The sequence below is a fragment of the Oncorhynchus mykiss genome, chromosome 4 (assembly GCF_057628025.1).
Source record: "Oncorhynchus mykiss isolate SJ-2025 chromosome 4, ASM5762802v1, whole genome shotgun sequence".
NCBI classification, from domain to species: Eukaryota; Metazoa; Chordata; class Actinopteri; order Salmoniformes; family Salmonidae; genus Oncorhynchus; species Oncorhynchus mykiss.
Window position 1 is genome coordinate 39,398,521 of NC_143025.1, and position 141,711 is coordinate 39,540,231.

At 43.6% G+C, this 141,711-nt stretch overlaps 2 protein-coding genes across 26 annotated transcripts; one reads left to right on the forward strand and one right to left on the reverse strand.

Moving 5' to 3' along the window:
* The first annotated feature begins 6,153 nt into the window (after positions 1-6,153).
* Positions 6,154-8,105, forward strand: insl5a (insulin like 5a). The gene is made up of 2 exons (XM_021599659.3): positions 6,154-6,453; positions 7,331-8,105. The coding sequence occupies exons 1-2, from the start codon at positions 6,276-6,278 to the stop codon at positions 7,480-7,482; spliced, it is 330 nt and encodes a 109-aa protein (XP_021455334.1). The 5' UTR covers positions 6,154-6,275; the 3' UTR covers positions 7,483-8,105.
* Positions 8,106-9,141: 1,036 nt separating this feature from the next.
* LOC110520999 (SH3-containing GRB2-like protein 3-interacting protein 1) lies at positions 9,142-120,167 on the reverse strand. Of its 25 annotated transcripts, none has more exons than XR_016495248.1 (27): positions 119,941-120,167; positions 97,521-97,665; positions 92,980-93,024; positions 47,512-47,584; positions 42,622-42,646; positions 42,257-42,277; positions 41,967-42,032; positions 41,583-41,649; positions 40,653-40,837; positions 35,978-35,989; positions 33,955-33,976; positions 33,724-33,808; positions 33,207-33,325; positions 29,212-29,316; positions 28,664-28,738; positions 27,670-28,494; positions 25,789-25,925; positions 25,264-25,393; positions 23,392-23,451; positions 21,602-21,661; positions 20,345-20,456; positions 20,075-20,094; positions 19,354-19,489; positions 19,065-19,267; positions 18,766-18,830; positions 12,335-12,499; positions 9,142-12,157 (listed from the first exon to the last, which is right to left on the reverse strand). XR_016495248.1 is itself a non-coding variant. In XM_090231963.1 (27 exons), exons 2-27 carry the CDS (start codon positions 97,561-97,563, stop codon positions 12,135-12,137), a joined length of 3,015 nt encoding a protein of 1,004 aa, XP_090088089.1. In that variant the 5' UTR covers positions 97,564-97,665; positions 119,941-120,167; the 3' UTR covers positions 9,142-12,134. The 25 variants fall into 25 exon arrangements, 22 of the variants coding, with proteins under 22 accessions (XP_090088089.1, XP_090088090.1, XP_090088095.1 ...); XM_090231963.1 differs by having other exon boundaries at positions 19,939-20,094; XR_016495250.1 differs by lacking the exon at positions 23,392-23,451.
* Positions 120,168-141,711: the final 21,544 nt, after the last annotated feature.

Sequence of the window (141,711 nt, forward strand, 5' to 3'; positions counted from 1 at the left end):
ATTAACTGATAACTGCAGAAAGATCAATATGCGGTGGACCAAGGTTGGTTCAATTCCCAAGTGAGGAATGTTGAATAATAATTTCTGTATAAATGAACATGCACACTGCAATCATGAATCAAATATGTAAGTTGAAAACACTTTGTCCCTTGCCAACAAACAAAGAGCTTTCAGTGATTCACCAATCATGTGCTTGGGAACAGCAACATGGTGAAATTAAACCATTTTGGGGTTGTTTTTTTTAGGGGGGGGGGGGGGGGGGGCGATTCATTGGGACCATCAGGTAACTGATACACAGAAATGGTCCTGCAACGTTACCATGAAACGTGTCTATAACTTTAATATCATATATTCTGAAGAACATTGGCGACCATGTTCTTTGTTGTCAGAATCTCCCTGGGAGAGGTGGGTGTGGAGGCAGGTGCAGGAGAGCAAGAATTCCAAGAAGGGCGTTTTATTACTGGTCCACCAACGCAACAGGTACAGGACCACAAAAGCAGCCATAAGAAAACAGAAACGCAGTCTAGTAAAAAACGGAGGAAACACACTCATCTACTAAACTAAAGTGCGGGGAAAAACAGTCCCGAAAATAAACCTGCTTGACAGTAAAAAACGCAACCCAAACCAACGACAGTAACACAAACAATCCCGCACAAAACCTAGCGGGTAGGGCGAGATTAAATACCCCACTGATTAGCTAAACTAGACACGGGTGAACACAAGACAGACAAAACCAAACGAAAAAGAAAATGGATCAGTGGCAGGTAGTAGGCCGGCGACGACGACCGCCGAGCGCCGCCCGAACAGGGAGAGGAGCCACCTTGGGTGAAAGTCATGACATTTGTATGTTTGGTGGGACTTTGATTGAATATTCTCCTAACCCTCAGTAAACTGGACATAGGAATGTTCTTGCAATCTTGCAATATTAATATATTATAATTCAGAGAACATGGCAACAACGTTCTGGGTAAATTCTGTTTGACATTTAGGGAATGTTCTCCTAACTCTAAACCCAAAAATGGCTAAATAGGTTCCCAGGAGATTTATGCTAACATACATAGAATGGTTCGATAACTAACAGAAAACTGGACACAAACATCTGGGGAACATTAACGGTAACATAACAAAAATGTTCTCTCTCCCTAGAATTGTTAGCTGGGAATGCAGCTAACAACCCATATAACACGTTGTCAGTAATCCACATGCAAACCATGCGTTTGAACACCAAAAATATATACTAAGAATGATATGTACAGTAGTAGATATATTAGAATGAGGTATGTGATGAATACAGTATATGAACAGTATAAAATAAACAGTCCGGTGTTTAATGTCTCTATATACATGGAAGAGCAGCGCTTTTTTTTGTGTGTGTGTGTGTGTGTGTGTGTGTGTGTGTGTGTGTGTGTGTGTGTGTGTGTGTGTGTGTGTGTGTGTGTGTGTGTGTGTGTGTGTGTGTGTGTGTGTGTGTGAGTTTGTGAGTATGGGCGTATGTGTGTGAATGTATACAGTACAGGAGTCTGCTTGTGTTTGAGGTGTGTGTGTGAGCTTATGTGTGTGTGTTTGTGAGTGTGTGTTTTGTGTGAGCGTGTCTATCTTTGTCACTTACTACAGGAGATAGCGCAACGGCTGTTCAACAGTTTGATAGCCTGGAGATAGAAGCTGTTTTTCAGTCTTTCAGTCCTGGCTTTGATGCACCTGTACTGTCTCTGTCTGCTAGATGGTAGCAGGGTGAACAGATTGTGATCCGGGTGGCCACCCTTGTCTTTGATGATCTTCTTGGCCTTCCGTTAACACCAAGTGCTGTAAATGTCCTGGAGGGCAGGCAGTGCACCCCTAGGTGATGTATTGGGCTGACCACACCACCCTCTGTAGAGCCACGGTTGAGGGCCGTGTAGTGCTGTACCAGGTGGTGATGCAGCCCGACAGAATGCTCTCAATCGTGCACCTGTAGAAGTTTGTGAGTGTCTTAGGACCATGACGAATTTCTTCAGCCGCCTGAGGTTGTAGAGGCGCTGTTGCGCTTCCTTCACCACGGTGTCGGCGTGGTAGGACCATTTCAGGTCCTCAGTGATGTGCATGCCAAGGCTCTTAAAGCTTTTGACTCTTTCCACTGTGGTCCCGTCAATGTGGATGGGGATGTGCTCCCTTCGCTGTCTCCTGTAGTCCACGATCAGCTCCTTTGTTTTTGAGGGAGAGGTTATTTTCCTGGCACCACTCTGCCAGGGCTCTAACCTCCACCCTGTAGGCTGTCTCGTTGTTGTTGGTAGTCAGGCCTACTACTGTCGTGTTGTCAGCAAACTTGATGATTGAGGAGGGGCCTTGTGTTGAAGATCAGATGGGGAGGTGTTGTTGCTTACCTTCACCACCCGGGGTCGGTCCGTCAGGAAGTCTAGGACCCAGTTGCACAGGGAGGGGTTCATACCCAGGGCCCTGTGCTTAGTCACAAGCTTGGAGGGCACTATGGTGTTGAAATAAGAGCTGTAGTCGATGAAAAGCATTCTCACATACAGTACCGGTCAAAAGTTTGGACACACCTACTCATTCAAGGGTTTTTCTTTATTTTTACTATTTTCTACGTTATAGAATTATAGTGAAGACATCAAAACTATGAAATAACACATATGGAATCATGTAGTAAGTGTTAAACAAATCAATATATTTTAGATTTTAGATTCTTCGAAGTAGTCACCCTTTGCCTTGATGACAGCTTTGTACACTCTTGCTATTTTCTCAAACAGCTTCATGAGGTAGTCACCTGGAATGCATTTCAATTAACAGGTGTGCATTGTTAAAAATTAATTAGTGGAATTTCTTTCCTTCTTAATGCGTTTGAACCAATGTTGTGACAATGTAGGGGTGGTATACAGAAGATAGCCCCATTTGGTAAAATACCAAGTCCATATTATGGCAAGAACAGCTCAAATAAGCAAAGAGAAATGAATGTCCATCAATAATTTAAGACATGAAGGTCAGTCAATGTGGAACATTTGTGCAGTTGCAAAAACCATCAAACGCTATGATGAAACTGGCTCTCATGAGGACCGTCACAAGAAAGGAAGACCCAAAGTTTATTAGAGTTAACTGCACCTCAGAATGCAGCCCAAATAAATGCTTCACAGAGATCAAGTAACAGACACATCTCAACATCAACTGTTCAGAGGAGACTGCATGAATCAGGCCTTCATGGTCGAATTGCTGCATATAAACTATTACTAAAGGACACCAATAAGAAGAAGAGACTTGTTCGGGCCAAGAAACATGAGCAATGGAAATTAGACCGGTGGAAATCTGTCCTTTGGTCTGAGATTTTTGGTTCCAACCGCCATTTCTTTGTGAGATGCAGAGTAGCTGAACGGATGATCTCTGCATGTGTGGTTCTCACCATGAAGCATGAAGGAGGAGGTATGATGGTGTGGGGGGGCTTGCTGGTGACACTGTCTGTGATTTATTTAGAATTCAAGGCACACTTAACCAGCATGGCTAACACAGCATTCTGCAGCGATACGCCATCCCATCTGGTTTGCGGTTAGTGGGAATATCCTTTGTTTTTCAACAGGACAATGACCCAACACACCTCCAGGCTGTGTAAGGGCTATTTGACCAAGAAGGAGAGGGATGGAATGCTGCATCAGATGACCTGACCTCCACAATCACCCGACCACAACTCAATTGAGATGATTTGGGATGAGTTGGACCGAAGAGTGAAAGAAAAGCAGCCAACAAGTGCTCAGCATATGTGGGAACTCCTTCAAGAGTTTTGGAAAAGCATTCCAGGTGAAGCTGGTTGAGAGAATGCCAAGAGAGTGCAAAGCTGTCATCAAAGCAAAGGGTGGATACTTTGAAGAATCTAAAATAAAATAAAAAATATTGATTTGTTTAACACTTTTTTGGTTACTACATGATTCCATATGTGTTATTTCATAGTTTTGGTGTCTTCACTATTCTTCTACAATGTCGAAAATTGTCAAAATAAAGAAAAACCCTTGAATGAGTTGGTGTGCCCAAACTTTTGACTGGTACTGTAGATATGCCTCTTGTCCATGTAATCAATTAACAAAGCACCTCACTGATTAGCTTGATTGAGTAATCGGTGCATCCTATGTGTTACATAATTGTTGATTTATGTGTTACATAGTTGATTTATTGGGAGCCTGTCAATTACTTATCAAACAAGAGCTTATTGTGTTGTTGAGTACTGGGGGTTTTATGAGCTGTGATGGAAAACCAGAGACCATTGCGAATAGTAAAATTAATATTAATATTGATCAAGACCAGCTCTTACTTTTACATAAGAGGAAAAAAAAGATTTACAATGTTACAGCAAAGTGTAAATTATAACATTTTGTAATACCTTGATGGTCTTATTCAGATTAGATACAATTTACATAATCAGATCTTGTGGAAGTGTGTCAAGTGTACACACCCCTTGCACAGTCTTCACATTTTGCTGCCTTAAAATTAAATCAAAACATTTATTACATTTGTTTCTACCAATGTACACAACCTACTCCACATTTCAAAAGTGATGGAACATTTTTTGATCAATTCCAAATTAATAATAATTTAAAAAATGAAGATATCCTCACACCCCAGAGTTAATACTTGGTGAAAGCACCTTTGGCAGCCATTACAGCTGTGAATCATTTTGAATAAGATTCTACGAACTTTGCACAACTCTTAGGGAAACAAAGTTGTCTGTATTTTCAAGTGTTGTGGTTGCAGCATCATGTTATGGGTATGCTTGTCACCGGCAGGGACTGGGGAGTTTGTCATGATCATGGTCTATTGTTTTTGTCAAAATTGCTCAAGCTCAGTAAATTTGGTTGGGAGTCATTATAGGACAGCATTATTCAAACCTTGTCTCTGGACCATTCAGGAACACTTAACGCCTATTGGCATAAAAACGTTTCTAATTGTCCCGCTGAAAAATAAAACCCTATCCCAGGGTTAGGTATTCTGAGGTAGGGTTTCCTCTAACTTTTTGTCTGCTCCTTTCATATTTATTTTGATCATGACAAACTCCCCAGTCCCTGCCGGGGACAAGCATACCCATAACATGATGCTGCAAATAGGCATTGAGTGTTTTCTGAATTGTCCAGTATCCTTTCTGAAAATCAGAGACAAGGTTTGAATATTTCTGTCTATCAATGACTCCCAACCAAATTTTCTGAGCTTGAGAAATAACATTTTTTTTTATATAGAAATGTTGCCCTAAGAGTTATTTTTCAAAATGATTCACAGCTGTTATCACAGCCAAAGTTGCTTCTAACAAGTATTAACTCTGGGGTGGGAAGACATGCAATCAAGACATCTTTGTTTTGTTATTTGTAGTTAATTAGGAACATTTTCTATAATATTTATTTCACTTTGAAAATGTGGAGTAGGTTGTGTAGATCAGTATTTAAAAATGTTTTTATTCCCTTTTGAGATAAACATTTTAAGGCATAGAAATGTGTATACCGTGCAAGGGGTGTGAAGACTCACTAGCGACTGCATATCTATTCATCAAAACAATATAAGGGATGTATTTTCTGTCAACTAATGAGGAAACTACCCTTGAGGGAACCACTAATGTCATGCCATGATGTCATTTCACATCATTTTCACAATATAATAGAACACTAAAGCTAGAACAGCATTTACACTTTCCCTTCAGTTTGGGACATTTAACTTCTGTTATGGCAAGGTTAAATGTCTGACATAAACACTATAAACACATGAGCCATCTGTTTGGCTGGGGGTTATCCCAACATGTGACTGAATTAGCTGTGCTTTAAAGGGAAGGTCACTGCAATCAACTCGTTAAAGTGGAGAGGTAGAGAGAGCACACTCCGCCCCTCTGGACAGGTAATCTGATTGTAGATTGGGGCAGTAAAGAACTGATTACCTGATGGGACTCACTCTCAGTCAGATCACAATTGGTGATGGTGGACATGACCGGAAACATAAAATAATTTGACTGGAAGAGACCATGCAGGGTGGGGGCGAGGAAAGAGAGATAGTGTGGATGAGGTGGGGAAGGGATTGGGGAGGGAGGGAGGGGGGTCCACTGATGAGCTGAAAGGAGGATGGTATATATAGGAGGAAGTGCACGCCTTGATCCAGAAATCAATCCACTGTGTTATCGCCTCAGCAAGAGAGATAGAGAGAAACACAGACAACAAGAAGAAAGAAGAGAAAGAAGTAGACCAGAGAGACAATCCGTGTGCGGGCGAACACAGATACACACACCCTCACACAGTGACCCACAGATATCAATCCAGCCAGCCGTGATGCGTGTGTTGCCAGTAATACTGCCCCTGCTGCTGTGTGTGGCAGTGGGGTTGAGCCAGGTGAGGGCGGAGGTGAGCTTAGTGAAGCTGTGTGGCAGAGAGTTTCTCAGGGCCGTCGTCTACACCTGTGGAGGCTCCCGCTGGAGACGGCTTCTCGACGAACCGGAGCAACTGGAGGGTGAGTTAACCATCTCTACCTTCTACAATAAACCTCTGTTAAAATCTCTGTTACCCCCACTTTTCACTTTCTCCTCCTGACTACTTTTCCATGTTACCCCTTTTCTTTACATGCTTAGGTTTACAGACCTGATTATCCATTTCTGATCCATATCCTCCTACGTACACTTCTTTAAACGCATTTCATTTAGTATCGTCACTTAAACTCAGATTTCCACTCACACTTTACGTCAGGGGTTTTACACTTGATGAACAGAGTTACATGAATTGAGCAGACAATGTGTCTGTGAGTCAGTGATGGAGTCTGTCTGCAGTGATGTACAGTGACGCTGCTCCAGTGGGGTGTGCAGTCAGTCAGTCAGTCAGTCAGGAAGTTGATCCTCCGGCTGGGTCATGGAGGTCTGTTACGTTGTACAGTCCTCTGGAACATTCAAACCCAGTGGGACTGAGGTCTCCTCATCTGATTGTGACGCTGACGCTATCAGGGTCTGCCAGCATGTACAGACAGCACCAGGCTAACCCAGTTAGCATATTAGCCATGCTCATTAGAACCAGTTAGAGGAACAGATTCTGGACAAGACAGATAGCACCGGCAAAACCTGTACAATCATTTAGGGGCTTCCTCATTTGGCAGGACCACGTATAGCAATTACACTGTTAAACATAGACTGCATATGAAATACCACTCATAGACAATCAGCAAGCAGTGAGAGAGAAAATATATTTCTGGCTTGGATAACATATTTTTGTTGACTGCTTTCATTCTTAAATAGGTGTTTTTGTAAAGCAAGATGGTATGAAATACCTGAACTCAAATTAGACTAATAGCATGCTATTTTTATGTGATAATTAATGATATTGATCAATGTCATGTGCAGATTTGGCAAATGGGGAGCTGCAGCAGAGCAGCCTGGAGGACCTGAAGGCCAACCTGGGGTCAGAGTTCAGCAGACGGGACCTGAACCACATGCTGACCACAGTGTGCTGCAAAATGGGCTGCAGGAAGAGTGACCTCGCATATCTCTGTTGAGACCTGAGTGTCTTTGTGGTTAACCTTTCAACTCCTCCTAAACAGACTTGCTCTCCTCCTATCCAAACCGGTCTTACCTTCTTCCCGAAAAACAGAAATAGGGTGCATTTGTTTTATCTCACTTGGTGCCCCGGTGTCACTATTCGACATTGGAACGGTCTAAAATGTCCAAACTCCCCTCACCCGGTGAGGTAAAACCAATGCATCCATAGGAAAAAAAAGTGAGGTTTTATATTATATCCTCAACCATTTCAGCCAATCACAATACTTGCACAGAATAATCAAAAATAGATGCATGAAATAAGAGCTTAATAAAGATAGAGCTTTTTAGCTAGTTGTTATCATAGATTTAGTACATAGTAGTGGTTGAGGGGACTTTTACAGGTCTTGTCTATGTGTGTGGATTACAAAGAGGAACTTTTTCCCTGTCATAGTTTGTATCTCATGAAGTTTATGCACAGGATGGAAACCAGCCTCTGTTAAATGTGTCAATGATGAGAGAGTTAAGAACCAAAGCTGAATTCAGGGACTTTCATGTAACTTTTTGAAAAGACTAGTCCTGATCGTACGATACATTTTTGCTAGCCCTAGTCTAATAAATGTTCTTACATGCTTGACATGCATGGGAGTGTGATCCTTTTATTTCTCTGTTACGTGAGTAACAGTGTGACGGTTTAATTCACTGTGGATTATTGCAACGCTTTGATCATTTTGACTCACGGCATTCTGTTAGTCATAAGCTCATCTCAAACTATCTTAACATGAGCAGTCTGCAGTTGCCACACACATTTTTTTTTAGGCCTCATGAACATAGTTCAACTGTCATACCCCATCAGAATCCAAAAATGTAAGATTGTAAACAAAGTCAATGGAAACGTATAGCTTTGAAACACTATTAGAACTATAATGTTGATATTATGGATGGTCAGTCCTTGAAACTATCTCGGTCTATGAATTTGAGAGGGATGATATTTTTGTAACCTCATATTTCATCCTCTGGGAGAAGATGATCTGAATGTTTGGCAGAGGAAATACACTGAGTGTACAAAACATTTCCATGACATTTCCTGACCAGGTGATGCTATGATCCCTTATTGATGTCACAGGTTAAATCCATTTTAAATCAGTGTAGATGAAGGGGAGGAGACAGGTTAAAGATGAAGGGGAGGAGACGGGTTAAAGAAGGATTTTTAAGCCTTAAGACAACTGAGACATGGATTGTGTACGTGTGCCATTCAGAGGGTGAATGGGCAAGACAAAATATTTAAGTTATTTTGAACTGGGTATGGTAGTAGTTGCCAGGCGCACCGGTTTGAGTGCGTCAAGAACTGCGATGCTGCTGGGTTTTTCACACTCAACCGTTTCCTGTGTGTATCGAGAATGGTCCACCGCCCAAACGACATCCAGCCAACTTAACGGTGGGAAGCATTGAATTCAACATAGGAATCCACAGCATCCCTGTGGAACTCTTTCGGACAACTTGTAGAGTCCATGCCACGAAGAATTGAGGCTGTTCTGGGGGGGGGGGAAGAGGGTGCAACTCAATATTAGGAAGTGCAGAATTCTAATTCTTCCTAGACAAGTCACAACCATTACAGTTATTGAAAGGAAATATTTTGCATCCATACTGAATTGGACCAAAATAACAGAATGCAAACAAATTGATACGCCTACTTTATTTCCAAGAAAACGGACAATGATTGAAAATCTTGATAGCATAGTAGGTCATCCCGCATACGTTTATAACATGTCATTAGTACGGTACGTTACATTAAACAATTGCATATTCAGTATCCTGTGCATTGGATAACACAAATAGATGAAAAAAAAAAAACAAATATATCCATAGAAATATAAACGAAGCAAACAGAAATATATACAGGACATTGAATTAAACCACAAGGCTAATCATGATACAGTAACATCTCCGTTTGACATCCCTCGTAGCGCACAATCATAAACAGCTGCGTATTCGCAGGAAGGCTTAAAAGACGATGCAGTTACAGCCAACCTCGACGGGCTGTGCCGCACATCAGAACTCAAAATGGGTGGAGGACAAATTGAATAGACTGCATTCGAGAGGGGAGAAACACTTCCGTTGTGAGTTGCAAAGAGAAAAGAGAGCTCCACACAACATGTGTCCAGCTCGTAACTTTTATTGTTGTTTTTTTTTTGGTTGGAAAGAAGCAAACTAAGTTTCCCCATCAGTTCCTCTGAACATTGGTCTGTACAAACACAGCTTGCACAGGTGATTGATAGAGAACGAGTACAGAACCCAAAGCAGTCTGGCTTAGCACGCCACACACAGACACACTCTCTGCTCCGGTCTTCAGTTCTCACATTTAACAAAACAACAGGTCATAGAGTTGGTTGGTGGAGCACTTGACTTCAGGACTATACCGTAACTGTATGTACATTATATTATCCATGCCGGAAAACTTCCGCTCGAACCCTTGTTACTCAACTGCTATACGGAGAGCTGCACCACACCATTCATTAATGCCTTACATAGAAACGCCTGCTTTATGTTCAGACAACATGCAATCAACATGTAATCACAGCGCAACACCCTCTAAGACACTTCTATGACCGGCATAGTCAATGGTGCTATGTAGCTTCATGAAGCACAGATATTATTTTTGACATATTTACGATGCCTACATGAGGAGACCTCTTAAGTTAAATGTCATCACACACATTTTTGTTCTCTATGTTGAAGATCAGAGCATTCAGGGAGTTAATAACATTATCAGCACAGTGCTCTTCACATGAAATACGTTTTTTTTTTTTTTGTGTGTCAGTTTTAAAAATATTCAGCTTATTTCTCGCTCTTATAGAGGACTGTCTGGAGTACACATACATAAATACAAAAAAGCGTTTTGGTCATCTAACCTCCCTCCAAAAACCTCGTCACCATGTCATCTCACAGAGACCGTTACCATTATGCAAAATAAAACCATGGATTCAAGCGCTGGTTGGTTTGATCTGAAGGGGAGTGGTCATGCTGTTTGATGCAGAATAATATCCATTCAGGGGGTTTCAGGTGGGTAGGAACGCATCGCGGTGAATGGGAATAGGGCCTAAAATGGTCAAAAGCTGACTGACGATCCATGGTCAGAACTTTCATAAAGCATGACGTACACATCCAGGTCGATATTCATCTTGGGTTTTTTTTCTTGTCGTTTTATACCCCCTCCCACCCAATGCCCATATATACCTCAAATGGTCTGTTGCACTTGAGTTTAAAAAAAGTATATCTCAAATCAATTCAAAAAATAATACCTTATACATTATACTGTACACAGGTTACCCAACTACACAAATAACAAAAAAGATCATTCAAATATGTATACCTTTAAGGATTCTAAATTGTGATACCATCAAATTATATTCATATACAGAGTCACATACTTTATACAATAAATCATTATCATCAATAAATAAAAAATAGAATGCTGTAATGTACTCTGAAGTAAGTCTGCCACTGCTGTCTCAGGAACAACAAAGGCTCTTTGACAATACAAGGAAAACACCAAAACGCCCTTTAAGATATATATTATCAATTTAAAATGACACTTTGTACAGGTTTTTCTAAAGGGAAACGTCTTATATTTGTTTTATATTGCAACCAGGAATTGACTTATTGTTGCAGCTGCCCAACTACTCAGGACTCAGGAGAATTATGAGAGTAAATGCTTCAACCGGGTATTAAATCAGTGCATTCAAAGAAGGGAGAGGAGGAGTGTGGCGGTGAATTACATCATCCAAATAAACAATGTCCTTTGACCCTGTAGTGCCTTTGTAGAGGGCATGCTAACAAATCAACTGTTAAAGCTATAAAAACTCCATCACCCAGAATCCTATGGTAGCTCTAACTGTGTCTAAATACAGGCATGCGAGAGGCAGCATGAGAAAGAACTAGCCCCTCTGTTAAGCCAGAGATCTGTATATTATGACGAGATGCTCAGGTCTCCGGCCCCTAACATTGGGAGGAGTCGTCCCAAAGGCGGGAAGGCAGGCGACAAAGCTTAAGTCCAAAAGGAAGCACACTGGGCTTATTTTGAAAAGATTTTGGCGAGAGCGAAACCTCTCACATCATGGTGCGCCTATACATCTATAGTTCACGCAATGACACAACCAAGCAGTCTTCTTTTACATGCATCCTCATCCTCTCTTAGCATAACATCTTTGTTAATGCGTCTAAAATAAATAGTGTTTTGTTCACCATTGAAACCGTGGGTTTGTGGTTGCGGTGCGGTTGATTAGCTAGGCAGCTGCGTTAAGGGTTAAACAACACCACATCTTGGAGAGGGGAGGGAGACAGAGGCATGTAGCTTTAGAGAGGGTAAACCTGGGATGGGTGTCTATAACTGCAGCAATACAGATGTTCTGAAATGAATACATTTTACAAATACAATAATTACACCTTTAAAACTGTCCACAACGCTAAATGCAAGTTATACAATACTGCTGGGTACAGTAGGCGGTGTGGCCTGGGCCTGTCTATCTCGCAGGTTTAGAAAGGAGTGTTTGTATGTCTGTCTGTAGGGAGGTGGTGGTGTTGTAGGTTTCCATTACTCAGTCGAAGTCCATTGAGATGATGATGTTCAGTGTATTTGTTCAGTAGTGTTGTGCAGTAGTAGGGTGGAGTATCAGTTGTCTGCCAAGTATTTTCCTGAAAATGACAAACATGCTTAGATTACTATACGTTCGATACGCTTTTGTGCCAAATCCAAAACATATTGCATGTTAATATTGTATTACAACAGCGTAGTATGACAAATGAACGAGCTTATTCAAGTTGGTCACTCAGTGATACTACTATTCCATTGTTTAGGACAGGGTCTCTCACCTGCTGCGAACCTCTTCTTGACGAGTGAGAAGCGGTACCCGGGCCCTGCCAGCTCTATATCACAGCCTGACAGAGTGCTGCCCTCACTGGTGAACTGGACCGCCAGGGAAGAGGGCTTACTGGGACCCTCCGACAGCTGGAACCGTGCCAACAATGAGCCAACGCCTGGGGACGCACAGCGAGAGGGACACCGGCTCAACATGACAGCCATAAAAAAAAATGGTCTTCATCAGCATGCTAGGAGTTGTAGCACTGAGTTTGTGAGACAACACGTTACAAATACAATGCTTTATCATTACTATATGCACAGACATCTCAAAACACACAAGTGCAACTCCACAGCACACAGTAGCATATCATGATTGTAGTTTGTCTGTTCCTTCCTGCCTGAAGGGGGGCATCCGTGAGCTCAGCCTCAGTGAGTTCATGTAAATGGGGAAACTGCATGTCATACAGTAATTCTAGAAGGTCGTACATAGATAATTACATTCAAAATAATGGATCCATCTCTGGACCTCTACAAGTCGAAGCCATGGGGGGTTCTACTTCACTAACATATAGAATTGTTTTAAGATGGTCATACCATGGATCATTTGCTATTTGATTTAGAATTTTAGGGCCCCTTTTAGGTATCCCCCCAATATATATAACAAAAATGTTATCAAATAAATCATATGGATTAAGGTTTTGAAGTGTCTGTCCTATATCTAAAAGATAATAATAAAGCTCAGGAAATATTTGTTTTTTTGGACACACCCTTATTTTTGTTGGCACAAAACTATCTCCATCCATTAGTATGAGTTGCCTTCAGATGAGTCCCGTGACACTTGTGGGGGTCGTAAAGCAAAACAGAGAACACCATTGTGTTCGTGAGAGTCATATTCGTTTGTAGCCTAAACGGTTCGGATGTTACAGATTATTTTTCGGGGTGTCTCATGGTCTGGCAAACACCGCTGTATAGTAGCTCAGCCACCTTCCACTGCATATACAGTGCCTTGCGAAAGTATTCGGCCCCCTTGAACTTTGCGACCTTTTGCCACATTTCAGGCTTCAAACATAAAGATATAAAACTGTATTTTTTTGTGAAGAATCAACAACAAGTGGGACACAATCATGAAGTGGAACGACATTTATTGGATATTTCAAACTTTTTTAACAAATCAAAAACTGAAAAATTGGGCGTGCAAAATTATTCAGCCCCCTTAAGTTAATACTTTGTAGCGCCACCTTTTGCTACGATTACAGCTGTAAGTCACTTGGGGTATGTCTCTATCAGTTTTGCACATCGAGAGACTGACATTTTTTCCCATTCCTCCTTGCAAAACAGCTCGAGCTCAGTGAGGTTGGATGGAGAGCATTTGTGAACAGCAGTTTTCAGTTCTTTCCACAGATTCTCGATTGGATTCAGGTCTGGACTTTGACTTGGCCATTCTAACACCTGGATATGTTTATTTTTGAACCATTCCATTGTAGATTTTGCTTTATGTTTCGGATCATTGTCTTGTTGGAAGACAAATCTCCGTCCCAGTCTCAGGTCTTTTGCAGACTCCATCAGGTTTCCTTCCAGAATGGTCCTGTATCTGGCTCCATCCATCTTCCCATCAATTTTAACCATCTTCCCTGTCCCTGCTGAAGAAAAGCAGACCCAAACCATGATGCTGCCACCACCATGTTTGACAGTGGGGATGGTGTGTTCAGCTGTGTTGCTTTTACGCCAAACATAACGTTTTGCATTGTTGCCAAAAAGTTCAATTTTGGTTTCATCTGACCAGAGCACCTTCGTCCACATGTTTGGTGTGTCTCCCAGGTGGCTTGTGGCAAACTTTAAACGACACTTTTTATGGATATCTTTAAGAAATGGCTTTCTTCTTGCCACTCTTCCATAAAGGCCAGATTTGTGCAATATACGACTGATTGTTGTCCTATGGACAGAGTCTCCCACCTCAGCTGTAGATCTCTGCAGTTCATCCAGAGTGATCATGGGCCTCTTGGCTGCATCTCTGATCAGTCTTCTCCTTGTATGAGCTGAAAGTTTAGAGGGACGGCCAGGTCTTGGTAGATTTGCAGTGGTCTGATACTCCTTCCATTTCAATATTATCGCTTGCACAGTGCTCCTTGGGATGTTTAAAGCTTGGGAAATCTTTTTGTATCCAAATCCGGCTTTAAACTTCTTCACAACAGTATCTCAGACCTGCCTGGTGTGTTCCTTGTTCTTCATGATGCTCTCTGCGCTTTTAACGGACCTCTGAGGCTATCACAGTGCAGGTGCATTTATACGGAGACTTGATTACACACAGGTGGATTGTATTTATCATCATTAGTCATTTAGGTCAACATTGGATCATTCAGAGATCCTCACTGAACTTCTGGAGAGAGTTTGCTGCACTGAAAGTAAAGGGGCTGAATAATTTTGCACGCCCAATTTTTCAGTTTTGGATTTGTTAAAAAAGTTTGAAATATCCAATAAATGTCGTTCCACTTCATGATTGTGTCCCACTTGTTGTTGATTCTTCACAAAAAAATACAGTTTTATATCTTTATGTTTGAAGCCTGAAATGTGGCAAAAGGTCGCAAAGTTCAAGGGGGCCGAATACTTTCGCAAGGCACTGTATCTCTAGCTTAAACTGATGGAATTTGATGGGGATTTGTGTATTATGTTACTTTGATTGACACACAGGTGTCTCAATGGACTCTTACGCAAGGTGCAAATTACGAAGGAGCCAGAGGAGGCTCAGCTCCCCTGAATGAGAGGTTAGCTCCCCTAAATGCATTCTGTTTGTTTCAAATTTAGTGGTAAATATGTTTTACAGTGGTAAATATGAAAATAAAAGCTTCCAAATGAAACGAACACCCCCACCTCTCTGTCATGGTTCAAACCGTTTATTTATATGTGGCAGCGTTGTCCACTCAGTAGTGTTGAATTGTAGCCTCAGCTGAGCTCCTTCACATATAGATTTTCCTCTGTACGTCCTCATTTTCGCCATTTGTTTACCATGCCTCCTCATTGTTTGCTTTTGTCAGTCAGCTATTTAGAGAGCTCATTGCTTCGTTTTTTCAGGTTGCGCGGGGGGTACTGTTGTTCTCCGTGTCATCCATGGACCATTTATTTAGCTTCATCATTTTCTTTTCGTTTTTTTTTCCTGGATCAGCTGATGATGGTCAACAACGTCACTAGACAACAAGCCTACAGCTAGACACCAATGCGCATCCATTCCATCCAACAAGTAGGCCAGGGTTTCCTAAACTCTGTTCTCGATTTTTGTTTTTTCCCTTGCACTACACAGCTGTTTCAAATAATCACCTAATCATCAAGCTTTGATCGTTTGAATCAGCTGTGTAGTGTTAGGGTAAAAAACAAAATGTGCAGCCCTTGGGGAAACCCTGAAGTAGGGTATACGTTAATGACAATAGGCATATAAAGGTGACTCCTTCAGTTAGAAGAGGAACAACGTTATTCCTCTCGATTCTTTTCCCCTCTCGATTTTGCTACGGCAGAGGCCTACATTATTTAGGATTTGTGTGCCCATGAGAACTGTTTTCACGGTTTAACATAATTAAATGTTACGAAGGCATAGTAACACTTGCAGGGCATTTTCAGAGATCCAGGAATCTTACAGGGTTTAGGTGAAATGCTCTAATTCAAGTGTTATAAGCTTAATAATTGTAGTATGATCTAAAATAAAGACGTGCGACCACGAGGTTCTAGCTCCAGCCTGTTTATTAACCTAATCCTTGCATGTCCTACATAGGTACGGATGCCCCCAAGGGACATCCTACTACATCTTCCCCTCTCCCATGAACAAGAACTCAACATGCATAACCACTGAAGCATAACTGAAATGCAATTTGGAAACCAGTATTATTCTCTAACATGCTACTTCCCATCCTGAAACAGTATGAAAGTATTAAATCACACAGTATGAACATTAACTTAGGTACAGTCTCTTTTTGCTGGGTATGTTCCCCAGCAGTATGTTTTCTCTTCACGTAGTAACATAGTCTTTCAGCCACTCGGGTGGCTTCACATCCCTTTTTGGGCGCGCTTGTGGCTCTGTGAGCATTCTCTCTCCTTCACCCTCTTTTTGTGCATTTTCTGTGGCCTCGGTCTGTGTGGCTGGTAGATCTGGAAGAGCTCTGAGGTGTGTTTTGTTCCTTCGTACCTCTTCTGAGCCTGTGTCCACCACATAGGAGCGTGGGGCATCCGCTTTCCTCAGCACTATTGCTGGTGTCTGAGTTTGTAATCCACACGCGTTGACCTTCGGTCAGCTCTGGCCTCTCCTTAGCACGGTGTCTCCGATTAAGCCACTGGCCTGTCCGTGTTTGCGCCAGAGCCCGTTGAACTTGGAGTCGCAAACCCTGAAATCCCGCCAGCTTCTTCCTCTTGCAACATGTTGCTTAGCAGTAGCTTAGTCCTTGCTCGTTAGCTAGCAAAATAATGATATGCGCTGTTTTATCTCCAACACTGTGCCCTCCCTGCTTTGAAACAGCCTGAATGTATGATACTTGGTACCTCCTTCACGTTTATGTGAATTTTAAAACCACTTCTGACACCATGTAGTATGATCTAAAATAAAGACGTGTGACTACGAGGTTCTAGCTCCAGCCTGTTTATTAACCTAACCCTTGCATGTCCTACATAGGTACGGATGCCCGCCCCCAAGGGACATCCTACTACAATAATGACAAATAACACCGTCATAAATGTCATGTAAGGAAAGACAGGTAGAGTTTTATGTCAGGCCATCTGAGAAGACTCCAAGCATTAACTCATGAATTATGGACATCTCATGAACGAGGGTGTAAACATGTTTTGATTCAAATGTATTAGGCTGCCTGTTCTGCGTGTGTTCATGTGTGTAAAATTGCCTCGGCTGAGAGGTTAGGCTGCCAGCAGTGGTGTAAGCCTAGCGGAGGGTAAACGAGTAAATGCCGTTTAACCATCTTTTCCAGAAAAACGCATTGAAAGTATAGGAAACGTTAATCACAGTTTACCCACTTTATTTTTTTTACCACTACATCACTGGCTACCAGTAGACCTATTTGAAGTTCATGGTAATACACACTGTAGCCTAGTCTAGTAGATTGACTAGGTGTGTAATGGTGACAATCCTGTTTTTCCCCCGGGGTAGTTTCAAGCCCCATTTCAGGTGTCCCGACTGTTCAGGCTACAAAAAAAGGTAAATTTGTCAGCAACACGCATCAATTAATGTAGACCTAAATCGATGGCAAATCGCCGAATGTCATTAGGAACACTTTTTGGTGTTTTGTAACAGATGTCTATTTCCATTCGTCGCTTGGCGCGAGTATACATGCAGTTTGGATGCTGGAATTCTTTTGGAGTGGCCAAACATGCAGAGGTAGTCGACATTTAAGTGATTTGTTTGACAAATCAGATGAACAGATGAACGGGTTGTGTCATGCCACCTTAAAAGGTCATTCATTCGTACCTTTTAAAAAGGACGTCTTTATCATTAGCCCCCTTTAAAACGAATTGGGCACGACCCCCGAAATGTCATGGTGTAATTCGCACTCTGCTCATAAGGATTTTAATTCATAAACATACACCCCAAATAAAGTTAGTTACGCAAAGCCAAGCTAGTAAGTATTCGAGCCTGTTATTGGCACAAGATTAGTACATTAGTGGAAACAAGGATAACACACGGTGTACAAAGCATTAGGAACACCTTCCTAATATCGAGCTGCACCCCCTTCTGCCCTCAGAACAGCCTCAATTTGTCAGGGCATGGACTCTACAAGGTTTCAAAAGCGTTCCACATGGATACTGGCCTATGTTGACTCCAATGCTTCCTACAGTTGTGTCAAGTTGGCTGGATGTCCTCTGGTTGGAGGACCGTTCTCCATACACGCGGGAAACAGTTCTTGACACACTCAAACCGGTGCACCTGGCACCTACTACCATAGGCACTTCAATCTTTTGTCTTGCACGTTCACTCTCTGAATGGCACACGTACACAATGCATGTCTCAAAGCTTCAAAATACTTCTTTAACCTTTCTCCTCCCCTTCACCTTTAACCTGTCTCCTCCCCTTCATCTTTAACCTGTCTCCTCTCCTTCATCTTTAACCTGTCTCCTCCCCTTCATCTTTAACCTGTCTCCTCCCCTTCATATTTAACCTGTCTCCTCCCCTTCATCTTTAACCTGTCTCCTCCCCTTCATCTTTAACCTGTCTCCTCCCCTTCATCTTTAACCTGTCTCCTCCCCTTCATCTTTAACCTGTCTCCTCCCCTTCATCTACACTGATTTGAAGTGGATTTAACAAGTGACATCAATAAGGGATCATAGCTTTCACCTGGATTCACCTGATCAGTCTATGTCATGGAAAGAGCAGGTGTTCCTAATGTGTTGTACACTCAGTGTATGATATTATCAGTGTTTTCTCCTGGGCTTTGGTGTAAACAAGGTTATTTACCTCCATTTTCAGATTTCTGGGAAATATCAGGAATCTTCCACAGGATTCTCTGCTGCTCTGCGTTCCTGGAAGAACAGAATCAAACATAATCTGTTACTCTTTAAAAGCCAGGAATAGGTTTAATCTGGGTTTGGGAAACTGGCTTTTTCAAACTTGCTGTCTTCAGCACAGGGCTGAACAATAGAGTCATGCGCTGTCTCCGGCTGGTGCAGCCTTCTACTTTTAATTATCAAATCAATTCAATTCAACAGAAACGTAGTGTGTATGATTCTGACACACAGTGTACTCCTTTGTCTTACCAGGCGGCAGGGGGAAGCACAGCCTGTAGCTTGGTGACCCCTCCGTCCACGTGGATCAGGAACTGGACGTTGTTGAGAGCCACGGGTGTTGTCATGGCGCTGCCGTTGTATTTGTAGTCTATTCGGAGGTCCGTGCTGGTGGGCACACACCGCCAACTGGCTGCCAGGTTCAGGGGTGTCGAAACGAGGCCCTGCGCTGATACCTGCCCACACAACAACCATTGAGATGAATAAACGACACAGAAATGTCCAGAGAAACTGTGCATAATCGAGTACAAGAGTTGCTGACCTGGTACTTGAGCATGTCCACATTGTAGTATGTGGCCTGGGGTTTCTGCTCAGCCACCCTCTTTAGATGGGTCATCAGGTTTGGCATGTTCACCCAGAAGTTCTTGCAGTCAGGGTTGGGTGTTGTGACGGTGTCACTACGTGGGCAATAATAGAACACAATACGCATTTCATCCTATGATCTAATGATTGATCCATCTTAACGTTATTCAACACCGGAGACACAACGGAGTACAGCACGAGTTCTATTTGCGTCTACCACCCGGAGGTCAGGACTACAGCAGCGCGGAGACTGCAAACGGAAACTCGTGCTACACAAAAACAACCGTGATGCCTTGTACGTACCAGAGTGCAGAATAACCTTGGAAACAGGTGGTTAGTCAAACCACTGGGACCAATTCACAGTGACTCAGAGCCCAGTCAGAACTGGAGTTGGGTGTATTGTTTTAGCACAGTATGGATTTTAAATGTTCGATTTGACGTGTTATAAATGCTACAGTGTGATGATGTCATATTATAAAACACTCCAGTGTATAATGTCGTGAGGGTTCCAGTATAATGAGGGGGTGTTACAGTGGGCCTTTACCAACAGAGTAGCTGGGGGTTAGGCAGCACATGCTCCAGCCGGCTGTAGTTGGTTATGCTGAAGGTTAGCACGGCAGGGGACGGGTTATTGGCAAAGTGCCGAGTGATCCCCGCTGGAAACGACAGCACCATCTCACCTGTGATCTTCACAACACACCTTTAGACAGGGACAGGGGAGGAGGTGGTTAGAATGTCTAGAAGGGGACAACGAGTAAAGCAGGGAGATATAGAAAGGGTAAAAGACAAAAAAAGAGAGGGGAAAGAGAACGAAAGGGACAGCGATAATATAAAGGGAGCGAGAGATAAGAGGACAAAGAGAGAGACAAAGAGACAGAAAGAGAGAGAGAGAGAGCAAAACATACATTGACAGACATCTCTCTTATCGAGAGGTCTCTGAGTGGACCTACTTGTTGGGGTCGGCTCCTTTGAAGAAGGCATTGACTGTTTCAGTAAAAGCTGCCGCCACCGGAAGGGTGTCCTGGGCCCCCATGGTGAGAGGGCTGGGGCCCCTGGAGCAGCCTGTTTTAAAATCAGTACACACACATTTAATAGCAATAAAGAGAGAAAGGAGGAAGGAGAGAGAGAGAGAGAAGGAAGGAAGGAAGGAGAGACAGATAGACTCAGAGAAACAGACTGAAAGTAGACCAGAAGGAAACAGTATGAGAAGCAGAAAGAGAAAGGCTATCAGCATTAAACACAATGTCTATAGTCCTCACAAAGCTACTCTTCTCTCATCCCTGTCTTAGCAGCTCCGCTACATTTCTATCCATACGACCACTCCCGTTTCCTGTAGTACACCCCAGTTCCAGTTTACCAACTCTCTCTCAGCGGCAGTGTATCGATGAAGATGGAGAACCAAAGCGCGTGTGAGAGAACCACTGTGATTAAAATGATCAAAATGAGAACCAATACCTGTGTATGAGTAGTGGGTTTTTCATCTATACAATCTCATCGTCTTTGCTTGTGAAATAAATATTTGGATGTACTATGTAAAGTCCCTCAACACTGCTGTACAACTGTACACAGAGTACAATTCAAGGTTTTGCTATATTTATGAGGACTAATAAAGGCCAGTTTCATTGTGATTCAGAAACACTGAAAAGCACTGAAAAGACAGAAAGTAAGACATATGAGAGAGAGAGAGAGAGAGAGAGAGAGAGAGAGAGAGCAAGACAGAGAGAGCAAGAGAGAGAGAGAGCGAGAGAGAGAGAGAGAGCGAGAGAGAGAGAGCGAGAGAGAGAGAGAGAGAGAGCTCATGCGTAATCCAGACATGCTGTTGATGCCGAATCATTGGGACAAGATCAAAGATCAAAACCAAAACCCAGAAGACCAAAGAGAAGTGAGCCCACACAAAAAGAAGACGACAAAAACTAAAGATTAGTAGAGCACCTGAAGAATGACGATCTTTCAGGAAAAGGCAGACTTGCGGCCACCGCATGTGAAATGAGAACGAATGACGACGCGAGGAGGAGTGTGAGAAAGACGACAAGGGGGCTGCATGTAGAGAGGCTCGGGAATGAGCTTGGAGGCAGTGAGTGGCGGGCCATGGGATGGAGGGGTGAGAGGAGGGAGTAGGAGGGGGGGGGAGCTTGCACAGATGAGGCCCGGGCCGGGTCGGGGTGAGTGTGCACACTACAATTAGCCGTTGTGCAGACACAACTTACCTTCAAAGGTTAAATAAAACTTTCCTCTGTCAAACCAAACCAGGGAAGGCTGGTCATTCTCTGTGGTAGGGGGAGGGAGGAGGGAGAGGAGGAAGGGAGAGTGGGTGAGGAGGGCGGGTGAGAGGGGGGAGGAAGAGAGAAGGACAGTAGCGTGAGTCACACGGCAGGTCTACCACACATCACAGTGAGGTGAGGTGGGGCATGGGACAGCAAGCCAAAACAGTGCCATGACAGAACAAAATGGTGTGTGTCTGTCTTCGTGTCGGCTGCCTACAAGCTTTCACACTATTGTGCTGACCTGAACCGTATTGTTCTGGCTCGGATAATCCCTTTCTACATTGTCCTTTCCAGCATGGTTCCAGGCAGCAAAGGATCCATAGCCAGGTCAGAAAAGCGTTGACCAGCTCTGCTCAGCTCAGTAGTGTGAAACGGGTACATGTGTGTGTGGGAGGGGGCACGACCAGGTGAAATAAGGTATCTCTTGGTGGATGGCGGATCTCTAGGGCCGTGGCGAAAACAAGCCAAGCCTGGAGAGGACTGACTGGGAACGATACCTGGCAGATCATTCGTACTGCACATACAACGTTCATCTACACACTGCTATAGAAAACCCTTCATTACCATTATCATTACATGAATACTTTTACATCACATGCCAATAGTAGATCGTTTTCTTTTGTGTCACACCGGCCATAGTCTTTCAGAATAAATTGACTCTGGCTGTTGTACCTGATGATGTACACCAGGGGGCAGTGATTAGGGTAGAACCAGGGGTGCTGGAGGGGGTTGTTGGGCTCACTGTTAAGGTGTTACCGCTGAGGGGGTGGTTGGGACCTTGGGAGGTTGTGAATGGATGGATGGAGTGGAGGTGAATGGCGGACAGGTGTTCTGATGGGGGGTTGCATGGTTAGAGTAGTGGAGAAACATGTTCCCATGGGTGGAGTGAGAGAGTGAGAAGGCAGAGGCTAAGGGGAGGTCTAGTACGGAGGGGGGGGGGGGGATCAGGGGGAGAGGTTGGGATATGGGCACCGGAGAGCTCTCTCACTGGCTGCCTGCCTGTCTGTGATGATCGGAGTGGTGAGGAAGAGGGTGGCGCGATGAATACCAACCAGTTGGAGACACTCAGGCTAATTCTCCTGCCAGACTTCAAAAGCAGCTAGGCTCTGTTTCTATCACAGAGTGTGTGAGTGTGTGTGGATCTAGAGTGCCAACAGATGCCACAGAAGCTCTTCAGACAGGCTACACTCTTTACACACAGGAACACACACACACACACACACAGCATGGTTGAAAACACCGTGCACAATGCACTCCATACAGTACACACATATCACACAAAAATGGATGTTGCCGTGGTGATGTGGGCAGCAAAGAATGGACAGTCATAAAAAAAAACGAAAAAAGAACCTTGTAGGAGTGGGATGATAAAAAACAGATGCATGGCATTTCAGCTTTATCATTGGGATGCTTTTCATTCAACACTTATCAAAGTGAAAAATGAAATCTGTGGCGTACTCCAATATCTCAGTTCAAAGTTACTCCCCTCATATGATAGCTGCCATCAACTCTGAGATGGATTGACAAAAACAAACAAACAAAGCAAGAAAATTATAATGGGTGGATGGACCTATGACATCAGACGGTCTTCAAAGCTTGGGTGGAACATTCACCACTCCCAGAGTGCCACCGCCTTCCTCTCAGACAGCCTCCCTCCATCCAAATTATAGAGTACCTCCCAGGTACCACCCCGCCCACTCAGAAAGCCTCCCTCCATCCACACTATACTGTACCTGCCAGGGAATCAAAGGGCCTCCCAAACGTGGGCAGTTTGTCTACAAAAGCATCATCTTCTGACATCACAAAAAGCGACAGCCCAAAAGCAAAAAAAGGACAGAGCAAAAAACAAAACAAATGCAAATCAAAACAAAGAAAAAACCCTGTCAGGAATAATGGTAATACATTTTAAAAAGTGGACAGTGTCACAGTAAGGAGGGCACGTTGTGAATGAAAACATTATGGGATGTGGAGAGAAAAACTCAAATACAAAAATCTATGGGATGAGAAACACACAAGGCATGATCAGCATTTCAATTGTGGGCTCTCTGCTCAAAGCCTACTTAGGTTGCAAATCATATTCTACTGTTCTCCTCACAGATATAAAGAACATGACATACACTACCGTTCAAAAGTTTGGGGTCACTTAGAAATGTCCTTGTTTTTGAAAGAAAGACCCATTTTTTTGTCCATTAAAATAACATCAAATTGATCAGAAATACAGTGTAGACATTCTTAATATTGTAAATGACTATTGTAGCTGGAAACGGCAGATTTTTTATGGAATATCTAGATAGGCGCGTACAGAGGCCCATTATCAGCAACCATTACTCCTGTGTTCCAATGGCTCATTGTGTTAGCTAATACAAGTTTATCATTTTAAAATGCTAATTGATCATTAGAAAACCCTTGTGCAATTATGTTATCACACCTCAAAACTGTTGTTCTAATTAAAGAAGCAATAAAATGGGCCTTCCTTTGGACTAGTTGAGTATCTGGAGCATCAGCATTTGTGGGTTCGATTACAGGCTCAAAATGGCCATAAACAAAGAACCTGCTTCTGAAATTTGTCTGTGTATTCTTGTTCTGAGAAATGAAGGCTATTCCATGATATAACTTACCAAGAAACTGAAGATCTTGTACAACACTGTGTACTACTCCCTTCACAGAACAGCGCAAACTGGCTCTAACCAGAATAGAAAGAGGAGTGGGAGGCCCCGGTGCACAACTGAGCAAGAGGACAAGTACATTAGAGTGTCTAGTCCTCAACTGGAAGATTCATTAAATAGTATCCGCAAACACCAGTCTCAACGTCAACAGTAAAGAGGCGACTCCAGCATGCTGTTGCTGATAATGGGCCTCTGTACTACTATGTAGATATTCCATTACATTTTTTTTTTTTTTAAATAAGCCATTTCCAGCTACAATAGTCATTTACAACATTAACAATGTCTACACTGTATTTCTGAACAATGTGATGTCATTTTAATGGCCCATTTTTTTTGTTGCTTTTCTTTCAAAAACAAGGAAATGTCAAGTGACCCCAAACTTTTGAACGGTAGTGTAAGTACCCAGCAAACATTTACCACATCAGGCTTCGTTTAAGGGATGATTTAAAATGTCGCTCTCTGGGATTAATACCATGTGTGTCTTTATGACTGACTGAATTACCTCGTAATATACTGTAGGCTCTTCTGACAATAACCTTCTCCCCCAGCTGAGTGAATGGTTACAGTATATTTAACCATTCCATTACGACATATTAGGCATGTTGTAGTCGTTACCACATCCACAGAAATGCAGTGTACATTGAGTGAGTACACTGAGTGAGTGTAATACATTACACTGAGGGAACACGGTAACTCAAGAATTCGCTGGAGGAGTGCATGAGGATTTATTGAGAGAGAGTTGAGAGAGTCACAGAAAAGCACCGGCAGCCGATGGACGCCGCCATCTCAGCAGCAGCAGCACAGAGATTGACCGAAGCAAACACTCAACACAGGTAACAGCACAAGTACTGTAACAGTGGCACAGGTACAGTAGCATAGGTAGTGATGAGAGAGATGACGCGGCACACACACCTGACACAGAGACAGTGAGATCTTTACCGACGGTGGGGGTGGTGGCTGCACTCAAGGAGTTGTTGGAGGAGATGGAGGAAGTGCTCTCGGCCCGAGCCAGGGGGGCGACTGGAGGGGGGCTGGACGAGTGACTGACCGGGGGACTAAAAGGCCGGCTCTGCATGGGGACAGAGTGACAGAGAATAAAGATAGGTTTTCATTTTAGATATCATTTTAGTGATATTATTTAATTATCAGTAATTTAATGTTCAATCATCCTCACAGTTCAGCATCTATTTTTTTTGGGGGGGGAGGCTAAACGTCAAGAACACTTGAAACTAACGGTCAAATATCTACTACAGGTCAATTGCGGATGTACCATAAAGTATAAAATAGGTATTGTTTACGAGGAGGAGTGTGCTGCTTGATGAGGTTTGAGATTTGTATTACTGTATCACGTACCATATTCCCTACACTGTTTTTTTATATATATAAGAAGAGTTGTTACTGTGCAAGTAGTGTGTTATTACAGTGTGTAGTAAGTCAAGTGTAAACAAAGATATGATCACGTACCACGTCCCCCATGCTAGGTTTCCCGGGAGGCAGTTTGGGTCGTGAGGAAGGGCGTGGCGGAGGTGGGGGTGGGGTGGGGCTGCTGACAACAGCTGATGGAGCTGACGGTGTAGCAGGTCGAGCCGGAGAGGACGCTCCTGCAAGGGGGACAAGAGGACACCTGGTTTAGAAGAACACTGGGACATCACTGTCCAGAGAAATCGAAAATCAACATGCGGCGAGATCCTAGAACATCAAAACAAAACTGACCAGACAGTTTCTAGAACAGGGGTGACAAACTCATTCCACGGAGGGCCTAGTGCCTGCGGGCTTTTTGTTTTTTCCTTTCAATTGAGACTGAGACAACCAGGGTAGGGGAGTTCATTACTAATGAATGACCTTAATTCATCAATCAAGTACAAGGGAGGAGCGAAAACCCACAGACACTCGGCCCTCCGTGGAATGAGTTTGACACGAGCTCTAGAACATCTAGTTCATTCTAGAACAATGACTGGATAAGCTGGTTTCCTGTTGACGGAACAGTATGTTTGATTGAATTTCCACTGAGCTAAATTGAATTGGATAGAACGCCAGTGAAACACAACACACACCAGTCCACCATGGCTATCTATGAGGAAGGTTTTGGGAGACAGTAGTGCAGGGGTGTCAAACATATGGCCCAGGGGGTACATTCTGGCCACTGGTGGTTTGAGTAATATATATTTTTTTAAATAAATATACTTTAAAATGATTACAACTGTGTAGAAATGATTACGGACCTGTATTCATACAGGTTCTTGACTGTCCAGGCCGCAAATAACCACTTGACAGTAAAGGAGCATTGAAAATTCAAAAATCTATTGATAGAGGACTATTTTATGCCAATTTTGAAGGCAAGGAAATATAACAAATGACCAGTACGGCCCTCTGGACCTCATTTAAGATCAAATGCGGCTCCCGGGGCAACATTTGTTTGACACCCCTGCAGTAGTGGGTGATATGATCATTTATTTTTTTTAAACACTCTGGACTCAGTCAGTCACTTTATTGTTTATCCTGAGGGGCTATTTTCCCACAGGGGGACAAGAAAGTCAGAGCCAGAATACCCACTCATCCCGGCATTCCGAAGTGCTGTGTCAACAGGATCTGTCCCAGCTGTGTTTTCAGTCCTGAATCCGGTTGTTCCATGTGTTAAACTAAACTAACTAATGCCCTTCATCATGGTCACGTGCACTACACACACAGAGTCAGGTCTACACTACACTCTTCTCTTTTTAGTCTGCAACAGAACAATACTGCATAACGACCGTCAAAATTGTAAAGCACCTTACATAGACGACAACAGGGAACAACGGGTTCATTGGCTTAGGGATCTTAACCCACTTCTTTCTGATAACACACACACACACACACACACACACACACACACACACACACACACACACACACTTGATTTTGTAAGACGAGCTGTAGGTCTAAACAAGAGCAGTGTTTCTGTACAGTACCTTCTCTTATTTGTATTAATGTGACGATTGTGATCAACCCTGATATGGGAATCAGTCAGCATTAATCTAACCATTAAGCAGCGTAATGAATATAATTATCCTACTCACAGCTGATTTCAATGGGCCGCTCCAGTCAAACAGCAAGCCACCTAAGCCCAATCACTGCCTTAAATAGATGGTCATTATGTTCCTAGTTTTTAATCATCCAACATGTAGATAAGTCACTTGAGAACAGACTCTTTTACAACCTATCAAAGTATGTGCTTACACTAGCTGACTGCGTTATACATCAGCACATCTCTACGGGCTGAGACTGATGCCGACAGTGGTCAGGTGGGTTGTGAAGTACTGGATGGGGGTGTTGTGTAGGATGAGTTTAGCCTTCAGGGGTACTCACCACTACCCGTACCCCCTGTCGTTGGTCCTGGAGAGGACACCACTGCCCTGTATGTAGGGGGTGGAGGAGGGGGAGGTGCAACACGGGACACCTGGCCAGCATCTTTGGGTGACAGGGTGATGGTGGTTTCACTGAGGTCCTCTTTCGGAGGGGCAGGTGGGACAGGCAGAGCTGCTGCTTCAGGACTCATCTGTTCCTCCGCGGCCAAGACGAGGGGCCGGGGGATGGTGCGTGAGGGTGCCTCCATAGGGGCAGGGGGGCAGGTGGGGGAGACAGGTGTGCTTGCTTTGGGAGAAGACGGAACTGCAGAGGGGACAGGGGCAACGCTGGTGGGTGAGGTGACAAGGGGAGCAGGGGCGATGCTGGATGTTAAGTCGAGAGTGGGGACAACAGTGGGTGTGGGAGTGGGGGGTGGTGTAGGGTCCTTTGGAGGAAGTGGTGAGGGTGTAGGGTCTTTCGGCGTGGGTGGGACAGTGGGTAGGGGAGGCACTGGTTCATCTGTAGGGGGTGGGGAGGTGGGTAATGGAGAGACAGGTTTTTCCTGTGGGGGAGGGGAGGTGGGGAGAGGGGAGAGAGAGGGGGCAGGGACAGGGTCATCCAGAGGGAGAGGGGAGGTGGGTACAGGAGGGGCGGGGGGATCTTCTGGAGGGGGTGGGGACGTTGGTGGGGGTGGTTTTTCAGAGGCTGCGGATTCCTCCTCGCTGAAGCAGATCCACTTGTCGGCAGATTCCTCGCCAAAGGCAGGGGGTTCCGCTGGGCCGAAAATGTTATCCAAGTTTGGGACGGAGGTCTTCCTCCCTGAGCCTTCTGCCTTTATTGACAAACCTGACAGACAGAGCCACGTGCAGGGAGAGAGGAGCAGAGCAGTTAGTATGAGAATGAGTGAGAGAGATTGAGAGAGTGAGAGAGAGTGACAGCAAATGCAAGAAAAAGTTAGAGGGAAGGAGCGAGGGAAGGGGGCTGGAGTGAGGGGTCGAGGGATGAAAGGTCTTACCAGCAGCATCTGCAGAGGGGGAGCCAGTCAGTGGGGGGGAGGTCGGGACATTCTTGGGCGGAAGCGGGGGCGGAGCTGCAATGATATCAGTGCATCCATGAACAGCCTGTCACTCTAAAGGGTGGCGCCATCTAGAGGCACCTGGTGGTAGTGCCTGGCTGTGCCACACCAGCTCAGCACAGTACAGGTAGGGAACTACCATACAGCCCCCATGCCATATATTACATACACCACCATGCATATTGCCCATAATCCATGCAGATGCAGGGGGGGAAGAAGAGGAAGAGGCAATTGAATCATGATGCTCAACATTAGTATGGGATTTAATTATTTCTCTAATGACGGATGAAATGAGTGGGTTAGAACGGGTTGCGGAGGAAGAGTTAATGGCACACTTGTTCACAGACTCTCTCTCCCTCTGTTCATCCGTCCAGATCGCTCATTAGTTTCAGTCATGAGGGTGAGGTGGTTTATGAGGTGAGTTGATGGTTCCGTGCAGTCATTCCAGAGTCATTCCAGGAAGTGCAAACACAAAATGGAAAACTTACTGCCTGTAGGGAAGGGTCTTGTGAAAGAGAAGTCTGGGCTCAGTGACTCAGACTCAGGTAGAGGAGCACCCCATACGCCACACACCACTGGCTCAGATATACCCACTACGTTCAGGACAGACAGGGGACATAACATAGATGGGGCGTCAGTTTAATAAGCTAAAAATAGATACCTCTTGGTAACTGTATGTTAAAATACGCATGCTAGCATCTACAATAAAGACATGCATTGAATCTGAATTCTCGGACCAAGATTACCATTAGCCTAAACCTGTCATGTCTATAACCAACCAATCACTGCTCAAAGAAAGACACCAAGAAGTGACGAGGTAATATCAGTTTTATTAGCTATAGTTGTGGCGAATATCTCCTACTACTGAAGGCAGCATCTTATACAAGCTCATCCGTTATTTACAAATAGAGAATAGCAACCCTATCAGTCTCACAGAATCATGTACTTTATATAACCACTCCATTGAGAAAGAGGGATATCAGCAGGGACTAACAGCCTCATAGAGAAACTTCTATCTCTGAATGGTGTGTTAAAAAAGCAAAGGCTGCTGGATCTGTATGTAGTGACATTAGCTATGCTTCGGCAGGTAGTTATATAACAAGCTAAGAGCTTTCCAGTCAGAGCCTGCAGAGCTAGTATAGAACCCTGACTGAGAGGGGTGAGGGGAGGATTCACACGACAACAAACCAACCAAGGTGGAATCTCATTTACCTCATAGTGCCTCTGACCACGAGCGTGTTTGTGAGAGTTTTAGCTTGCAAGACATAGTGGCAGCGTGTGCAGCTGACAGGGAAGAGGGATAGTGTCTTTAGAGGTGGCCGAAAGGCAGTGGAGAGAATAGGAAGCATCCATCTTGTTGGTGCTATGCATCTGCGGTGTGTCTTCAGTGTCACAGCCAGCGGCAGTGTTCCACGACAAGCCTTTGTCGTTACAGTGCTCGATCACAGAAAAACAAGGTAGGGATGGACACACGCACGCACACACACGCTAGTGCTAAGCGATTAGTGCTTTTTGAGGTCAGTTCGAGTTTTTTTATTTTTATAATAATAATCACAGTTAACGATTTCTGGTTATTTTTTCCCCTTTTCTTTTTACATGAAATTACTACCTTAAAATGATTTTAACACGTTTTAATTGAAATTCCAAAGCCAAATACTGAGAACTTTCAATTGCCAAAACATTGAAAACCAGCCATTGTCTTATTACTTTATTGATTGACTTTCTTTTATTTAATTCTTTAGTCACTATCTCATCTCTGTTCATCTCATCTCTGTTCATCTCATCTCTGTTCAGCTCATCTCTGTTCATCTCATCTCTGTTCAGCTCATCTCTGTTCATCTCATCTCTGCTCTGCTCATCTCTGCTCTGCTCTGCTCATCTCTGCTCTGCTCTTCTCTGCTCATCTCTGCTCTGCTCATCTCTGCTCTGCTCATCTCTGCTCTGCTCATCTCTGCTCTGCTCTGCTCATCTCTGCTCTGCTCTGCTCATCTCTGCTCTGCTCATCTCTGCTCTGCTCATCTCTGCTCTGCTCATCTCTGCTCTGCTCATCTCTGCTCTGCTCATCTCTGCTCTGCTCATCTCTGCTCTGCTCTGCTCATCTCTGCTCTGCTCTGCTCATCTCTGCTCTGCTCTGCTCATCTCTGCTCATCTCTGCTCTGCTCATCTCTGCTCTGCTCATCTCTGCTCTGCTCATCTCTGCTCTGCTCATCTCTGCTCTGCTCATCTCTGCTCTGCTCATCTCTGCTCTGCTCATCTCTGCTCTGCTCATCTCTGCTCTGCTCATCTCTGCTCTGCTCATCTCTGCTCTGCTCATCTCTGCTCTGCTCATCTCTGCTCTGCCCATCTCATCTCAGCTCAGGCAGTAGCAGCCAGCCGGCCAAACCACCATCTAACATTGGGCGCGTTCTTCTGCCCAGGTGTTGCTGACGCATGCCAGATCTTACATATCAACTAACCACATCATACAGTATAGCGGTCGACCGATTAATCAGAATGGCCGATTAATTAGGGCCGATTTCAAGTTCATATAACAATCGGAAATCTGTATTTTTGGGCGCCGATTTTGAAGATTTAAAAAAAAAAAAAAAATTACACCTTTATTTTACTAGGCAAGTCACATTCTTATTTTCAATGACGGCCTAGGAACGTTCTGCCTCGTTCATTGCACGCAGAGTCAGGGTATATGCAACAGTTTGGGTTGCCTGGCTCTTTGCAAACTAATTTGCCAGAATTATGACATAATATTGAAGGTTGTACAATGTAACAGGAATATTTAGACTCATGGATGCCACCCCTTAGATACGGAACAGAATAAACGTTTTGTTTTCGAGGTGATAGTTTCCGGATTTGACCGAAGGCTCGTATTTCTGTGTGTTTAATATAGTTAAGTCTATGATTTGATATTTGATAGAGCAGTCTGACTGAGGGGTGGTAGGCAGCAGCAGGGTCATAATAGTCAAAGGTATATGGTTTAGAGAGAAATAGTCAACGTGTTATAATTCCTGTAATAACTTGCGGCTGAACTTGAAAAGGGGTTCCTTCGTTATTTTACCGTTCATGTCTTCCATACAGAATATCTTGATCTACTTCAAATATGGTCTGTGATTCGTGCAGGCTTAAATCGCCTCGGCGTTTTGATACTCGTGTAAATCTCACTAGGATAAGGTAACGTTTGTCAACATGTTTTCATAAATCCACTCTACAATTATTTTTTTTTATCTTCGCTTATATTTAGCCAATATTGATCAGAGTTACCTTGTCCTATGGATATCTACACAGTTATAAAATTGTCACGGTGGTGTAAGCCTACACTAAACACAGACCTTATTTTAAGTGAATCTAAAAATATCCTATGGAATCAATGAATGAAGGAACCGCTTTTCAGATTTTGCTAGAAGGTGTCATGGGAATTATGACTCGCACTTTGGTCGTCAATTCTTACCATCTCCATTATTAAAATAGGATTTCCTGCATATAGAAATTACAGTTTTTGTTTTCAAAATTCATCACAGGTAACTTAAACTCTATTTTTATTCGAACAGTTGGGAGTATTGGTCTCTTAAGCAGACTCTTCAGTATCATTGTCACTTCAGAGCTGTGTGTGTGTTTTACAGATGGCAGAGAAAAGCAGAGCACCAGTGTGGGACTATTACATGGAATTGGCACCAGGGAAAGCAAGGTGTCTTATTTGTGATAATGATGTAAGCATGGGGTCAGCAACGGCTAAATCAAAAAATACCATCAACCTGTGGAATCACCTATATAAATAAATAAAATAAAAATCGGCCGATTAATCGGTATGGGCTTTTTTTGTCCTCCAATAATCGGTATCGGCGTTGAAAAATCATAAACGGTCTACCTCTAATGCAGTACTCTATATTACAGCAATCTGGTGCCCGACAGAACAGTCGATGACATGGCACGCAACCATTGGTTGATGCATGCCATTCTGAGCAGGGAAACGTGACCGTAATCTCTGTGCTCCCTAATGAGTCATCCTGTTTAGCTAGGCTAGTAGCTAACTAGATGGCTAGCTAGTAGCTCCTTATGCTGCAGAGCTGTCTGACAAAATTACTACAAGTCCTACAACTATCAATTGTGTAGAGCTACTTCACCAACTGTCTCTATCCCTCTCGTCGTTGTGTACATTCCTCTCTCATGAGTCTGTCAGGGGGCCTGGATAAACAGGGCAGGTAGTGGATTATGGGCATTAAGGTTAATTAGCACGTTTTCTGTGCTGAACTAAGTTGAATATTTTCCCGTTGAAAACTACAAATTCCTATAGCATCCCAGAGTTTGTTCTTGATCTGATTTCTCTCGTGCTTGCTTTGATTTCTTTCTAGAGGAACGGCGAGTTGATCTCACAAAAAAAAAAAAAGAAGAACTAAATGCAATTCAAGTAATTGAATCAATGTCGATGCTGGTTAAATCGCTCAGCACACACACAAACAAACAAATCAAACATCAAAGAAAGTTGATGTACCTTCAGTTTTCTGCTCTCCGAAGGCTGTCTCCAGCGGAGGCCCAAATAAGGCTGCAGTGTCCTCTGGTACTGGCGCTGCCTTCTTCTCTGGTACTGGTACTGCTGGGGCTCTCTTACTTCTGGGAGGGAGATAAAGAGGGACAGACAGACAGGGTTAGTAGGCATTCTCTGGTACTGTGGCTTTCTTACTGCTGAGGGATGGAGATAAGACAAGGACAGACAGGGACAGCAGGACGAGTCAGACGATCAGTCTACCACAGAAACTAAGACGAGCATGCTTCCGTCACCTCACTCAGAACACTACAACAAGAGATGCATTCATGTCATAAGGGAAGGAAGGGGATGTATAAGCGTTCGACTTGAAGTTACTAAATCAGTGGCTGCTGATTGTCATCAGAGACTGAAGGTCGACAAGAGGTTCATGTAAAACTATGGATGTACAGACAAGTGCATGACTACACAGCCACAGCACCTGGGGCGAGTCTAGCAGGTCAGTGGGCAACAGATAAAGACGTACCTGGGAACTTGTAGCGCCGGGGCTGCCAATGTGGGGACCTCAATGGGTGCAGGACGTCTTGGCCGAGCCACCTGTATCTCTTCACCTGAGGAGAGATTCGTTCACAGTCGTTCACCTCAACTGACTCATCATACACACTGAAACACATTGAAGCTAATCGGTGACTTGGCTTTTCACCTGAGGCGTTTAGCTTTAAACAACAAGACAAGAGGAAACAACTTAGATACTTACCAGAGTCCTTTGTCATCAACCCCTATAATAAAAACACATACATTTGAAAAAAGACACAAAAAAAACGTATCACACATTACATTTCACACTCAAATGACTCATATGGAAATATTAAAGCGTTTTAAAAATCCATGAGTCACACCGTGTTAATGTGCACCTTAGACACAGTATTCCCAGGAGGGAGCCTATCCACTAGGTCAGAAAATGGTCTCTGTAGCCTCAGAATGAGATAATCGGATGAGAGCATTGGCTGGGCTGACTTAGCAACTGTCTCCACAGGGAAGTGGAGATCCACTAGGTCGGTTCTCTCTACCTCACGCAGAAATACTGTGGAACAATCGAGGAGCTATTGGCCTTAGTACATAACAGATGATGTGTCGAGATGCGCTGTCCGAATCATGAAACAATATATTTCTGGAAAAGATGTACTTATTGCAGAGTGAAATAAACATGCAGTTATGTACATTAATACAAATAATATATACTTTATAATGGCCATAAGGATTTATAGACAAGCTAATTTGGGGCGGCAGGTAGCCTAGTGGTTAGAGCTTTGGGCCGGATCAAATCCCAGAGCTGACAAGGTAAAAATCTGTCGTTCTGCCCCTGAACACTGTTCCCCGGTAGGCTGTCATTGTAAATAAGAATTTGTTCTTATCTGACTTGCCTAGTTAAATAAAAGGTAAACATTTTTTTTTATAATAATATACCCTGATAATACAAAACATTAAGAATACCTGCCTAATATTGAGTTTCATCCCCCTCTCGTCGAGCATGGACTCTACAAGGTGTCGAAAGCAATCAACAGGGATGCTGGCCCATGTGGACTCTAATGATTCCCACAGTTGTATCATGTTGGCTGGTGGACCATTCTTGATACACACGGAAAACCGCTGATCATGAAAAACCCAACAGCGTTGCAGTTCTTGACACAAAACGGTGCGCCTGGCACCTACTGTACTACCATCGCCCGTCCAAAGACACTTCTAATCTTTTGTTTTGCCAATTCACCCCCTGAATGGCACACATACAGTACACCATCCATGTCTTAAGGCTTAAAAATAATTATTTACCCGGTCTCCTACCCTTCATCTACACTGACTGAAGTGGATTTAACAGGTGACATCAATAAGGGATCAAGGCTTTCACCCGGATTCACCTGGTCAGTCTATGTCATGGAAAAAGCAGGTGTTCATAATGTTGTGTGCACTCAGTGCATAGTGGCAGTTCAGTGGGCACAGAAAGCTGTCAGAGGCAGATAGAAAGCGCAGGTCTTTGAAGCCTTGTGTAAAGCCCAAAACATTATACACCCTGCACAAAATTGAGAGGGACAGATATATAACACAGATGAGATTGTGTAATGAGAGAGAGAGATACAGAAATATGGTGCGAGAAACAGAGAGAAACTCAGAGGTAAAGAGAGAGCGACAAGGAGAGAAAGAGGGAGCAGGGAGAGAAAAAGAGAGTGAGAGACCAAGACAGAGAGTGCTGCTTTTTAGTGAGAATACAGTGCATGAAATAACTCTCAAAGAGACACGATAAGAAGGAAAATAGAGGGAGAAGGGAGGAGGGAGAGTGTGAGATGGAAGGAGCGAGAGAGAGAGAGAGGGAGAGAGCAGCAGAGGAATCACTAGAATGCGGGGCTGAAGTGAGAGATCAAAGGGTCCAGCTGTCGACAGATGGGGTGAATCTCAAATGCCCTTTCTCAATTTCTTGAGTCGTGTCATCCCTTCTTCTACCCACCTCCTTAATATAATCAGGAGGAAGCAAGTAGACAGCGAAGACAGAGGATATGAGGAATCAAGGAAAGACTATTCAGATTCACCCAGGGACTTAAAGCCTAGTACAACAGGGACCATACTGTAGCAAATTAGCAATATTTTCCTGATCTGTTTCAACTGTCAACGCCACCTCAACCTTCTCCCCTCCACTCCTCCAGCAGGTTACAGGAAGCAGAGTGAGAAAAAGCGTTGGTAATTTACCCCAGGCCCCAGGGACAGACACGGAATGGAGGGACACTTACCGGGCTACGTCTCTATGACCAGCAAAAAGGAAGAGAGAAGAGATACCTGGTCAGAGAGTGATGAATCAGTAAAGCACACCTCTCCAACATAATACATTTTTACACTCACAACTCAACAGTTACACTCAGTCAGTTAGAACCAGTAGCCTACTTCTCCAAAAGGCCCAACCAGATTCATCACCATTAAATGTCTGTAGTGGAAATTCAGCTTAGTCATCTCCGCACCAGAGAGACAGAGTGGTAAAGAAAGGTACAGTACAGTAGTTTACTGTCATAGTGATGTCACGATGAGAGAACAATGAGCCAGATACTTCACAGGACTGTATCCATCTGAAGCATCTGTTCAGATCTTCTCACCACCAAATATGGTGAGGAGAGGAAATCCTGTGGCAGAAAGTGGAAGAAGTTAGAGCTAGATGAAATATGCAAATACATGCTAGAACACCCAATGGGATCTCGGTAGCTCGTGCTTGGCTCTGCCCACAACGCTTAATTTGCTCCGTTTGGAAACGACATCCTGTGGTCTATCTTGGGTTTTTATAAAAATGTTGGTATAGGGGCTCCTACTCAGCTGTAGGCTACTTCCTGCTGGAAGGGGCAATGAGGCAGCAGTATTGTGTAAATGGAGCAATGACAGGTCAAGCGGAGGGCAGCAACATTTTTTATAGGCCTGTGGTGCCATCATTAGCCGTGCCAGCAAGAACAGTTCAAATGGCAGCATGCTTTTTAAGAGTGCATGAGCCACAGCCTGAATGTGCTTTAAAATAGATCAACCACTGTCTCGCATCTGATAACTTGCAAGCACATGGGATAGCTAAAAATATGTTTGGCTACAATATGCTGTCCTAACATTCGAAAATGTTACCAAGGTGACATTGTCAAGAGTTAAAAAAAATATATATAAACTTGTAGCTAATTTTGGGTAGTCTTCACCAAGCAATTCTACGTCTAGCTAAGATGTTTTGTGGTGGTAGAATCTGTATTTATGACATTTGAAATGTGCACGTAAATTAGCTAGCTAGCACATCAGATAGCTAGCTAGTGTCTGCTGGCTGAACTAGTTTCAAATCAATCCATATGAAACTAAAGGAATGAATGCAAACATCAGTTCACACACACAATGCTGAATACACCCGCTGCTAGCTAGCGTATAGAAGTTTTCGGTAATGCACAAATTAGTTTTCATGACAATCTGTTCTGGCGTGATTAGTGTGCACAGTGCCAGCTGTAAAATACATGCGGATTTCTGAGAACAGTTCCAGAACTTTGGTGCAGTACAACTTCATCAACAAGCTGGCAAAATAGCTACCAATTCAAACAAGCCTTCAATAGGCTGCTAGCGGGAGAAAATTTGCTCAGCTGATTGAACATGGTTTGCGGTAGTAGCCAGTGTGTCATCTACCGAGAGCGGAGTGATTTTCAGAAGTAGGGATGAGTTCCACAGATCAGTTGAGGGACGGGCTTCGCGTAGAAGTGACGGCATCTGACGTGAGACACTGGGCCGCCGACTGACCGATCGACAAATCACCTTGTATCATAAATAACTATTCCTTATTATTTGTTGATCAGTCAGCCAGTCACAATTTACCCATGATACATTATGATTTTGATGCTCTTGAACACCGCTATCGAGATCAACCATGCATAATGGGAGTAAAAAGCAGAGAGCTGAGAAGGGCTTAAGAGGAGCACAGATGACTCATTCACGCGCACGAGTGAGCGTGATGATTCATCCGTGGGTGTGCGATCATGCATGGGTGTGTATGTCAATATGTTGAGAGAGAAATCACAGTCATCCACAACCCATAATGACTGATCCAATTGGCCCTGTCCTCTCCACTGTTCAGGGGACCTGCTGTGGCTTCATTCAGCTGTATCCTTTTCCATCTCCCTTTAATATCTGCATCATTTTCTGCCCTTCCCCACCACCATTTCCCTTGTAATTCTTACCGTCGTTCTGTTTGTGTGGAATGCAACTGACTGCTACAGCCTCAATTTAAACCTTACTCAGAGGAACTGAAATAAAAGCGCACACACACACACACACACACCACACACACATACACCACACACACTGCTGAGCTGTTGTGTCTTAGCCGCTAGCCAAAAGGTCCATGGATATTATGAGAGAAAGCAGCCAGATTTCCATCTTATCGGAGGTCACCATACAGCAGCTGTCTTCGTGCTGGTACTGTGGTAGTCCCAAATCCCACAACCTTTGGTTCTCATTCAGAGCAACCTGTTCTCCACAAATCCTGGTTCACCTGAGTGTGTTGTATTGCTATTGCATATTTCTCATATTTCAATGTGACCCTTAGAGAGAAAAGTCAGTATGCCGAATCACAAACAGAAAGGGAGCAAGCAGCCATGCAAGTGTGCAATTCATGCTAACAGAGAGACAGGAAGCGAGGAGAGAAAAAGAAACCGACAACGAAATGCCAAGAACAGGCTTACCGGACTACTCCTCTACGGAAGTTAGCAGGTAGAGGGGGAAGAAAGGTAGAGACGGACAGAGGGAGGGGGCAGGACAAAGAGAGAGAGAGAGGAGAAAGGGGTAGAGAGGATACTATATGTTATCGTAGATCCACAATTACTGTACACACAAAATTGACTGACCAAACAAACGTGCGTGTCAATAGTGTTCTACTCTGATTTACGTAAGCGCCACAGCGAGAGCATAAGTATCCTCTATCTACCAATCGGTCTATCCATCTCACTTTCCACACCCATTCGTTCATCCATTTACAGTATATCGATAAGCGACTTTGATCTCATGAGTGACTGGATGTTTAATCAATAGTGATAGTTGTTGAGTACAAGGGAAAATCTAAATGATACATCTACTGCGCCGTGGACAGAAATGCCCATGGGGAGGTTAATCTGCTCTCACTCACACACACACACACACACACACACACTTCCTCGGTCTCTCTTCTCTGTATTCTCAATAGCCACCCCCCTCTAAGAGCAACACATTCAGCTTTAATACAGAGAGATCGAGGTCAAGGGAGATAAAGAGGGAGGAAGAGAGAGAGGTGAAAGGGAGAAGGAGAGAGAGAAAATGCAGGAGAGATCAAATGAGGGAGCAAGAGAATGCCAGGGAAGGAAATGTGGAAATAACCTCGCTGTTCGATTTAGCCTGTTAACCTTTGCTCTCTATCCCAGCTCTCTTTAGCCAATGTCCTGGTAACCGTTGCCAGGGCTACCTGGGCAAGCACACAGTTGCAATGGCGAGTGAGGGTCCACCATGTGACTCATGTTTAATTCATGACTGAGGTGAAAAGGTAGAAGTTCCAGCACTCTGGCCAGACTGGAGAGGTTTTACTAAATGGAGGAGATGCTAATTGGCACAGACTTAATCTGTAGTATAGGACAGAGCTGGCACTGCTTTCTATTCAGACGTGGGAGTTAGAACCGTTGCTTGGGGAGACATCTCTATATTAAAGGACTTGAAAGACCTGGGGGTTAAATCCTTCTACATTAAAAGGTCTCTCCTAGACCAATGGCACGTAGTCTCCAACCCAATCTGTTCCCTAACCTAGTACAGTGACAGACCTTTCTGGAACGAGGTTTTGACAATGGGTTTTAGGTGATAACTTGACCGTCAGTAAGGAGGACATAATATAATTCTCTATGACTGACTGGCCACCCTCAGAACCACACAGACACTGTCTGCTATTATCCTGATCTATATTGTAAAATTCCTCTACACACAGAGAGAGCCATGTACACGTTAAAACAACCAAACACCTGCTCACTGTTCCAGGTTAGTGAGCTAACGGCTAGCAAGCGGCTCTACAGCCAGTGGATGGATTAATTATTGAGTCTGTAAGGTTCTCGTATGACCAGAGACTGTCGTTGCGTACGTACAGCATACATCACTGCCTCACTGTGAATACCCACTTTCCAGGCTGAATTATTTACACTAGGTATGACACTAGAGGAGGGTTGATGGGGGGGTGGAGGGGGTTGGAAGGGAGGGGCCCCAGCCCAAAGAGAAACTCCTTAAACACCTCTCCCTCCCACTCCATCAACACCTCTCCCTCCTTTGGATCACTCTGCTCATTTAAGGTTTTAAGTGATGTTTTTCAATTGAGCAGGTTTGAATCTCATGGTTTCTCATGAAGTTGTTGTCATTGTGGTGTAGGAACTCTCCAGTTTAAAGTGTATAATGAGACTCAATAACACAGTGTCCGTTGGTTTCTGTGGGCTGCTTAGAGACATCTGCCTTGGGTTAAACTCCACTCCAGTAATTGGTAGTCCACTGAGGTCACAGCAGAATGCTCAAGACCTGCCAGCCACCATTTCTCTCCCCAACATCCCTAGCATCAGCAATGTATTATGTAGTAGAGGGTAAACAAACCCCAGTGTCTCTCTCCCTAGTTCACTGTTACTACCAGAATATTGATGGAATAAGCCTCTGAGACAATATAATTTGCTCACAGACAGGCATATAAGTGGATTAATGAGGAGAAAACACATGCAGTGTGACAGAGAAACACACAGAGACGGTAAGAAATGTGTTATGAATGTTGGAAATAATTTCTTCATGTGGAACAGAAAAGCAAGCAGATACAACAATTCAAACACATTCTAGAATACAGTATACAGTAACAGAAAATGACACCATGGCCCCAGTGAGGGCAGAGCAGTGATGGCAGAGGGAGGGACTCACCAGAGGAGAAGGAGACAGAGCTATGTTGCCTATGGAGGCTTTGAGTTCATCTACTGACGGGGCCAAACAGTTGGCACTTTCCGCTGGTAATGGTTTAATCTTGATCTTAAACTTTTTCCGGTGGTCCTCCTCTCCCTCCGACTCGCTGGAGGAGAAGAAGTGTTCCTTGGGTGGTTTGGAGCCAGGTGGGTTGCCGTTAAAGACCGTAATCTTTTAATTGCTGAAAATCATAGGTCATTTACATTATATTTCAAGGAGTAGGGTGATGTTGCCCCTAGACGGTGAGCTTAGGCCAGTTCAGCATTTTCCCCACTAAATGGTTAAGGTTAGGACTGTGGGAGGGGAAGCTGATCCTAGATCTGTACTAGGGGAAACTCTGTACTCCGGACCGTTTCTATATCTACAACTCTACCAAATACTAGATACTACAGCATACAGCAGCTTCTAATCAGGAGACCGTAGAATCTCCTCACAGAACAGCAGGTTCCGAAAAGCCTGGCAAATCTCCAAGCAATATCAGTCTAATCAATATATAGTTGTTCTAGGCCATATGCCGTAAGCTGTTATTGAGTTGAGTTATTTCTCGGCTGCCTGTTTGTTATTGAGTTGAGATGAAATTATGCTCAACGGTCTCAATGTTGATTTGTACTCATAGGCTGATCTGTTGTGGGCTGAATACAAAATGTTTCTGATCTAGATAGACAGTCATTCACTAAGTCAATCATTGAGTCAGTCAGTCAAACAGTCAGTCAGACACAGACTCTACATGCAAAAAGCAAAGTGCTCATATTGTGACATGCAAACTATAAGTCACCTGTGATTTGGTGGAACTATAGTGCTATAGGTATAGTATTAGGTGTAGGTGTACTATGTAGCGTGAAATAGTTCATATCTAGCTCCATTAGGGTGTAGCTAGATGATAAAGGATATCTGATCCTGGCCCCTCCTCCTCGTCTGGCCTGAGACTGTAACCTTCATCGTCCACCGTAGGGGTGTTCTGAAACACACGAGCAACAGACACACCAACACGCTGTGTTTACGACATGCGATCAGGGTTGGGCTCAATTCCATTTAAATTCTGTCAATTCAGTTTACTTCCTGAATTGATTGAATTGGATTTGACCTCAACCGATTGATTCTTTCTACATTAACATACACTCAGAATCTTTAGAAACGACAGTAGGACAGTAACAGAAGGGTCAGAAGAGTATCTACTGTCCATGACATATAGATATTTGAGAGTATGCCCGTAACATAATCATAGGTTTGTTTTTTTATATGAGCTTGTTCAAAGGAAGAATTCTGGTTCCATACATATCTGTCCCAGTCGATCTCTCCAGAGAATCCATTGACAGCCGCACCATTGGCTTTCTTCTGTGACTGAAAACAGAATGACGCGATCACAATCAATTCCACCAATCAGGATCCTGATTGCTCAACTCATGCAATACTACGCTAAGTGATTGGCTACTCAATGCTACCGATACAGGAACTATGAACCCAATTAGTAACGATACACCTAAGGATTACCTAAGGTCTGGTAGAGTAGAGTCTATAGTAACTATATATCCTACACTAGAAGGGACTCCAATAGTGTTCAATACCGATTCAATCTCTTGGGGATCCTGGATGATGACAGTCGAGTCCACAATACAGAGAATACAAATACAATTAAATCAAATCATGTAAGGAAATTCATTACCTCACAAAACAGTTAAGTTCAACAATAGACTCATTTGATTTGATTCTGGAGTCAATGAAAAAAAGGGCCACCAATGTTACAGTGCTGATTCACCTAAAGGGCTGAGCAGTACTAAACCGAGCTTGTAAAATAGGCAATCATGTCTTCACCTTCCAGCAATGACATTATTAAGCATCTTTATTGACAACACAATTCAATAATTTCACAGTTGAACAAGTCGACCAATTAATCCATTGGATAAAGCATGAATGATTTTGTGATACTTACACCCCCTTCTCTGTCAGGGGACCCCCTGTGAAAGAGATAGAGAGAAAGAGAAAAAAAAATGGGGGGGGGGAGAGTAGGGAGCAAAGAGAAAGTAAGGATCTTGAAATCCACTTTCCATATTTTCTCCTAACACTTAAGCACACTGCCAATTAGCAAAGCAGCTCACTAGAAAACCCCAGGTCTGTAGGGGCTTTCTAATACCCTTTACAGACAGACTTTATGGCATGTTGCCTGTAAAAAAATATATATATATAATCTGGCCAAAATATGTTGAGCTCAATTCATACAGTCCCATTTTTATCACATTCCTGCCGGGATAAGCATTTTCAAAATAATTGAATGGCATATTCTAATTATGTTACTGGTCTGTGCAGCCCGTATGCTACATGGCTACGCCATGCACATGAAATCAATAGCCATTTTGTTCATTTAAATTAAACAGACAAGACACACCTAAGTTACCCTGATCACAGTCAACACACATAGTAGGCTAAGAATAAAATGAAATATAACAGAATAAAATACAAATTATATTTTTCCCACTCAACTTGCGCCACGGCAACATGTGGAACTGCTGTCATATAGAAAAAGTTACACTATATATACAAAAGTATGTGGACACCCCTTCAAATGAGGGGATTCGGCTATTTCAGCCACACCCGTTGCTGAAAGGTGTATAAAATTGAGCACACCGCCATGCAATCTCCATAGACACACATTGGCAGTAGAATGGGCCGCACTGAAGAGCAACTTTCAACATGGCACCGTCATAGGATGCCACCTTTCCAATAAGTCAGTTCGTCAAATTCCTGCCATGCTATAGCCCCGGTCAACTGGAAGTGCTATTATTGTGAAGTGGAAACGTCTAGGAGTAACAAAAGCTCGGCCGCAAAGTGGTAAGCCACACAAGCTCACAGAACTTTACCGCCGAGTGCTGAAGCGCATAGCTCATATAAATCGTCTGTCCTCAGTTGTAACACTCACTATCGAGTTCCAAACTGCCTCGGGAAGCAACGTCAGCACAAGAACTGTTCACCAGGAGCTTCATGAAATGGGTTCCCATGGCCGAGCAGCCGCACACAAGCCTAAGATCACCATGCTCAATGACAAGCGTTGGCTGGAGTGGTGTAAAGCTTGCCGCCATTGGACTCTGGAGCAGTGGAAAGAGTTCTCTGGAGTGGTGGACGAATCTAGGTTTGGCGGATGCCAGGAGAACACAACCTGCTCCAATGCAGTGCCAACTGTAAAGTTTGGTGGAGGAGGAATAATGGTCTGGGACTGTTTTTCATGGTTCGGGCTAGGCCTCTCTTAGTTCCAGTGAAGGGCAATCTTAACGCCACAGACGATTCTGTGCTTCCAACTTTGTGGCAACAGTTTGGTTTGTCAAAATTGGTGTGGAAGAACTTAACTGGCCTGCACAGAGCCCTGACCTCAACCCCATCAAACTGCCTTAATTCTGCCGGACCCCAGGAAGAGTAGTTGCTGCCTTGGCAGCAGCTAATGGGGATCCATAAAAAATACAAATACACCTCTGGGATGCATTGGAAAGCTGACTGCGAACCAGGCCTAATCGCCCAACATCAGTGCTGCTCTTGTGCTCTCACTAATGCTCTTGTGGCTGAATGGAAGCATGTTCCTGCAGCAATGTTCCAAAGGTGTGGAAAGCTTTCCCAGAATAGTAGAAGCTGTTATAGCATCAGATCAACTCCATATTAATATCCCATGATTTTGGAATGAGATGTTCGACGAGCTGGTGTCCACATACTTTTGGTCATGTAGTGTACAGTACATTCGGAAAGTATTCAGACCACTTCACTTTTTCCACATTCCGTTACAGCCTTATTCTAAAATTGATTAAATACATTTAAAAAACTCAGCAATTTACACACAATACCCAATAACAAGAAAGTGAAAACAGATAATTTTTTTTGCAAATGTATTAAATATTAAAAACAGAAATACGTTATTTACATAAGTATTCAGACCCTTTGCTATGAGACTCGAAATTGAGCTCAGGTGCATCCTGTTTCCTTTGATCATCCGTGAGATGTTTCTACAACATGACTGGCGTCCACCTGTGGTAAATTAAATTGATGGGAGATGATTTGGAAAGGCACAAACCTGTCTATATAAGGTCCCACATTTGACAGTGCATGTCAGAGAAAAAACCAAGCCATGAGGTCAAAGGAATTGTCCGTAGAGCTCCGAAACAGGATTGTGTCGAGGCACAGATCTGGGGAAGGGTACCAAACATTACTGCAGCATTGAAAGTCCCCAAGAACACATTAGCCTCCATCATTCTTAAATGGAAGAAGTTTGGAACCCCATAGAGCTGGCCGCCCGGCCAAACTCAGCAATCTGGGGAGAAGGGCCTTGATCAGGGAGGTGACCAAGAACCTGATGGTCACTCTGACAGAGCTCCAGAGTTCCTCTGTGGAGATGGGAGACCCTTACAGAATGACAACCATCTCTGCAGCACTCCACCAATCAGGCTTTTATGGTAGAGTGGCCAGAGGGAAGCTACTCCTCAGTAAAAGGCATATGACAGCCTGCTTGGAGTTTTCCAAAAGGACTCACAGACCATGAGAAACAAGATTCTCTGGTCTAATGAAAGATTGAACTCTTTGGTCTGAATGATAAGTGTCACGTCTGGAGGAAACCAGGCACCGCACAGCACCTGGCCAAAACCATCCCTATGGTGAAGCATGGTGGTGGCAGCATCATGCTGTGGGAATATTTTTCAGCGGAAGGGACTGGGAGACTAGTATGGATAGAGGGAAAGATGATCTGCGCAAAGTATAGAGAGATCCTTGACGAAAACCTGCTTCAGAGCACTCAAGAGCTCAGACTTGTGCGAAGGTTCAACTTCCAACAGGACAACGCAAGAGTGACTTCGGGACAAGTCTCTGAATGTCCTTGAGTGGCCCAGCCAGAGCCCAGACTTGAACCCGATCGAACATGTCTATAGAGACCTGAAAATAGCTGTGCAGCGAGGTTCCCCATCCAACGAAGAATGGGAGAGATGCTTCAACAAAGTACTGAGTAAAGAGTCTGAATACATTTTTTTGCCAAAAAAAATTAAAACCCGTTTTTGCTTTGTTATTATGGGGTATTGTGTGTAGATTGATGAGTGGGGGAAAAACTATTTATTCCATTTTAGAATAAGGCTGTAACGTAAAAAAATATGGAAAATTGAAAGGGTCTGAATACTTTCCTAATGCACTGTATATTTTGAAACAGAGGCCAAGGCTTTTCTACCCTCACTTTCCTGTGTTAGGGAGCAAGTGTGGGATCATACTTATATTGAGAGTATCTTCATCACGATACCGATAGAAAACAACCTCCGCAGGCTTTCGGAGTTGCTTTTACACAATCAAGCAAACATAATAGGCCTACATTTGATTCCCGATACATTTTTGCATCCATAATGTTTCTGATCAGCGATAGATGAACTATACCACCTCCACCTGTTTGCTCAAATCAGAGAATTACACAGATATACAGACGGAGATTCAGTTAAACAACATCACATTGATTGATTAAGACAAGTCACAGGCTTTTGGTCGGGAGTAGGCCTAGGCTAATAAGCCACTGCGAGTGAAGAGCAAAAACTACTGTACATAACACGCTGGCGAAGTGTTCTGATCTGTGCTAACAAATTATCCAATTAGACAAGATGATCATGAGCAGCACTCACCTCAGCTAACATTTATACAGTCTAATTGTAGTCAAACCAATATCCAAAATGAGTTTCAGTGAAAAGAAAGAGAAAATAAAAATTTTAAAAAATCGGACATGGATTGATTAATCAAGACGAGTCCCCGCGCTCGTCTCAAAGAGGCGCAAAATGGTGCTGAAATCGTTGACCGCACGCGGGCAGGCTATTGCTTAAAATCCTATTGTAACAATTGGATGACTTTGGGTGTTTCAGTAATCAACCATTTTTAGCAATTGCATTAGCCTACTTTATTCCTATTCCCGCAGTAATTCTTTATAGATCCACACAGTTGTGGTTAAGAAAACAGTGCATGTGGTGGGCTAAGCAACGAGACCGGTGAAATGACGCCTCGCCAACTTTAGAACTGCCTGGATGATAGAAGTAATGGCCGCTGCCTAGCAACCACCCAGAGCTTAAGAGCGTAGTGTGTACCAATGCTGCCACAGCAACATTTCATACTAAGCCGTAGGTAGAACTTTACAGCAATCATGACTAGGTCGGTTGGCGGAAATAAAAGAAGAGATTTTGTTGCTGGCAATAATATATAAGTGAAAGTCGACAAAAAGTTGCTGGGATGCTAAAGTCGTATTGGTTTGAAACATGTATAAGGGATGACTTCCCCTGCAAACAGTACACACACACACACAGACACACACACAAGCACGCACACAAGCACACACACAAGCACACACACACACACACACACACACACAAGCACACACAGTGTTGTAGTGGAGGGTAATACCACCACATCACTGGGCACAAACACTTGCATGCACGCACACACAGCAACAGATTCATACCCGCCTACCAGATGTCCTGAATCAAAATGAAAAGCTATCGTTCATGGATGCACATACAACCCAGTGAGGGGAATCGGTACTTCCCAAACAGCATTAGAGAAAACACTAGGTCCAGGTCGTGATTGATCACAGTCCTGAGCCTTGAAGTCAGAGTTACAGGCAGTTTCACAGAGGCATGGGCACAGCCATACAGCTGGCCAAGACAACAGTCCTCGGGTGAGCGGATATTATGGCTCAAACTGTAGAGCTCCTCAGGGGGAACGTAAACGCCCTCGATGGAACGTTCACAGCCAGTGGAATCATCTTTGGGTGACAGTTGTGTATATGAATTTACGAGTGTGTGTGCGCAAGTTAGACTGGTAGACTTACGTTGAGTCATTGTCCTTGTCTCCCTTCTCTTTCTTCCGTATCCCGAAGGCCTTCCTGGTACGCTTTTTCAATCCTGAGGAGAAACCAGAGGAGAGACAGTTTAGTGTGTTAACAGATCAAACGCAGTCTCACACACACAGTCTCACACACACAGTCTCACACACACAGTCTCACACACAGTCACACACACAGTCAACAGGCAGCAGCATCAAAGAGCAAAAGTCAGAAACTCCCAGCTGTGAGCCGTGTGTGTATGAGTATGAGCGTGTGTGTGTGTTTATATCAAAAGGTGTCTAGGTATTGTATGTGCGTGAACTTGAGCATATTCATGTTTGTGTATACACATAGTGCATGTGTGTGTCTGTATGTACAGTGTGTGTGTGTGTCCTTCTGTGTGTATTCATAGAGTTCGAGCCAGGTTAAGCTCTCCAGCATCAGAACAGAGGCCCAGATCTATGGTCCGGTGGATCAAAGGTGAGCTTTTCATCCATTATTTAGTAGCAGAGCACTCTGTGAAGGCTAACACTATCGCGCTGTGAAGGCTAATATTCGTTCACATCTCAAATGGTGCTCATGGCCAATGCAGATGGATGCCTTTCTGTTGATCATCGATCTGTCAAGGCCCCCTCCTCTGATACGGACACTACCATTAGTACGGAGTCTAAATTCAGACTCTACCCAGTCTAAATCAATACACTGGACCATCAACAGAAATAACTCATAGTATAGCCAATGAGGAGGGAGGAATCTGGCACCTGCCTCTGCCTATACTTTATCCTCACTTAATATTTTACAGAATACAACAGAGCATGGCTGATAAGATAATTGCCTTCACAGCAGAGAAGCATTTCTCAGTAAACACAAATCAAGAGTATTCTGCTTCAAGAGATCTGTAACTTGCCGTGATACTAGACTATTAAAACACGAACTCCGAAGGGAAGCTAACTTTGTTGCTCTCCAAATTCAGTCCTCCGCAGACCAAAGAGACGGGAGCCGACTGAAATGACTTGGAACAGAATATTGAAGCAGCACAGCCACCGTAAAGATTACGTTCCAACAGCTCTAGCAGACTGAAATTGGCATGATTTCTTTGGGCCATATTAACATTCAAATGTTCCATTCTTACCCAAAATGAAGGCCCAGTTATCTCCCTGCATTTCTGGTCCCAGTATTCAAGCCTCGTCATTCTCTCATGTCTCTCGGTCTGTCGTCTCACGCCTCTACGGTACCTCTCAAACTACAGTGTGACTGACGCGCACTGCTGGACCCAGAGCCTTGAAGTGGGTGTCTGCACGAAGCAGCCTTGAACACACACACACACACTGTATCTTTATCCCTAGCCTCTATGTCAGCACTTGAATTCAACACCGGTGGCTCAACTCATGAATTAAAAACAAATGGGATGGTTGACGAACGGAGAATCAACACAGCACAGGAAGTAGGAAGCCTATCACCATGCAATCTCCTCAAGCAGTCTAAACACGCCTCGTCTGTAGCATGCAAATTAAACTACCAGTCCAAGAGATACGCGACAAGAGTCAAAATATCTGTTTCTCTCACTCTTCCTCCTCAGATATACAGTCATCTTCGGTAAGTCTCTGCCTATATCAGTACATACCTGTCCCTGTCTGTCTACAAGCGCTGTGGAGACCTGTCACTACCTACCTACCCGTCTCAACTGCCTCTGTCCTTCTGGGTGTCTGTCAGTACCTGCCTCTGTCACAGCCTCTGTCCCCGTAGTGGGTACTTGCCACTGCCTCACCTGCCCTGACTAGAGGGGTTTGCTTCTGTGGGTACCCGTCGAAAACCCAAATGAGAAATCGATCCGGAGAGGCCTGCTATCATTGATCCTGCTAACATATTCCCCTCTGCATCCTCAGGGCTCAGCCACATAACTATAATACCCTGGTGCAATGGAGCTGTACACACACACACACACACACACACAGGACACACGCACAGGAAGCATAGTAAGTGTCACATATATAGTATCAGTGACTCACACACAGCAAGACCCCCACCACTGTAATCATGGCGCCGGAGAAGGCGGCAGACGTTTTACATGTCCCCAACCGATTGTATTTTTTTATTAGCGGTTTTTGTAACTTATTTAAATAAATAAAAAATTACATAATGTTGCTGCTACCATCTCTTATGACCGAAAATAACTTCTGGACAGCAGGACTGCGATTACTCACCACGGACTGGCAGAATCCTTTTTTCCCTTTAACGAGTCTGACGAGCCCAACGCAAACGATATACTGCTTTCTCAGGAACAGGCCCAGATCCCCGTGATTTGCACGAAGAGGAGGCAGAGAATAAAGGGCCAAAGGGCAGGCTGCCTTCTGAGAATTCGTAGGCGATCGAATAAACCCCCACTTCCTTCCATTCTGCAAGCAAACTTGCAATCTGGAGAATAAAATAGATGACCTACGAGCAAGATTAAACTACCAACGGAACATTCAAAACTGTAATATCTTATACTTCACGGAGTCATGGTTGAACAACGACACTATCAACATACAGCTGGCTGGTTATACGCAGTACAGGCAGGATAGAACAGCGGAATCTGGTAAGACAAGGGGCGGAGGGCTATGTACTTCTGTAAATAACAGCTGGTGCACGATATCTAAGGAAGTCTCAAGCTATTGCTCGCCTGAGGTAGAGTATCTCATGATAAGCTGTAGACCACACTATCTACCTAGAGAGTTTTCATCTGTATTCTTCGTAGCTGTTTACATACCACCACAGTCAAAGGCTGGCACTAAGACAGAATTGAACGAGCTGTATTCCACCATAAGCAAACAAAAAAAACGTTCACCCAGAGGCGGCGCTCCTAGAAGTGGGGACTTTAATGCAGGGAAACTTAAATGACCAAACTTCTATCAGCATGTTAAACGTGCAACCAGTGGGGGAAAAAAAGGGAACACCTTTACTCCACACACAGAGACGCATGCAAAGCACTCCCTCGACCAACATTTGGCAAATCTGACCATAATTATATCCTCCTGATTCCTGCTTACAAGCAAACAAATAAAGCAGGAAGCACTAGTGACTTGGTCAATAAAAAAAGTGGTCAGATGAAGCAGATGCTAAACTACAGGATGATTTTGCTAGCACAGACTGGAATATAATCCGAGATTCCTTCGATGGCGTTGAGGAGTACACCACATCAGTCATTGGCTTCATCATGTGACGACCCTCCCACTCTGTCTGCCGTATTCTCTCTTTGTTCTTGTTTACATTTTAGGATGCCGGTGGGCGGAGTTGGGAGGGTCATCAGCTACATGGGAAACACCTGGGCCCGGTGTTTCCCAGGATAAATACACCACTTCCCCATTCATGGAAGAGACATGCTCCATGCAGACACCTTTATAGATTTTGTTGTGTATCTTGGTGGCTTTTGGTTGTTTGCTTTGGCACCTTTCAACACCCTGCATTATCACATTCATGCATGCAAAACACTCACTTACACTACTGATTACACACACACACACCACTGTATATTGTACTTACATATACTTTATTTAATAAATATATGTTTTGTTACTCCTTATGTCCACGTTGTCTCCCTTTTGTTACGGGCTTTGAGTCGGTTCGTGACAAGTGGGAGCTCATCCGGGATCTTTGAACTTATTGGTTTGGGAGAACGTGGAGGTATGTTAAATTCTGTACGTGTTTGGTTTGCATATTTTTGTTTGAGTTTGATAGGCCCAGTATTGGTTGCCTTTGTTGTTTGGTTTGTGCTGCGTTGGAGATGGTATGATGGTTAGTTTCCAGGCCCTGCCCAGCCTGGAAACTCTTGTTCTACTTTCTGTTGGGACATCGGTCTGAGGAGGTGAGTAAATCGGCTGTGTACCTCGGTGGGAGATTTGGGTAGGGTAGTGGAACTTACTATCCGGAGCTATAGCCTTTTTCCCCTGATAGGCTTAGCGACGTGTTTCATTTTTTGGAATATGTTGGGCATGGATAATGTTTGTTATTTTTGTGTGGTGTCTGTGGACTGAGCAGTTGTCTCGGGGGCACATCCGTGGCTTGGTGGAATTTTCCAGCATGCTGGGGAGTTTTATTTCCTTGCCAGTGGGCTACAGTGCGTAAAAATCCGCACGAAGACCAGGGTTGAGTTATTGTAGGTTTTGGGGAAGCTCCGTATCTCATCTCTCTTCTGTGGTGCTCAGGATGATTGTCATTTCTCTGGTTGTGGTCTGATGTGCTCAGCAGAGGGGTTGAGCAAGATAATTTACTTATGACTATGGCGTCTTATGTAGATGAGTTCATTCACTTTCCATCAGAGGAAATGTTAGGATTATGTACTAAAGAACAGCTGTTGAAGATCGCTGAACACTACAAGGTTGACTGATTGAAATGAGTGAAATTCTGTTACGTTGGAAAGTGACTGAATCGTTGGGAGTTGTAGTTAAAATTAAGGACCCTGATGTTCTTTTCTTTGGAGTTTGTAGCTGATGCGGTCTTTTGTGCCCTGTTCCTGAATGCTTACGTGGCTGACCATTGTTTGGTGTTGTCATGTTCTATATCTTTCCTGTCTGTTCCCTCCCGGTCTTGTGTTCTTTCCTCTTAAACGTTGCTTCCTGTGTGCAAAGGTTGCTGAGATCTGGGGAGGAGGAGGTTGGCTGGGGCAAGTGGAAGTGTGAACACGTAACCCCTCATAAATTTTGGGATGCAGAGGCTGTGTCAATTTAGGGATGCAGAGGCTGTGTCAATTTAGGGACACAGAGGCTGTGTCAATTTAAGGACGCAGAGGCTGTGTCAATTTAGGGACGCAGAGTCAGGTCAGATGTGGTAGGGCTTGCCAACATTACAGACTACAAAGAGAAGCACAGCCGAGAGCTGCCAAACGACACGAGGCTACCAGACAAGCTAAACTATTTCTATGCTTGCTTCGATGCAAATGGCACTGAAACATGCATGAGAGCACCAGCTGTTCCGGAAGACCTTTAAACAGGTCAACATTCACAAGGCCGCAGGGCCAGACCGATTACCAGGACATGTACTGCGAGCATGCGCTAACCAACTGGCAAGTGTCTTCACTGACATTTTCAACGTTTCCCTGTTCGAGTCTGTAATACCAACATGTTTTAAGCAGACCACCATAGTGCCTGTGCCGCCCAAGAACACTAAGGTAACCTGCCTCAATGACGACCAACCCCTGTAGCACTCACGTCTGTAGCCATGAAGTGCTTTGAAAGTCTGGTAATGGCTCACATCAACACCATTATCCCAGAAACCCTAGACACACTCCAATTTGCATAACGCCCCAACAGATTCACAGATGATGCACTCCACACTGCCCTATCCCACCTGGACAAAAGAAACACCTATGTGAGAATGTTATTCATCGACTACAGCTCAGCGTTCAACACCATAGTGCCCTCAAAGCTCATCAATAAGCTAAGGACCCTGGGACTAAACACCTCCCTCTGCAACTGGATCCCGGACTTCCTGACGGGCCGCCCCAGGTGGTAAGGGTAGGTAACAACACATCCACCACGCTGATCCTCAACACAGGGGCCCCTCAGGGGTGCGTGCTCAGCCCCCTCCTGTACTCCCTGTTCACTCATGACTGCACTGCCAGGCACGACTCTAACACCATTAAGTTTGCCGATGACACAACAGAGGTAGGCCTGATACCAACAACGACGAGACAGTCTATAGGGAGGAGGTCAGAGACCTAGCTGTGTGGTGCCAGGACAACAACCTCAACCTCTGGTTATGGGCTCGTAAGTTTTTCACTGTAAGGTTACACCTGTTGTATTCGGCGAATGTGACTAAAACAATTTGATTTGAACCATAGAAATAGTGACCACAACTACTTTGTTCTTCTCGCTCTCTATACGCATTTACTCTACACACTCGGTCATAACTCTATTTACTGCAAAACGTGTTTACGCCACGCATCTACGCTCAAAGCAACAGTCTGCCAAAATGCAGTCCTCTGACATTGGGATTGACAACACATGAAGGCCTCCCTCCCCATGCGTAGGGGTTAATTAGTGGATATGAAAATAACAGAGTGCCTGGTTAGTGGATGCTATTTAACGACTTAATGGCTTCCGTACCAGAGCTAGCAGAAGTGCTAACGTCATTAGTGGTCTCTCTTAAAGACACAGTAATGTAATAGAAGGAAAGGCCACAGAAACTCCCAGATGATAAGAGAGCAGGAGCGCCACCTAACTATGGATGACATCTGGGCCAATGAGAGGGAGGAGAAGATACACTGCAAAGCAATCATTTCTCTGAATTCCATCGTCTTTGTTATGTCGCCTTTTGATATATCTTCATCTAAGGTAGCTCTGTTTCTGTCAATCCCCCCACAGGTGTCTCCAAATCTTGACATCTATTCCAAAACAAAACAAGTCTCACAACTAATCAGGCCTTAGTTGAAATAGTTGAATGTAGGTTATCTTGGCTTTGACAGGTTGTTGCTAGTTTGCTGCCCTGGAAATTCTGCAGGCATAAAACAGACTAGAAATACAGGTAGCATAGAGAAGATTGAATCTCTCCAAGACTCCAACTGCACCTCCTGGGGCCACACACTGATAGTGATCTACAGTGCTACTCTACAATAGCTCTGTTATTGCTGTGCTTTACTAGATGTTTGTACCTTGGCTATCTTGTTAGTTCTTTGCTTGTTTCTGGCTTCATGTGTGTCTGGAGTGCATGGGGAGACTAGCGTTGTGTGCCATTCTGTATTCTAAGCAACACAATGGCTTTTATGTATTTATGTCTCGTGTGTCTGGGTTTAACTGTAGTCTGGAGACGTTGACTGTCTATTTCAGACCATCCAAAGCAAGAAAGCTATGATTGAAAGCATACGCACACACACATGCACAATGACACACACATTTGTGCACACACACACACACTGTTCCACTCTCTTTCCCCCAAGCCGGTGACTGGGCCCATTCAGGGTGCTCTACACTCTCTGAAACAGGGACAGTTTTTTCCCCTCTGAAGCAGGGACTGTTTTACAAGCTGGTTTAAAGGGGGACAGCTGGGGAGGCTCTTTATCCACAGTGAACCAGATTCAGGCTGGCCGCCAGGAGGGCTCTCCACACAGACAGGCAGCAGTGAGGGGGAGACGGGTGCTCCTATGCATACTGAGTCGTGAAGAATGGCACACGCTGAGGAAGGAGAGAAACGCAGGTGTCTGATCACTCAGAGTGGCCATTCTAGGAAGGCGTGTGGTCATTCAGAAACACTTATTATTGGAAGGTGTGAGGTTATGGAGGTGTTGGGCGGTCACTGGTTCCGAGAGACTATGCTCAGGATCTTAAAAGCATGGTTCTTCAGGAAGACGTATGGTAGTTAGTAAAAAGGGTGTTTTTGTGGTGATTCATACAGAAGAGAGAATAAGGGATACATAGAAGTGTCCGGTGATTCATACAGGTGTGGTAAGATAAGTAAGGCTGACCCCATTTAGTCGAACGGTCGATTGTTTGTTCGATAGGCTGTTGGTCGACCAACATTTTTGTTGGGGTCGAGTAGTTGCAAATACACATGTATTGCTCATGGCACAGGAGACACCTGTATGATTTATGCCCATCTCAGTGGACTAATCCATTGAGGAGGCCTCGGGGATGCCATGGACCAAGAATAAGGGGAGTGTGGCTAAGACGCACAAGATACGCCTCTCTCCAGAATGCGCTCCCTCCCGTCATTTTGTGTGCATTCATTGTTTCAAAACTTAATTGTGTGCATTTCCAACAGACCCTGTGAGACAAATTCACCCTTCAGCAGGACAATAACTTAAAAACACAAGGCCAAATGTAGACTGGAGTTGCTTACCAACAAGACATTGAATGCTCCTTAGTGGCCTAGTTACCGTTTTGACTTACTGCCAAAGGTGATTCCAACATATACTCAGGGGTGTGAATACTTGTTCTCTGTATTTCCTTTTCAATACATTTGCAAAAATGTAAAAAAAACAACAACATGTTTTCACTCTCATTGTGAGGTATTGTGTGTAGATGCGTGAGATTTTGTAAAATATTTCATCCATTTTGAATTCAGTCTAACAACAAAACGCGGGAGAAGTCAAGGGGTGCGAATACTTTCTGGAATGCACTGTAGAAGTAGGCCTAGGCTACCTGGACTACATGCACATGTAGACCTATAAATGTGCCCATTTGGGGATGTCTGCTAGAAGAGTTAAGACCATTAGAAATAGTATCAATATTTTGTAAAGATTAGTTCTACGATTTTCTAGACAGGTGGCTCCTGTCATGTTAGAATGACACCATCTGACGAAAGACAATGGGGCTACGGTGTGAAACAGGGTTGTGGTATCTGAGTCAGAGTATGGGCTGGGGAAGGCCGGGGAGAGCTGGGTTATAGGTGCTGGCAGGGAGGTTTAAAATGGCTCCAGTGTTGGCATGAGTCATTCCTGTGAGGATGGAGGAGGAGGAGAGAGAGATGCAGCAGGAGACTGGCAGATACGGCTCTATGCACTAACAAATGTGCAGTCTCACAGACACACAGCCAAGTACGCAGGCACAGCTGCACACACACAGCGATTCTCCATTTTGTGACCTGATGCCATGTCTGATGCCCTGCCGTGATATAAAATGAGATCGGGAGACCTGCTGCTTCACCTGAACTCTCTCTTTAAAGATGACTAGAGCAGAGCAGGGGGGCAGAGGAGAAAAGGATGAACATAGAGGAGTGAGAAGATTAGAGGAGGCAGAGTAGAAGAGGAAGATTAGACAGAGAGGCTGCCTTTGCACCTGTCTGTTCTTATTTTCAGAAGACTGAAACCCAGAGAGACAGAAGGACAGAGAGACAGAGAGAGAGGGAAACAGAGAGAAACAGCAAGACAGAGAGAGAGAGAGAGAAACAGTGAGACAGGGAAACCGAGAGACAGAGAAACAGGGAAAAGAGAAACACTGAAAGACAGAACAGAGCCCCGGGCAGCAAGCGCCGACTCACTTAGACAGAGACACGAAAATGGCCGCCAAACTCAGGTCACCAGCCCTACACACAGTGTGAGAGTGCACTAAGGCTGGCCTCTTACTGTATTGTCCAGGTGGCTGCACTGTCAGCTATGGACAGACACTCTTACTGTACACAAACACGTGTATGCGCACACACGCGCGCGCGCACGCACGCACGCACGCACGCACGCACACACACACACACACACACACGCACACACACACACACTGAACTTTCACAGACATTGTGCATACACAATATATGGCACATTACACAGCTCTCGAACACACACAACGGCATGCAGCACCGGATTTGTCAGTTGCTGAACGGATGCACACACAGATTCTTAAGCTAATGACGTGCGGCTGGACACTAAGGAAAGTGCGTCATGATGGGCAGATCCGACTGCACCAGCACACTGACAGTTGACAAAAGGTGTCATGGAATTCCAGGATGGGGGGGGGGAACCGTCCATCTGTACACCCACCTTCTTTCTCAGTCTGTAGTCTCTCTTTTTCTCTCTCCATCTTTCTTCTGGTTTTCCCCTAACAGCTGGGAATCATATCCCGAGGCTCCCTATTACATGCACCAAAGGCTGACATTTTCACCGTTTTCAGTAACATCTGCTTGTTCCATACACCACTCAATGAGCAGCCTGTGTTTATCAGAACATACTTCACTTCAACTCTCATCATAACAACAATCACTGGTGTGTTTGCAGATACTGTATGCCATACTTTAGAAGACAGCTCAACACTCAACACATTATAAACCATCATTTGCATTCCAGAATATGACAACGTTCAGAACTTGTTGGTTGAAGTTGTATATTGCATTGAACTGAACTGACCGCTGGATGGGTTAGCACCAGGGCACTGTATTGGTTCGGCCTGTAAATTCTGTCTGTACCATTTTCTCTCGAGATCAAATCCAACTATTCCAGACAGATGCTTCTCCTATTACAACAAATCAGCCCTGGAGAGTCACGCTCAACAATCGGTTGAACTAGAAGCGGAGAGGGTACCAGTCTTATTTGGGCGGTTGTTCCTTGCTTCCCGCTCACTGAGTAGACACAAAATGCTGTGCGCTCCTCAAATGAGTCCCTGGGGCAACACCTATTCTTCACGGTAACCACCCTTGTCTAATACAGAGGGGAGATTAACCTGTTTTGACAGATGAATAACTCTGGATTCTCATTGTAAAAAGTTGTCAATATAATGAATAGGGTTAAACATGAATTAGAAATACAAAAACAAAGATATCCATAAAAAGTGTATTTTAAAGTTTGCCACAAGCCACCTGGGAGACACACCAAACATGTGGAAGAATGTGCTCTGGTCAGATGAAACCAAAATGTAACTTTTTGGCAACAATGCAAAACGTTATGTTTGGCGTAAAAGCAACACAGCTGAACACACCATCCCCACTGTCAAACATGGTGGTGGCAGCATCATGGTTTGGGCCTGCTTTTCTTCAGCAGGGACAGGGAAGATGGTTAAAATTGATGGGAAGATGGATGGAGCCAAATACAGGACCATTCTGGAAGAAAACCTGATGGAGTCTGCAAAAGACCTGAGACTGGGACGGAGATTTGTCTTCCAACAAGACAATGATCCAAAACATAAAGCAAAAACTACAATGGAATGGTTCAAAAATAAACATATCCAGGTGTTAGAATGGCCAAGTCAAAGTCCAGACCTGAATCCAATCGAGAATCTGTGGAAAGAACTGAAAACTGCTGTTCACAAATGCTCTCCATCCAACCTCACTGAGCTCGAGCTGTTTTGCAAGGAGGAATGGGAAAAATGTCAGTCTCTCGATGTGCAAAACTGATAGAGACATACCCCAAGCGACTTACAGCTGTAATCGCAGCAAAAGGTGGCGCTACAAAGTATTAACTTAAGGGGGCTGAATAATTTTGCACGAACAATTTTTCAGTTTTTGATTTGTTAAAAAAGTTTGAAATATCCAATAAATGTCGTTCCACTTCATGATTGTGTCCCACTTGTTGTTGATTCTTCACAAAAAAATACAGTTTTATATATTTATGTTTGAAGCCTGAAATGTGGCAAAAGGTCGCAAAGTTCAAGGGGGCCGAATACTTTCGCAAGGCACTGTATAGCCCGAAATAGATTGCATCAGTAGTGCTTTCACATAGATTGCCCATCTCGTGCACCGGTAATAAAAATCTATCCACCTGGTTAGTACATGTCTGAACATTAATCCCTACCTGTACTGCTATTCACATGAGAGAGAGAGAGACAATGAAACATGTCTCCATGTCACAGAGGCACTGTAGAGACAAGAGTAAACGATAACATCACCCTCCACAACGTTGCAGTAACATAAAGGGAAGGGCACTGTATGATAGCATTGGCCCGCAAATCATCGTTAGGAGGCATATCAGCAGAAAGCTAAAGCTTAAAACAGTAGGCGAGTGAACCGATTAATCTGTGATGAGGAGAGCAATTAGTGTTTGACTCAGTAAGACAGAGGGGCATTCGGTCGGTCCAGTGCCAGCTCCTAAACCAGGTGGGAGGATAAGAAGAAGACGAGAGGGAGGCCTGTGAAGGTCTGCTGTGGTCTGGGGCTGAGCGGAGCAATTCACACACCCACACTTACACACGCAAAAAAAAAACTCAACAAAACATACTTGACCTGTACTTGACCGTAGTTTTGTAATGTAACGCAAAAAGACGGTTTGTTGCTCCATTTAGCCAATATTGATGTCTGTAAAGGTAAGGTGGTTTGGTGCCTGGGTCATACCGGAGTGCTCTGTGTGAGTGAATAGAATAGGCAGCCGCCCTTCAATCTTCTTGTCAATTTCACTTTCTATTCCAGATCAAAGAGCTCAGACCAATCATGTTGAACAGGCTGAATAACATTAACAGGTTAAATGATATGATATACTTTATTGTCCCTGAAGGAAAATGTTACTTGGACAATAGAGAGTGCTGCTGCTTGTACATAAAAACATAGAATCAATTGACACACCATACACATACGATTTAAACCATCATACACCCCCACAGCAAGGCTGTGACTAGGTGACAGTTCCACATGAAGGCTAATATACAGCTCTGATACTATATTCCTGCTAAAAGCCTCGCATATAAGAATTACGAAAAAACTCAACTCATGTCTAGCTCTAAAGTTAATTGTGAAAACAATTTAAATGCAGAGAAGATGATGAAATATTGTACTTTTCTTGTGGACAACAATGTAGTCACGTCCTCAAGTCAGCATGATGATTATTACAACTCAGAAAACCACTCTAGTTCATTTAGGTAAAAGCTTCATCAGAAGGGTAGCAGGAGGCCTAGAGGTTAAGAGCGATGGGCCAGTAATCAAAAGGTTGATGGCTTGAATCCCTGTGCCAACTAGGTAAAGAAGAAAAGAAAAAAAACATCAGCCGATGTGCTCTTGAACAAGGCACTTAACCCTAATTGCTCCTGTAAGTCGCCTGCTAAATTACAAACATTTAAAAATATAAAAATCGGTGGAACGCTCAGTCGTGGAAATAACGTCAAGCAATACAATGTTTACAAAGCGAAGTATGGATATTTCCATGATGCCAGAGAAGTGGAGGATGCAAGAGCTTAGTGGAGTCAACCATAACCAGAGGAAACAAAGACAAGATGAGTTGGATCAGTCTTATATGATCCTTCTTCTCTGGCACACCTGCATAGCATATTTCTACATATTGGAAGCTACCAGAGGCACAGGACCTGCACAAAATATTGTAGGAAAGCATATGGTTCAATTGAGCGTTGCCCGCTTTTGAATGTGAAAAGGTGAAGGAGTTAACTTCAAACTAAACTGCCTTTTTGAATGCAGTTACTCCACATCCCGTATCCCAATTTAACCCTTGACCCAGTATCTATCCATCTTCCTGTTCCTGCGAGTGGCTGCCTGAGTGACTGTGTCCTTCCAATGGCTTTCTATGTGATGTGTTCGTCCCCGAATGCCAAATCCTCTCAGGGCTTGCCAACGCGCCGACCAACCAATCACTTAAATGGCTTCACCCCCATATCCTTCATATTAGTGACAGCACGTATGAATCATAACTGCAGTGTGATGACTGATGATCCAGATCACTCTGCTATTGTTTTAGGCAGTGTGGAAATATTAATTTACTTAACGGAGGGAAAATTTGTCATAGACTAGTCTGATTAGCATGTGGATGATTTGGTGGGCTTTTCAAAGGAAACAGCAGATGGTATCTCCCTCTATCCCTCCTTCCCTCACTTGGTCTGCGTCCAAGTATTTACTGATGGTGGGGCTGAGCGTTTGTGAAAGTGTGTCATGGGGGTTCATGGTGTGTGTGTGTGTGTGCACTAGGGATGTGACAAATGGAAGAAAGCAAAAAAAGGACATTCTGACATTTTATATCAAAGAACACACACAGGGAGAGGGTATCCCTGATGCCATCAAAGGGATGCTGACAAAAAGGGGGATAGAAAACTCTACCCACATGTACATACTACCTCAACTAAACCGGTGCACGCGCACATGGACTCTGAATCGGTACCCCCCTGTATATAGTCTCGCCATTGTTATTTTACTGCTGCTCTTAAATGACTTGTTACTTTTATCTCTTATTCTTATCCATATTTTTTTCAACCTGCATTGTTGGTTAGGGGCTCATAAGTAAGCATTTCACTGTGAGGTCCACACCTGTTGTATTCGGCGCATGTGACAAATACAATTTGATTTGAAGTCGGTAGTATCCATCACCACAGATGGCACTCCAGCCATGACAGGAAGAGAGAGAGGGCTGGTTGCACGTTTGAAAGAGTACCACCATGATCTGACATCATACCACTGCATCATCCATCAATCTGTCCGGTGTGCCAGTCTAGGGGAAAAAAGTATTCTGAGGTCATGACAACGATGATGAAACTGATCAACTTTTTGAGAGCAACATCATCCCTACAACACCGCCTGCTTACGAGGCATTCTGACAGAGGCCTATGTCCGTTTTCTTTCCACTGCACAACAATGTCAGAAGCTCAGCAAAGGCAGGGTTTTGGAATGTTTGTGGGATAAATCTGGAGCAAAAGAGTGACAAGGCAACTCAGTTTTCAGAGTTTTGGGAAAATGAGAAGATGGAAACAGTTGGATTTTTGACAAACCTTACATCACCCCTTAAATCAACGGAATGTTAAGCTGCAGGGACGGGTCAACACAGTGTGTGAAATGATAACAGCAGTCCGGGCTTTCCAGAATACATTTTTTTTCTTTTCAAGAATGATCCCCAGGGAGAACTTGTCCACTTCCCCAAATTTCTGGTGCAAACGCAGGGACAAAGACATTCCCAACCATGTTGATTTCATCCAGAAGATGATGGATAACTTTGGCTCGCTTTGATGACTTGTTGGAAGAGAACTGCTGCTGCTCATCCAGAAACCCTTAATGGTCACACATGTGACAAAGTTGTCAGAAGAAGCGAAGCAGATCTTCAGATGGGTAGATGTTGCACCACAGCAAATGGAGTTGATTGAGCTGCAAGAAAATGTGGCTTTGAAGGAGCAGGCTGGTGATTTTGACCGTCACTTTCCAGGTAAAGATGGTGCCTGCAGCGGATGTCCCTGTTCTCAGGAAACTAGCACTATACATCCTGGCCATGTTTGGCTCCACATACAGCTGTGAATCAGCCTTCTCCACTATGAACTTCATTCAAAACAAATACCGCACCAGGCTCACCAACGAACACCTGCACCAGTGTCTCAGAGTTGCTCTCAAACCATTTGTGCCAAAGTTCAAAGCATAGGCAGAAGTCAAAAAGTGTAATTACTCTCATTAATGCAAGGGCAAGGCCCAGAGTGACTTACACATGAATATTGCATGGCATAGACAACTATGCAACCACTTTTGTTTTTCAGTAATGTTGACGCAATCATGCACATATTTCCATTCAAAAGAAAGTGTGTCTTATTGTTTCATTTAATGTATTTAAATATACATTTTATATAACAACAAGTTTCCTAAGTCATAGACAACTATGTTTGTTACTACGCTGTACCACAGTGCCAAAAAAGGATGATATCCATCCGGACCTTTGCCACCTACGAAATGTGTCTCTGGACCTTCTCAAATAGTAGCTGAGTACCCCTACAATAGAGCATCTTTTCAGAACACCTTGTAGAATGCCACAAAGATTTCAGGCTGTTCTGGAGGCCAAGGGTGGTCCGACCCGGGACTAAATGGGTGTCCTGAATAAACTGGCCAGTGAGGGTATATCTCCACACTATGAGGTTGGAATAATACTGTGAAAACTATGGTACAGTTTTTGTTGTGTAAGAGCTGTTTGAAAAGACAGCCTGAAATTTCCACCTGTTTTGGTGGGATGGAGTTTTGGCCTTCCAAGATGCGGTAAACTAGCTCAAGTTTGAAATTGTATTAGTCATATGAACAGGATACAAATAGTATACACTGTCCGAAAACATTCTTACTTGCAGGTTCCTTCTTGACAATGCAACAACATTTTTGCTTAAGTGTAATAAAGGAAGGCACAATTTATAGTATAATATTTATTACAGATGTATCAGGGAAGGGAGGATTGGGGGCCAAATGTTTAAATTGTGCAGCATTAGCAATATTTAATAAGAGTCTGGTAGGAAAAGTTGTGATGTGCGTGTAGCATGAATGTGTGTGTGTGTGTGTATGGGTGTGTGCGCATGAGTGAATGCATGTGTGCTAAGGAGCAGCGAGTCAGCGCAGGGGGTCAGTCCAGTTCAAGTGTTCAGCAGTCTGATGGCTTGTAGACAGAAACAGACATCTGAACCTGTTGGTATCAGACCTCATGCTCCGATACAGTCTGCCTGACAGTAAGGGAGTGAACAGCTCGTGGCTGTGGTGGGATTGATGATGCTACAGTACTTCATCAAGGCAAACCTAACCTTTTCAAGCATGAGTTCCAAATATCTCTAACCGTCGCCCGTGTGAGTTTTTCATGCGCCTGATGTCAGAATGCTCTCATTGTTCCAAAATCTGATTGTTACGCAATAGGACAGTTACCCACGCTGCACTCAAACCAAGGCACGTTGCCTGCTAATTATCAATAGGCTGTGTTTGAACTTGTCAATTTGAATTGAGGTATGTTCCACCTCCTCCTTAATTCACGTAATAAGTTGCCCTTTTCACTCTTGTGGACAATTTATGTTTGAGGCTTGACTGAGCAGACAAACTTCTCTCTTCAACTTGAGCCCAAGCACTTCCTGAGTGTTTCCCCAGCTCAAGGATGAAGACATTGCGCATCTCTAGTCAGAACAGACCTTGCACAAACGTTTTCCCCCAGCACATTTTCTGGCTGGCGCCCGCATTGCCTTTGTCTTGCAAATTGGACGTGTGTGTGTTCCATCAAAGTAAGGGGCTTATTTTCTGTATATTGTGTTGTCGTTTCCATCAGACCAAAGCTGATATAGCAAGGGTCAGTTCACTCGACTGACTTATGGTGCTTTCAAGACAACTGTGAACTCTGAAAAATACTAGGTAAAATCATGACGTCAATGATCTTCAGGTAGGAAATTCAAAGCTCTAGAATGAGGCCCAATTCCCGAGTTTGAATTCCGAATTGGATGACTGTCCAAACACTGTTTTTTTTTAAATCAGATTTCCCAGTTGTCTTGAACGCAGCATCAGATTGTAACTTTGGTACCTCAGGGTTGCCAGCTTTTAATTTTGCTTATAACCTTCTCTTGTGTTTGCCCTCATTTATTGATAAATCCCCCATCATAGTAGCATTTCCTGCATCAAATCCCCCACGATACCTTACCACTTTTCTACCCCCCACAGACTTTAAAACACCCCGAAATGAAATGACCCCCCCCCCCCCACAAACCCCAATAAAAGGGTTTCATCCCTTTTCAGCTTTTGCGCTACGGTGGGGTATGTCTGTTTGAAGTGAAAATACATATTATACATATGGTTGACATTTTCAACACACAAATGTTTCTTAAAAAGAGTAGAAGCGAAGTATTTAATTTCTCCTCAACCATGAAAGACTATGATGCATGTTGTTGATGTTAATTCTGTATGTGCAGTTAAGGGAAAGGTGTCCTGCTTAGTTTTTAGCCAGCTACAGTCTTTCTTTGCTGCACCTGAACATATTACCGGACAGTAATCAAGATGGGACAAGATCAGAGCCTGAACAACTAGTACAGTTTATCTTCGTGTCAAAAACGCATTACATATTTTTACAACAGACATACCTCTCCCCATCTTTACAACAACTTTGTCAATGTGACTTGACCATGATAATTGACCATCCAATGTTCCTCTTAGGAGTTCAGCTTCTTCAACTTGTTCAATAGTCACACCCTTTATGCACAAATCTAGTTGAGGTTTAAGTCTAAGAGAATATTTTGAACCAAATACAATGCTTTTGGTTTTAGTTGTATTTAAGACCAGTTTATTGTTAATTACCCATTCTGACACCAACTCCTTGCCAAGAGTCTCAGTGAGCTCACTGGCTGTAGGTGCTGATGTGCAGAGTGTGCAATCAGCATACATAGTCATTTGAACTTCTTGTAAGACAAGTGGCATATCATTTGTAAAAAATAGAGAAGAGTAACGGCCCAAGACAACTGCCCTGAGGGATACCACACTGTACATATCTAATGTTAGGGAAGCTTCCACTGAAGAATACTCAAGAGAGTTCTATTGGATAACTAACTCTCCAACCATGTGACGGCAGGTGACGTAAAGCAATAAGTAATTTTTTTCAATAACAAATTATGATCAATAAAATGTAATGCTGCACAAAAATCTAACAATACAGCTCCAACTATCATCTTATTATCCATCACATTCTCTTATCTGAGTCAGTGCAGTACAAGTTCCTTTGAGTGCCTTTCCCTATATGCATGCTGAAAGTCAGTAGTTAACTTGTTCTTAAAAAATTCGCTCCATCAGTTTACTAAGAACAGGCAGCAAATTGATTGGTCGACCGTCCATGCCTGTGGACACACACATTCCTTTAGGCTTTGGTTAAATACAGTTGGAAATGCAAGCTGCTGGCAGAGAGGTTGAGAGAGCATTGTTCTCAATACTAAGCTGAGCACCCTCTATTGAAACACATGATCAGACTTCACAGCACATCCTCAACTTTCTGGAGAGAGACCACTTCAGACCTGATCAAACTCAGATCCAGACAAGGAGATTTTTAGGGGATGCACTAACAAGAGATAAATAACTGTCTAGCAAACCAAAAGAGCTGTTTGTGGTGTGCTGTCCTGGACATGTATGCAACTGCTGACCAGCAAGGTTAGGAGAGAGAAGAGGACAGGGGGAGATATGAAAAAGACAAAAAGAGTGAAAAATATGGTAGATAGAGGCAGAGAGAGAGAAAAACAAGCTTTCACATCAGCCTCCACACACAGCTGCCCCCTACCTCAGCACAGCTCGACCAATCACATCCCTAGTAGCTGCCTTGCGAGACGTTCTATTGGTAGAACAGAACACAAGAGAGATAGACCCCATAAGAACAGCATGCTGAGACACATTGTGGCTGGGTTTTGGCTCTGTGTCCTTGTTCAGATGAAACATAATGGAGGAGCAGCTAATGCGAATCAGTAGTTGAGATGAATCAGGGTCATGTTCACATCTAAGCTCCCTTGGGAACAGGAAATTACACTGTTTGTAAAAACAATTAGTAGAATCAGGACACAGCGAGGGAGACGCGTCCTGACAGAGCAGAGCCTCACTACGCTGAGGAGACACAGGGATGTGACAGCATACAGCAGCGTTTTAAAATGGACGGCTCAACAAGGAAACGACTCCATCTTTAAAGATGAGGCTATTTTCCCCCCTCTCTGTCACTATCCCTCAATTTAATTTCTTTCCCCTCCTCACTCTCCTTCAATCTCTTCTTCTCCTTACTATCAGTCTCTCCCTACCTCTCTTCATTTAAATCATTGGCCCCACTCCCTAATATATATATATATATATATACACACATACACACACACAGTGGGGCAAAAAAGTATTTAGTCAGCCACCAATGTGCAAGTTCTCCCACTTAAAAAGATGAGAGAGGACTGTAATTTTCATCATAGGTACACTTCAACTATGACAGACAAAATTAGAAAAAAAATCCAGAAAATCACATTGTATGATTTTTAATGAATTTATTTGCAAATTATGGTGGAAAATAAGTATTTGGTCACCTACAAACAAGCAAGATTTCTGTCTCTCACAGACCTGTAACTTCTTCTTTAAGAGGCTCCTCTGTCCTCCACTCGTTACCTGTATTAAATGGCACCTGTTTGAACTTGTTATCAGTATAAAAGACACCTGTCCACAACCTCAAACAGTCACACTCCAAACTCCACTATGGGCAAGACCAAAGAGCTGTCAAAGGACACCAGAAACAAAATTGTAGACCTGCACCAGGCTGGGAAGACTGAATCTGCAATAGGTAAGCAGCTTGGTTTGAAGAAATCAACTGTGGGAGCAATTATTAGGAAATGGAAGACATACAAGACCACTGATAATCACCCTCGATCTGGGGCTCCACGCAAGATCTCACCCCGTGGGGTCAAAATGATCACAAGAACGGTGAGCAAAAATCCCAGAACTACACGGGGGGACCTAGTGAATGACCTGCAGAGAGCTGGGACCAAAGTAACAAAGCCTACCATCAGTAACACACTACGCCGCCAGGGACTCAAATCCTGCAGTGCCAGACGTGTCCCCCTGCTTAAGCCAGTACATGTCCAGGCCCGTCTGAAGTTTGCTAGAGAGCATTTGGATGATCCAGAAGAAGATTGGGAGAATGTCATATGGTCAGATGAAACCAAATTAGAACTTTTTGGTAAAAACTCAACTCGTCGTGTTTGGAGGACAAAGAATGCTGAGTTGCATCCAAAGAACATCATACCTACTGTGAAGCATGGGGGTGGAAACATCATGCTTTGGGGCTGTTTTTCTGCAAAGGGACCAGAACGACTGATCCGTGTAAAGGAAAGAATGAATGGGGCCATGTATCGTGAGATTTTGAGTGAAAACCTCCTTCCATCAGCAAGGGCATTGAAGATGAAACGTGACAATGATGATCAGCATGACAATGATCCCAAACACACCGCCCGGGCAACGAAGGAGTGGCTTCATAAGAAGCATTTCAAGGTCCTGGAGTGGCCTAGCCAGTCTCCAGATCTCAACCCCATAGAAAATCTTTGGAGGGAGTTGAAAGTCCGTGTTGCCCAGCAACAGCCCCAAAACATCACTGCTCTAGAGGAGATCTGCATGGAGGAATGGGCCAAAATACCAGCAACAGCGTGTGAAAACCTTGTGAAGACTTACAGAAAACGTTTGACCTCTGTCATTGCCAACAATTGAGAAACTTTTGTTATTGACCAAATACTTATTTTCCACCATAATTTGAAAATAAAAAATCCTACAATGTGATTTTCTGGATTTTATTTTCTAATTTTGTCTGTCATAGTTGACGTGTACCTATGATGAAAATTACAGGCCTCTCTCATCTTTTTAAGTGGGAGAACTTGCACAATTGGTGGCTGACTAAATACTTTTTTGCCCCACTGTATGTATATTTTATATTTACAGTACCAGTCAAAAGTTTGGACACACAATCATTCAAGTGTTTTTCTTTCTTTTTTTTCTACCTTGTAGAATAATAGTGAAGACATCACAACCCTGAAATAACACACATGGAATCACGTAGTAACCAAAAAAAGTGTAAAACAAATACAAAAACATATTTTAGATTCTTCAAAGTAGCCACCCTTTGCCTTGATGACAGCTTTGCACACTCTTGGTATTCTCTCAACCAGATTCACGAGGTAGTCACCTGGAATGCATTTCAATTAACAGGTGTGCCTTGTTAAAAGTTAATTTGTGGAATTTCTTTCCTTCTTAACGAGTTTGAGCCAATCAGTTGTGTTATGATAAGGTAGGGGTGGTATACAGAAGATAGTGTAATGAGTGCGCTGAGAGTCGGGAAGCAAGTTCAACGAATGAGTGTTTTAATTTAAAAAAAAAAATAATGAACACAAAACACAAACAACGCACCGACAAGAAAAAAAGAGTCAATAACACCTGCGGAAAGAACCAAGGGGAGTGACAGATATAGGGAAGATAATCAAGGAGGTGATGGAGTCCAGGTGAGTGTCATGAGGCGCAGGTGCACGAGACAATGGTGACAGGTGTGCGGGATAAAGCAGCAGCTTGATGACCTAGAGGCAGGTTAGGGAGTATACGTGACGGATAGCCCTATTTGGTAAAAGACCAAGCTCATAATATGGCAAGAACAGCTCAAATAAGCAACTAGAAACAACAGTCCATCATTACCTTAATACATGAAGGTCAGTCAATGGGCAAAATTTCAAGAGCTTCAAAAGTTTCTTCAAGTGCAGTCACAAAAATCATCAAGCGCTATGATGAAACTGGCTCTCATGAGGACCGCAACAGGAAAGGAAGACCCAGAGTTACCTCTGCTGCAGAGGAGAAGTTCATTAAAGTTAACTGCACGTCAGATTGCAGGCCAAATAAATGCTTCACAGTGTTCAAGTAACAGACACATCTCAACACCAACTGTTCAGAGGAGACTGCGTGAATCAGGCTTTCATGGTCAAATTGCTGCAAAGAAACCACGACTAAAGGACACCAATAAGAATAGACTTGCTTGAGCCAAGAAACACGAGCAATGGACATTAGACCGGTGGAAATCTGTCCTTTTGTTTTAATGAGTCCAAATTTCCGATTTGTGGTTTGAATCGCTGTGTCATTGTGAGATGCAGAGTTGGTGAACGGATGATCTCTGCATATGTTTTTCAATAGGACATTGACCCAACACACCTCCAGGCTGTGTAAGGGCTATTTGACCAAGAAGGTGAGTGATGGAGTGCTGCATCAGATGACCTGGCCTCCACAAATCAATCGAGATGGTTTGGGATGAGTTGGACCGCAGAGCGAAGGAAAGCAGCAAACAAGTGCTCAGCCTATGTGGGAACTCCTTCAAGACTGTTGGAAAAGCATTCCAGGTGAAGCTGGTTGACAGAATGCCAAGAGTGTGCAAAGCTGTCATCAAGGCAAAGAATGGCAACTTTGAAGAATCTAAAATATATTTTGATTCGTTTAACACTGTTTTTGGTTACTTCATGATTCCTTATGTGTTATTTCATAGTTTTGATGTCTTCAATATTATTCTACAATGTAGAAAATAGTCAAATAAAGAAAAACCCTTGAATGAGTAGGTGTCCAAACTTTTTTCTGGTACTGTATATATACACTGAACAAAAAGTATAAATGCAACATGTAAAGTGTTAGTCCCATGTTTCATAAGCCGAAAGAAAATATCACAGAAATGTTCCCTACGCACAAAAAGCTTATTTCTCTCCAATTGTGTGCACAAATTTGTTTACATCCCTGTTAGTGCTAATTTATCCATTGCCAAGATAATCAAACCACCTGACAGGTGTGGTATTTCAAGAAGCTGATTAAACAGCATGATCATTACACAGGTGCACCTTGTGCTGGGGGACAATAAAAGGCCAATCTAAAATGTGCAGTTTGTCACAACACAACGCCACAGATGTCTCAAGTTGAGGGAGTGTGCAAATGGCATGCTGACTACAGGAATGTCCACCAGAGCTGTCGCCAGATAATTTAATGTTCATTTCTCTACAAGAAGCCACCTCCAAGGTTATAGTCGAATTTGGCAATATGTCCAACTGGCCACACAACTGCAGACCATGTGTAACCATGCCAACCCAGGACCTACACATCCGACTTCCTCACCTGCGGGATTGTCTGAGACCAGAGAAGTGTGCTCTTCACGGATGATTCCCGGTTTCAACTGAACCGGGAAGATGGTAGACACCATGTATTGGGTTGTGTGGGCGAGCGGTTTGCTGATGTCAACGCTGTGAACAGAATGCCCCATGGTGGAGGTGGGGTTATGGTATGGGCAGGCATAAGCTACGGACAACAAACACAATTACATTTTATCGATGGCAATTTGAATAAACAAAGATACCGTGACAAGATCCTGAGGCCCATTGTCTTGCCATTCATCTGCCACCATCACCTCATGTTTCAGCATTATAATGCATGGCCCCATGTCACAAAGATCTTTACACAATTCCTGGAAGCTGAAAATGCACTAGTTCTTCCATGGCCTGCATACTTACCAGACATGTCACCCATTGAGCTTCTTTGGGATGATCTGGATCAATGTGTGCTACAGAGTGATCCAGTTCCCACCAATATCCAGCAATTTCACACAGCTATTGAAGAGGAGTGGGACAACATTCCACAGGTCACAATCAACAGCCTGATCAACTCTATGCGAAGGAGATGTGTCGCGCTGCATGAGGCAAATGGTGGTCACACCAGACACTGACTGGTTTTCTGATCCATGTGCCTATTTGTTTTTAAAAGATATCTGTGACCAACAAATGCATATCTCTATTCCCAGTCATGTGAATTTCATAGATTAAGGCCAAATGAATTTATTGCAATTGACCGGTTTCCTCATATGAAGCGTAACACAGTAAACTCTTTTAAATTGTTGCATGTTGCGTTTATATTTTTGTTCAGTATATATGGATACACACACACACACTGTACAAAGCATTAGCAAAACCTGCTCTTTCCATGACAGACTGAACAGGTGAATCCAGGTGAAAGCTATGATCACATATTGATGTCACTTGTTAAATCCACTTCAAAACAGTGTAGATGAATGGTAGGAGACACGTTAATAAAGAAGGATTTTTAAGCCTTGATACAATTGAGGCATGGATTGTGTACGTGTGCCATTCAGAGGGTGAATGGGCAAAACAGTGTTTTTACTGTAAGTGTCATTGAACAGGGTATGGTAGTAGGTGCCAGGTTTCTAGTGTGTCAAGAACTGCAACGGTGGTGAGGTTTTCATACTCAACAGTTTCCCGTATGTATCAAGAATGATCCACCACCCAAAGGACATCCAGCCAACTTGACACAACTGTGGGAAGCATGGGAGTCAACAAGAGCCAGCATCCCCATAGAACGCTTTTGACACCTTGTAGAGTCCATGCTCCGATGAATTGAGGCTGTTCTGAGGGCAAAAGGGGGTGCAACTCAATATTTGGAATGGTGTTGCTAATGTTTTGTACATTCAGTACAGTACCGTCAGAAAATACACATACTCCTTGACATTCCACATTTTGTTGTGCGACAGACTGAATTCAAAATGTATAAACTATTTTCTCCCCACACTCATCTACTCATCATAATGACAAATGGAAAACATGTTTGCAAATGTATAGAAAATTAAAAACAGAAATATCCAGCACTTTGTAGAAGCACCTCTGACAGCGATTACAGCTGTGAGTGTTTTTGGGTAAGTCTTTAAGAGCTTTGCACACCTGGATTGTACAATATTTTACATTATCCTTCAAGCTCTGTCAAGTTGATTGTTGATCATTACTAGACAGTCACTTTCAAGTCTTGCCATAGATTTTCAAGACGATTTAAGTCAAAACTGTAACTAGGCCTCTCGGGAACATTCACTGTCATCTTGCTAAGCTACTCTAGTGTACATGTGGCCTTGTGTTGTAGGTTATTGTCCTGCTGAAAGGTGAATTCGTCTCCCAGTTTCTGTTGGAAAGCAGACTGAACCTAGGATTCCTCTAGGATTTTGCCTGTGCTTATAGCTGTATTCCGTTGCTTTTTATTGTAAGAAACTCCCTAGTCCTTGCCGATGACAAGCATACCCATAACATGATGCAGCCACCAGCATGTTTGAAAATATGAAGAGTGGTACTCAATGATGTGTTGTGTTGGATTTTCATCAAACATAATGCTTTCTATTCAGGACAAAAAAAAAGTTAATTTCTTTGCCACATATTTTGCAGTGTTACTTAAGTGTCTTGTGCCAAACACGATGCATGTTTTGGAATAGTTTTATTCTGTACAGGCTTCCTTCTTTTCTCTTTGTCATTTAGGTTAGTATTGTGGAGTAACTACAATGTTATTGATCCATCCTCAGTTATCCTATCACAGCCATTAAACTATCTAACTGTTTTAAAGTCACCATTGGCTTCATGTTGAAATCCCTGAACAGTTTCCTTCCTCTTCCTCTCTGGCAACTGAGTTAGGAGACCATCCAAAGCCTAATTAATACACCATCCAAAGCCTAATTAATAACTTCACCATGCTCAAAGGGATATTTAGTCTGCTACTTTTTTTTTACCCATCTAGATGCCCTTCTTTTCAAGGCATTGGAAAACCTTCCTGGTCTTTGTGGTTGAATCTGTGCTTGAAATTCACTACTCGATTGAAGGACCTTACAGATAATTGTAGATGTGAGGTACAGAGATGGGGTAGTCATTCAAAAATCATGTTATCCACACGGAATGAGTGTTTGTTAAGCACATTTTTACTCCTAAACTTATTCATGCTTGCCATAACAAACGGTTTAAGTTGACGCAAGACATTTCAGCTTTTAATCTTTTCATAATTTCAAACATTTTCTACTAACAAAATTTCACTTTGACATTATGGTGTATTGTGTGTACATCAGTGACACAAAATCTCAATTAAATAGCAGACAATTAGCTTTAAAAACAACAAAATTGTGTTTGTGTGGCCAAGAGGAGGGCCTCTAGAAATTGTCAGAGACAGCGCTGTTGGCCTCTCCCCACTACCACACCCCCCCGCCTCACCATGAGAACTTTGCCAACGCTGCTGAAAAGAATCCTAGGGGAAACACTGCTCTCTTTCATGCTCTCTCTCTCTCTCTCTGATCCCAGACAGATAGGAAGATCTGACTGCTAAAAGCTCAAAGCTGTTGGGAATTCCTGTGGATTTCTCCTCACTCCCTCTTTCCCATCCCTCCCTCTCTCTAATCAGTGGGTCCCAGGCAGTCCTGATCCCCGGAACCTTCCTCCACCCCCCTCCTATAGGGATTACAGGTTGGTCAGGGAGGGTTCTGGTGGGGAGAGGAATGTACTGTCCTCAGGCCCTTCTGACCAGAGTGGCTATAAAAACCAACCCAGAGATTTCAGTTTCTCACAGCTTCAAATTCATCTCATCAACCACCACCAGCCCTCTCTCTCGCTCTCTCTCAGAGAGAGAGCGAGAGCGAGAAAGAAACACACCATAAATTCCTCTTTCAGACCCTGACATTTCCCAAAACACCACGTAGAGGGAACGTTCGCTAAATGCATCGTTGAGGCATGTGTCGATACCGGTAGAATCGAAAGAATGGAAGCACTGCTCTTGGATCAGCGTTCTCCCTTTCCAATCTTACCTTAACATTAGAATTATTCCACAATACTGATGATGGATCAGCTCCTAAAGAGATATTATCACCTATGGCTACAAATAGGAGGAGGCTTATTCTAATGCGTACCCTATAATAATGCACTAAATCAAGATTTGGCACAGCAATGTGCACATTTCACATCATTAAATATATAGAGACAGTAGCGTACAAATAGCTAATTAAAACTCAATTGAATTAACATGAAATTGATTTCAATATCATTCAAATATATAGGTCTATGTAGCCTACACATTTGAAACGTCTTCATATCCTTTGCTTGTAATGCAAAGAAATGGGCAACTTTGTATTTGTAGTCACTTGTCACTTTCGTTCTAAAGTTAACGGGGGAAACAGAAAAACAGATAAACATCTGTTCTACAACTGGTCTGAGGCAGTTGTTAAATAACTAGCGTATTCAACAGCAATTTTAGTAAAGATGGTTTTGGGAAACAGCTCAGAGATTTAACGATGCTCCTACGAAGGTTCTAATGCTGAACGTAGCCTTAAGATGCTTTTGGGAAACCGGGCTCAAATAATTGGGCAAAAGATCAGAATTGGGCTGCCTGTGTAAACGCAGCCTTGGAGGAACAAAGTGGTTTCATCAAAAGCAGTCAGAGGAACAAAGTGGTTTCCGGCCTCATTGACATGACCTTCAAATGGCGAGTCACACTGAGCCACAACAGCACAAAGCGCTGAGACAGCCTTGGGCTTGGGCTCGGCAGGCTAACCTACAAAATGCCCCTTTCCTTCTCCGACCCACTTTGTTCAAGAAGAAAAAACAATCAGCAGACTTTTATTTGAGCGTATTTTAAATCTTGTTGAGACATTAATATGGATCTTCCGTATTTGTATATTTTTTGGTTACACAGCAATGGTAACACTGTCACAAAAGTGGCTGCCATTTTATACAGAATGTTATGGAATGCTATAGTCCTTATATGATAAGATAAAACTCTGCTGCTGGTCTATCTACATACGTAGGTAAACAGCCAGCGGCATTTCTCTTGAAAGAAAAAAAACGGTATCAAAAGACGTATGCTCTGCGACGCGGTGAGGTGAGGTTGACTCCTTCCTCTGACTGTAAGATAGAAGATTCAGAGAGAATGACTGGTATTCTGCCAGGCAGCCCAGTGCTGCAGGCAGCGAGGGAAGAGCATGAAGAGATAAAGCTGTCCGTGTGTCCAAGGAGATTGTTCTGACATCAACGTGACCTCTATAGGGACATTATCAATAGAGCTGTCATAATAAAAAGGCCCTGACCTCGACTGTCAGCATGTCACACAGAGACAGAGACAGAGAGAGAGAGAGAGAGAGAGAGAGAGAGAGAGAGAGAGAGAGAGAGAGAGAGAGAGAGAGAGAGAGAGAGAGAGAGAGAGAGAGAGAGAGAGAGAGAGAGAGAGAGAGAGAGAGAGAGAGAGAGAGAGAGAGAGAGAGAGAGAGAGAGAGAGACTAGGGTTGGGTCAACCTTTGTCCTATCATGATTATGTACCCATAAAACATTGTGATATATGCCCTATCTTTTTCCAAATCTGTTGTAATTTTCCTTTCTGGTGGAGCAGCACAGGTTTGTGTGTGTCCGTATGCCTGTGTGGCGCGTAACATGATGGAGCATTGGCTGTCTGATGAGGAATGGCCTTTCTTACTGTAGTGAGCTAGGTTATAGGTCTACTTCATGGTCTTGATAGAAGCAGTCTACAGTCCTCAGAACTGGACAATAATTGCTTCATTTGCCTCGTAAAATAATTGAAAAATAAATAACATTGTTTGTTCAGTCTCTTATAAAGCTGTGACTTTCATTCTTGTTATTTTTGAAAGCCACAACAACTTTAGGACAACATCTTCGTAGGCTAGAATTTGGGAGATAAGCTACTGTTCATAACTTTAACCTGTCTTAAAAGCCCAGTGCAGTCAAAACTATATTTTTCCTGTGTTTTGTATCATATTGTACAACGGCTGATGAAACGGACACTGCAAAAGTGTCAAAAAAATGGATCAGTGTTATTTCCTGATTGTATTTTCAACTATCTATGCAGGACCTTGATATCAGCCTGTTTGCATGGTTTCGGCTTGCCTGGTGACATCACCAGGCTGTAAATTGGTTAATAGACCAATAACAGAGAGAGTTCCAAATCTCTCTGCAAATGCAGCTAGTTTTAAGTCTTCCCCTTCCCAGTCAGACCACTCCCAGACAGTCCTAGCAAAACCCTTGCTTGAGAAATTGTTTTTTGCTAAAAAAGCTTTTGGCCATTTTAATGGAAAACTATTACAGTAAGGTAATATTATACAACGCAAGTGTGCAAAGCTCTTATAGACTTACCCAGAAAGACTCACATCTGTAATCGATGACAAAGGTTATTCTAACATGTATTGACTCAAGGGGTTGAATACTTATCTAATCAAGATATACAATACCACTCAAAAGTTTGGAAACACCTACTCATTCAAGGGTTTTTCTTTATTTCTACTATATTCTACATTGTATAACAATAGTGAAGACATCAAAACTATGAAATAACACATAGAATCATGTAGTAACCAAGGAGACTGCGTGGCAGGGTGACCACCTGTTATGTTATGGTTTATGATATTACTAGTTTAACTAGCTTGTCCTGCGTTGCATATAATCAATGTGGTGCCTGTTAATTTATCATTGAATCACAGCCTACTTCACCAAACGGGGGATGATTTAACAAAAGCGCATTCGCGTCAGGGTATATGCAGCAGTTAGGGCCGCCTGGCTAGTTGCGAAATGTGTGAAGACCATTTCTTCCTAACAAAGACCGTAATTAATTTGCCAGAATTTTACATAATTATGACATAACATTGAAGGTTGTGCAATGTAACAGCAATATTTAGACTTAGGGTTGCCACCCGTTCTATAAAATATGGAACTGTTCCGTATTTCACTGAAAGAATAAACATTTTGTTTTTCGAAATTATAGTTTCCGGATTTTACCATATTAATGACCTAAGGCTAGAATTTCTGTGTGTTATTATTATATTATTATTATTATTATTAAGGCTATGATTTGATATTTGATAGAGCAGTCTGACTGAGCGGTGGTAGGCAGCAGCAGGCTCGTAAGCATTCATTCAAACAGCACTTTCCTGCGTTTGCCAGCAGCTCTTCGCAATGCTTGAAGCACATCGCTGTTTATGACTTCAAGCCTATCAACTCCTGAGATTAGGCTGACAATACTATAGCGCATATAAGAACATCCAATAGTCAAAGGTATATGAAATACAAATGGTATAGAGTGAAATAGTCCTATACTTCCTATAATAACTACAACCTAAAACGTCTTAACTGGGAATATTGAAGACTCAGGTTAAAAAAAAACACCAGATTTCATATGTCCTCATGTTCTGAGCTAGGAACTTAAACATGATTTTTTTTTAGTCTGTGGTGCATCCATTGGTGGATGGAGCGAGACATGATGTCCCAGATGTGCTCAATTGGATTCAGGTCTGGGGAACGGGCGGGCCAGTCCATAGCATCAATGCCTTCCTCTTGCAGGAACTGCTGACACACTCCAGCCACATGAGGTCTTGCATTAGGAGGAACCCAGGGCCAACCGCACCAGCATATGGTCTCACAAGGGGTCTGAGGATCTCATCTCGGTACTTAATGGCTGTCAGGCTACCTCTGGCGAGCACATGGAGGGCTGTGCGGCCCCCCAAAGAAATGCCACCCCACACCATGACTGACCCACCGCCAAACCGGTAGCGGTTTGGAGAACGTTCGTGGAGAACGTAGCAGAATGTTCTCCACGACGTCTCCAGACTCTGTCACGTCTGTCACATGTGCTCAGTGTGAACCTGCTTTCATCTGTGAAGAGCACAGGGCGCCAGTGGCGAATTTGCCAATCTTGGTGTTCTCTGGCAAATGCCAAACGTCCTGCATGGTGTTGGGCTGTAAGCACAACCCCCACCTGTGGATGTCGGGTCCTCTTACCACCCTCATGGAGTCTGTTTCTGACCGTTTGAGCAGACACATGCACATTTGTGGCCTGCTGGAGGTCATTTTGCAGGGCTCTGGCAGTGCTCCTCCTGCTCCTCCTTGCACAAAGGTGGAGGTAGCGGTCCTGCTGCTGGGTTGTTGCCCTTCTACGGCCTCCTCCACATCTCCTGATGTACTGGCCTGTCTCCTGGTAGCGCCTCAATGCTCTGGACACTACGCTGACAGACACAGCAAACCTTCTTGCCACAGCTCGCATTGATGTGCCATCCTGGATGAGCTGCACTACCTGAGCCACTTGTGTGGGTTGTAGACTCCATCTCATGCTACCACTAGAGTGAAAGCACCGCCAGCATTCAAAAGTGACCAAAACATCAGCCAGGAAGCATAGGAACTGAGAAGTGGTCTGTGGTCACCACCTGCAGAACCACTCCTTTATTGGGGGTGTCTTGCTAATTGCCTATAATTTCCACCTGTTGTCTATTCCATTTGCACAACAGCATGTGAAATGTATTGTCAATCAGTGTTGCTTCCTAAGTGGACAGTTTGATTTGATTTTGATTTGATTATTTTTTTGAGCAGTGTACTTTCCGAAAGCACTGAATATAATATTATTGTAAATAAAAACAAAAAGGCAAATGCCACCCTCAAAATGTATGACAATCACTGGATTAGGTTCCATTTCAAAGAACATCATGCATTCCGGCTTGGACATGATTTTTAATAAATAAGTTACGACATCTAACATCTCAGCAGCCTATTAACATTTCTTGTTAAAGCATTGTGAATGACTTTATAATGACTTGAATAAGATGACTCAAATGTATTCTATTGTATGACACCGCAATTATTTTTGCTGAAAAGGTTAGGGGAAACTGTTAGTCTGGAGCATTGTAAGGAGTTATAGCAAATTCTTTTGGTCAGCAAACAGGGTTTGTACGGTCATGAAAATCCTGGAAAAGTCATGGTGTATCATCACCGGCATGTGTGCCATTGCAAATGGGCCGGAGGAGAGCGAGAGACACATTGCAGCAGATAGCTAATTAAACAATGATAACAGAGCAACTAGAAAGCCAATTCAACACGTATCATGTAGACTGGCTAGTTATCTTGATAGTTAGGCTAACTATTTAGACAATGCACTGTTGATGAATGGGAGTGTTAATAAACCAACGCTAAATACTCTGGTTTTAAACCGCCTCTCAAGCGCTCACTATTAGGAGTAAAAAAAAATAACATTTGACAATGTTGGAAAGCTGGGATTCACCTCGTTTCAGCATTGGCAATGTCATTCTGACAACATAAAACAAATATTTGTGGAATAGCATCATTTACAAAACTCCCATGCTGTGAATAGATCTTCGCTGAAACCTGTATATTTTAGGATTGCAAAGGTTAAATATAAACATATCTTAGTTGGAAACGTTGCTTTGAAGTCGTATACTTCAGCCATTGGATCCCTGATTCAGGAAATGATTTTTACAAAGACGTAAAATGTATTTGATTGTAATATTACAATATTTTATAGGGTATGTAGGGTGGCCAACTATCCAGCAGGAGAGCCTTAAAGGGGCAGTGTTTTTGAGTCAGGCTTGAACGTGCAAAGGCCAATTTTGTTTTTCAGTGGTCCCTTGCGTCACACAATTTTCAGTTACCTTTTTCAACCCATGATTTTTTTCCCCCTATATTTTTGGAAAATAAAAACATTTCTCATAATTGTCCAAAGGACAAGTGGATTAAAAAAAAAGTACATTTCAAGCCCTTCACAAGACTCCAGACCGAGAACAGAACACATCACACACTGTCTCTCTATGACGTCAGCCGAGAGAGTCTTACAAAGCGATAGATAGAATGACCATCAACCTTTTCTCCCTTTCATTCCTCAGCCATTCACCTTCGAGGGGCTCTTACAGTAGGCATTGAAAAGGCAGTTTTTTTTCTCTCGGTTGTATTGTTGCTGATTCGCCAAGTCTCCTGTCTCTCTATGCTGATGGTGAAAATCAAATGGGTCCTCTATTCAGTGATAGGGCTAATGCCTGCTAACGAAATCCTATTTGGCCATGAGTCATCCATAACATAGGGACAAGAGAAAGGAGGACTGGCAGGGTGTCCATTTGTGAGTTGACAGGGTGAAAACACACACACACACACACACACACACACACACAATGCACACAGTCAGTTAGACTATGCAAGCACGCACTTACACATGGAAACACAGACACGCTGTCCCCCCCAAAAAAGACGCACATGAACACAATGACGTAAATGTAGCCTCCAAATAATTTGCTGTAATTATAAAACCTGATGACTCAATACCCGTCTTAATCCCAATGGTCTTTACAATGACAGCTTAGCCCCAGACACAACCTGACACACAGACAGACCCACACGAGGTATCCTAGTCTCCTGCTCACAGGTGGTGGTTTGGTGCAATTCACTCAGTGTGAATCAGTCAAAGTACATAGGAGTGCTGTGCTGCTATGTCTGGCCTGACATCTGAGCAAGCATCATCGCCAAGGCTAAATGATTATCCCGAAGATAGATGTGAAGTACAGGTACCACCCACGGAATCAAATTCATTACAGCTATTCATTTATATCTAAATGGGCAGTATAGTGTATCTCATTGACTTGAACAAAATCTGTATCATGCGTGTATAATTATCAAATCAAGTACCAGTGACGTTGTGCCAGCGGGGATGAAGCTGCCTAAGAAATCCTTACTGGACATAATAATAATAATAATTAATTGTCTCACAAAGGGCCAAAGCTGTCCTCTCCTTAGCTTTTGGCGGACCAAACTGCACTGGAGAGATAACTAGGGGAGAGATGTAAGGTCCAGAGAGCATCAATAGTCTTAGGCTATGGACTGATCAGCCAGCATGGTTAGAAGACATGGAGGAGCAGTCATAACAAGGGGAACTATAGAATTGGGACTGGGGCTAAGGAAATGATGCTGGTAGTGGTACCAGTTATCACTGGTATTACTGGCTAGTATTACCAAGACTGAAGGGTTGTCTGGGACTTGGTTGGAAAAAGCTAGGGTTGGGGCTGAGCGACAATGTAGGACTGGGTTTAGGGGTGGAGAATGGATATACTGCTAATGCTACTTAATGCAACAAACACTTTCACACTGCCACTGCTCTTTTCTATAATGTCTCAGTCTGGCATCCTTGAAATGACACAGCCCACACAGTGAACACTGATGACTCATCCTACAGTTCCTATGTGTTTGTTTTACTACCCTTGTGGGGACCAAAACATTTATTCCCATTTAAAATGATATTTCCCCTAACCCTAAATCTAACCCTAACACTAAGCCAAAACCCTGAAACTAAACCTAACCCTATAACCCCTAACCCCAATTGTAACCCTAAACCTAACCCCTAAGCCTAAAATGTACTTTTTCCTTGTGGGGACTGGCGAAATGTCCCCACTTGTCCGAATTTTCCTCGTTGTACTATCCTTGTGAGAACTTCTGGTACCCACAAGGCTAGTACAACCAAACCACACACACACATATACTGTACAACACACATACACATCAAACATGTCAGCCATTTCAAAACACAGCTGGCCAGAGATACTTACACACACACAAGCTGTGAACCACATTTTTTTTTTAAAATCACACACATCCTTTCATCCCTCCACCCATCCTCACAGTTTCCATCTAAAACCTAATCTCTACTCTTTCTGTTGTTGTGTTACTGTCTCACTGCATCCATACTAGTCTCCACCCCTCTCACACAGTGACTGACAGCTGTTACTGCTCTGGCACTGATACCATCACAGAGAAACCCCAGCCAAAGAGGTTCTATAGCCTACAGCAAAATAGATGCCACCGCTGCAGAGTTTAAATACACATGACCTACACTGTACAGTGGCTAAGTCCATCTAAAATCCTCTTCAACCACTGGTTGAATTCCATCCACATCTTACACACTGCACATCTATTGGCGAAGTTTGATCAGATAAATTGCCCGCAAAATATGAGTCTTAGTGGTCAAACACTATTAATAAAACTAACAGTGTACTTTTTATACTGTGTCTGTATAAGAGTGTGTATTAGTTCAGACACTATGGTTCCAGTGAGAGAGAAATTGCCAAAGCATTTTAGTTTAGGCAGCGTGGGAGCAGCTGAATTAGTTATGGAGGCAAGTTATTAATAAAACATTACAAAAATAAATCACACTAACTTCCCTCAGGGCATCCCCTCTCCTTCTTTACCCCATCCCTCCATCCATACCTCCCTCCCCAACATAGGAAGGGAGGAGCGGTGGAGAGGAGAAGATGTCCCCAATCAAAACAACAGGAAATGGAGGACACTCAGTGGAGAGGAGGAGAGAGAGAGAGAACATTCTAATTAAAAGAAGATGAATTATCAGATGCAATGGGCTGGCAGCCTGGCACGGCCCTCTGGCTAGGGCACATGGCTGGAGCAACGGGATAACAGAGCTGCATGCAATATCAGGGTTGGCATTGTTTTGGGAACTAATAGGGGCAAAATGAAAAGTCTACATTCTGGTAGAGAGTATAATGAGTAATTTGGCCCCCTACATAATTCTCAGACCCCCTCTGGACTTCCTGATTCAGAGCCAATAGGAGTTCCAGAGGCCAGTGATGTTACACGCAGGACAGTGACTCAATAAAATATTGGCCTGCGATGGCTGCCATCCGGGGACAATTGGACCACAGAGTTCTCCCTCTCTCCCCCCTCCCTCCATCTCTCCCTTCCTCTTCTACTCTCACGCTATCGCTCTCTCTCAGTCTATCTTGACACATTCTGACTGTTTTCCTCTCTTCATCCCTTCCTCAAATCTCTCCTCCTCTGTTTACCTGTCTTTTCCTGACACACACCATATATGTCTTGTTGTCCCTCTCCCCCTATAGCTATTTCTCTCTCTCCTTCGCAATCTATTTTTCCTTCTGCAAGGAGACATTATTATCATCGGAAGTTTCTGCAGTGTGAATATGTGTGTGTGTGCCTGCGTGTGTGTGCGTGTGCCTGTATGTGTGTGTCAGAGAGTAGAGACAGAGAGGCCTCCTAATCCAGGGTCACATGCTCAGGAAGGCTCTAATCTGTGACCTGAGCCTGCCTGCTCGCTAACACACACTCGTAGATACACAGACAGACAGACAGTGATACACAAACAGATGAAAAGAGATAAACCCAATCAACAATAGAGAGACAAATGGACAGTGGAATAACAAAATGTGGAATAAGGGTTATGAATATTTTATGAAGGCACTGTATCTCTGCTAGTTGGCATAGTAGTAGCCGTAACATTAGCAGAGTTAGCTAGTGTTATGACGTGACTATCGTTAATGTGATGACTGCTATTCATCGAATAATTACCTACTACGTTTAATTATTACTCAATTAAATTGGGAAACGGGAAACGTTTGTTTAATGAGTTACCGTCTCCCAAATTAACTCAAGAATACATATACACAAGGAACAGCAAGGTAACCTGTCTAAATGACTATCTGTAGCAATGAAATGATTTGAAAGGCTGGTCATGGCTAACATCAACACACTCATCCCAAACACCCTGGACCCACTCCAATTCGCATACCGTCTCAACAGATGACACTCTCTCTATTGCACTCCACTCTGCCCTCTCCCACCTGGATAAGAGGAACACCTTTGTGAGAATGCTGTTCATTGACTACAGCTCAGCATTTAACACCCTAGTTCCCTCCAAGCTCATCACTAAGCTCAGGACCTTGGGACTAAACACCTCCCTATGCAACTGGATCCTGGACTTCCTGACTGTCCACCCCCAGTTGGTGAGGGTAGGCAAAAACAAATCCGCCATGCTGACCCTCAACATGGGGGACCCTCAGGGTTGCGTGCTTAGTCCCCTCCTGGAGTCCCTGTTCACCCACGACTGCGTGGCTGCGCACGAATACAAAACCATCATTAAGTTTGAGGATGATCACTGACAATGATGAGCCAGCCTATAGGGAGGAGGTCAGTGACCTGGCAGTGTAGTGCCAGGAAAACAAACTCTCAGGAAGGAGGTCAGTGACCTGCCAGTGTAGTGCCAGGATAACAGCCTCTCCTTCAATGTCAAGACAACAAAGTAGCTGATCGTGGACAACAGGAAATGGAGGGCCGAGCATGCCCACATCCACATCGAAGGGGCTGTAGTGGAGCTGGTGTCCACATCACTAAGGAATTAACATGGTTTACACACACCAACAATCATAGAAGGCACGACAACACCTCCCCCCCCCAGGAGGCCGAAAAGATTTGCCATGGGCTATCAGATCCTCAAAAAAGTTCTACAGCTGCACCATTGAGAGAATCTTGATTGGCTGCATCACTACTTGGTATGACATATATCAAGACTGTTTCAAGGACAGCTTTTTTCCATCTACGTAACATTGCAAAAATCAGAAACTTTCTGTCCAAAAATTATGCAGAAAAATGTATCCATGTTTTTGTTACTTCTAGGTTAGACTACTGCAATGCTCTACTTTCCGGCTACCCGGGTAAAGCACTAAATAAACTTCAGTTAGTGTCAAATACGGCTGCTAGAATCCTGACTAGAACCCCCAAAAAGGATCATATTACTCCAGTGCTAGCCTCCCTACACTGGCTTCCTGTTAAGGCAAGGGATGATTTCAAGATTTTACTGCTAACCTACAAAGCATTACATGGGCTTGCTCCTACCTATCGCTCTGATTTGGTCCTGCAATACATACCTACACGTACGCTACGGTCACAAGACGCAGGACTCCTAATTGTCCCTAGAATTTCTAAGCAAACAGCTGGAGGCAGGGCTTTCTCCTATAGAGCTCAATTTTTATGGAATGGTATGCCTGCCCATGTGAGAAACGCAGACTCTTTCTCAACTTTTAAGTCTTTACTGAAGACTCATCTCTTCAGTGGGTCATATGATTGAGTGTAGTCTGGCCCAGGAGTGTGAAGGTGAACGGAAAGGCTCTGGAGCAACGAACCGCCCTTGCTGTCTCTGCCTGGCCGGTTCCCCTCTCTCCACTGGGATTCTCTGCCTCTAAACCTATTACAGGGGCTGAGTCACTGGCTTACTGGTGCTCTTTCATGCCGTCCTTAGGAGGGGTGCGTCACTTGAGTGGGTTGAGTCACTAAAGTGAACTTCCGGTCTGGGTTGGCGCCCCCCCTTGGGTTGTGCCGTGGCGGAGATCTTTGTGGGCTATACTCGGCCTTGTCTCAGGATGGTAAGTTGGTGGTTGAAGATATCCCTCTAGTGGTGTGGGGGCTGTGCTTTGGCAAAGTGGGTGGGGTTATATCCTTCCTGTTTGGCCCTGTCCTGGGGTATCATGGGATGGGGCCACAGTGTCTCCTAATCCCTCCTGTCTCAGCCTCAAGTATTTATGCTGCAGTAGTTTGTGTCGGGGGGCTAGGGTCAGTCTGTTATATCTGGAGTATTTCTCCTGTCTTATCCAGTGTCCTGTGTGAATTTAAGTATGCCCTCTCTAATTCTCTCTTTCTCTCTCTCTCGGTGGACCTGAGCCCTAGGACCATGCCTCAGGACTACCTGGCATGAGGACTCCTTGCTGTCCCCAGTCCACCTGGCCTGCTGCTGCTCCAGTTTCAACTGTTCTGCCTGCGGCTATGGAATCCTGACCTGTTCACCGGAAGTGCTACCTGTCCCAGACATGCTGTTTTCAACTCTCTAGAGACAACAGGAGTGGTAGAGATACTCTTAATGATCGGCTATGAAAAGCCAACTGACATTTACTCCTGAGGTGCCGACTTGCTGCACCCTCGACAACTACTGTGATTATTATTATTTGACCATGCTGGTCATTTATAAACATTTGAACATCTTGGTTATAATCTCCACCCGGCACAGCCAGAAGAGGACTGGCCACCCCTCATAGCCTGGTTCCTCTCTAGGTTTCTTCCTAGGGAGTTTTTCCTAGCCACCGTGCTTCTACACCTGCATTGCTTGCTGTTTGAGGTTTTAGGCTGGGTTTCTGTACAGCACTTTGAGATATCAGCTGATGTACGAAGGGCTATATAAATACATTTGATTTGATATGATAACTGCTTAGCATCTGACCGCAAGGTGCAGTAGAGGGTGGTGCAAAGAATGGTCAAAGACCCCATACACCCAAGCCATAGACTGTTCACTCTACTACCACACGGCAAGCGGTACCGGGACCAAAAGGCTCCTGAACAGCTTCTACCCCCATACCAGAGGTCTGCGGAGCAGTTAATCAAATGGCTACCTGGACTATTTGCATTGACCTGTTTTTTGAACTGACGCTCTTGCGCTGACTCTATGCACACTCACTGAACTCAACCCCAACACTCACACATACTTACACTCCAACACACACACACACACATGCATAATGATGCCACACACACTTTCATACTCTTCACATATGCTGCTGCTACTCTGTTTATTATCTATCCTGATTGCCTAGTCACTTTTACCCCTACCTATATATCACTTCAACTACCTCGTACATTGACTTGGTACCGGTACTCCCTGTATATAGCCTCCTTATTGGTATTTATTGCTACTATTTTATATTTTTTATTTGATCATTGTTTGGAAAGGCCTCATAAGTAAACATTTCATGGCTGTAGCAATGGTGAGGTGTGAGTGTCAGGATAACTACATGGCATGTCTCAGGCTGGACACAATGCTGTCAGGATCTCTAGCCCCACCAAATGTTGCTAACATAACCTTATCCAACTGTCAGTGGAGAAACCAGATTGAGTGTTCAAAGATGAAATACCGAAGTTCCTCCGACTGGTGTCATGACTGTCCTGTGAGGATCCAAATAGGTCAGATCAGCTTTGCAATAAGTAACTTCAACCAGACCCCCTCGAGAAAGGAACTGGTGGGGGTCGACAGCTCACACCCTGCTGTAAATCAAGGACAGAACATTCAACTCTCTCCCTCTCCAAATTCACCGGAGGAATGTGCCTTTGTTTCAAAGATTTTCCCGCCAAAACTCTAACACGTTCTAAAGTAAATACTAGAACAATATTTCTAACATAGAACGTGGGGAATGGTCAGAGGCAACCTAAAAGAACACTGATGTCGGTTTGGTTGTAATTTTGTGTTGTCATTTAAAATGTTATAAAGGAAATACTGTAACTTGAAAAGTATACCCACTACATGTACGAGGTTTCCATCCTCCACCTTGTGCATGACATATGAAAAAGGATGACAGTGTTTTTGTTAAGAGAGGGGGGGATTTTAGAAACTATAAGGGGACATTATTTCTATAACTGTGCACAGTAAGTAGTCACTGCCCCCTCGAGTGAGGTCAGAGAACGTGTCACAAACGCCTCACAAATCCTCAACTGGCAGCTTCATTAAATAGTACCCACAAAACACCAGTCTCAACGTCAACAGTGAAGTGGCTGCAGAGTTCCTCTGTCCAATGTCTGTGTTCTTTTGCCCATCTTAATATTTTCTTTTCTTTTTATTGGCTAGTCTGAGGTATAGCTTTTTCTTTGCAACTCTGCCTAGAAGGCCAGCATCCCAGAGTCACCTCTTCACTGTTGACTTTGAGAATGGTGTTTTGCGGGTACTATTTAATGAAGCTGCCAGTTGAGGATTTGTGAGGCATCTGTTTCTCAAACTAGACACTCTAATGTACTTGTCTTCTTGCTTAGTTGTGCACTGGGGCCTCCCACTCCTCTTTCTATTCTGGTTAGAGCCAGTTTGCGATGTTCTGTGAAGGGAGTGGTATACAGCATTGTGCGAGAGCTTCAGTTTCTTGGCAATTTCTAGCATGGAATAGCCTTCCATTCTCATAACAAGAATAGACTGACATGTTTCAGAAAAAAAGTTATTTGTTTCTGGCCATTTTGAGCCTGTAATCGAACCCACAAATGCTGATGCTCCAGATACTCAACTATTCTAAAGGCCAGTTTTATTGCTTCTTTAATCAGGACAAACAGTTTTCAGCTGTGCTAACATAATTGCAAAAGGGTTTTCTAATGATCAATTAGCCTATTGAAATTATAAACTTGGATTATCTAACACAATGTGCCATTGGAACACAGGAGTGATGGCTGCTCAAATGGGCCTCTGTACACCTATGCAGATATTCCATAACAAATCTGAGGTTTCCAGCTACAATAGTCATTCACAACATCAACAATGTATACACTGTATTTCTGATCAATTTGATGTCATTGTAATGGACAATTTTTTAAAACTTCTCTTTCAAAGACAAGGACATTTCTAAGTGACCCCAATCTTTTGAACGGCAATGTAATTAAACCAATTTGTGTAGTACTGAATCATAAGTAAGGCTCAGGTTTTTGCAGACGCAGGAGGTTACGATAGTTCAGAATGATGATATGATACGAGGTTATGATTAATAAGTTGACTGTTTATGGATGTGATAGGTAAATACCTTTAGAGTTTAGTTCAGGAGAAGGTAACTCTTTAAAGAACTGCTCTCAAAGTCCCTTAAATCCTAATGAGTTAATTGTTACATGATTAATTTAAAATTGGGTAACACTGAAACATAGTTAGTTGATTAGATAAATAACAGTCATCAGATTAATGAAAGTAAAGTCACAACACTGGCATGGAAGCGGCTAGTCTTGTAAGGTGTAAGGATAATTAGAAGTCTGAAACTAGGGTATTTGGTGCAGTGAGAGAGACAGGTGGACAGAGACACAGGGAAAGAGAGACAGACGGACAGAGATACAGAGAGGCGGGTGATACATTACAACAATAAAAAGGGAAACAGACAAATAGCTAAAAATACAGAAAGAGAGAGAGTCTGGTAGGCAAACAGACAAACAATTATACAGAATAACAAGTCATAATTCATGCATGTGTGTGTGTCTTAGGGAGAGCGATGAGGTGGATGTTAATGTGTGTGTGAATGAGAGGTATACTAGCAGGGGCCAGAGGTGTGAGTGCATAAAAACACAAAACAAATGAAGGACAATTAATCCAGATGACAGTCCCCTTCCTGTGCCTAGTTCATGTCCCTACTGCTTTGCCTTGTTGTGGGGAAAGTTCATTTTGAGTCATCTGAGGCTCTGTCAGAATCATTGTCCCTCACAGCAACAAAGACACTATTCTTCCATAAACTGAGCGTTTCCTCTTCTGTTGCCTGTTTCTGCATTTTGACACACACAATTTCACACCTCAGTGGCGCCACACACAAACGGGTCACCTGTTGAGAATACCTCCAGATGTCACTGCCCCCCCCCTCTCCTTTCACAATGAAGGCATTTCCTTCTGAGCTGCAAGAAGCCCCAAACATTATGCACTACTGCTTCCTGTCTAGCTCTGCCTCTACAGACCAGGACAGTAACACCGGGATGTAAGCACAGCTCTTACAACACTATGCTAATACAAAATATTTAAAAAATCAAGGGAAGATTAAAGGACTACTATTGTTGTGTGATAATATGTTATCTAGTGTGCAGGGTTGGTGTTGTAGGCTGAGGTTGGCACCAACCGGCTAGGGAGGGAGAACCCAGCGAACCATGGTAACACCCTCATGGGCGAGGTCACGTAGTGTAATGCTAGGGTGGGACCTAGCACAGACCTAAAACTAGTCACAGGAAATAAAGAGCAAGAACACAACTATTTAAAAACTCATATTTAAATTGGCCCTCCTAGGCCCCTCGTCTTGTCCTGCTGCCAACCGTGGTGATAGCCCTAGCTAGAGACCATTTGGAACCACCCGGGCCTCCCCGTTGCTGTCACAGCGTCAACTATATTAAAGCCTTAGAGCCAATGCTACATAGCATGAGGCGGTTACCCAGGGCTAACGTGCCCAAGAATGGGCCTCCCTCTGGGGTCTTATTCCATGTCCTTAGGACGTCTCAAGATCTGTTTAGTCCCTGCCTATCAACCTTAACATGACTCAATCATACCACAATAAGCACCCAATGATGAATATATAAGTCTGGTTTCTCCACAACGATACCAGGAACCTACAGTACATCCACACATTCCAATGCTTCTCACACCTGTCCTTGAGTACCTCCAACCAGTTTCACTTATTTGATCTATTCCGGTACTAGCACACCTGATTCAACATGTTCAACTGATCACTAAGCTCTGGGGTTAGTATCAGGTGTGCTGCTAGTACTGGAACAGATTACATGTGAAACTGGCTGGGGTCGGAGGGTATTCGAGGAGAGGTCCGGGGATCACTTCGTATTCCAGATTAGGACAATAGCTTCACATCTATCCTTGACAGCTAAGCCGGGTGTTTACTCTGTAGAGATACAACTCTCTATGGTTTCCGGTATCGTACCATTACCATTCTCGGTCCTCCTGGCAGTGGGACTTTAAACAGCACTGCTAACAGGGATTAACGCCCGCTTTACACCTGACAGTTAGTAATCCAATGTCACACTAAGACAGCGCTAGCCATGCTAATGGAGGGCTATTTAAAGACACACAGCACACCGTGACTGTCGTTTTTTTCCCCATGCATTCTCCAACCCCAACCTAACGTTACCCAACACCTCGCCTGTGACACGTGCAGGGAAGCCTCTGCCAGACAAGATCTCTAGCTAGCTAGCAAAGCATAATCCCCGCTCTGCCAAATAGACAGACAGACAGACAGATAGATGGCATGGCATGGCATGCACTCCAATGCAATACATTTAATAATAGCCAACGTTTTGACAGCAAGCCTCCTTCATCTGGCCTTCAGGTGGATGGCATGCACGCAGGAGAGAAGAGGAAGGGAGGGAGGGATCACAAAGTCACTGGGGGCTGTAGGGCATGTCTTATAACCTATAGCTTTTTGTATTGATTCAACATCTCATCGGTCACTGCCAATGGACTGGGGAAGTGAAGAGCTTTGACTGGGGTGAACCGGAACAACGTAATTCAGAAAGCACCACATCATGTGACCTGTACAGAGGTCACGATCCGGGACCGAGAGTAACACCATTGTGATACACTGATTAAGACAGAGCACACGATGTACAGGATTTCTCTCACAAAACTGTCGGTCTGTCAATAGATATCTATAGGCTTGGTTTAAATCATTACATTGAAAACAATGTCAGAACCCAGTAAGAATGCCAGGCCAAATTGATCATTGATTGTGTTGTGTGAATGTCACTATCAGATAATCAGGGGTTCTATCCATGTATGAAAATCATGGGGGTTTTCTGCTTGCCTTTCTGGATGGGTTTTTCACGAGACTCAATCCTGCCTTATGAAACAATTCTGTCACTGCACCCAAATGTCCTCTAATGTGGCTGGACTCTGGAGCAGAAGCCATAGAAATGACTAGAACAGGAAAAGTTCCTTAGGCCACAGAACCATGACTTGAATGGGGATAACCGTTCAAGTAATTGTATTTCTATGGCACAAGCCAAGCCAAGAACCTGTGACCACCGACAGGCCCGCCAGGGACTGGGGTTGACCAACAGACAGGCTGGATCACTCTTGTCTAAACACACAGACAGGCAGAGCCAGCCGATGGTTAACGACACGTTTCTACTGTAATGTAGGGGGAACGCCAAGGTGCTGATGGTGAGGCTTAGAATGAAAAGTGGAACAGCATTAATTGGATTCAGTTGCAATTTGATTTTTTTAAAAATTTTCATTATTAAGGTAACATGTCTTGCTAGAACACACAGATCTGATGGCGAGATGGAGAACAGACAGCCTGGGTGTTCATATTACCAACACTGTGCTAACTAGGCTTGAATGACGCCATTGCTAACGCAACAACAATTTATTGCACTTAACGTCCTGGTAGTCTGACATACTATAAACATACAATGAACCTAAAACTAGCATGCTTAAATATACTGAACAAAAATATAAATGCAACATGTAAAGTGTTTGTCCCATGTTTCATGAGCTAAAATAAAAGATCCCAGAAATGTTCCATACGCACAAAAAGCTTATTTCTCTCAAAATGTGTTTACATCCCTGTTAGTGAGCATTTCTCCTTTGCCAAGATAATCCATCCACCTGACAGGTGTGGCATATCAAGAAGCAGATTAAACAGCATGATCATTACACAGGTGCACTTTGTGTTAGGGACATTAGAAATGCCACCCTAAAATGTTCAGTTCTGTCACACAACACCACAGATGTATCAAGTTTTCTGTTGCCAGATAATTTGATGTTAATTTCTCTACCAACGTCGTTTTAGAGAATTTGGCAGACGTCCAACTGGCCTCACAACCGCAGACCATGTGTAACCACGCCAGCCCAGGACCTCCACATCCGGCTTTTTCACCTGTGGAATTGTCTGAGACCAGCCACCCGGACAGCTGATGAAACTGAATAGTATTTCTATCTGTAATAAAGCCTTTTTGTGTGGAAAAACTCACTCTGATTCGCTGGGCCTGGCTCCCCAGTGGGTGGACCTGGCTCCCAACTGGGTGGGCCTATGCCCTTCCAGTCCCACCCATGGCTACACCCCTGCCCAGTCATGTGAAATCCATAGATTAGAGCCTCATTTATTTCAATTGACTGATTTCCTTATATGAACAGTAACTCAGTAAAATCGTTGAAATTCTTGCACGTTGCGTTTATATTTTTGTTCAGTGTTTGTCCAGATTAATAGTAATATTGCCACAACAGTGATGCTTTTGGAAGATAAATCACAGCATGAATAGATTGTAGATCTGTATTGCTTTTCTGTATGTCGTAGATTATGGAGATGAGATTCAAAATGGAGCATTAAATGAATCATGTCGTTTACAGAATGCAGAAATAAAAGGATCCTCGCTCTCTCCATCATTGCAGACAGATGACGTCATCAACACATAACGGGCCAAACATGACCCAGAATGTCCTGTGTGTTTCCCGAACAGCGTTGACCGTGACCGATCAATCTATCCATAGGGTGCAAACGCAGCTACCTCCTGTTGAAAAATGGCCTCGCAACGCAAGCAGGCTATTGGCCGCGCAGATAAGAGGCTACAGCAGAACACACCGTTGGTACCCTGTGTGTGTGTGTGTGTGTGTACCACTCCATACAAAGAGAATTTATACAAGCTAGCCAGCTGGGCACATAAGCTTCTGCACAATAAATCCCAATAATCCTTTACGGGAAGGGAAGACGGTGAGAGAGAGAAAAACACACAGTGTTCAATTAGCTCGGCCATTCTATTGGCATGGTAGAGAGAGACGTTCTCTACAGTGGCTGTGCCCTTCCCACCAAATGACATGTAAGATCCCTGGAATGCATGCACTCAAAATAGGAGCACAGCTTATGACATTTGAAGCTGCCAAACACACACACACACACACACCTAGCAGATGAGACGGATAAATAAATAGAGAATAAATTCAAGTGTCTCTTACCTTCCATCATGATTGCAGATTTGCATTCCTCTATCTCCAAAGAGCCTGGAAAGAAATCAGGAAGGGGAGAGAAGCCCCTGGTTACCAGATGACACGGATAGAATAGAGAACAGAACCTAACACAGGGCTAACCTAGCGCTACAGCTAACACACAGCCTCCAACACTGCCACACGCCGTCTGTCTACTGGCCCAGGGTCCATGCACCACGACTGGGCAGAGAGGGGAGCTGGCTGGGCTCAGTGCCGATCAGAAGCCCGAGAGAGGCTGTGGCTTAGGCCATGGATGCTGCTTCCACTGCTACGGCGCCTCTAACTTACACAATCAGCCAAGGATGCTGAGAGGAGGAGAAAAAAAACTATTGGGAAAAAAAGAGAAAGAGAGGGGGTAGAGAGGGAGGGAGGCAGAGCGAGAGAGAAAGAGAAAGAGGGAGGCTTGCTGAGGTCACAGCTGCTCTCAGCCAATCCTCGAGGTTCTCCGCAGAGTCACATGCATTCGGCTTGCATCCCCTGATAGCCTGGCCCTAGAGAACGACAAACTAGTAGCCTCCCTCCATCACACCACGCATCTATACGCACACACATTCACACACACCTACCCACACACACAGGCAAACTCAAACACAGAGAACACGCACGCGCGCACACACACGAACAAACATAAATAACGCACACACACCCCTCCCCTGCCTACCTTGTGTGTATGTAGACTCTGCAGAGTGATGAATGAGATTAATTATTTGCTCGTCGACAGAATAACGAGCAGGTTAAAGTGAACTGACAGCCCATTTTGAGGACACACTCACGAACACACACCCTGATCCTGGTTACAGAATAAATGTATATGCCCTCCTAACGGGTATACTCCATTCTCTGAAGGTTTAAAAGTCTATTTTCACAGAGCTCGGCCTTCTCTAAGTCTGCCTGCTACTCCCTCCCTTTTCTATATCACTGTTTTTGCTCTGCCTGCTGGCTCAGTATGACTGCTCTCTCTCTCCACCTCCCACCATCCCTCTCTCTCTCCATGCCCCTCCCTTTCTCTCTCCCTCTCCGCTGCCAATGCCATTGGGGATAACGATCAATCATTGTGACGTCAGGGAGACCGACGCCATGTACAGCTGCCTCTCTAGACCCAGCCCAACCGAGGGAGGAGCTACGGTCTTCTATCGTTTATGCTGCTACTGCTACTCTCAGCCTGGATGGATCCAGATTGAGGAGAGGAGGGAGGGAGGTGTGTGTGTGTGTACTGCTACTCTCAGCCTGGATGGACCCAGATTGAGGAGAGGAGGGAGGGAGGTGTGTGTGTGTGTACTGCTACTCTCAGCCTGCTGCCAGTGAGAGGGGATGAGGGAGAGATGGAGGGAGGGGAGAGAACGAGGGTGGGAGGGAGGTGTGGATGTGTGTGTGTGCATGGAGGCTGGTGATTACTTTTAAATGTGGGGGTGGATGGAGCCAGAGGCTAAGGGATGACCACTAACGGAGTAAAGACAAAGAGTGAAAGAGAGAACAAGGGGGAGAACAAGAGAACTGGGGGAGAAAGAGAGAGATTGGGGTGAAATAGAGGAGAGGCAGAGGGAGATAGAGGATGTTTATGTTTCTGGCTATGGAGCAGAGACTGAATAGAGAGAGACATGAGCTGCTGGACAGCCTGGCAATTAGCCAAGCACTGCTCAAGCCTCCATAACAACAACAGCAGCCACAATAATAGTGACAGAGCTACTCTTGCAATAGAAAATTATATTACTCAACAAATGACTAAATCACTTGCAGATGCAGAATATACAATATCTATAAACAATTCAGATTTAAAGAAAGATGTAAGCTAGGCTTCTTACACAGGGAGACAGATGAGACACATGCTGTCCTGCCTGTTTATGAGTCCGCCTGTCACACTTTAAATTGAGCCAGCCCTGTGTCTCTTCGTGTACAATGCATTATCCGGGTCATGCTCAAGCCCATGTGAAATGTTCTCCCTCTCCCGCTTTCTTCTCCCTCCCTCTCGCCCCCTCTCTCCCCCTCTCTCCCCTCATTAAGCCATGGCATGCTCCCTCCCTCTCCCCCTCCCTCTCTCTGTATACTTAACACCCAGCAGATGCTTCCTGAGAGAAGTCCCCTCCCTGCCCACAGCTTTATCTCTTCTCCCCCCTCACCCTCCATTCCTCAGGCTACCCCCGAGCTCTGCCAGACGAGGTGGCTACTCTCCTCCACTGTCCCCCAGAGGAGATTTAGCCACCAGCCGGTGAGCAGTGACAAAAAAAGGGAAGGAGGGAGGGGTAGAGGGGACTTGCTAAATAAAGCCTAAAGTACTACGCTGGGTTTTGAGTCTGGAACATGGTGGCATTGAGACGCTGGCGTTAACTAAGAGAAGACTAGACACTTACAACCAGCAGGATACACTGACTCAGTCATGGCTGTACAGCAAGGGGCTGGGAAACTGCCACCTTAAATCACCAGAGACTGCTACAGCATGAGAGGGGCAAGGAGGCCACAAGACAGAGAAACACAGGGAATCAGGTGGGCACGGAAGACCACCGATTGAGAGAGGGAAAGAGAGATGAGGGAAAAAAAAGGAGAGAAATGAGGAGATGATGAGGGTAAACAGAGGATACGAAAGAAGAGCTGATGAGGGAATGAGGGAAAAGAGATGAGAGGAGCTGGCAGGAGAGAACAGGAAGCAGTGCCTTTTGATCAACTAATTTGAAGGCCATGAAATGTATTTGGCTATTTCAGCCACACCCGTTGCTGACAGGTGTATAGAATCAAGGACACAGCCCTACAGTCTCTATAGACAAATATTAGCACCAGAATGACCCATACTGAAGAGCTCAGTGACTTTCAATATGGCACTGTCATATTGACACCTTTCCCAACAAGTCAGTTTGTCAAATTTCTGCCATGCAAGAGCCGCCCCGGTCAACTGTAAGTGCTGTTATTGTGAAATAGAAACGTCTAGGAGCAACAATGGCTCAGCCGCGAAGTGGTAGGCCACACAAGCTCACAGAACGAGACCGCCGACTGCTGAAGCACGTAAAAATCACCTGTCCTCAGTTGCAACACTGACTACCGAGTTCCAAACTGCCTCTGGAAGCAACGTCAGCACAAGAACTGTTCATCGGGAGCTTCATGAAATGGGTTTCCATGGCCGAGCAGCAACACACAAGCCTAAGATCACCATGAGCAATGCCAAACAGACGCTGGAGTGGTGTAAAGCTTGCTGCCATTGGACTCTGGGACAGTGGAAACGCGTTCACTGGAGTAATGAGCCATGCTTCATCATCTGGCAGTCCAACGGGCGAATATGGATTTGGCGGATGCCAGGAGAATGCTACCTGCCCAAATGCATAGTGCCAACTGTAAAGTACGGTGGACGAGGAATAATGGTCTTGGGTGGTTTTTCATGGTTCGGCCCATGCCCCTTAGTTCCAGTGAAGAGAAATCTTAACGCTACAGCATACAATGACATTCTAGACGATTCTGTGCTTCCAACTTCGTGGCAACAGTTTTGGGAAACACCTTTCCTGTTTCAGCAGGGCCCATAAGTAAGCACTTCACTGTTAGTCTACACCTGTTGTTTACGAAAAATGTGGCAAATAAAATGTGATTATGATTTTAAACTGCTGTGGTCGGAGGGGCTTTGCTCGTTTTAGTTACTGTATTTCTATGGCTGGAAAACTGGAGTACAGCTCCAGGAATGGTAGGTCACTGTCACAACAGCCTACTGCAAGCATGCTTATTGAGACATGCTTACTGGCCAGGGTGTGCAGGCTTTTGTTCCAGCTCAGCTCTAACACACATGATTCAACCAATTGTGATCTAAATTGAAGATTGTGATGAAATGATTAGCTGAAGCAGGAGTGTTAGAGCTGGGCTGAAACAACAACAACAAAAAAACATGCACTTGCTATTGATCTCCTGGACTGGAGTCTGGGACCCCTGCATTTGGCAGATAATGGTAGCTTCCATCAGTTGCAGCACTCCGCACAACTACAAGCAGTTACGTCAGATAGCCAGTAGGAGGAGGTGAAGAGAGTAGGAGGAGCTGAAGGAGCAAAACCCACAGAAAGGAGGACAGAACGTTTCCTGTGGAGTAGATATCCTCATCCAGAGCCACGTATTTAGCATTTGTATTTATTTATCTTAAAACACTTGGCTCGGTCCTCACCTACCAATTGTCTACCCCTTCTGTGGTGCAGCTCTACTCTACTAGTCCCTGACCCATTTCTACTGCAGGTAGACTAGAGGATCCTTTAAGGACAGCAGCAGACCACGTGGGCACTGTTCTGATCTACATTGTGGGCCTCCCTCTACTATACCTCTCTGTGACGCCGCTGCACCAAACACAACCAAGAGAGTAACAGGTACATTTGGGAGGGGCATGTATACATCCGCACGCACAGAAATAAAAAAGACAACACAACTATAGAAGGCACACATACTTGTAAGCACCGCAACGCACACAGTTGCAGTGCAGTAGTGCACCCGCACACATTCACACAGAGGAAGTTGACAGAGAGGGGAGGAAAGAGAGAGAGAGGTGTGCATACCTGCGACAATGCGAAACCAGCCGGTACACAGCTCCTCAGCCATCTACAGCAATCTCCATGGAGCAGGTCACATATCTGGAATATCCACAGGGGGACAGAGAGATGGAAGGACGAAGGGATGGGAAATAGAGATGGACGGCAGTGTCTGTGAGGAGAGAAAGAAAGAGAGGGACCAGTCGCATTAGAGGAGGAGTGAGGATGACTGCACCTGACTGAGCTCCCTGGTTGAGGGGACAGATGCGCACACACACACACACACACTGAAGGACCTGTGGAAAATGCTAATGTAGTCCTGTAGAAGTGCTGTCTGGGCCGCTGTCGGTCAGTGAAAGTGACGATACACAAACAGCCTGAGTGTACCTGACCTGTATAGAAAAGAGCCACTTCTCTGTGCACTGAACACTGGGCCAGTGGCATTAACCCCTTGCACCCTGGGAGAAAGAGGGGAAACGAGCAAGGAGAGGAAGGAGAGAGAAAGGAGAGATAAGGGTGAGAACAGGGGAAATGTGTCAGATTAGTAAGAGAAATAGGATGAATCCTCCTACTTTTAACAGTCTTTCATTAATGTATGGAGGAAATAAAATAAAACATAAACAATAAACAGGATGGAAAGACAAACTTTCTGCAGCAGAGACACCAGTGCCACATGCCTCTGCTGCCTCCTGCTGGTTGTATTCTAACAGTGCATCTCTTTCTATACATCTGACACTGCCAGAGTGTCATACAACTGGCCTTGTGAACTCATCGCTCTGATTATCACACTTGGCAGTGTTGAGATGTCTTTTAAACGTCACTGTGGTTGACACAATGGTTAACCACCCTTAGATGTCAGGGGTCACATATGGTACATAGATGGTTGTTGGTATAAAACAAATCAAATGACCTACCACATCAAAATGCAATTGAATTAAAATGGCAAAAAAAAAAAATAATAATAATGTAATAGATTGCAGTTTCAGCGCCTAATCAGATGTCATTTTAGACACTCTGAAATCAGACAATGAACTGACTGCATAATTGTAAAGGCAGGCGGACAAATTAAAATGCATCTAGAAATGTAACATCGGACAGGACACATTTTTACTAAGCCTAGAATATCCCGTTGAAGTGGTGCACTGCCTGTCTCAAGCCTGAGTCGGATACAATCTCCATCAAACAGTTATAGTTGTGACTAGATGATGTGTCCTGATGGCATTACATGTTTTACACGTGTGCAACTCCTACATTAAACATGACTACTGGCTGCCTCAACTGACTCTTCCTCCCAGAATACTGTATGACCCGTTCTGACAAGCACTGCCTTCTCCGCTCCTGAGCGGAGAGAAAGATGTCATTGATATCAGAATATCAGAGCAGAGCCTAGCCTGCTGCTGCAGTGTCATCTCAACTCAGTATCTCTTTTCCTCCTCCACTTTTAGCAGAGCTCAACAGCCTGCTCTTGACGCTTACAGACACGATCATTCATCTGCTGAAGTTCATGATACAGCAGTTCTTAATTGCCAGATATTCCTCCCACATGCTTGACACTGTAACAAGGTGAGGGATTTTCCATTTCAAATGCAGCGGAATTGGACAAACAAACAGGCTGCCAAGACATCCCCTCATCCTCTCCCGCTCTCTCTCTCTTTCTCCCCCTCTCTCTCTCTTTCTCCCGCTCCCTCTCGCACGCTCCCTCTCGCACGCTCCCTCTCGCACGCTCCCTCTCGCACGCTCCCTCTCGCACGCTCCCTCTCGCACGCTCGCTCCCAGCCTCCATCAGTCTCTCTCGCTGACCTACTTTTACTCTCGCATCAGCAGAGGGCAGTCTTGCACTTGGCACATCGTTCCTCCATCATTCGTCTCTGGATCCCTTCACATCCCTTTTCAACAACAAAAACAGCAGTGTTTTTCCACTAACCCAGAAACCAATTAAATATATATCCAATAGTAAGCTAAAGGTAAAGTGTCAATTTTCTGGCGATCTATTTGAAAGGAGGGTGATTGATGATTTGAGTACTCGGAGTGAAGATGGTGCTTCTGTCCCGAGTGCTGGGCAACGGTCAAACATGTCCCCTCGGCGCGTGATAGCGGTGCAAAGACGAGAGGGGAGACCAGGAGTGGCGAGGGACAGCGGCAGTCAAGGGGATGACTAAGGGTGTCAAACTGAGGCTGAGCTGACACAAACAAACATTAAGATAGAACGGTGAAAGGTCTCCTGCTCTTTTTTTCTATCAATGTAATTGTCTGCATCATTTGCAATCCCCCTTATATATTTTCTATAAATATAACATTTTAAATATATATATATATTTATTTATTTTCCTTTATTATTGTCCCCTAACCCTACCACCTCTCCCCTAATTGGATTAAACTAATGGAAAAGAACACTTAGGCTTCCACTTCCAACTTATACATACTATATTCAGTGGGGAGAACAAGTATTTGATACACTGCCGATTTTGCAGGTTTTCCTACTTATAAAGCATGTAGAGGTCTGTCATTTTTGTCATAGGTACACTTCAACTGTGAGAGACGGAATCTAAAACGTGATCCTAACTGACCTAAAACAGGGAATTTAAACTAGGATTAAATGTCAGGGATTGTGTAAAACTGAGTTTAAATGTATTTGGCTAAGGTGTATGTTAACTTCCGACTTCAACTGTATAAATAGCATTCGATTAGTTCCAAGAATATTTTATCATTTAAATCATCATTGAAAAACTAGAAGTTTTGATTCTGGCGTCGTTTTGTGTATCAGTTCATAAAGCATGTGGCATGGAATCGGTACATCGAAAATCTCTTCCCAAATATTTAAATGAAACTGGTATACTTTTTTTATACATCACAATTTTCTTTAACCAATTTCGGTTCCTTACTTTCCTTACTTTCTCCCCCTTCCACTTGCCTCTTCCATTTTTGCAGTAATACTGCAATTAGTTGGTTGTAATTTTGGATAAAGCAGAAATGTCCATATATTTTTGTTAGCTGCATGTGTGACAACTCCCCCAGTCCTATTTATGACAGAATTTACAAAGATTGTACAAGTGCTTGAGAGAATGCCAAGAGTGTGCAAAGCTGTCATCAAGGCAAAGGGTGGCTACTTTGAATAATCTAAGACATATATTGATTTGAATAACACGTTTTTGGTTACTACATGATTCCATATGCGTTTCATAGTTTTGACTTCTTCACTATTATTCTACATTGTAGAAAATAGGAAAAATAAAGAAAAACCCACAAATGAGGAGGTGTCCAAACTTTTGACTGGTACAGTATAAATAGCCCTGTCTAATTGTCTGGTTTGCCATTCAAAAATACAATTTAATATTTTTTGCTCATATAATACATTTTAAAAAACAAGTCGTTAGATGTAGGCAGGGCCATAAGCAAATAGGTAAACTGGGATATGACTAAAGAGTTAATCAGAGTGATTTTTCCACACAGTGCAGACATTATTAATATTGTAAATGAAGATTGTAGCTGGAAACGGCAGATTTTTTATGGAATATCTACATAGATGTTCAGAGTAGAGGTTGGCCGACTCATCGGAATGACCGATTAATTAGGGCCGGTTTCAAGTTTTCATAACAATCGTAAATCGGTATTTTTGGGCGCCGATTTGCCGATTAACTTGGTAAGTCAGTTATTTAACCAGGTAAGTCAGTTAAGAACACATTCTTATTTCCAATGACGGCCGAGGAACGGTGGGTTAACTGCCTTGTTCAGGGGTAGAATTTCACCTTGTCAGCTCGGGGGATCAATCTTGCAACCTTACAGTTAACTAGTCCAATGCAATAACGACCTGCCTCTCTCTCGTTGCACTCCACAAGGAGACTTGGAGCCTGTTACACAAATGCAGCAAGCCAAGGTAAGTTGCTAGCTAGCATTAAACTTATCTTATAAAAAACAATCAATCATAATCACTAGCTAACTACACATGGTTGATGATATTACTAGATATTATCTAGCGTGTCCTGCGTTGCATATAATCTGACTGAGTATACAAGTATCTGACTGAGCGGTGGTAGGCAGAAGCAGGCACGTAAACATTCATTCAAACAGCACTTTTGTGCGTTTTGCCAGCAGCTCTTCGTTGTGCGTCAAGCATTGCGCTGTTTATGACTTCAAGGCGGCTATCAACTCCCGAGATGAGGCTGGTGTAACCGACGTGAAATGGCTAGCTAGTTAGCGCGCGCTAACTAGAGGTACTGAAGCTATACTGTTACACTGGCAATACTAAAGTGCCTATAAGAACATCCAATAGTCAAAGGTTAATGAAATACAAATGGTATAGAGGGAAATAGTCCTATAATTCCTATAATAACTACAACCTAAAACTTCTTACCTGGGAATATTGAAGACTCATGTTAAAAGGAACCACCAGCTTTCATATGTTCTCATGTTCTGAGCAAGGAACTGAAACGTTAGCTTTCTTACATAGCACATATTGCACTTTTACTTTCTTCTCCAAACACTTTGTTTTTGCATTATTTAAACCAAATTGAACATGTTTCATTATTTACTTGAGGCTAAATTGATTTTATTGATGTATTATATTACGTTAAAAATAAGTGTTCATTCAGTATTGTTGTACAACAACAAAAAATGTAATCATCCGATTAATCGGAATCTGCTTTTTTGGTCTGCCAATAATCGGTATCGCCGTTGAAAAATCATAATCGGTCGACCTCTAGCCCATTATCAGCAACCGTCACTCCTGTTCAAATGGCAAGTTGTGTTAGCTAATCCAAGTTTATAATTTTAAAAGGCTAATCATTAGAAAACCCTTTTGCAATTATGGTAGAATTGAGTATCTGGAGCATCAGCATTTGTGGGTTCGACTACAGTCTCAAAATGGCCAGAAACAAAGAACTTCCTTCTGAAACTCATCAGTCTATTCTTGTTCTGAGAAATGAAGGCTATTCCATGTGAGAAATTGCCAAGAAACTGAAGATCTCGTAAGATCAGTTTAATTGCTTCTTTAAATCAGCACGACAGTTTTCAGCTGTGCTAACAATTGTAAAAGGGTTGTCTAATGATCAATTAGCCTTTTAAAATTATAAACTTGAATTAGCTAACACAACGTGCCATTGGAACACAGAAGTGATGGTTGCTGATAAATGGGCCTCTGTATGCCTATGTAGATATTCCATTTTTTTAAAAATTATCTGCCGTTTCCAGCTACAATAGTCATTTACAAAATGAACAATATTTCTGATAATTTTAATGTTATTTAATGTGCTTTTCTTTCAAAAACAAGGAAATATCTAAGTGACCCCAAAATTTTGAACGGTAGTGGACATGTATTTTCCTTTCCATGGTAGCAAGATCTTGTCTTTTTTTGCTAACTTTCTATTAAAATGTATTGTAATGAGATTATTTCTTTCTTTTGGGATATGAATAATGAGTATGTCCACTTCACTGTCAGACCATTTTATTGGTAAACTACACAGTAATGTAAAAGTTTTATTTTTTGTGATCCAATACATAATATAGTACACATTATAATTAGATTTTAATAGCTAACATTTCAATGGCCATAATAAATAGATATGCCAATAGCGGACCACCTTGTTTACTCCTTGATAGGTTAAGAGTTTCTGAGAAGTAACCATTATTTACTATTTCACACCTAGGGTTAATATACATAACTTTAACCCATTGAAAAAGGTATTCTCCAAAATTGAAATATTCCATTTATATATAAATTCCAGTCGTACTTTATCAAAAGCCTTTTCAAAGTCAGATATGAATACCAGGCCTGGTTTCACAGATTTTTCACAGTTTTCTGTTGTTTCCAGTACTTGTGTTATATTATCTTCAAGGTATCGTCCATTTAAAAATGGATTAGGATGAATCATATTCAACAATACCTTTTTAATTATATGCACTGTCCTAGAATTGTTGCATCACAACAATGAAGTGTAAGGGGCCTCCAATTTTTTAAATGGACTGAATCTTTATACTTACCACCTGGGTCCTGTTTTAGTAATAGTGAAATCAGACCGTTGAGTATCTGATAATCTACCATTTTTATAGGAGTGGTTAAAACATGCTAATAACAAGTACATAAAAAAAAATATCTTAACTGGTATGCCATCCAGCCTTGGAGTTTTCCTGGATGTAAAGGCTTTAATTACATCAAGAAGTTCCTCCTGGCTTTCACACGAGTCTTTCTGTACAGCTGTTCATTTTTACATTGTTAATAGAAAAAAAACATTACAATTAACTTCGGACGATGCTGGGACAATTGTGCGCCGCCCTATTGAACTCCCAATCACGGCTGGTTGTGGTGCAGCCTGGAATTGAACCAGGGTCTGTGGTGATCTCTCTAGCACTGAGATGCAAAGCCTTAGACCGCTGCGCCACTCGGGAGCCCACTTAGATCATGAATATTCAGGTAGAAATAAGTTGTGAAGCAACTGCTCTCTATCCCGCTCAACACACATTATTCTGTCTCTTTAACGTAGCAGGCATAAAAGAAACACATACCGGACAAGTAGGCATGCAATGGATTATGGTCATTATGGTCATTGTAATGTCACCATGGAAAGGCCAAGGCTCCATTCCACCAAAACAGGCTGAAATTTCTGGCAGTCTTTTCAAACAGCTCGTATACTCAAAAGGCATCATCATACTTTTCACAATATTATTCCAACTTCATAGTGTGGAAATATATATAGAACACAGGTAAATGACGTTTTTGACTGCACTGGGCCTTTAAGGTAGTGTGTGTCCCAGACACACTACAGGCAGAGCTAAACCCCATCAGCAACAGACTAAACAAACCAATCAAACGTCAGCCGACCAACAACCAGTAAGTGGATGCTAATTACCCTAAAAGGCCCGGATAACCCCACCCTTACCCTAAGTCTCTCCCTCTCCCTTGGGCAGGGCAAAGTGAGCTGTGTCTGGGGTGTCATTGTGTCATTAGGTCACTGTGGGCAAGACAAACAGAGGACATGGCTGGCCGAGCGGCACGTAGGCACATGGACATAGCCCAGTCTTATCACCTCCTTGCTGAGTCTTGCTCTCGCTTGGCCTGGTGGAATGTTTTGGTTAGAACCCACCGCTTCCTAATCAGCATTCCTCATCACCAGGGCTGACAGAGGGGTGAGAGGGGAGTTGTGGATCGCCACGGCAACCTGCAAGAAGAGCCACGCTGCTGCCGTTCAGGACTGAGACAGAGACCTGACACACAGCCCAAGGGCCAGGGGAGCTGAATGGACTTCCCTTTCAGAGGAGAACATCAGGTCACATTGACTCAGTGTGACGACTCACTGTGGACATTGGTGCTTTATCTTCCTGCAGTGGTCCCAATGGTCTTAAACTAATAAGGGATAACTGCTGTATGTGATGGTAGCAACACAACATGCCTCTTCCAGTAAGACTGAGCAGTGAGCCCACCTCTTCACAGAAACAACAGGTTTATTGTTTACTCCCCAGATTGGTTATGTTTATTGTGGAGCCTCTCTCTACTTAGCCTCTACCACAGTCTATACCAAATAACACTCCGTAAGACTACAGACCCCTACAGTTTTAACTACCTGGCCAGGACAAAACTCTAGGCCTTAGGTCATGTAATCAGGAAAAACTCCTGTCCATATGCATATTATAATAATAACAACTAGATTGCAATTGTACATGAAGTACTATTGATGGGACTTGCTTTAACTCTTTAAAAGTATTTTTTGTGGTAATGGTAAATGTTTAAAGCAAAGCAGTTTTAAAGTATGTATGGTTTAGAAAAATGATATAGTAGTGATACTGTTTGCAGTAGTAATGATGGGGACTGGTTATAGTTGAAAAAGTAGGTAGATGAAAAGTTAAAATAGCCTGAACATTTGAAAGTTGGTTTGTTGTTTCTAGCTTGAACGGTTTAAGAGTTATTGTTGGTGGGTTATTTTATGCTAATTTCTATAGACTGTAAAACATGTTAAGACTTTGAAGTTAGGATAATGTGAACATGTGGAAGTTGGTTTGGTGTCTTTACCTTGAACGGTTCAAGAATGAATGTTGGGGTGTTATTTTACTCAAATGTCTATGGTTAATAGTTTATAAAAGTTTTACAGAATTTGAAGTTAGGATAGCCTGAACATGTGAAAGCTGGTTTGGTGTATGTAGCTGGAACAATTTAAGAGTTACTGTTGTTGGGTTAAAGTATTCAAATGTATATAGTTATTAGTTCATAAAAGTTTTCATGAATTTTAAGTTAGGATAGCCTGAACATGTGAAAGTGTTGCTATTATTGTTGGTAGTAATTATATGCATGCACGTTTACATAGACATACAGTGCCTTGCGAAATTATTCATCCCCCTTGAACTTTGTGACCTTTTGCCACATTTCAGGCTTCAAACATAAAGATATAAAACTGTATTTTTTTGTGAAGAATCAACAACAAGTGGGACACAATCATGAAGTGGAACGACATTTATTGGATATTCCAAACTTTTTTAACAAATCAAAAACTGAAAAATTGGGCGTGCAAAATTATTCAGCCCCTTTACTTTCAGTGCAGCAAACTCTCTCCAGAAGTTCAGTGAGGATCTCTGAATGATCCAATGTTGACCTAAATGACTAATGATGATAAATACAATCCACCTGTGTGTAATCAAGTCTCCGTATAAATGCACCTGCACTGTGATAGTCTCAGAGGTCCGTTAAAAGCGCAGAGAGCATCATGAAGAACAAGGAACACACCAGGCAGGTCCGAGATACTGTTGTGAAGAAGATTAAAGATTTTCCAAGCTTTAAACATCCCAAGGAGCACTGTGCAAGCGATAATATTGAAATGGAAGGAGTATCAGACCACTGCAAATCTACCAAGACCTGGCCGTCCCTCTAAACTTTCAGCTCAAACAAAGAGAAGACTGATCAGAGATGCAGCCAAGAGGCCCATGATCACTCTGGATGAACTGCAGAGATCTACAGCTGAGGTGGGAGACTCTGTCCATAGGACAACAATCAGTCGTATATTGCACAAATCTGGCCTTTATGGAAGAGTGGCAAGAAGAAAGCCATTTCTTAAAGATATCCATAAAAAGTGTTGTTTAAAGTTTGCCACAAGCCACCTGGGAGACACACCAAACATGTGGAAGAAGGTGCTCTGGTCAGATGAAACCAAAATTGAACTTTTTGGCAACAATGCAAAACGTTATGTTTGGCGTAAAAGCAACACAGCTGAACACACCATCCCCACTGTCAAACATGGTGGTGGCAGCATCATGGGTTGGGCCTGCTTTTCTTCAGCAGGGACAGGGAAGATGGTTAAAATTGATGGGAAGATGGATGGAGCCAAATACAGGACCATTCTGGAAGAAAACCTGATGGAGTCTGCAAAAGACCTGAGACTGGGACAGAGATTTGTCTTCCAACAAGACAATGATCCAAAACATAAAGCAAAATCTACAATGGAATGGTTCAAAAATAAACATATCCAGGTGTTAGAATGGCCAAGTCAAAGTCCAGACCTGAATCCAATCGAGAATCTGTGGAAAGAACTGAAAACTGCTGTTCACAAATGCTCTCCATCCAACCTCACTGAGCTCAAGCTGTTTTGCAAGGAGGAGTGGGAAAAAATGTCAGTCTCTCGATGTGCAAAACTGATAGAGACATACCCCAAGCGACTTACAGCTGTAATCGCAGCAAAAGGTGGCGCTACAAAGTATTAACTTAAGGGGGCTGAATAATTTTGCACGCCCAATTTTTCAGTTTTTGATTTGTTAAAAAAGTTTGAAATATCCAATAAATGTCGTTCCACTTCATGATTGTGTCCCACTTGTTTTTGATTCTTCACAAAAAAATACAGTTTTATATCTTTATGTTTGAAGCCTGAAATGTGGCAAAAGGTCGCAAAGTTCAAGGGGGCCGAATACTTTCGCAAGGCACTGTAATTTATAGCACAGACCTGAGCTAGACCAGAGCTAGTGTGAGGCACAGCTAGCTAGCTACACCCAGGACCAGAGCTAGTGCAGACCAGAGCAATAGTTGTGATCAGTAGTTTTGCGGTCAGTAGTTGTGGTTCAATAGTTGTGGTCAGCAGTTGTGTGGTCAGTAGCTGTGGTCAGTAATTGTGGTGGTCAATAGTTTTGTGGTCAGTAGTCGTGTGGTTGTGGTCAGTAGTTATGGTGATTAGAAGTGTGGTCAATAGTTGTGTGGTCAGAATATATGTGGTTGTGGTCAGTAGTTGTATGGTTGTGGTCAGTAGATGTGGTCAGCAGTTGTGTGGCTGTGGTCAGTAATTGTGGTAAGTAGTTGAGTGGTCAGTAGTGGTGTGTTCAGAAGTTATGTGGTTGGGGTCAGAAGTTATGTGGTTGGGGTCAAAAGTTGTGTGGTTGTGGTCAGTAGTTGTGTGGTTGTGGTCAGTAGTTGTGTGGTTGTGGTCAGTTATTGTGCCTAGGTGGTTGTGATCAGTAATGGTCAGTAGTTATGGTGATTTAGTTGTGTGGGAAGAACTTGTGTGGTTGTGGTCAGTAGATGTGTGGTTGTAGTCAACAGTAGTGGTCAGTAGTTGTGTGGTTGTAGTCAATAGTAGTGGTCAGTTGTTGTGGTCCTTAGTTGTGATGTGATCAGTAATTGTTTGGTCAGAAGTTGTGTGGTTGTGGTCAGTATTTGTGAATGTAGTCAGAAGTTGTGTGGTTGTAGTCAGTAATTGTGGTGGTCAGTAGTTATGTGGTCAGAAGGTGTGTTGTTGTGGTCAGTAGTTGTGTGGTTGTGGTCACGAGATGTGGTCAGCAATTGTGTGGTTGTGGTCAGTAAATCTGGTCAGAAGTTGTGTGGTTGCGTTTAAAAGTTGTGTTGTCAATAGTTGTGTGGTTGTGGTCCCCAAATGTGTTTAGTGGTTGTGTGGTTCTGATCATAAGTTGTGTGGTCAGTGGTTGTGGTCAGCAGTTGTGTAGTTGTGGTCACTAGCTGTGTGGTTGTGGTCACTAGACGTGGTCAGCAGTTGTGTGGTTGCAATCAGAAGTTGTGTGGTTGTGGTCAGTAGTTGTGGTCAGTAGCTTTGTGGTTGTGGTCAACAGTTGTGGTCAGTAGTTTTGTGGTTGTGATCAGTAGTTGTGTGGTTATGGTCAGATGTTGTGTGGTTGTGGTCAGTAGTTGTGTGGCTGTGGTCACTAAATGTCGTCAGCAGTTGTGGTCAGTAGTTGTGGTCACTAGATGTGGTCAGCAGTAGTGTGGTTGTGGTCAGAAGTTGTGTGGCTATGGTCAGTAGTTGTGTGGTCAGAAGATGAGTGGTTGTGGTCAGACATTGTGTGGTTGGGGTCAAAAGGTATGTGATTGTGGTCAGTTAGATTTGTTGCCAATGAAATGTACCTGGCTAAAAGGTGAGCCACTTTCGTGGTACCGGTTATCCTGAGTTGAACTCAGAGTTGACCAAAGTTACCTCCTCAAGTCTGATTCATAGTATAGGGCACAGTAGAACCAGTTCAGTGGCAAATCTGATGACGGTGACATCTCAGTTTACCCTCAGCCTGATTTTTTTCTCTGCTCCACAGTTTACCACACATACACACACCGAGTGGAAAAGATTAGTTAGTCACCAGTGTGTGTGACGCTCCGTGGTCTGGTCTGCAGCCTGAACTAATGAGGTGATGTCAACACCAACCCAAAGTGTTCCTCTTACTCAGAACCTATTAGCACGTCCACAGGGGCCAGGTCTGTATAAACATACAGCATTACTCACTCCACTATCAGATCCCATCTTTAAACATACATATACAATACACTGCCTGCTCTGATGAGCTAGTTTCCCCAAAACCTCAAAATGGAGTTAGCAACTGACGTGATTTGAGGACGTTTCAAAGGAGATTCAAAAGTGCAAAAATTATGGAACTATAATCAGGAAAGAGTGTGATATTTGTCCAGGCATAGCAGGCCATCACCACTAGGCTAAAAGTAGAAAGTTACAGCTCTAAGCATAATGCAATTATAAATGGAATGGCGTTTCAGAAATGATCCATAAACGATCACACTTTCATAACCATATCAATCTCTTTCTCTCCTCTGTCAGTCTCTCGTTCTGACTGGCCACCCACGAGGAAGCTAATATGGGTTTTGCGTACGCAGTGAAGTACTCAGCAGCCTAAAAACATAATGTAGGGCGTGAGCTCCGCCGAGTCCAAGACTATTCTGACCTGGCCCCCTTTTCAGGCCCCGATGGCTGGTCTCCATGGAGATATGGAGTCCTATAATTCCTAGGTTAACTGGCAGGAGCCCTGGTGCTATTGGGGTGAGTCCAATTGTAGGACTACTGACTGGTGCTATAATACTGTGGTGCTCCGCAATGTTGTTCTGTGCTATGATGTAAGGTGCATCTGTGCTATGTTGTTCTGTGCTATGATGCATCTGTGCTATGCCATACCGTGCAGAGTTGCGTGGTGAGGTCCCTTATGGAGCCAATAGAGAGAACGTGAATATTGGGCACTCCTACACATAGCACACACAAACAACCACACACACCAAAGGCCGGAACATCATGTCGGAGCTTCCCTCCAGCGAATAAAAGCAGGAGATATCAGAGGGACACACACATAAACCTTCCTGCGCAGCCCTACAGTCGTGCTCGTCAGCAAGTTACTTCACACCAGCTGAAATGTGTCACATAATAAAGCACGTTCTCCCTCCCTGACCCCATACGCAGAGCCTCGGGTCACCGCCGCACTACTGAAACAGTTCACCTCGCTGCCTCATACAGGCATGCCATGGGGAGACCCGGTGAAATGACTCAGCTATGACATTTACAGACTAACGCCATGAGTTTGAAGTCCACTTGAAAAGTCTGGGTTAAAAGAGGAAGACTAACAGCCTCTGTACAGTACAGGAACGCCTGTAGAGTAAAGGCACAAACCTACGCACACAGACCAGCCTGAGTGATGCCCTAGGATCTACCATTCCTCTTCCAGAATCAACTGTTTCTTCCATTAGGGCCCTATCAAATCCGCGACGTGGAGAACACGGACGGAATCACCGAATGCATACATTAACATGGAATAAAACAATATTCAAAAGTCTTGTAGTAGATGGAAAGGGTTTCGCAAAAACCTTATCAATTAAATGTTAACTACAAAGTAGCCTACCTGGCAGAAGGATATCATGATTATTGCATCACCCAGTGGGCGCTAACCAAGGTTGCCAGGTGCACGGTGTTTCCTCCGACACATTGGTGCGGCTGGCTTCCGGGTTGGATGGCGCTGTGTTAAGAAGCAGTGCGGCTTGGTTGGGTTGTGTATCGGAGGACGCATGACTTTCAACCTTCGTCTCTCCCGAGCCCGTACGGGAGTTGTAGCGATGAGACAAGATAGTAGCTACTAACAATTGGATACCACGAAATTGGGGAGAAAAAGGGGATTTATTTTTTTATACACATATATATATATTTTTTTTTAAAGATCATAAAAGGACATCAACCACCACAGCCACGGCCTGTTCACCCCGCTATCATCCAGAAGGCGAGGTCAGTACAGGTGCATCAAAGCTGGTACAGAGAGACTGAAAAACAGCTTCTATCTCAAGGCCATCAGACTGTTAAATAGCCATCACTAGCAGGCTACCACCCAGTTACTCAACCCTGCACCTTAGAGGCTGCTGCCCTACATACATAGACATGGAATCACTGGCCACTTTATTAATGGAGCACTAGTCACTTTAATAATGTTTACATACTGCTTTACTCATCTCATATATACTGTATTCTAGTTAATGCCATTCCCGATAATGCTGGTCCTAATATTTATATATTTCTTAATTCCATTCTTTTACTTTTAGATTTGTGTATTGTTAGATACTACTGCACTGTTGGAACTAGGAACACAAGTATTTCGCTACACCCGCAATAACATCTGCTAAATATGTGTATGTGACCAATAAAATTGGATTTGAACACTGCTAAACAAAAGTAAGCGTCTTGCTTGGTGCACCCTGAATTAAAGGGTAACTACAGCAAAAAAATCTACATTTCTCACATTTTTCCCAGACTTCAAAAGTGGTCTCATGACATGGTTTAAGCATTGTTGCGGACTTAGAACATCCAAACTAGTAGTTTGTCTATTTGAGAGTGAAAACTTTGAAAAAAAACAGGGAGGGAAACAGAATTTTGGAAACAAACACAAACGTAATCAGGCCAAAAATTAAACTGATTTTATAGGGCCCAAATTCCTTCTACCAACCAGAGATGGATTATTCATGGTTGATGACTCCCGCAGGTGTGTTTGTTCATCCGTGCGTACTTGTATGGGTGCATCATCCCTGCATCAGCAGCTCGGGTGTTATCCCCTGCTATTTATGCTCCGGTATTCAGACACCGTTCTAATGACGTCATAAAGACAGGTCTGAACAGGCTCTGACTAGGACACAAAACACAAACATCCCTTTTTCTATCTCTCTCACAGTCGGGCAGTGGTGTGATGGTGACTGCGTCACAAATGGCACCCTATTCCCTACACAGCGCACTACTTTTGACCAAAGCCCTGTGGGCCCTGGTCAAAAGTAGTGCACTACATACGGAATACGGTGCCATTTGGGTTGGAGACGGTGTGGTGTAGGTGTCAGACCTTTGTGTAGGGTAAAGCTCTAGGATCAGTCTGTTTATGCTGCAGGGTTTAACTGTGCAACACAGGACAGAAGACGGGAGGGGAGGAGGAATTTTCCCAGGCTTCATTCCCAGGCAAGCACACCCAAAACTCACACCCCACCCGGTCTGCTTGGCGCTCCGCTCCCTCACAATTTCCCATCCTCAACCCTGCCTTGAACTCTCCATGGCTCTCCCTGGCTGGCAGACTGAGTCCTCTTCTCACATTCAGACTTGGGTTCAAATACAATTCAAAATCATTTTAAATATATTCAAAATACTGCGCTTGACTGAGCTTGCCTGGCTTAATGGATAAAGAAAATATTCCCAAAACAGCAAAACCTGCCCAACTGGCAGGGTAGAGCAAAGATTTCAAATAGTATTTAAAATTAGGTCTGCTCATATACCATAAGCTAATAGGACATGAACATCATGTGTTGCCTAATATAATACCCAGAGGGAACCACAGTGTTGAACATCCTGTTGTTTTTGTTGATACTAGGGCTGTGACAGTCATGGAATTTTGGATGACAGTTACTGGCCAGCCAAATGATCGCGTTCTACGTAATAACCACTCAAATAGTACATTTTCTCCTTTCCTCTGCTCCTGACCGCATGTGTTGCCATAGAAATAGAATGAATAGGATGCCCGTCCCCATTCAAGTCAATGATGGCATAACGGGTGGACTGGCAGCCAATGAGTGTACCAATAGGAGCAGAGCAGGAAATAGAAGCGGGACAGGTACATATCATATGTGCTGTGATGTGTTGATTCAGCTCACCTGACATCACAAAAAATAGATTCCATTGCATGAGCCACATCAGTTGAATGAACATTCTATATTACCATGGAAATGATTGCGTCATAGAGTGCGGCTTGAGAACGTTCATAACAATGGCGCAACGCGAACAATCGGCGGAGATGCAATCTATGAATAGAATCTTTATGGTTAGAAGTTCCAAGCCCATTCTATTAATTGTTTGCTACAACACTTTGCTTGCTTCGGCAAGGGGCAACAACGTTGAATCAAGTTGCTAAGAGTCCATATTAAATCGCCGAAACGGACTCAACCGCACGAATGCCCTGCTGTCCAGTCTATGGTCAGCTGTGATTCATTTTCATGACGGTCTTCATCCGTAACACAGTAATACAGTAATTGTGCCACCCCTAATTGATGCCCATTTCAAACTCCTCTTTCTACCAGAGAGGCCAGGCCAGAGAGCTGACAGTATGAGCGACCATGCCAAGACCATGTCTGATTTACAAGGGTATGGAAGAGGAGCAGGGACACTAGTTAAACATTAGGACTAGTATGACTGGTCATTATGCATAGTCAAGTGGGCCAGTGTGTTACAGAGAGGAATGAGAGGCCTATGTGTACCAGGATCCTGTTACGATAAAAGAGACGACATACACACACACACGTCAGATGATAACTGTCAAAACCCTCGGAGTTGGGAAAGATACAGTGTAAGCGTCTGTTGAACCTGCTATGACATTTCAATCTGACACTCCGAAGCAGGCCCTGACTCAACAGATCTTATGTGATCCACTCAGGCTAATCGATCAGACCGGCTGTCGCCGAGCTAGCTAACTGTAGCTAATTTCCAAAATGGAAATCAAGATTGTTCAATGGTGAGACAGACAGACGTCTCAAATCAACCACCTTAGCCCAAATCGACCTCACTAAATGACCACCGTTCGCACTGCCAAAAGACAATTACTCAACCCTTTCAGAAAAATGTTGGTTCTGGTTTTCTTCCTTTTCTTTCCCTCTGTTCTAACGATGTTGTGCGATTCCAGAAGGCTTTTTCATGTGGTAGATCTCAGGGTTGCGTAATAAACATTGACCAGCTGCTAAATTCTCTCAAAGAGGGCACGTGGGTGGAGAGTTAGCCAGGCCAGGAGAGGAGGGCCGTGGTGGTTATGATGCCTGCCAAGGTGCTCAGAGTGGAGCCAGGCTGCGTCAGGGACCTCTTAGCTCTGGTGCGCCACTCGACTCTTAGTCCTCATTAAAAACTCCCTCAGTAATCAGATAAATGAGAGAAAGATGTAGGGGGGGAGGGGGGGCGGAGGACTTCAACCCATGACATCCATCTGTCTGTCTGACTCATGTCTGTCTGTCCTGGGATCAGAGTCTATACGTTACCCAAAAACTCTTAAGTATCTACCCCGAATTAAGATGTCCGCAGAAAGACTGGGGTGTTAGCTATGATATGACACCTCGAGTTTGAAAACGTCTATTTTGGTTCTGAACTAGAGTGATGGGTCCTTGATCTGTACAATACAGAAACGCATAATTATGAATGTCATGCTCTTCGTGGTGATGTATCCTGAGGTACACAAAGGTAGACAAAATGAATATCCTCCTTGGCATGTGCGGGTATTATTCTACTCACTGGCTATCATTCCAATGAGCGCTGCCCCCAAACAAGACCACATTTGGTTGGTCCAGACTGGACTAAATCTGTACCAATAATAGTTTAACAAGTTAGCTCATCACCATAGAGCACAGTGGAGTCCAGTATAGCATAGCACAGTACAGTAAAGGTAAGAGTGGAGTACAGTACAGTAGAATACAGTGCAGTAATGAAAAGTTGAGTAGAGAATAGTTCTATACAGTACAGTACAGTATATTACTGAACCCTACTTTTTTTTTTTACTGTACCAACCATATACATCTATGTTTCACAAGTTTGGACATCACAGTACAGCTTATTAGAGCACAGTAAAAGTACAGTATAGTAAAGTAGAGCACAGTACAGTAGAGTATATTATACTGTACTATACTCATGTGTGCTCTACTGTACTGAACTACACCACTTTACTGTACTGCAACTGTGGTCTGTGACTATGATTTCTCATTGTGGCCAATTCAATTGCAGTAATTCTGATATTTTTAATGTCATTTGGTTAGAGTGACGCGTTTTAATCACTGAATAATTCATAAACAAAATTGTTTTCAGTAAAAACACTAACTAATTGGTAGTTCTACCTTCATTTGTTACTTCTGTGAACTTTCATAATCCTCCCTCCTCAAGAAGGGGAGAAATTAGAAAATATTGATCATCTCCAGCACCATCATATGTGAAAATGGCATGTTTCTATGTTTGCTAGTTAAAAGATTTCCAATGGTATCATCGGTGTGCATCGTGTGATTTTAACCCATTATGAGCAGGCATTGCCTACTAATTGCCTACTAATTGTCCACTAATTGGTTGGTGATGTCATTGGAAACACTTATCGTCCTCTATATTTTTTACTACAAAACATCTATATCTAGTGGTCAAAACCTGTTACAGTGCCTTGCGAAAGTATTCGGCCCCCTTGAACTTTGCGACCTTTTGCCACATTTCAGGCTTCAAACATGAAGATATAAAACTGCATTTTTTTGTGAAGAATCAACAACAAGTGGGACACAATCATGAAGTGGAACGACATTTATTGGATATTTCAAACTTTTTTAACAAATCAAAAACTGAAAAATTGGGCGTGCAAAATTATTCAGCCCCCTTAAGTTAATACTTTGTAGCGCCACCTTTTGCTGCGATTACAGCTGTAAGTCGCTTGGGGTATGTCTCTATCAGTTTTGCACATCGAGAGACTGACATTTTTTTCCCATTCCTCCTTGCAAAACAGCTCGAGCTCAGTAAGGTTGGATGGAGAGCATTTGTGAACAGCAGTTTTCAGTTCTTTCCACAGATTCTCGATTGGATTCAGGTCTGGACTTTGACTTGGCCATTCTAACACCTGGATATGTTTATTTTTGAACCATTCCATTGTAGATTTTGCTTTATGATTTGGATCATTGTCTTGTTGGAAGACAAATCTCCATCCCAGTCTCAGGTCTTTTGCAGACTCTATCAGGTTTTCTTCCAGAATGGTCCTGTATTTGGCTCCATCCATCTTCCCATCAATTTTAACCATCTTCCCTGTCCCTGCTGAAGAAAAGCAGGCCCAAACCATGATGCTGCCACCACCATGTTTGACAGTGGGGATGGTGTGTTCAGCTGTGTTGCTTTTACGCCAAACATAACGTTTTGCATTGTTGCCAAAAAGTTCAATTTTGGTTTCATCTGACCAGAGCACCTTCTTCCACATGTTTGGTGTGTCTCCCAGGTGGCTTGTGGCAAACTTTAAACAACACTTTTTATGGATATCTTTAAGAAATGGCTTTCTTCTTGCCACTCTTCCATAAAGGCCAGATTTGTGCAATATACGACTGATTGTTGTCCTATGGACAGAGTCTCCCACCTCAGCTGTAGATCTCTGCAGTTCATCCAGAGTGATCATGGGTCTCTTGGCTGCATCTCTGATCAGTATTCTCCTTGTATGAGCTGAAAGTTTAGAGGGACGGCCAGGTCTTGGTAGATTTGCAGTGGTCTGATACTACTTCCATTTCAATATTATCGCTTGCACAGTGCTCCTTGGGATGTTTAAAGCTTGGGAAATCTTTTTGTATCCAAATCCGGCTTTAAACTTCTTCACAACAGTATCTCGGACCTGCCTGGTGTGTTCCTTGTTCTTCATGATTCTCTCTGCGCTTTTAACGGACCTCTGAGACTATCACAGTGCAGGTGCATTTATACGGAGACTTGATTACACACAGGTGGATTGTATTTATCATCATTAGTCATTTAGGTCAACATTGGATCATTCAGAGATCCTCACTGAACTTCTGGAGAGAGTTTGCTGCACTGAAAGTAAAGGGGCTGAATAATTTTGCACGCCCAATTTTTCAGTTTTTGATTTGTTAAAAAAGTTTGAAATATCCAATAAATGTCGTTCCACTTCATGATTGTGTCTCACTTGTTGTTGATTCTTCACAAAAAAAATACAGTTTTATATCTTTATGTTAGAAGCCTGAAATGTGGCAAAAGGTCGCAAAGTTCAAGGGGGCCGAATACTTTCGCAAGGCACTGTATTATCAGGATGTAGGATGGGATATAAACCTAACAATTTCAACTTTTTTTCTCACAAAAACCTTCTCAATTAAATGTTTGATGATATCATGATTGTTTGCATCGATCCAGTGGGTATTTGTTTTGCTAACTCTACCATCACATATGCAGTACAAAAACACCACTAAACAACAGCCACTTCCTAGGTGCACACTGGAGTTAAAGGGTAACTACACCAACAACAACAAAAAAATTCAACAACAAAAAATCCAGACCTCAAAAGTGGTCTTCCGATGTGGTTTCAGCATTGCGTGGGCTTAAAATATCCCATTTGTTTTTCTATAAAATGATTAGGAAAATGGAAACCTGGAAATGAGTTTGGGAGAATACAAAACAGAGTCAGGCAAAGAAAAAATCATATTTTACAAGGCCCTATGGGTGTCATGGCTTGCTGAAATGAAATGCAGCGATCCAACAAAAATATTTGTAATGTTACCAATGAACTACTGTATGTGTTTAGAAAAACAACAAAAAATCCTGAGCTTTCTTATACATTGCATTCAGAACCCTTGATTTTTGCCAAATTGTTTGTTACGTTACAGCCTTATTCCAAATTGGATTAAATCTCTTTTTTTACCTCACCTATCTACACACAATACCCCATAATGACAAAGCAAAAACAGGTTAATAGACTTTTTTGCAAAAGTATATTTTTTTATAATAATCACATTTACATAAGTATTCAGACCCTTTGCTCTGTACTTTGTTGAAGCACCTTTGGCAGCGATTACAGCCTCGAGTCTTTTTGGGTATGACGCTACAAGCTTGGCACACCTGTATTTGGGGTGTTTTTCCCCATTCTTCTCTGCAGATCCTCTCAAGCTCTGTCAGGTTGGATGGGGAGTGTCACTGCACAGCTATTTTCTGGTCTTTCCAGAGATGTTCGATCGGGTTCAAGTCCGGGCTCTGGCTGGGCCACTCAAGGACATTCAGATACTTGTCTCAAAGCCACACCTGCGTTGTCTTGGCTGTGTGCTTTGGGTCATGGTCCTGTTGGAAAGTGAACCTTTGCCCCAGTCTGAGGTTCTGAGCACTCTGGAGCAGGTTTTCGTCAAGGATCTCTCTGTACTTTGCTCCGTTCATCTTTCCCTCAATCCTGACAACTCTCCCAGTCACAGCCTCTAAAAAACATCCCCGCAGCATGATACAGCCACCACCATGCTAGATTTAGGACAGTGGGTTTGAAGTGGGTTTGAAGTGTCAAAAGCTTTCTAAGTGTCCGACAAGCTTTATCTGCCCTTAACCTTGTTCTGAACACCTCCAAAATTAAGGTCATGTGGTTTGGTAAGAAGAATGCCCCTCTCCCCACAGGTGTGATTACTACCTCTGAGGGTTTAGAGCTTGAGGTAGTCACCTCCTACAAGTACTTGGTAGTATGTCTAGACGGTACACTGTCCTTCTCTCAGCACATATCAAAGCTGCAGGTTAAAGTTAAATATAGACCTGGTTTCCTCTATAGTAATCACTCCTCTTTCACTCCAGCTGCCAAACTAACCCTGATTCAGATGACCATCCTACCCATGCTAGATTACGGAGACGTAATATATAGATCGGCAGGTAAGGGGGCTCTCGAGCGGCTAGATGTTCTTTACCATTCGGCTCTCAGATTTGCCACCAATGCTCCTTATAGGACACATCACTGCACTCTATACTCTTCTGTAAACTGGACATCTCTGTATACCCATCGCAAGACCCACTGGTTGATGCGTATTTATACAACCCTTAGGCCTCACTCCCCCCTATCTGAGATATCTACTGCAGCCCTCATCCTCCACAACACCCGTTCTGCCAGTCACATTCTGTTAAAGGTCCCCAAAGCACACACATCCCTGGGTCGCTCCTCTTTTCAGTTCGCTGCAGCTAGCGACTGGAACGAGCTGCAACAAACACTCAAACTAGACAGTTTAATCTCAATCTCTTCATTCAAAGAATCAATCATGGACACTCTTACTGACAGTTGTGGCTGCTTTGCATGATGTATTGGTGTCTCTACCTTCTTGCCCTTTGTGCTGTTGTCTGTGCCCAATGTTTGTACCCTGGTTTGTGCTGCTACCATGTTGTTGTCACGTTGCTACCATGCTGTGTTGCTGCCATGCTATGTTGTTGTCTTAGGTCTCTCTTTATGTAGTGCTGTGTTGTCTCTTGTTGTGATGTGTGTTTTGTCCTATACTTTTATTGAATGTATTTTTAATCCCAGCCCCCGTCCCCGCAGGAGGCCTTTTGATAGGCCGTCATTGTAAATAATTATTTGTTCTTAACTGACTTGCCTAGTTAAATAAAAGTTCAATTAAAAACTTACCACACCCCCTTGGGCCTTATGGCTTAAAAATAGCCTGACTTTATAATATAGACCTACCAATAATAGACTATAAAAATAGTGATTTTTTTGTTCTTTGTAGGGAAGGGGATATTCAAATATTCATTTTTATATATTATGCAAATGTTGATTTACACTGTAACATCAGTCACATGTTACAATATAGACTCATTTGATCCAGTGTAGTTATTGCTGCATCACAAGTAAAAAAAATAATAAAAAAAACATGTTTGGAAATTTTAAGATCAGATATTAATAGTAATATTTTGTAGCAATAGTATAGAGGAAAGTTAGTAACGTGTTTCAGGAGGTTGCAGTGTTATGAAGCTATCTGTTGAAGTTATAATTTAAGATCTTATTTTATTTTTCCTAATAGCCTCCCTCTCTTCTGTCTTGCGCCCCTCATAATCATCATGGTTCATCGGACTCATATTGAAACTTTCAAAGATCTTCGACGGTCGACAAGAAACAATAACATTTTCACACCCAATCGTACACCGATTACGCAATAATTTATCAACAAGGAAGCGCTTTCAAAACATCTCTACTCCACCTTCCCAAACAAATTCAAATTGTAACACATGATGATATTCACCTGTGCGTCCGTCGTCTTCTCTCTGCAGTGTAAAATAGGTATTTATTCAACAGAATTGCCATGTAGTTAGTTCAGTGCCCGTGTCTCCGCATCATTAGAGTTGATATGCACATGTCGCTGTACTTGTCACGAGTGAAGCAGCACAGGGACATGTGTTGTGGTGAAGTCGGCTGGCTTTTCCAGTAGAGCTACACTGGATTCTCTGGGCGTTAAAACACAACGTTTCTGTAACAAAGTAAGGTTGGCAAATGCATTATGTCAATGGCTTTCAAAGTTTTTCAGCGGGGACCCATTTTTTTCGGGATGGTACTTACTCTAGAATGTAGTGGAATATGGGTAAATTCAAGAGGGTGCTACTAAATGAATGTCTACTTTGTTTTATTTAGCCTATGCCATTATACATTACATACCATTAAATTGTTCTCTACAATATTATCACCTGATTAAATCATAACGTTAGTTTGTGGTGTGACCGTTGCTAGTTTAGACCGCACAGCTATTTGTTAAATCTAGACCATATTTCGTCTTTGGACCAATCAAACTCAACTAGATATCCTCGTCGGTTTCATATCCCCGACCAATCAACGTTGCGAGGGACCGTTTCTATGGCAATTTAAAGGGAAAGACTCAGAAATAGCTATGAAAAGTGGAACAGATTTTTTTTTAGGGAGGGTAGATGTTCAAATTCAGTCTGTTAGCTTTGTAAATTAAGATACAGTACCAGTCAAACGTTTTTCCACAACTACTCATTTAAGGGTTTTAATGTATTTGTACTATTTTCTACATTGTAGAATAATAGTGAAGACCTCAACACTGTGAAATAGCACATATGGAATCATGTAGTAACCAAAAAAAGTGTTAAACAAATCAAATATATTTTATATTTGAGATTCTTCAAAGTAGCCACCCTTTGCCTTGATGACAGCTTTGCACACTCTTGGCATTCTCTAAACTAGCTTCCTAATAATACCTTATAGTCCCACTAAACACAAACCAGATGGATGGCGTATCGCTGCAGAATGCTGTGGTCGCCATGCTGGTTAAGTGTGCCTTGAATTCTAAATAAATCACTGACAGTGTCACCAGCAAAGCACCCCCACACCATCACACCAAGTAGAGACTTGCTTGGGCCAAGAAACACAAGCAATGGACATTAGACTGGTGGAAATCTGTCTTTTGGTCTGATGAGCCCAAATTTGAGATTTTTGGTTCTAACCGCCGTATCCTTGTGAGACGCAGAGTAGGTGAACAGATGATCTCCGCATGTGTGATTCCCACTGTGAAGCATGGAGGAGGTATGGGGGTGCTTTGCTGGTGACATTGTCAGTAATATATCTAGAATTCAAGGCACACTTAACCAGCATGGCTACCACAGCATTCTGCAGCAATACGCCATCCATCTAGTTTGTGCTTAGTGGACCTATCATTTCTTTTCAACAAGACAATGACCCAACACACCTCCAGGCTGTGTAAGGGCTATTTGACCAAGAAGGAGAGTGATGGAGTGCTGAATCAGATGACCTGGCCTCCACGATCACCTGACCTCAACCCAATTGAGATGGTTTGGAATGAGTTGGACCGCAGAGTGAAGGAAAAGCAGCCAACAAGTGCTCAGCACGTGGGAACTCCTTCAAGGCTGTTGAAAAAGCATACCATGATAAGCTGGTTGAGGGAATGCCAAGCGTGTGCAAAGCTGTCATCAAGGCTAGGAGTGGCTACTTTGAAGAATCTCAAATATATTTAGATTTGTTTAACACTTTTTTGGTTACTACATGATTCCATATGTGTTATTTCATAGTTTTGATGTCTTCACTATTATTCTACAATGTAGAAAATAATACAAATAAAGAAAATGAGTGAGTAGGTGTGTCCTAACGTTTGACTGGTACTGTATGTATGTATGTACAGTTGAAGTCAGAAGTTTACATACACTTAGGTTGGAGACATTAACTTGTTTTTCAACCACTCCACAAATTTCTTGTTAACAAACTATAGTTTTGGCAAGTCGGTTAGGACATCTACTTTGTGCATGACACAAGTCATTTTTCCAACAATTGTTTACAGACAGATTATTTCACTTATAATTCACTGTATCACAATTAGAGGTCGACCGATTAATCGGAATGGCCGGTTAATTAGGGACGATTTCAAGTTTTCATAACAATCGGTAATCAGCATTTTTGAACACCAATCATGGCCGATTACATTGCACTCCACGAGGAGACTGCGTGGCAGGCTGACTACCTGTTATGCGAGTGCAGCAAGGAGCCAAGGTAAGGTGCTAGCTAGCATTAAACGTATCTTATAAAAAACAATCAATCTTAACATAATCATAACTACACATGGTTGATGATATTACCAGTTTATCTAGCTTGTCCTGTGTTGCATATAATCGATGCGGTACCTGTTAATTTATCATTGAATCATAGCCTACTTCGCCAAACAGGTGATTTAACGAGCATTCGCGAAAAAAGCACTGTCGTTGCACCAATGTGTACCTAACCATAAACATCAACTCCTTTCTTAAAATCAATACACAAGTATATATTTTTAAACCTGCATATTTAGTTAATATTTCCTGCTAACATGAATTTCTTTTAACTAGGGAAATTGTGTCACTTCTCTTGCGTTCTGTGCAACAGAGTCAGGGTATATGCATCAGTTTGGGCCGCCTGGCTCATTGCGAACTGTGAAGACTATTTCTTCCTAACAAAGACAGCCAACTTCGCAAAACGGGGGATGATTTAAAACATCTTTGGGCAAGGGGGCAGTATTTTCACGTCCGGATGAAAAGCGTGCCCAAACTAAACTGCCTGCTACTCAGGCCCAGAAGCTAGGATATGCATATAATTGGTAGATTTAGATAGAAACACTCTACAGTTTCTAACACTGTTAAAATAATGTCTGTGAGTATAACAGAACTGATATAGCAGGCAAAACCCTGAGAAAAATCCATCCAGGAAAAAACAATTGAGGTCACTCTCTTTTCAATGAGTTTTCTATGTGGATCTAGATTTCTGTGGCACTTGCTTGCAATTCCTATCGCTTCCACTAGATGTCAACAGTCTTTAGAAATTGGTTGATGCTTTTCCTTTGAGAAATGAAGAAGTAGGGCTGTTCAGAACGAGGTCCAGTCTAGTGTACTGTTGTGGTTGGGGCGCGCGACCTGAAAGCTCGCTCCACTTTGTTTTCTTCCGGTATTGAACACATTTTATACCGTCTTAAATGTTTCCAATTAATTACGTAAAAAAATACCTAAAGTTATATTAGGCAAGTTGTTTGTAATGTTTGGAACAAGTTTACAGGTAACTTATTAGATATTTTGTAGTCATGTTGCGCGAGTTGGAAACTGTGTTTTTCTGGATCAAACGCGCCAAATAAATTGACATTTTGGAGATATAACGACGGAATTTATCGAACAAAAGGACCGTTTGTGATGTTTATGGGACATTTTGGAGTGCCAACAAAATAAATTCTTCAAAGGTAAGACATGAATTATATCATTATTTCTGAGTATTGTGTCGCACCTGGCGGGATAAAATATGATTGTCTGTGTTTGTTTGATGGGGTGCTGTCCTCAGATAATCGCATGGTTTGCTTTTGCCGTAAAGCCTTTTTCAAATCTTGACATGTTGGCTGGATTAACAACAAGTGTATTACCAACAAGTGTAGCTTTAATTTGGTGTATTGCATGTGTGATTTCATGAAAGTTTCATATTTATAGTAATTTAATTTGAATTTGGCGCTCTGCCATTTCACCGGATGTTGTTGAGGGTTTCCGCTAGCGGAATGTCTAGACGTAACAGGTTTTAACAAAAGCGCATTTGCGAAAAAAGCATAATTGTTGCACGAATGTACCTAACTGTAAACATCAATGCCTTTCTTAAAATCAGTACACAGAAGTATGTATTTTTAAACCTGCATATTAAGTTGAAAGAAATTTATGTTAGCAGGCAATATTAAACTAGGGATATTGTGTCACTACTCTTGCGTTCATTGCACGCAGAGTCAGGGTATATGCAACAGTTTGGGCCACCTGGCTCGTTGCGAACTAATTTGCCAGAATATTAATTAATTATGACATAACATTGAAGGTTGTGCAATGTAACAAGAATATTTAGACTTATGGATGCCACCCGTTAGAGATAATATGTAACGGTTTATATTCGAAATTATAGTTTCCGGATTTGACAATATTAACGAACTAAGGCTCGTATTTCTGTGTGTTATTATGTTATAATTAAGTCTATGATTTGATATTTGATAGAGCAGTCTGACTGAGTGGTGGTAGGCAACAGCAGGCTCGTAAGCATTCATTCAAACAGCACTTTCGTGCGTTTGCCAGCAGCTCGTCGCAATGCTTCAAGCATTGCGCTGTTTATGACTTCAAGCCTATCAACTCCCGAGATTAGGCTGGTGTAACCGATGTGAAATGGCTAGTTAGTTAGCAGGGTGCGCACTAATAGTGTTTCAAACGTCACTCTCTCTCTAAGACTTGGAGTGGTTGTTCCCCTTGCTCTGCAAGGGCTGCGGGTTTTGTGGAGCGATGGGTAACGATGCTTCGTGGGTGGCTGTTGTCGATGTGTTCCTGGTTCGAGCCCAGGTAGGGGCGAGGAGAGGGACTGAAACTATACTGTTACACTGGCAATACTAAAGTGCCTACAAGAACATCCAATACTCAAAGGTATATGAAATACAAATGGTATAGAGACAAATAGTCCTATAATTCCTAAAATAACCTCAACCTAAAACTTCTTACCTGGGAATATTGAAGACTCATGTTAAAAGGAACCACCAGCTTTCATATGTTCTGAGCAAGGAACTTAAACGTTAGCTTTTTTACATGGCACTTATTGCACTTTTACTTTCTTTTCCAACACTTTGTTTTTGCATTATTTAAACCAAATTGAACATGTTTCATAATTTATTTGAGGCTAAATTGATTTGATTTATGTATTATATTAAGTTAAAATAAGTGTTAATTCAGTATTGTTGTAATTGTCATTATAACAAATAAAAAACATTGTAAAAAATGGCCGATTAATCTGTATCGGCTTTTTTTGGTCCTCCAATAATCGTAATCGGTATTGGCGTTGAAAAATCATAATCAGTCGACCTCTAATCACAATCCCAGTGGGTCAGAAGTTTAGACACACTGTTGACTGTGCCTTTAAACAGCTTGGAAAATTCCAGAAAATAATGTCATAGCTTTTGAAGCTTCTGATAGGCTTATGGACATCATTTGAGTCAATTGGAGGTGTACCTGTGGATGTATTTCAAGGCCTACCTTCAAACTCAGTGCCTCTTTGCTTGACATCATGGGAAAATCAAAAGAAATCAGCCAAGACCTCAGAAATCATCCTTGGGAACAATTTCCAAACGCCTGAAGGTACCACGTTCATCTGTACAAACAATAGTAAGCAAGAATAAACACCATGGGACCACGCAGCTGTCAAACCGCTCAGGAAGGAGACACGTTCTGTCTCCTAGAGATGAACGTATTTTGGTGCGAAAAGTGCAAATCAATCCCAGAACAACAGCAAAGGACCTTGTGAAGATGCTGGAGGAAACAGGTACAAAAGTATCTATACCCATAGTAAAACGAGTCCTATATAAGGAAGAAGCTACTGATCCAAAACCGCCATAAAAAAAGCCAGTTTACGGTTTGCAACTGCACATGGGGAAATGTCCTCTGGTCTGATGAAACAAAAATAGAACTGCTTGGCCATAATGACCATCATTATGTTTGGAGGAAAAGGGGGAGGCTTGCAAGCCGAAGAACACCATCCCAACCGTGAAGCACGGGTGTGGCAGCATCATGTTGTGGGGGTGCTTTGCTGCAGGAGGGACTGGTGCACTTTACAAAATAGATGGCATCATGAGGGAGGAGATTTATGTGGATATATTGAAGCAACATCTCAAGACATCAGTCAGGAAGTTAAAGCTTGGTCTTCCAAATGGACAATGACCCCAAGCATATTCCCAAAGTTGTGGCAAAATGGCTTAAGGACAACCATGTCAAGGTATTGGAGTGGCCATCACAAAGCCTTGACCCCAATCCCATAGAACATTTGTGGGCAGAACTGAAAAAGCGTGTGCTAGCAGGGAGGCCTACAAACCTGACTCAGTTACACCAGCTCTGTCAGGAGGAATGGGCCAAAATTCACCAAACTTATTGAGGGATGCTTGTGGAAGGCTACCCGAAACGTTTGACCCAAGTTAAACAATTTAACGGCAATGCTACTAAATACTAATTGAGTGTATGTAAACTTATGACCCACTGGGAATGTGACGAAATAAATAAAAGCTGAAATAAATCATTCTGTCTACTATTATTCGGACATTTCACATTCTTAAAATAAAGTGGTGATCCTAACTAACCTAAGACAGGGAATTTTTACGAGGATTAAATGTCAAGAGTTTTGAAAAACTGTTTAAATGTATTTGGTTAAGGTGTCTGTCTGTCTGTCTGTCTGTCTGTCTGTCTCTCTGTCTGTCTGTCTGTCTGTCTGTCTGTCTGTCTGTCTGTCTGCCTGTCTGTCTGTCTGTACAGTGCCTTCGTAAAGTATTGACTTTTTCCACATTTTGTTACGTTACAGCCTTATTCAAAAAAAAAAAAATCCTCAGCAATCTACACACAAAACCCCATAATCACAAAGAGAAAACAGGCTTTTAGAAATTTTTGCAAATGTATTTAAAAAAACCCAGATACCTTATATACATAGGTATTAAGACCCTTTGCTATTTAACTCAAAATTGAGCTCCGGTGCATCCTATTTCCAATGTTCATCCTTGAGATGTTTCTACAACTTGATTGGAGTCCACCTGTGGTAAATTCAATTGATTGGACATGATTTGGAAAGGCACTCACTTTTCTACATTAAGGTCCCACAGTTGACAGTGTATGTCAGAGCCAAAACCAAGCCATGAGGTGGAAGGAATTGTCCTTAGCGCTCCGAGACAGGATTGTGATGAGGCACAGATCTGAGGATGGGTACAAAAAAATGTCTGCAGCATTGAAGGTCCCCAAGAACACAGTGGCCTCCATCATTCTTAAATGGAAGAAGTTAAATGCAAGATGGCGCAGACAGATGGCCCGACAGAGAAGGTTGCCTCGCTTCAAGTCCTTAGGAAACTATGCAGTAATTTGTTTTTTATTGATTATTTCTTACATTGTTATCCCAGAAAATCGTAAGTGTTATTACATACAGTCGGGAAGAACTATTGGATATAAGAGCGACGTCATCTTACCAACATTATGCCAGGAATACGACTTTCCCTAAGCAGATCCTTTGTTCGGACCTCCACTCTGGACATTGGATCTAATCCCAGAGGCTGACCCAAAACAACGTCGTCGCCGCATGAGAGGCAGACAGAGCGGTCTCCTGGTCGCACACTATCCATCGCTTCTGAGCTTATTACTCGCCAATGTCTAATCTCTAGACAACAAGGTGGACGAAATTAGGGCACGAGTTGCCTTCCAGAAAGACATCAGAGATTGTAACATAATCTGTTTCATGGAAATATGACTCACTCGGGATATGTTGTCAGAGTCGTGACAGCCACCAGGTTTCTTCATGTGTCGCGCTGACAGAAACTAACATTTCTCTGGTAAGAAGAAGGGAGGGGTTATATGCTTCATGATTAACGACTCATGGTGTAATCATAACAACATATAGGAACTCAAGTTCTTTTGTTCACCTGACCTAGAATTCCTTGCAATTAAATGCAGACCGCATTATCTACCAAGATAATTCTCTTCGATTATAGTCACAGTCATGTATATACTTCAACGGCCCTGAAAGAACTTCACTGGACTCTATGTAAACTGGAAACCATATATCCTGAGGCTGCATTTATTGTAGCTGGTGATTTTAAGAAAGCTAATTTGAGAACAAGGCTACCTAAATTCTACTAGCACAGTAATTGTAGCACCTGCTCAAGCAAAACACTGGACCACTGCTCTAACTTCCGCGACGCAAACACGGCCCTCCCCCGCCCTCGTTTTGCAAATCTGACAATGACACCTTGTTGCTCCCCTCCTATAGGCAGAAACTAAAACAGGAAGCGCCCGTGATTAGGTCTATCCAAAGCTGGTCTGACTAATTGGATTCCATGCTTCAAGATTGCTTCGATCAAGTGGACTGGGATATTTTCCGGGTAGCCTCAGACAATAACATCCACGTTAGCTGACTCAGTGAGTGAGTTTATTAGGAAGTCCATTGGAGATGTTGTACCCAGTCTGACTATTAAAACCTTTCCTAACCAGAAACCGGTGTCCCCGGTGTCCCCGGTGCGTGTGCATAGCCCGGTGCGGTACATTCCAGCTCCTTGTAACGGCCGGGCTAGAGTGGGCATCGAGCCAGGTGCCATGAAGCCGGCTCCTCGGGCCGTCATATATGGCACCAGCCTTACACATGGTGTCCCCGGTTCGCCTGTACAGCCCAGTGCGGGCTATTCCACCTCGCCGCACTGGTCGGGCTACGGGGAGTATTCAACCAGGTAAGGTTGGGCAGGGTCGGTGCTCCAGATCTCCAGTGCGCCTTCTCTGTCCGGTCTATCCGGTGCCATCTCCACGCACCGGCACTCCGGTGGCAGCCCCCCGCACCGTGCCTCCTGTGCGTCACCAGAGCCCAGTTCTCCCTGTACCTCATCTCCGCACTCACACTGAAGTGCGTGTCCTCGGCCCAGTACCACCAGTGCCGGCACCATGCACCAGGCCTACAGTGCACCTCGTCTGTCCTGAGCTGCTAGAGTCTCCCGTCTGTCCTGAGCCGCCAGAGTCTCCCATTAGTCCTGAGCTGCCAGAGTCTCCCATTAGTCCTGAGCTGCCAGAGTCTCCCATTAGTCCTGAGCTGCCAGAGTCTCCCATTAGTCCTGAGCTGCCAGAGTCTCCCATTAGTCCTGAGCTGCCAGAGTCTCCCATTAGTCCTGAGCTGCCAGAGTCTCCCGTCTGTCCTGAGCTGCTAGAGTCTCCCGTCTGTCCTGAGCTGCTAGAGTCTCCCGTCTGTCCTGAGCTGCTAGAGTCTCCCGTCTGTCCTGAGCTGCTAGAGTCTCCCGTCTGTCCTGAGCTGCTAGAGTCTCCCGTCTGTCCTGAGCTGCTAGAGTCTCCCGTCTGTCCTGAACTGATAGTCTCCCGTCTGTCCTGAGCTGCTAGAGCCGCCAGTCTGTCCTGAGCCGTCAGAGCCGCCAGTCAGCCAGGAGCTGCCAGAGCCGTCAGTCAGCCAGGGGCTGCCAGAGCCGTCAGTCAGCCAGGGGCTGCCAGAGCCGTCAGCCAGCCAGGAGCTGCCAGAGCAGTGGGTATTTCGTGGGTTATTGTCTATGTGTAGTTGCCTGTGTCAGCACTCGTTATCATAGCGTCACGTTCGGTTTGTTGTTTTTGTTTCAGTGTTCTTTGTGTTTTTCGTCATTCAATAAAATAAAAACATTTTGTCCATTTAAAATAACATCAAATTGATCAGAAATACATTGTTAATGTTGTAAATGACTATTGTAGCTGGAAACGGCTGATTTTTAATGGAATATCTACATAGGCGTACAGAGGCCCATTATCAGCAATCATCACTCCTGTGTTCCAATGGCACGTTATGTTAGTTAATCCAAGTTTATCATTTTAAAAGGCTAATTGATCATTAGACAACCCTTTTGCAATTATGTTAGCACAGCTGAAAACTGTTGTTCTGATTAAAGAAGCAATATAACTGGCCTTCTTTAGACTAGTTGAGTATCTGGAGCATCAGCATTTGTGGGTTAGATTACAGGCTCAAAATGGCCAGAAACAAATAACTTTCTTCTAAAACTCATCTCATTCTTATTCTGAGAAATGAAGGCTATTCTATGCGTGAAATTGCCAAGAACCTGAAGATCTCGTACAATGCTGTGTACTACCCCCTTCACAGAACAGCACAAAATGGCTCTAACCAGAATAGAAAGAGTGGGAGGCCCTGGTGCACAACTGAGCAAGAGGACAAGTACATTAGAGTGCCTGTTGAGCAAGTCCTCAACTGGCAGCTTCTTTAAATAGTACCCGCAAAACACCAGTCTCAATGTCAACAGTGAAGAGGCGACTCCGGGATTCTGGCTTTCTTGGCAGAGTTCCTCTGTCCTGTGTCTGTGTTCTTTTGCCCAGCTTAATCTGTTATTTTTCTTGGCCAGTCTGAGATATGGCTTTTTCTTTGCAACTCTGCCTAGAAGGCCAGAGTCCCGGAGTCGCCTCTTCACTGTTGACGTTGAGAATGGTGTTTTGCCGGCACTATTTAATGAAGCTGCCTTTTTTGCTTAAGTTTTCATGTACTGAATGTTTCCATCCCATGTAGGTTAGTCTACATGATTAGATTATTATGGATACAGTGCTTTCGGAAAGTATTCAGACCCCTTCACCTTTTCCACATTTTGTTATGTTAGCCTTATTCTAAAATGGATTAAATCATTTTTAGAAGTTTTTAGAAATGGTTGCAATTTGAAAACAGAAATAGGTTATTGACATAAGTTTTCAGACCGTTTACTCAGTACTTTGTTGAAGAACCTTTGTCGGCGATTACAGCCTCGAGTCTTCTTGGGTTGTCATTCAGTCGTGTTTTTTCATCTCTAGCTGCTGCTCAAATGTACTTCTTCCCTTCTCTCACTTCCCAGGCTGGTCTCTCAAGAACCTCAAGAGGGACTAGACCCCTGTTGTTTTATGTTTGTATAAACGGGGCATGATGATGTCTGCTCTGTAACAATCAAAATGCACTATCTTGAGTTCATATGCACGCCACTTGGCAAAAATACTATGAGTATTATAATGCATAAAACTGACAAATCGTAATGGCTCAGCCTGCCTCTGGTGCTGTTGTCATGCCAACGCCTCTGCCACGACAGGGCCTAGGCAGAGCTATGAAACAGTACACATTGAACCCAAAATTCTGTACACTCTCTGTACACTCTCTCACACACACACACACACCTATCGCCTGGCGAGGAGGAGATGAGACATCAGTTGCATTGGAGGCTACTGTCATATATACATATATTCATACACATAGCTCATATTATACAGCGCCAAACTTATCCGCTTGACTCAAGTCATTGCACGCACCCCTGTTCGAACAGGAAGCACCCTACCCCCAGCCATAAACTGCCAGTTTCAGTCCCTACCTCACGATCCCCTGACACATAAATACCTTCTTGCATAAACACACACACTCCATCCCCCCCTCTACTGGTCGGGTGCCCAGAGCAGAAGGCTCTGCTGTGCACCATAGGGGCTCCTGCTCTGGCTGGAGCAGGTCCGCCTCCAACCCTTCGGGACCAGTCAGAAGACCACCATGACAAGACTCCACCTACATTATTCTATGTATAAAAACTGTTGTAACCTTTGTCTAAGCCCTTTTTCAGCTAACTCCATTTTGAGCGAAATGAATCAGGTCCGTGCACGTTAAAACTGCAGGGCAAGATATCTTTTGACTCAATAAACTGCCTTTTTGTTACAACTGAAATCAACTCTGTCCAGAGTCCATGATTTGGTCTCACTCTCCTGTAAGTAAATCATCAACACTACTGAGGGGAGGACGGCTCATAATAATGGCTGGAATGGAGTCAATGGCATGGTATCAAACATGTGGTTGATGCCATTCCATTGCCTCCATTGAAGCCATGATTATGAGCCGTCCTTCCCTCAGCAGCCTCCACTGATCAGTTGACATGAGCAGATCCTGTTGGTCACACAGCAGTTACATTTGAAGTCGGAAGTTTACATACACCTTAGCCAAATACATGTCAACTCAGTTTTTCACAACTACTGACATTTAATCCTAGTAAAAAGTCCCTGCCCTAGGTCAGTTAGGATCACCACTTAATTTTAAGAATGTGAAATGTCAGAATAAAAGTAGAGATTTATTTCAGCTTTTATTTCTTTCAACAACATTCCCAGTGGGTCAGAAGTTTACATACACTCAATTAGTATTTGGTAGCATTGCCTTTAAATTGTTTATCTTGGGTCAATCGTTTTCGGGGAGCCTTCCACAAGCTTCCCATAATGAGTTGGGTGAATTTTGGCCCATTCCTCCTGACAGAGCTGGTGTAACTGAGTCAGGTTTGTAGGCCTCACTGCTCGCACATGCTTTTTCATTTCTGCCCACACATTTCCTATTGGGATGACCACCCCAATACCTTGACTTGGTTCTCCTTAAGAGATGTTGCCACAACTTTGGAAATATGCTTGGGGTCATTGTCCATTTGGAAGACCCATTTGCGACCAAGCTTTAACTTCCTGACTGATGTCTTGAGATGTTGCTTCAATATATCCACATAATGTTCTTTCCTCATGATGCTATCTATTTTGTGAAGTGCACCAGTCCCTCCTGCAGCAAAGCACCTGCACAACATGATGCTTTGTGGTTGAAATGATGTTCTTCGGCTTGCAAGCATCCCCCTTTTTCCTCCAAACATAACGATGGTCATTATGGCCAAACAGTTCTATTTTTGTTTCATCAGACCAGAGGACATTTCTTCAAAAAGTACAATCTTTGTCACTATGTGCAGTTGCAAATTGTAGTCTGGCTTTTTTTATGGCGGTTTTGGAGCAGTGGCTTCCTTGCTGAGCAGCCTTTCAGGCCTTTCTATATAAGACTAGTTTTATGGTGGATATAGATACTTTTGTACCTGTTTCCTCCAGCATCTTCACAAGGTCCTTTGCTGTTGTTCTGGGATTGATTTGCACTTTTCGCACCTAAGTACGTTCATCTCTTGCAGACACTCTCCTTTCTCAGTGTCTCCCCCTGCTTTCTCCACCCTCTGTCTCCCCCTGCTTCCCCCTGCCTCTGTCTCCCCCTGCTTTCTCCTGCCTCTCCCTTTCCCCATCCTTTTCCCACCTTCCCCATTCCCCTTGCTTTCTTGTGCCTCCCTCTGTCCCCCTGCTTTCTCCTGCCTTCCCTATGTCCCCCTGCTTTCTCCTGCCCCTGTCTCCCCCTGCTTTCTCCTGCCTCCCCTTGCTTTCTCCTGTTTTCTCCCATCTGTCTTCTGACAGCTCCACTGAACTGTACTCCCCCAGTTCCTCACTCTCTCTGTGGATATGCTCGCTATCTGTTTTTATTTCACTGGAGAACTCAAGTGGTTGCAGTTATAGACCAAGTCCCCAATCCCCCACCCTAAACAGCAGATGCTTAGGAAGTGGAGGATTGGAGGGGTATTGTTACAGTTATTCAGTGTTATTCTGCTGTGCGTCATTCACAGAAAAGGAGCCAACCAGACACTGAAAAATCAAACATAACTTAATCTTAACGGCCTGGAACACAACAGCAGCAACAGATGCTCTGCAGAGGGGGGAGTGTGTGTGTTTGTGTGTGTGTGTGTGTGTGTGTGTGTGTTCGCACTAGGCTTGGGCGGTATACCTTGTCTTTCAAAGATAATTCGTAAAAAATCCAAATAACTTTACAGATTTTCATTGTAAAGGGTTTAAATCAAATCAAATCAAATTTATTTATATAGACCTTCGTACATCAGCTGATATCTCAAAGTGCTGTACAGAAACCCAGCCTAAAACCCCAAACAGCAAGCAATGCAGGTGTAGAAGCACGGTGGCTAGGAAAAACTCCCTAGAAAGGCCAAAACCTAGGAAGAAACCTAGAGAGGAACCAGGCTATGTGGGGTGGCCAGTCCTCTTCTGGCAGTGCCGGGTGGAGATTATAACAGAACATGGCCAAGATGTTCAAATGTTCATAAATGACCAGCATGGTCAAATAATAATAAGGCAGAACAGTTGAAACTGGAGCAGCAGCACGGCCAGGTGGACTGGGGACAGCAAGAAGTCATCATGTCAGGTAGTCCTGAGGCATGGTCCTATTGCTCAGGTCCTCCGAGAGAGAGAAAGAGAGAATTAGAGAGAGCACGCTTAAATTCACACAGGACACCGAATAGGACAGGAGAAGTACTCCAGATATAACAAACTGACCCTAGCCCCCGACACATAAACTACTGCAGCATAAATACTGGAGGCTGAGACAGGAGGGGTCAGGAGACACTGTGGCCCCATCAGAGGACACCCCCGGACAGGGCCAAACAGGAAGGATATAACCCCACCCACTTTGCCAAAGCACAGCCCCCACACCACTAGAGGGATATCTTCAACCACCAACTTACCATCCTGAGACAAGGCTGAGTATAGCCCACAAAGATCTCCGCCACTGCACAACCCAAGGGGGGGCGCCAACCCAGACAGGAGGACCACATCAGTGAATCAGTGACGCACCCCCTCCAGGGACGGTATGAGAGAGCCCCAGAAAGCCAGTGACTCAGCCCCTGTAATAGGGTTAGAGGCAGAGAATCCCAGTGGAAAGAGGGGAACCGGCCAGGCAGAGACAGCAAGGGCGGTTCGTTGCTCCAGAGCCTTTCCGTTCACCTTCCCACTCCTGGGCCAGACTACACTCAATCATATGACCCACTGAAAAGATTAGTCTTCAGTAAGGACTTAAAGGTTGAGACCGAGTTTGCGTCTCTGACATGGGTAGGCAGACCGTTCCATAAAACTGGAGCTCTATAGGAGAAAGCCCTGCCTCCAGCTGTTTGCTTAGAAATTCTAGGGACAGTTGGGAGGCCTGCGTCTTGTGACCGTAGCGTTCGTGTAGGTATGTACGGCAGGACCAAATCAGAGAGATAGGTAGGAGCAAGCCCATGTAATGCTTTGTAGGTTAGCAGTAAAACCTTGAAATCAGCCCTTGCTTTGACAGGAAGCCAGTGTAGGGAGGCTAGCACTGGAGTAATATGATCAAATTTTTTGGTTCTAGTCAGGATTCTAGCAGCCGTATTTAGCACTAACTGAAGTTTATTTAGTGCTTTATCCGGGTAGCCGGAAAGTAGAGCATTGCAGTAGTCTAACCTAGAAGTGACAAAAGCATGGATTAATTTTTCTGCATCGTTTTTGGACAGAAAGTTTCTGATTTTTGCAATGTTACGTAGATGGAAAAAAGGGGTCCTTGAAATGATCTTGATATGTTCTTCAAAAGAGAGATCAGGGTCCAGAGTAACGCCGAGGTCCTTCACAGTTTTATTTGAGACGACTGTACAACCATTAAGATTAATTGTCAGATTCAACAGAAGATCTCTTTGTTTCTTGGGACCTAGAACAAGCATCTCTGTTTTGTCCGAGTTTAAAAGTAGAAAGTTTGCAGCCGTCCACTTCCTTATGTCTGAAACACATGCTTCTAGCGAGGGCAATTTTGGGGCTTCACCATGTTTCATTGAAATGTACAGCTGTGTGTCATCCGCATAGCAGTGAAAGTTAACATTATGTTTTCGAATGACATCCAGAAGAGGTAAAATATATAGTGAAAACAATAGTGGTCCTGAAACGGAACCTTGAGGAACACTGAAATTTACAGTTGATTTGTCAGTCAGAGGACAAACCATTCACAGAGACAAACTGATATCTTTCCGACAGAAAAGATCTAAACCAGGCCAGAACTTGTTCGTGTAGACCAATTTGGGTTTCTAATCTCTCCAAAATAATGGAATTAAACACTGTTTCCCATGCTTCTGCAATGAACCATAAACACTTAATGAACATGTACCTGTGGAACGGTCGTTAAGACACTAACAGCTTACAGACGGCAATTAAGGTCACAGTTATGAAAACTTAGGACACTAAAGAGGCCTTTCTACTGACTCTGAAAAACACCAAAAGAAAGATGCCAGGGTCCCTGCTCATCTGCGTGAACGTGCCTTAGGCATGCTGCAAGGAGGCATGAGGACTGCAGATGTGGCCAGGGCACTAAATTGCAATGTCCATACTGTGAGATGCCTAAGACAGCGCTACAGGGAGACAGGACGGACAGCTGATCGTCCTTGCAGTGGCAGACCACGTGTAACAACACATGCACAGGATCGGTACATCCGAACATCACACCTGTGGAACAGGTACAGGATGGCAACAACAACTGCCAGAGTTACACCAGGAACGCACAATCCCTCCATCAGTGCTGTCTGTCCGCAATAGGCTGAGAGAGGCTGGACTGAGGGCTCGTAGGCCTGTTGTAAGGCAGGTCCTTACCAGACATCACTGGCAAATCAAATCATCAAATCAAATCAAATTTTATTTGTCACATACACATGGTTAGCAGATGTTAATGCGAGTGTAGCGAAATGCTTGTGCTTCTAGTTCCGACAATGCAGTAATAACAAGTAATCTAACTAACAATTCCAAAACTACTGTCTTGTACACAGTGTAAGGGGATAAAGAATATGTACATAAGGATATATGAATGAGTGATGGTACAGAGCAGCATAGGCAAGATACAGTAGATGGTATCGAGTACAGTATGTACAAATGAGATGAGTATGTAAACAAAGTGGCATAGTTTAAAGTGGCTAGTGATACATGTATTACATAAGGATACAGTCGATGATATAGAGTACAGTATATACGTATGCATATGAGATGAATAATGTAGGGTAAGTAACATTATATAAGGTAGCATTGTTTAAAGTGGCTAGTGATATATTTACATCATTTCCCATCAATTCCCATTATTAAAGTGGCTGGAGTTGAGTCAGTGTCAGTGTGTTGGCAGCAGCCACTCAGTGTTAGTGGTGGCTGTTTAACAGTCTGATGGCCTTGAGATAGAAGCTGTTTTTCAGTCTCTCGGTCCCAGCTTTGATGCACCTGTACTGACCTCGCCTTCTGGATGATAGCGGGGTGAACAGGCAGTGGCTCGGGTGGTTGATGTCCTTGTTGATCTTTATGGCCTTCCTGTGACATCGGGTGGTGTAGGTGTCCTGGAGGGCAGGTAGTTTGCCCCCGGTGATGCGTTGTGCAGACCTCACTACCCTCTGGAGAGCCTTACGGTTGAGGGCGGTGCAGTTGCCATACCAGGCGGTGATACAGCCCGCCAGGATGCTCTCGATTGTGCATCTGTAGAAGTTTGTGAGTGCTTTTGGTGACAAGCCAAATTTCTTCAGCCTCCTGAGGTTGAAGAGGCGCTGCTGCGCCTTCTTCACGATGCTGTCTGTGTGAGTGGACCAATTCAGGTTGTCTGTGATGTGTATGCCGAGGAACTTAAAACTTGCTACCCTCTCCACTACTGTTCCATCGATGTGGATAGGGGGGTGTTCCCTCTGCTGTTTCCTGAAGTCCACAATCATCTACTTAGTTTTGTTGACATTGAGTGTGAGGTTATTTTCCTGACACCACACTCCGAGGGCCCTCACCTCCTCCCTGTAGGCCGTCTCGTCGTTGTTGGTAATCAAGCCTACCACTGTAGTGTCGTCCGCAAACTTGATGATTGAGTTGGAGGCGTGCGTGGCCACACAGTCGTGGGTGAACAGGGAGTACAGGAGAGGACTCAGAACGCACCCTTGTGGGGCCCCAGTGTTGAGGATCAGCGGGGAGGAGATGTTGTTGCCTACCCTCACCACCTGGGGGCGGCCCGTCAGGAAGTCCAGTACCCAGTTGCACAGGGCGGGGTCGAGACCCAGGGTCTCGAGCTTGATGACGAGCTTGGAGGGTACTATGGTGTTGAATGCCGAGCTGTAGTCGATGAACAGCATTCTCACATAGGTATTCCTCTTGTCCAGATGGGTTAGGGCAGTGTGCAGTGTGGTTGAGATTGCATCGTCTGTGGACCTATTTGGGCGGTAAGCAAATTGGAGTGGGTCTAGGGTGTCAGGTAGGGTGGAGGTGATATGGTCCTTGACTAGTCTCTCAAAGCACTTCATGATGACGGATGTGAGTGCTACGGGGCGGTAGTCGTTTAACTCAGTTACCTTAGCTTTCTTGGGAACAGGAACAATGGTGGCCCTCTTGAAGCATGTGGGAACAGCAGACTGGTATAGGGATTGATTGAATATGTCCGTAAACACACCGGCCAGCTGGTCTGCGCATGCTCTGAGGGCGCGGCTGGGGATGCCGTCTGGGCCTGCAGCCTTGCGAGGGTTAACACGTTTAAATGTCTTACTCACCTCGGCTGCAGTGAAGGAGAGACCGCATGTTTTCGTTGCAGGCCGTGTCAGTGGCACTGTATTGTCCTCAAAGCGGGCAAAAAAGTTATTTAGTCTGCCTGGGAGCAAGACATCCTGGTCCGTGACTGGGCTGGATTTCTTCCTGTAGTCCGTGATTGACTGTAGACCCTGCCACATGCCTCTTGTGTCTGAGCCGTTGAATTGAGATTCTACTTTGTCTCTGTACTGGCGCTTAGCTTGTTTGATAGCCTTGCGGAGGGAATAGCTGCACTGTTTGTATTCGGTCATGTTACCAGACACCTTGCCCTGATTAAAAGCAGTGGTTCGCGCTTTCAGTTTCACACGAATGCTGCCATCAATCCACGGTTTCTGGTTAGGGAATGTTTTAATCGTTGCTATGGGAACGACATCTTCAACGCACGTTCTAATGAACTCGCACACCGAATCAGCATATTCGTCAATGTTGTTGTCTGACGCAATACCAAACATCTCCCAGTCCACGTGATGGAAGCAGTCTTGGAGTGTGGAGTCAGCTTGGTCGGACCAGCGTTGGACAGACCTCAGCGTGGGAGCCTCTTGTTTTAGTTTCTGTCTGTAGGCAGGGATCAACAAAATGGAGTCGTGGTCAGCTTTTCCGAAAGGGGGGCGGGGCAGGGCCTTATATGCTTCGCGGAAGTTAGAGTAACAATGATCCAAGGTCTTTCTACCCCTGGTTGCGCAATCGATATGCTGATAAAATTTAGGGAGTCTTGTTTTCAGATTAGCCTTGTTAAAATCCCCAGCTACAATGAATGCAGCCTCCGGATAAATCGTTTCCAGTTTGCAGAGAGTTAAATAAAGTTTGTTCAGAGCCATCGATGTGTCTGCTTGGGGGGGGGGTATATACGGCTGTGATTATAATCGAAGAGAATTCTCTTGGTAGATAATGCGGTCTACATTTGATTGTGAGGAATTCTAAATCAGGTGAACAGAAGGATTTGAGTTCCTGTATGTTTCTTTCATCACACCATGTCACGTTGGCCATGAGGCATACGCCCCCGCCCCTCTTCTTACCAGAAAGATGTTTGTTTCTGTCAGCGCGATGCGTGGAGAAACCCGTTGGCTGCACCGCTTCGGATAGAGTCTCTCCAGTGAGCCATGTTTCAGTGAAGCAAAGGATGTTACAGTCTCTGATGTCCCTCTGGAATGCTACCCTTGCTCGGATTTCATCAACCTTGTTGTCAAGAGACTGGACATTGGCAAGAAGAATGCTAGGGAGTTGTGCACGGTGTGCCCGTCTCCGGAGTCTGACCAGAAGACCGCCTCGTTTCCCTCTCTTTCGGAGTCGTTTTTTTGGGTCGCTGCATAGGATCCACTCCTTTGTCCTGTTTGTAAGGTAGAACACAGGATCCGCGTCGCGAAAAACATATTCTTGGTCATACTGATGGTGAGTTGACGCTGATCTTATATTCAGTAGTTCTTCTCGACTGTATGTAATGAAACCTAAGATGACCTGGGGTACTAATGTAAGAAATAACACGTAAAAAAACAAAAAACTGCATAGTTTCCTAGGAACGCGAAGCGAGGCGGCCATCCCTGTCGGCGCCGGAAGTCAACGTCACCTATGGGCACAAACCCACCGTTGCTGGACCAGACAGGACTGGCAAAGGACTGGCAAAAAGTGCTCTTCATTGATGAGTCACGGTTTTGTTTCATCAGGGGTAATTTGCGTTTATCGTCAAAGGAATGAGCGTTACACAGAGGCCTGCACTCTGGAGCGGGATCGATTAGGAGGTGGAGGGTCTGTCATGGTCTGGGGTGGTGTGTCACAGCATCATCGGACTGAGCTTGTTGTCATTGCAGGAAATCTCAATGCTGTGCATAACAGGGAAGATATCCTCCTCCCTCATGTGGTACCCTTCCTGCAGGCTCATTCTGACATGACCCTCCAGCATGACAATGCCACCAGCCATACTGCTTGTTCTGTGCGTGATTTCCTGCAAGACAGGAATGTCAGTGTTCTGCCATGGCCAGCGAAGAGCCCGGATCTCAATCCCATTGAGCACGTCTGGGACCTGTTGGATCATATGTCTGTGGAACTTGTTCAGTTTATGTCTGTTGTTGAATCTTATGTTCATACAAATATTTACACATGTTAAGTTTGCTGAAAATAAACGCAGTTGACAGTGAGAGGACGTTTTTTGTTGTTGCTGAGTTTATGTATAACTTTATGAGCCGGATTGCCTGTCTTTGCAATTTCTTAATTTTCGTCTAAGCTCATTAGCATATTTAGCGAGCAGCTTCCATAGAAATTCACTGTTACTTGTGCTAATTTTGTTAGCATTCTGGAAATGGATGCCCAATGGGATTTCTTTGTGTTTTTTGGCGCCCCTTTGTGTACTAAGCCGGTAATACCAGGACGAGAGAAGGACAGTATGACGATATGAAAATCTGGATACCGCTCAACCCTAGCTCGCACGCTCAAATATAGAGCTCTGTGAAGGGCTCTGCTTATAACTCCAGAGAGAATGGGACTTTGGGAGAGGGGTGGGTGTGTGTGAGAGAGAGAGAGCCCCCTCACTGAGGCAGAAGAATGCTCCCTCTGTGTCGCAGACCTGTTTTATTTCTGAGGGGTGCGTGACACCAGGCAATGATTTCTGAAGTCTATAGTAAAACAATCAATCCATCCAATGACCTCAACACACACGAAAGGAGAAAAAAAGAAGAAAGGAATGACCATCAAATTGGTCACGCTATGAAGATGAAAAAACTCCCTCAGTACCCCCTTGTCCCCATTCCCAGAATTGGGATTTCCCCCCCCCCCCACACTTTTCCCTACAACGAGTAATCAAGGGAAACAAGTGGTTGTTTATGTCTGTTCGGTTCGCCAAGCCCAAGAAAGGGGCTGTTAATTCAGTGGAGTGGGCCAGAGCAGGCCAGGGGAGCGCTAGACTGGAGCGTTTCACAGCTCTGGGTGATTGGGTCTGAATGCTGTTGCTTTCTGGGGTCTGCTGATCATACTACTCATAGCACGCGAGACGAACGAGACAATGAGTAATGTAACTGCAATGGACGAGAGAGAGAGTGTTGAGGGAGAGAGCGTTGAGGGACTCATTCCTGGTTGAAAGCAGGCTAGTTCTAGCCTGGTCACATATATCATTGTGCTGTCTTGCCAACACTTCAATGACAGCAATGGAGTTGGCAAGACCGCAGAAACAGATCTGGGACCAGGGTAGGCTAGTTCCAGACACACAGTGCAGTATTTCTTTGGCCTGTACTGTAGTTAGTCTGGTTTGGTCCAGCCATGGCTGTGTTCCTATGGGCTGCACCCACTTGGCACACACTGGTTAAATCAACGTTGTTTCTAACGTGGAATAGACGTTGAATTGGCGTCTATGTCCAGTGGGTAGCTTTGTCTGGCCGGGCATCCTTCTCCACTCCTCCTGGAAGCCGAGAGAGGTTTCTTTACGGTCACTGAATACCACAGCCACAGCACTCAGACATGACTCAGCTAGCGCTCACGTCCCAGACACACATATGGCTCTTCCATCACATCACACAGGCCAGGGCTGGAGACAGTCTCACTGCCTTAGGCTATTCAAGCCAGGGCTCAGGGCAGGCCACCACTCACGAACAGCGTAGGGGCATTCACTGGAGAAATAGGATTCTAATTGATTTTTTTCTACTGTAGCCCAGAGCTATTGATATACAGTACATGGTTCTATACGGCTCTGCTGTAGCCTATACTGTATATTTATACATGGATTACATTACATGTAATGTCTTATAGCAGACATTATTTATACAGCAGACAAGTAAAGTGTCTCTGATGTAACATATCTTACTGATCTCATAATAAAC

What these genes read in the sequence shown, in the direction of transcription:
- insl5a (XM_021599659.3), top strand. Translation starts at nt 6,276, where the DNA reads ATGCGTGTGTTGCCAGTAATACTGCCCCTGCTGCTGTGTGTGGCAGTG. An exon ending in CGAACCGGAGCAACTGGAGG is followed by an intron (nt 6,454 to 7,330) that starts GTGAGTTAACCA and finishes TGTCATGTGCAG; the next exon opens with ATTTGGCAAATGGGGAGCTG.
- LOC110520999 (XM_090231963.1), bottom strand. Translation starts at nt 97,563, where the DNA reads ATGGCTGAGGAGCTGTGTACCGGCTGGTTTCGCATTGTCGCAG. An exon ending in GACAGGGGGTACGGGTAGTG is followed by an intron (nt 25,926 to 27,669) that starts GTGAGTACCCCT and finishes TCCCCCTTGCAG; the next exon opens with GAGCGTCCTCTCCGGCTCGA. An exon ending in AACCCCCAGCTACTCTGTTG is followed by an intron (nt 19,490 to 19,938) that starts GTAAAGGCCCAC and finishes TTGCCCACGTAG; the next exon opens with TGACACCGTCACAACACCCA.